The sequence below is a fragment of the Marmota monax genome, unplaced genomic scaffold, assembly GCF_021218885.2.
Source record: "Marmota monax isolate L192 unplaced genomic scaffold, Marmota_monax_Labrador192_F-V1.1 WCK01_AAM20220418_F8-fsc00098, whole genome shotgun sequence".
Lineage (NCBI taxonomy): Eukaryota > Metazoa > Chordata > Mammalia > Rodentia > Sciuridae > Marmota > Marmota monax.
The window spans coordinates 6,965,044-7,109,222 of NW_026694639.1; the positions used below are offsets into that span (position 1 = coordinate 6,965,044).

Sequence of the window (144,179 nt, forward strand, 5' to 3'; positions counted from 1 at the left end):
AGATAGAGGTTATAAAAAACAAACAAACAGAAATTCTAGAAATGCAGGAAGCAATAAACCAACTTAAAAACTCAATTGAGAATACTACCAGCAGAGTAGAACACTTAGAAGATAGAACATCAGACAATGAAGATAAAGGATTTCAACTTGAAAAGAACATAGACAGCTCAGCAAGACTGTTAAGAAACCATGAGCAGAACATCCAAGAAATATGGGATAACATCAAGAGACCAAATTTAAGAGTCATTGGGATACAGGAAGGGACAGAGTTTCAAACCAAAGGAATGAGCAATCTATTCAATGAAATAATATGAGAAAACTTCCCAGACTTGAAGAATGAGATAGAATCCCAAATCCTAGAAGCCTACACGACGCCGAATGTGCAAAATCATAAGAGATCCACACCTAGACACATTATAATGAAGATGCCCAACATACAGAATAAGGAGAGAATTTTAAAAGCTACAAGAGAAAGGAAGCAGATTACATTTAGGGGCAAGCCAATCAGGATAACAGCTGATCTTTCAACACAGACTCTGAAAGCTAGAAGATCCTGGAATAACATATTTCAAACACTGAAAGAAAATGGGTTCCAACCAAGAATTGTGTATCCAGCGAAATTAAGCTTCAGGATGGAAGATGAAATTAAAACCTTCCACAATAAACAAAAGTTAAAAGAATTTGCAGCTAGAAAACCATCTCTTCAAAACATCCTTGGCAAAACATTACAGGAAGAGGAAATGGAAAATAACAATGAAAACCAACAGTGGGAGATAGGACAGTAAAGGGGGAAAAATAATCAAAGAGGAAAACAAACCATGTTTAGTAACATAAATAAACAAATATGGCTGGAAGAACAACCCATATCTCAATAATAACCCTAAATGTTAATGGCTTAAACTCACCAATTAAGAGACACAGGCTAGTAGAATGGATCACAAAACAAGACCCAACAATATGCTGCCTACAGGAGACGCATTTGATAGGAAAAGACATACATAGGCTGAAGGTGAAAGGTTGGGAAAAATCATATCACTCATATGGACTTCGGAAACAAGCAGGTGTGTCCATACTCATATCAAATAAAATAGATTTCAAGCCCAAGTTAATCAAAAGGGATAAAGAGGGACACTACATACTGCTCAAGGGAACCATACACCAACAAGACATAACAATCATAAATATATATGCCCCTAACAATGGTGCAGCTATGTTCATCAAACAAACTCTTCTCAAGTTCAAGAGTCTAATAGACCACCATACAATAATCATGGGAGACTTCAACACACCTCTCTCACCAATGGATAGATCTTCCAAACAAAAGTTGAATAAGGAAACTATAGAACTCAATAACACAATTAATAACCTAGACTTAATTGACATATATAGAATATACTACCCAACATCAAGCAGTTACACTTTTTTCTCAGCAGCACATGGATCCTTCTCAAAAATAGATCACATATTATGTCACAGGGCAACTCTTAGACAATATAAAGGAGTAGAGATAATACCATGCATCTTATCTGATCATAATGGAATGAAACTGAAAATCAACGATAAAAGAATGAAGGAAAAAGCATACATCACTTGGAGAATGAACAATAGGTTACTGAATGATCAATGGGTTATAGAAGACATCAAGGAGGAAATTAAAAAATTCTTAGAGATAAATGAAAACACAGACACAACATATCGGAATCTATGGGACACATTGAAAGCAGTTCTAAGAGGAAAATTCATTGCGTGGAGTTCATTCCTTAAAAAAGGAAAAAACTAACAAATAAATGATCTCATACTTCATCTCAAAATCCTAGAAAAAGAAGAGCAAATCAACAGCAAAAAAGTAGAAGGCAAGAAATAATTAAAATCAGAGCTGAAATTAATGAAATTGAAACAAAAGAAACAATTGAAAAAATTGACAAAACTAAAAGTTGGTTCTTTGAAAAAATAAATAAAATCAACAGACCCTTAGCCATGCTAATGAAGAGAAGAAGACAGAGAACTCAAATTACTAGCATACGGGATGAAAAATGCAATATCACAACAGACACTTCAGAAATACAGAAGATAATTAGAAATCATTTTGAATCCAATAAAATAGAAGATAGTGAAGGCATTGATAAATTTCTTAAGTCATATGCTCTACCCAGATTGAGTCAGGAGGATATAGACAACTTAAACAGACCAATATCAATTGAGGAAATAGAAGAAGCCATCAAGACTACCAACTAAGAAAAGCCCAGAATCGGATGGGTATACAGCAGAGTTTTACAAAACCTTTAAAGAAGAACTAATACCAATACTTTTCAAGCTATTCCAGGAAATAGAGAAAGAGGGAGAACTTCCGAATTCATTCTACGAGGCCAAGATCACCCTGATTCCTAAACCAGACAAAGACACTTCAAAGAAAGAAAACTACAGACCGATATCTCTAATGAACCTAGATGCAAAAATTCTCAATAAAATTCTGGCGAATCGGATACAAAAACATATCAAAAAAATTGTGCACCATGATCAAGTAGGATTCATCCCTGGGATGCAAGGCTGGTTCAATATACGGAAATCAATAAATGTTATTCACCACATCAATAGACTTAAAAATAAGAACCATATGATCATCTCGATAGATGCGGAAAAAGCATTTGACAAAGTACAGCATCCCTTTATGTTCAAAACTCTAGAAAAACTAGGGATAACAGGAACATACCTCAATATTGTAAAAGCAATCTATGCTAAGCCTCAGGCTAGCATCATTCTGAATGGAGAAAAATTGAAGGCATTCCCTCTAAAATCTGGAACAAGACAGGGATGCCCTCTCTCACCACTTCTGTTCAAAATAGTTCTCGAAACACTGGCCAGAGCAATTAGACAGACGAAAGAAATTAAAGGCATAAAAATAGGAAAAGAAGAACTTAAATTATCACTATTTGCAGATGACATGATTCTATACTTAGCAGACCCAAAAGGGTCTACAAAGAAACTATTAGAGCTAATAAATGAATTCAGCAAAGTGGCAGGCTATAAAATCAACACGCATAAATCAAAGGCATTCCTGTATATCAGCGACAAATCCTCTGAAATGGAAATGAGGACAACCACTCCATTCACAATATCTTCAAAAAAAATAAAATACTTGGGAATCAACCTAACAAAAGAGGTGAAAGACTTATACAATGAAAACTACAGAACCCTAAAGAGAGAAATAGAAGATCTTAGAAGATGGAAAAATATACCCTGTTCATGGATAGGCAGAACTAACATCATCAAAATGGCGATATTACCAAAAGTTCTCTATAGGTTTAATGCAATGCCAATCAAAATCCCAATGGCATTTCTTGTAGAAATAGAGAAAGCAATCATGAAATTCATATGGAAAAATAAACGACCCAGAATAGCAAAAACAATGCTAAGCAGGAAGTGTGAATCAGGTGGTATAGCGATACCAGACTTCAAACTATACTACAGAGCAATAGTAACAAAAACAGCATGGTACTGGTACCAAAACAGGCAGGTGGACCAATGGTACAGAATAGAGGACACAGAAACCAATCCACAAAACTACAACTATCTTATATTTGATAAAGGGGCTAAAAGCATGCAATGGAGGAAGGATAGCATCTTCAACAAATGGTGCTGGGAAAACTGGAAATTCATATGCAACAAAATGAAACTGAATCCCTTTCTCTCGCCATGCACAAAAGTTAATTCAAAATGGATCAAGGAGCTTGATATCAAATCAGAGACACGCCGTCTGATAGAAGAAAAAGTTGGCTACGATCTACATACTGTGTGGTCGGGCTCCAAATTCCTCAATAGGACATCCATAGCACAAAAGTTAATAACTAGAATCAACAAATGGGACTCACTCAAACTAAAAAGTTTTTTCTCAGCAAAAGAAACAATAAGAGAGGTAAATAGAGAGCCTACATCCTGGGAACAAATCTTTACTCCTCACACTTCAGATAGAGCCCTAATATCCAGAGTATACAAAGAACTCAAAAAATTAGACAATAAGAGAACAAACAACCCAATCAACAAATGGGCCAAGGACCTGAACAGACACTTCTCAGAGGAGGACATACAATCAATCAACAAGTACATGAAAAAATGCTCACCCTCTCTAGCAGTCAGAGAAATGCAAATCAAAACCACCCTAAGATACCATCTCACTCCAGTAAGATTGGCAGCCATTATGAAGTCAAACAACAACAAGTGCTGGCGAGGATGTGGGGAAAAGGGTACACTTGTACATTGCTGGTGGGACTGCAAATTGGTGCAGCCAATTTGGAAAGCAGTATGGAGATTTCTTGGAAAGCTGGGAATGGAGCCACCATTTGACCCAGCTATTCCCCTTCTCGGTCTATTCCCTAAAGACCTAAAAAGAGCATGCTACAGGGACACTGCTACATTGATGTTAATAGCAGCACAATTCACAATAGCAAGACTGTGGAACCAACCTAGATGCCCTTCAATAGATGAATGGATAAAACAAATGTGGCATTTATACACAATGGAGTATTACTCTGCATTAAAAAATGACAAAATCATAGAATTTACAGGGAAATGGATGGCATTAGAGCATATTATGCTAAGTGCAGCTAGTCAATCCCTAAAAAACAAATGCCAAATGTCTTCTTTGATATAAGGAGAGTAACTAAGAACAGAGTAGGGTCAAAGAGCATGAGAAGAAGATTAACATTAAACAGGGATGAGAGGTGGGAGGGAAAGGGAGAGAGAAGGGAAATTGCATGGAAATGGAAGGAGACCCTCAGGGTTATACAAAAGTACATACAAGAGGAAGTGAGGGGAAAGGGAAAAATAATACAAGGGGGACAAATGAATGACAGTAGAGAGGGCAGAGAGAGAAGAGGGGAGGGGAGGGGAGGGGGGATAGTAGAGGATAGGAAAGGCAGCAGAACACAACAGACACTAGTATGGCAATATGTAAATCAATGGATGTGTAACTGATGTGATTCTGCAATCTGTATATGGGGTAAAAATGGAAGCTCATAACCCACTTGAATCAAAGTGTGAAATATGATATATCAAGAACTATGTAATGTTTTGAACAACCAACAATAAAAAATTAAAAAAAAACCACAGTATACCTAGAAGAGCCACTAAAAGATAAAACCAACTGAGGAGATTAAATGGAGTTCAAAAACAAACAAAGATTCAGTTGTTCCAAAAGAAGTCAAGAAAAAGGCCAGGGGAGAACAAAGGACAGATAGGACAAATAGAAAACAAATAGCAAGATGATAGATTTAGAACTCATCAAACAGATGATTGCATTAAATATAATTTTGGTGGACCCAGAGGACTCAGAGTGAGACAGGCCTACACAATGACTTCATTTATTACCTTTCCCTCCAGGTACATGTACTTGAACGGGGAGTGGAGTGGAGTTTAGACTACTTCGGGTCCCTAGAAATTGTCACAAACTTAGGTCCTGTGTCCAACTATTTGGGGGATATCTGAGTATTTTCTCTCCCCAGTGTACATTCCCTAGGTGTCTTTGTTGAAGGATTAAGAGCATTTGTATTTTACACACTCGCTGCAGAATTACAGAGCAATTTCCCATGGGGACGAGACCTCTTTTTCAGGCAATAAGTTCAGAGTCTGAAAACCTGCTCAGGCCTAGATTCCTAATTTCCTAATTAGGGCATGAATCTCAATTTCTGCTCATCCATGCTTTATGTCTTTTGATTGCATGTGGTAGGAACTGTCTTTATTGACACTGTGATGCATGACTCAGATGCTCTCTCCATGAATGGCTTCACATCCCAGATGTGGGGAGTAATATCTGTACACAATCTTCAGCTGCCAGTACCCTCAGGTGTTGCTTCAACTGCAGCAAGACCATCAGTTGAGTTAAGTTCATGCTCTTTTCCAGAACAGCCAACATCCAATAACTGCTTGATGCAAGACTATAAAGGCAAGGCATCCAAGCTCAACTTGGGACAATTCTGAAGGGTGATTTTGGCTTCAGAACTCCAAAATCAGCCAGGACTGGTAAGAGGTCTGCAACACAACTGGATCTCCCTCTGCCCAATCCTGCCTTCCCAACCCCCTTTCCACAGCTGTTGAATCCACGTTAACTACTAAGGAACATACTATACCCTCTGTCTCTGAACCTAATTCACAGAAAATCCAACCTGCAACATTGGAAGCAAGAGTAGTCTGTGCAAGAAAGAGATAAAATATGGAGGTTCAAAGCTGGTACTTGCCACTGTCAATGAGGAACCCGTCACTGGTGTTAGGCAGAGCACAGGTGCTCCCAGGAATTTTCACTGGTGGTGAATTGGGATGACTTATCAGTAGAAGAAAGTGTACTAGCTGGTGTGATATATCAGGAATTTGAAAAATTGTGTAGGGTGTAGTAGCTACAAGGACAACAAAATAGGATGGATATAGTTAAACTGTATTAAACTCTGAAAAAGATGATGAGGAAATCTGAGAGAGACTGATGGCCAACTGAAAGATAAGTCAGAAAACCAGATGGCATTTGTACCACCAAGCATGGGGAAGGCTGCAAAAGCTGAGAACTGTGACAAAAGATAAATTATTGGGTAACAAAGCTCTAGAGAGTTGAACTCAAAAACCTAGTCAGAGCCACTATGCTGAAAGCAGGATTTGGGTTGGAAAGAATGGGTCCTGACACATATGAAAGGGATATGTGGCTTGATGTCTCCTCCACATCTTGAATAACTAGATTCCTTTGAACTCTCATCTTGCATTCAGGCTCATCCTCTCTGTTAGAGCTAGCATTTCCCATTTGAAGACCATGAAGAAGTCTCTTCCCTGCAATACAGCATGGGCCCCACTTAGGATCTACCTCCTTTCCTGGTCTCTAGGCCTATAACCAAGTTGAAACCACAGCTTCCTAGTCAGGAATATGCTGGTACAGGATAGAGGAAGAAAGGGACTGTACTTGAAAGCAGAACGTTATTTGGCCAGTGGGAGCTGTATTTGGACCCATAACATTCCTCCTCCAATATTCCCAAAGGGTGAGAGTGATGCTGGTTAGAGGAGAAGCTTCTGGAAAATACATGATGAAGCAGATACAAGAGGTAGACTGAACTGAAAATTCAAAGGCATCACCCATTTAATAAAGGACTCATTGCTCCAGCTCCTAGAAGCAGAACTGGATGACCTCCAGGGTAGGTGGGCATAATTGAATCCATCAAGGGCCTGGATAGAAAAAAAAATGTGGAAGAGTTTAAATTTCCCCTCTGTCTGGTTTCTTGAGGTAGGACTCCAGTCATTTCTGAAGGCCTATTTCTAAGGCCTTAAGACTTGAGCTGGTATATACAACACCAGCTTTTCTGGGTCTCTAGTTGGCAGAATTTCTAGATTTCTGGGCCTCTAGCCTACAGGTCTCTAGAATTACATCTGCTTTCATAATCATTCTCCAAAGTTTCATAATCATGCAATGAATAATAAACCTCTCCCAAAAGATAGATTTTTAGATCTCCTTTTGGTTCTGTGTCTCTGGAGAACTCTGACTAATTTTTGTCAAGGGTGGTCCACATCCACTGACTCAACAATGTGGGATACAAAGCTCTATCCATTTCAACCTAACTGGGGCTATGCAAAAAGACCTTTGTAGTTTCTCAGTTCACAGTGGGGTCAGACAAGCCTGTATGCACCTCATCTCCATCTGCAGAATGCTACCTTTCCCCCCTCAATTATCCAAGTTTCAATTTTTTAATATTTATTTTTTATCTGTAGTTGGATACAGTACCTTTATTTTATTTATTTATTTTTATGAGGATAGAACCCAGGGCCTCGCACACGCCAGGCAAGTGCTCTACCACTGAGCCACAACCCCAGCCCTCCAAGTTTCAATGTTAAGGGCATACCTAAATAAACAACCTGTTCTCTAAATATCACTTTCTTCCTAGAAAACCCCACCTGTGACACTACTCATCACTCTCTCCCTCAGGAACTCCATGTGCCATCTCACAGGACCCCTGCAGGGCAGGCTCCCCTAGAAGCAATTCCAATCTTTCTATCCATTACAGTAATCATGTATGTAATCTTGCTTCTGAGTCTCATAGGCTGCCTCCTGGTATCTACCTATCTATACCTGGTATCTAGCTCTCCTGGGATCTAGCATCCCTATTGTCACTAAAAAGCTCAGCTCTTAAGCACTCAGTTCTTAAGCTGAAGAAGGTACTTAAGTACCTTCAGCCTCAGCCTACAAAAGACTAGCACTACTGAGGTTCTCAAAAAGCTGGTACCCCTCCTGCTCACTGAGGAATCACTTATAAATCTGGTAAATGTAGTATTTGTAGGCCCCCCTGAGCATAGTGAGTTAATGCATTTTCTGGTATAGAAGACTCATTCTAGCATTCTCATTTCTTTGATCCTATTTATCTCCCACCCCCTTCATGACTTTTCTAGCATCTCTATTTAATGTAGGCCACTAGGTTTTCCAAGCTCAGAGACATGCTTACTGACTAGTACATAGTAACATGCAAAGCAACTTTATAGTGGAGAAGCCTCAAGCGAACATTGTGGGACTGGGGAACTCACATGCTACTGGGGAGGATGCACAGCAGCACCTTTGTGATATTCCCTCCAAAGAAGCATAACCCAAATCTCATCCCAAGGAAACAAACTCAAATGAAGTGATACTCTACAGAAGATCTGTCCTATCACTTCAAATGTGTCAAAGCTGGTGTTGATGGACTATATTGTGTGCCCTCTCTGCTACAAAATTCATACATTGAATTCCTAACCCCTAACTTGAATATATCTGAAAATAGGACCTTCAAGGAGGTAATTAAGGTTAAATGAGGTCATAATGGTAGGACCCTAATCTGATAAAACTACTGGCCTTATTTTAAAGATGGAGAGAAAGCAAATGAACTCTCTATGCACACACAGAGGAAAGCCTATGTGAGGTCTCAGAGAGAAGCTATCTGCCTAAAAACCAGGAAGAGGGGCCTCACCAGAAACCAACCCTGACAGCACCTTTAACTAGGACTTCCAGCCTCCAGAACTGTGTAGAAAAATAAATTGTGTGAGGCTGAACTAGCAGGTGACTGGGTCCATCTCCCCTGCTGAGCGATGTGGTATCTGGCAGGGTCATGCTGCTGCTGGATAGACCCAGTCTGTGTCCCCTGCTTGGGCGTGCCTTCCCACATCCCCATGGGTGGAGCTATGCTCACCTGTTCCTTTGTAATATTACCCCTTGCCCTGTTTAGGATAGAATGTTCCATAGAAATGCCTTTTGTGTGTGTCCCCTTCTCTTACTGTGCACTTGGGTGTGGCCTACGTAGTTGTCAGTCAAGCTGCTGACAGCAGACATCATGAAGCTAGACTCAGCCCCCTGAAACCTGACCCCTTGCCTCATTTGAATAGCTTCTCCTCAATAAAAGGGGTCAGCATGTGCTCTCTCTCTCTTTCTGTGGACCCTTAAGGTCAGAGGAGCCGTCACAGCACTCCCAAAGAAAAGGTATTCCTGTCTCTTGTGTGGTTATTTCACACAGCCCAATTAACCCAGTTCCCCTGGAGTGATCCCTGAGTGGTTTTAGTCTCCAGCAACCCAGCAATAAATGTCTCTTGCTTAAGCCTCCCAGTGAGTGGTATGCTGGGTAACAGCTTAAACAGACTAATGTGACCATGAAAACCACAAGAAAGAATTGAAGCCTTTGTCTTTGGAGTCAAAGGGAAAACAGAAGAACTGGTATTACCTTTCTGTTATATATGCATGAATCTTTCTTCAGCAGGAGAATCTTTAAAATTACATCTCTGTTTCATCATTTGTCTCAAACCTCATCTTTTAGTATTTTCTAAAGAACATTTTGCTTAACTCCTCAGAATCCAATTCTACTCTTCTGTCATGCTTTAGCAGAAATATGATTGAGTAAACTGGAACCAAAGGCCAAGGAATAGTTCCTAATTTGTGTAAGCCCATTCTTTTTAAAGATTGTTTTCTAACTTCAAGCCTAAGGTAATCTCAGCACGGGGACCCTATGACAACAGTTAGGAGTGGATGTATAAACTGTATTCCAAAATAAACATTTGTTCAGAGGTGGAGGGGGAGATTTTTTTTGTCCATCAAGCTAAAAATATGATAGGAACCAGCCTTAAAGTGAAGTATAAACTAGATGCATTAGAAGCAGAGGAATAGCTTGATTGAGGGTCCTTGATGACATTGTTGAACCCCTTGGTGACACTGTTGTCATCCCATTCTGACCTTTGCTGTCCCCTGGACTTCTAGTTATGCAAGCCATATTCATTAATAATTTAAGTCACTGCAAGTTCAGTTTCTATGACTTACAGATGAAAGCGTTGATGTCAATTATTTATAGCTTTAAAAAATCAAACAATTTTTGCTAGAAATATATAATGAGTACTTATTCGGGCATAGTACTATCCTATATGCAGTGAACAATTCAGAAATAACTTCTCTCCCTTTGTACAGCTTATTTTGGCTAATCGTCTTTATTTTGACTTTTCCAATGTTTCTCTTACCTACCTCGATTTCTCCATTTTATGGCTTACTATAATCTTTCATCTTAATTCTGGAAGGATTATTCAAATTGGCTCACTTCAGAGCTAAACTAATCTTCTATAGCACTAATTATACTGTTAATAGTTTATACTACAGATCTTTCTTCTGTTTTTAAAAATTTCTTCATCATCCTGTTCCTGTCTACCCTACTTTGTTATCTTCCCTCTCCCTTTTCTTCCCTATCTATTGACATTCTACATTCTGTTTTATATCCTTACATTTTTTTTCTAAATAAATGGCATGTAGTCTTGTACCCAACTAAGGATGCAAACAATGATTTGAAATTTATACTTTTGGGGGGGTACTGGACATGGAACTTAGAGGCAGGTGACACTGAACCACATCCCCAGTCTCCTTTTTAAAAATATTTATTTTGAGACAAGTTCTCATTAAGTTTCCAAGGCTGGACTTGATTTTTGATCCATCTGCCTCAGCCTCCCCAGTCACTGGGATTATAGGCATGTGTCACTGTGCCCAGCAATCCACATTTTTTTCAATGAATACAAAAGCATGCTCTCATCCTCAGCAAGAAGAGTTAATCAGGAGGCATTACAATACCAGACTTTAATTATACTACAGAGCTATAGTAACAAAATAGCATGGTATTGGCATCAAAATAGACATGAAGACAAATGGTACAGAATAGAAGACACAGAGACACATCCACTAAATACAGTTATCTCACACTAGAAAAAAGGTGCCATAAACATACATTGGAGAAAAGATACCTCTTCAATAAGTAGTGCCTGGAAAATAGAAATCCACATGTAGCAAATGAAATTAGACCCTTATCCCTTACCCTGCAGAAAAGTCAACTCAAAGTGGATCAAGGACCCAGGCATTGGACTCAAGACCCTGCACCTACTAAAAGAAAAAGTAGGTCCAAATCTCCATCATGTCAGCTTAGGAACCAAATTCCACAACAAGACTTGTAAAGCGCAAGAAGTAAAATCAAGAGTCAATAAATGGGATGGATTTAAACTAAAAAGCATCTTCTCAGCAAAGAAAATAGTCAAGAACATGAATAAAGAGCCTACAGAATGGGAGAAAATCTTTGCTACCTGTATCTCAGATATAGCATTAATCCCCAGGACATAAAGAGCTGAAAAATCTTAACACCAAAAATCAAATAACTCAGTCAATAAATAGGCAAAAGAACTGAACAGACACTTCACAGAAAAAAATACAATCGATCAATATATGAAAAAAATGTTCAACAACTCTAGCAATTAGAGAGATGCAAATTAAAACTACACTGAGATTTCATCTCACTCTAGTCAGAATGGCAATTATCAAGAACACAAGTAACAATTAATGTTGGCAAGGATATGCGGAAAATGGTATACTCATACATTGCTGGTGGGACTGCAAGTTAATGCAACCACTCTGGAAAGTTATATGGAGATTCCTCAGAAAACTTCGAATGGAACCACCATTTGATCCAGTTGTCCCACTCCTTAGTATATACCCAAAGGACTTAAAATCAGTGTACTATAGTGAAACAACACATAAATGTTCGTAGCAGCTCAATTCACAACAAAGCTATGAAATCAACCAAGATGCCCTTCAACAGACGAATGGGTAAAGAAAATGTGGTGCATATACACAATGGAATATTACCCAGCCATAAAGAAGAATGAAATTATGGCATTTGCTGGTAAATGGATGGAAGTGGAGGATATCAGGCTAAGTGAAATAAACCAATCCCAAGAAAACAGAGAATATTCTCTCTGATATGTTGATGCTACTTCTTAATAAGTGCTAGGGAGGCAAGAATAGAAGTTCATTGGGTTACACAAAGGAGAATGAAGGGAATTGAGGGGGGGATGGAAATAGGAAAGACAGTAGAAAGAATTGGACATAGCTCTCTATGTTCTTATATGAATACAAGACCAGGCTACCTCCACATCATGTACAACCACAAAAATGAGAAGTTACAATCTATGTATGTATATCAAAATACATTCTACTGTACCTAAAATGAAGAAATAAAACAATTTTAAAAAGCATGCTTTCTATTATCAAGAAATAAAAGACTTAAAGAAAATAAAAAGTTTGCCTTCATTTTAAAAATCATTATTCACTTCTCTGAGATAAAGAATAAAAGGCTAATATACATTTTGCCTCCTGCAGAGTGGACAAGGGATGATATACAATTTTAAAGAATATAATGGCACATGGGAATTGAATATTAACAAAATAAGTCTTGGATTTGCCCTCACCTTTTGTGCCTGGCAAAAGTATATTCTCCATTCCTTACTTACTTCTTCATCTAGAAAAAAATGCCAGGTCTGAAAGTCAGAGAACTCCCACTGCTCAATATAAACCCTAAGACAGAACAATATGGTAGCACTATTCATTGAGGAGATAGGTATGCAATGTCTAATGTCAAAATTTAATATATATAATATTTGTACTATTCTACACACTACCATTTGTTCTAATTTTCTTCACTTGCTCTACTATGAGCAAATATAGTGATGATTAAAATTTAATGTGTTAAGTCCACATTGTGTAACAAAAAAGGCCATATAATTTAGGGAGATCTGGCTTTAGTTCGGGCTCCAATATTTTCTTCCAGTCTAACTCTTGAAAATATATCTTAGTTGTGAAATAGGAATTGTTACAGAGTTATATAATAAGAACAAATGAGAAATGAATTTGAGAATAAGTTTTTAAGTGTATCTGTGAGGGGCTGGGGATGTGGCTCAGTGGTGGAGCCCTCACCTAGTACACGAGAGGCCCTGGGTTCAAGCCTCAGCACCTCTTAATAAATAAATAAATATAAAGGTATTGTGTCCAACTATAAATAAAAACATAAAATATTTTTAAAAATGTATCTGTGAGCCATAGAAATAAACTATTAAATGAGTGTTACATATTCAAACTTATTCTAGAGAAAATTTATTTTAAGAAAATCTTCTAGCGTTTATAAAATAAAGTATGTACAGTATATTGATAATTACATCATTTAACATATATTCCTTTACTTAGGCTTCTGCTCCCAAATATATTTTGTCTACTCTGAAATTGAATATTCCATCTGCTGACCAATTCAGCTAATTGATCCAAATGTTTCTAAATATGTTTGTTCTATTTCTTAATATTTGTGTTGCTTACAGTTTTAGTATTGCTAAAGAAGTGCGTTATTTTCAATTACTTTTTTTTTTTTAAAGATCATCCACATCAACAACACGGGACTAATTAGCTTAGAAGAGCTAGCTGTTTCTGAAATCCCTAAGGACAATCACAAGAAGCCTCAAACTAATCTCTCTGTCGTGAGCTGTGCCAACTTCTTATTACCACCTTCTGTGGTCATGCTGTGACTTTGACAACCACCCTTGAGCAAATAAAGTTTCCAGTTTACATAGTGGATCAAAACCAGAGCTGGGAATGGGACAAACCTGCTGTCATTCTCTCTTCATTCCCTTTATGACATGGTATATAGGTTACCCATCCCAGGCTGTCCCTGCATGACTTGGCCACAACATGAAAGGCATCTCATAGTGCTGTTTCATGTAAAATGTAACTACAAAGAAATCTCTTGGCAGAGCTGTAACCAGTGTTATATTTAATAGCATTTGTAAAAGAAGACACATAAATAGGTATTAGGTGTCATCTTATTTCTCTTGTAATTAAAAAATGTGTTCTTTATCAATATATAACAATATTTTAAATTATAAAATGAATAAAAGAATCATCATATTCTTTATATACCACAATGTATAGCTACCTATTATAAATATTATTTTGGCTATTAATTGCTTTGTAGACAAAATAGGACACATATGTCATGCAATGTCTAGCATTATACATTAAAATAATATAATCAATTTTGGTCTGCAATGCAATTTTAACCCTAGGCAGCTTAAACTCTTAAGATCCAAGTTTCTTAAGATGCAAAATTACTGACCAATGACTTTAAAATGTGATATGCTTATAGGTACAACTATTACAAAACAGTTTTCTTTCTTTCACCACACTCAAACTATAATACAATGGCACCATCTGTTGATGGAACAGCAGAATTGAAATTCTAAATGACAACATAATTATAAATATTTATTGGAAATAAAAAATCAAGGAACAGGACATAGGCCATTGCCCACAGAACATGTGACAGAGTGACATAGTTGGACAAGATTTGACTTGATTCCATTAATTGCTTTTTTTTGACTCTTTCATTCTGCAGAAGGACACAGAATTTTTTTTAAGGGTTGATCACTGCATGAACATACAATATATAATTAATATTAATTTTCTCACATATATTTAAATGTAAATTTTAGAAAGAATATATTCCTAACATTGACTTTTTCCATTCAAGACAGTTGTGTCAGATTGAAGAGTAGGGCTTTGCTATAAACACATTTTTGGAAACACAGACTTCATATTTTCTTTTTTTTTTTTGGAAACATGCTGTAAAATGTATAAATGACCAGTAAACACATTTTTAAAATGACTTTTAAAACACAGCAAAATACTCTCAGATGCATATTTATACTTGCAAGAAAGTAAGGGAAATCCTCGTATGCAAAAATTTTCAAGAACACAAAAAAGCAGAACAATAAACAATAAGCTGATTTTTTTCTCCACTGTTCAAGGAAGAAGTAAAGGGATCCAGATTGGTTTCAAGGGCTCCAATCAAAGATATTAACTGAAACTTATGCGATGTCCCTAGTTAAAACTGAGCCATTAGAATGGCTGTACCCACACCAAAAGTGTGAATTGATTAAAATGTCCCACCAACTCAGGAAAATGACAAGCAATCTTGTTTTTCTTGACCTGGGATCTAGATGGATAAATAAATTGTCTGATTTAAGAGTGGTAAAGGAACATTCAACTGGTTTAAGGATGCATCTCTGCATGGAATCACTGGAAATACCTGGATAAACCAAATTTAAAACCTATTTGAGAGCTGGGTACAGTGGCATACACCTGTAATCCCAGTGCTCAGGAGACTGAGGCAGGAGAATCACGAGTTCAATGCCAGCCTCAGCAAAAGCAAGGTGCTAAGCAACTCAGTGAGACCCTGTCTTTAAATAAAATATAAAATAGGCCAAGGGATGTGCCTCAGTGGTCAGGTGCTCCTTAGTTCAATCCCTGGCACCCCCTCCCATAAAAAAAACATATTTGGTGGACACATATTCACTTATGCCCATTCAGTTATAAAGGATTCCCACAAAAATGTTCCACTGAAAGTGAGTCCATAAATCAAAAATCACAAAACTAAAAAGAAAACCTTTGATCTATCATTCAGAAAATATTATAAAATCTCAAGCAAATTTGGAAAACAATTAAAGGGAACATACATGAATTAAAAATATAATAATTGAGATTTAAAGTTATACATATTGTTTAGAAGCAGGTATGACAGAGCTAAGCAGATGATAAATGGAAGACTATGATGCAGAAATATAATGCACAGAGAAGTAAAGAAATATAAAATATGAAAGAGAAATTAGGCGTGGCAGATGGAATGATGAAGTTCAATATACATCTACTCAGATCCCAATGACAGATGGCAGACAGAATGATTGACAGAAAATGTTACAAGGGACATGGCTGCACTTTTTCCCAAATGATAAAGACATGAATCCCCCAAATGGCAATATAGGACTAGCATCACAGAGGATAAACAGAAATAAAGCACCTAGATAATCCAGTGGAACAGAAGAAAAGTAAAGATAAAGAAGCAATTTCAAATACAAACAGCAAGACAGACAAGTTTCCTGAAAGGAATGATAACTAGACTTACCAAAGGCTTTTCAAAAGTATAGCAAAATGCAGTTGAAGGTATAATAAAGATCAGAGAGCTTTCTTGCCATTTTCCTGAGTTGTGAGCAACTTTTTTTTTTTCCTATTCCACAGGTTCACTAAGGGTACAGCCATTGGAGGGGCTCAGTTCTAACTAGCAGCATCACACAAGTTTAAGTTACTATCATTTGATTTGAGTACTCTTAAGTACTCAAAGATCTTGTTAGTTTTAAGGGATGAGAGAAAACAACTCTCACCTTATTCTCACATTGTATTTTTATTTCACAGGAATTAATGTGGTATATACTGTGAACTCACACTGTTTAAGGATGTTCTAAACATGCACTAATTTAGTTGACATGATTTAATCCCCATAATAACTCCAAAAGGAATAATTTTAAATTCTTATCTTCTTGGTGAGGAAACTGAAGAAAACAGTGGGAATAAAGTAAAATCCACAAAGTCACATAGCTAAAAAAAATTTAGAACTTAGAGTTTTGTCCCAACTAAGTTACCACTTAAAAATAGTGTTAAAATAAAAATGCTTCTGGGGTTGTGGCCAGTGGTATAGCACTTACCTAGCATGTGTGAGGCACTGGGTTCAATTCTCAGAACCACATAAAAATATAAATAAAAAATGCTTCTTTTACAAACATTTAGTGACCATAAATTTTTTTAGAATAATTTTTATATAAAGTTATTCATTAACAACCAGGAAATTAAATCCAAAAAGTAGAATTGTTAAACAACAACAACAAAAAAGTGGGGGGATTACTATATAAACCTAACCATCCTTAACTGTAAGAGCAAGAACAAAAGCAAAAACATGAATACAAATTTAGGGATTATAAAAATAAGGAGGAACTAAATATTAGACACTACCATTTTTATTCTCATCCTATGTTACAGATAAAAGGAACAATTTTCAGATATAATAATTCTAAATGTGTAGGCACTTAATATGCAATATAGAAATATATAAAACAATCTTTGACAAAACAAGAAATATCAATAAGTCAAATTTAACCATGGGAGATCTAACATTCTCCTCTCTAAATGACTTACCAACTAGATTTTTTATAGTTTTAAGATGGCAGATGATTAAAATAATGAGTTAACCTGTTAATCTGTTAGAAATATATTTAAAAATAACAAAAAAATCAGAGAGCAAATAGTTTCTCAATCATTTACAAAACTTTTATAAAAACTGAGCTTGATTCCACATCATGTACAACCACAAGAGAGGGAAGTTATACTCTATATATGTATAATATATCAAAATACATTCTACTGTCATGTATAACTAAAAAGAACAAACAAAAAATTTTAGAAAAAGAATAGGGAAAAAAACTGACCATGAACTAAGCCTAAAAACAAGTTTTACCAAATACTAAGTATAAGGATTAAAATCTGTGTCCACTGAATAAAATATAATTAAGATAAATTTAAAAATAGATACACCTAAGAGGTCTCTAAGATTTTAAAATCACATTTTAATTAACGGGTTAAAAAAGGAAAATAAAAAGAATCCATAAATATTAAACCAAATGATAATTACAAAATATTCTGTACCGTAACTTATATGAATCTTAGCAATTTTAAAGCACTAAATGCTATAAAAAGCATTGGACAATTTAAAAAATAATGAACTAAACTTTCAACTCAAGAAGTTAGGAAAAGAAACGAATAAACAGAGCACAATTTGTACTCCCAAAGAAATAATTGATTCAGGCAAGAATTTTCAATGGATGTTAAACCATTAAATAAAAAGGTAATGGATTTAAATTGAAACAGAGTTAATGTAGATCCCACAGATTACTTGCTGGTGGTTTCTTACACCAGTGATCAAAGGTGGCAACACTAATGATCAGATGGTAGTTTTAATGTGATGTAATAGGAAAATCATTGGAGCAATATCATCATCATCATCATCATCATCACCACCACCATTATCATCAATAGGGATTGAATGCAGTGGCAATTTACCACTGAGCCACATCCCTAGTGCTTTTTAATTTTTATTTTGAGACAGGATATCACTAAATTGCTTAGGGTCTCACTAAGTTGTTGAGGCTGGTCTTGAATTTGTGATCCTCCTGCTTCAGCCTCCCAAGCCTCTGGGATTACAGACATGTGCCACCATGCCTAGCACATTATTTTTTAATAACTTTCAAAGAAGTGTTTTGCTACCTAATTAAATATAATCAAAACTTTATATCTATATTACCAATTTACAGGACATTTTTAGGAAATATCAAAATGCTAAAGTGCAAATTGAAGAACCTCACAAGGAAACAATCAATCATACACACTTAAAAAACTGGGTATTCTAAAGGAAAATCAATCTAGTCTCTTTAACAAATTAATGTCATTAAAAAAAAGAGAGAAATGTTTTATATTGAAATATTCTCTGGAGAAATGCCATATGTTATCATTGATTAAATCATAGCCTGAAGAAACAATAAAAGGCATTGTGGGACCTAATGGAGACATTTGATAAAGACTGATATTAAATCACTTTAGGGACTTATTATTAATTTGGTTACAAATAATAATCATGGTTTGGTTATGTAGAATAAGTGTTTTAATTTTTAGAGGTACATACTGAAATAGTTAGGGGTAAATTGTTATGATATGTGTAATTTATGTTTTAAAATTTACCAAAAATAGATGAAACACATGATTTAATAATTAAATCTAGGTGACACGTTTATTTTACCATTCTTTTCATTCTTTCATATGTTTGGAATTTGTTAAAATAACACATTTCAAAAATAAAAACTTCACTGTCATTTGATTTTGAAGGTACTAATGTGAGCCAGATCTCTGCCTGTCTGTCTAGGCTCTGCTTCTACCAAAGACTGCTTCCTAAATCTGCAGAATATATGACACAGAAAGATCCAGACACAGATGTCATTCATCCTGCAGCAAGAATGGCATTCTGCCTGGACAGCATCCAGGCTGGTGACCATGAAACTAACTGAACCATGAGTTAATGATTATCAGACACCTCTTTCTCCTCTTACTTTTAATATAACATTCCAACACCAACTTTGAGTCAAACAAATTTGGACAGCTCTGTGTTTGTCATCTTGTCACTGCTGTAACAAATGCCTGGGATAAATCTACTAAGGAGAAAAATGTTTATTTCAGCTCACAGTTTTAAAAAGTTCCAGTCCATTATTAATTGTCCCTGTTGATTTTGGGCTTCTAACAAAGCAATACCTTATGGTAGAAACATGTAGTAGAGTAAAACTGTTCACCTCAGGAATAAGAAACAAACCAAAAAAAGAAAGCCAGGAGGGGGCTGAGGTCCCAGAGACTCCTTCAAAGGCACACTCCCAATGACCTAAGATCCTCCCACTAGACCTCACCTCTTAAAGGTTCCACCACCTCCCAATAATACCACCCCCGGGGACCAAGCTTTTAACATGTGGACCATTGGAGAACATTTAAAATCCTATTTAGGAGAACCAAGATAGTTTTGGAGACAGTCTGGAATCAAATTGAAAACTTTCTGACCTTATTTATATCCAGTTTTACTGACTTTGTTCCATACTTGCAGAATGTTTTTTGTTGTTATTTTTTGTATCTGTTCAAGTCCATCCAGTGTCTAAGCTTCACTCAACAGAAATAGCTATGTCTCTTCCAGAACAGGGAAGTAGAGTTCGATATTATTTTGGCAAAAATTAAGCAGTTCAATTCCATGTGCATTTACTGGAATCTTGACCTGTTTCAGAGAGGTGGGATAAAAGTTATGAGGGACTTACACAGATACAAGCCACAGAAGAAAGCATAAGTAGCAGTACAAGAGACAAAACTTGAGCATTACAGGCTGAGAGTAAAACATGGGACAGGCTATGGGTAATGATAGCTTTGTTTCATCTTTAGTAATCCTTTAATTTCTTTTTCAAAATTTTTTGGCCTTATGGGTTGGACCTCCTCTATGATATTGTATGGAAGTGATTATTGTGAGCATCTTTAACTGTTGCCAGTACACAAAAGGAAATCATCTAAATTTCCTCATTATGTTGTTGTATGTTGTCAAAGGCTTTTTTATTTGGGGGACCTGTAATAGGAGCTATGAGTTCTCACCTAGATTCCCATTGATCCAGTGAATGTATCCATTCCTAAACTATTGTGAACTATGGACAGTTAAAGTTTACAACTGTTTCTTCTTACAAAGAATTCCCCTGACCAAACTACAGTCACAGGGGCAACCAATGGCTAATAACTGATATTCATTACAAAGACTGTTTTTAAACATAGTATTGAAGTGTTGAAGAAAGAAAATGACAACTGGGCCCAGTGGCAAACACCTATAATCAAAGATACTCTATCTGTGAGGCTGAGGCAGGTGGATCACAAGTTCAAGGTCAGCTCAGTAACTTAGTGGGAGGATCCTGTTGCAAAATGAAAAAAAAATAAAAGAGCTGGGAGTATAACTCAGTGATACAGAGCCCCTGGTAACCCAGCTGCATGCACATACATGAAGAAAAGAAAATAAGAAAATGCCAGGCTCATATTCTCGTATTTATTAATGAGTAATCTAAAACAGTAGGAGAGTCAAAAATCCTCCTTGGCAGTAGCATTTTTAAATCAATTATTGAAATGAGAAATATACATGAGTTTAAAAGCCAGACATAACTTACTTTTGAGAGTAGAAGAATTTCAGAGAAAGCCTAATATCCTTTGCTGGATTAGGGCTTCATTAGTAAGAAGATATGATTGGAGGATGAGATATTTTGATGCAGCTCTTTTCTATGTATGCCTGTCACAGACAACCTGACTATCCTTCTAGTATGGAAGTTGGCTTACCAATAGAGCAGAAGAGCCAGGATACCAATCAGAAACTACAATTCCTTTAAAGACCTACATTTGGAAATTATATACCATGATTTGTATGATATTATATTGATCACACAATTCAGCCTTTTTCAGTTATAGTCAAGGACATGACTATGAAGAGGCATGGAACATTTGTTGCTTTCTCATAGGCTGACAACCATAGTTTTCCTCTGACCTCTATCAGTATCTTCTCAATACAAAATATACTTATTCCTTGTCTAAGGTACCCAAAAGTTTCATATTATTAAAGTGTTAGCTTTAATTATACTTTAAAGCAGGTAAAAGTGTGGATGCACTTCTTTAGGTGGGGTTTTTCAAGAAAAAAAAAACTAGTTAGCTAGGCAAGGTTGCACAAGCAATGGGAATCCCAGCAACTCTGGAGGCTGAAGCAAGAGTATCACAAATTCAGTTCCAGCCTCAGCAATTTAGTTTCACTAAATTGTCTCAAAATAAAAATAAAAAGGATTGGATTGTAGCTTATTGGTAAATTACCCTTGGGTTCAATCCCCATTACCAAATAAATAAACTGGTTATCTCGTCTGCACACCCATCATAATGGTGGAGCAGGTTGCTTATCAGTTGACCTTAAAGTAAGATTATCTCACAGTAGCTAGATGTGCTCAATGTAATTACAAAAGTTCTTAAAAGTAGAAAAGGAACACTGAAGAAGTCAAAGTAACCTGATGTTAGAAGGCTTCAACTCACTTTCATTGTCTGAGTCAAGCTTATAAACAACAAAAACATCACATTCAGTTTTTATGAGACTGGAAAATCCAAGATTAATGTGCAGGCAGATGTGGTGTCTGATGAGGGCCCCTTTAAGATTCATAAACACCTCCTTCTTCTTGTGCAGTCAGAGTGGAGATGAAGCACTAGCTCTCTGGGGCCTCTTACAAGGGGACTAATCCCAACCATTAGAGCTCCACCTTCATGACCTAATCACCTCCCCAAAGCTCCACTTCTTCATACCCTCATTGTGGTAAGACTGACTTTTTGAAGCTGGAAAAGACAAGGAAATGAATCCTTTCTAAAGCCCACAGAAAGGAGCACATCCCTACTGATACCTTGATTTTGATTTGACAAGATCCCTTTCACTCTGACCAACAGAACTCTTAGATAATAAGTTTATGTTGTTTAAGCTACCAATTTTGTGATCCTTCGTTTTAACTGCAATGGAAAACGAACATACTTCCCCTTTATACTCTTTAGACCTACACATTTCCTATGCTTTCTTGATTAATAGGGTAATAGTTTTATGTGGTAGTTTTAGCATCTCTGGCTTCCTTACAGGGTCTGGGTAGCTGTTTCTCAAATCCAGTTTTCATGCAATGATTTCAGTAAATGTTAGGCTTCTGAAGTTAAACTCCAACTTATCAAATCCTCTTTCCACACATAGAACCAAGTGGACCTACAGCTTTAATTCCCATTTGTGTTCCAGTTGTTTCTAATTGACAGAAAGGCTAATTCAACTTGCTCAAGTTGAAAAAGTTAGAAAACTTAGTGTTGCGTCAAATTTTTATATAATGCCTTCTTTAGGTAGAAAATGCCTTTATTTATGAGTATCTTCCATGTGTCAGGAAGTAAGCCAAATATTATGCATGCATTAATTTTTCCATGTATTACTTACAATACACGAAATATATGTTTCCCTGTTCTAGAAAGAAAAAAGTAGAAGTAGAAATTAGGTAATGCTAGTAAGTGCAGAAGCTAAGGGTCTAGGTCTGTATGAGCCAGAGCCTGGCTTCCTAATAACCATGTACTGCATTCTAAGGTAATATGGCTTCCGAGGAGCTTCTAAATGTCTCTACTTTCCAAAAACAAAAATACAAATTTTAAAAAGTTAAGATTTTGCCCTTCTGTTTAAAATCCAAAGAACAAGGGATGTTTAAGTTTTCTTCTTAAATGACACAAATAGAAACTTTCCCAGAAGCTAAAAATAACTCTGTTGGTCAATGAACAAAACATGGTCTTCAAATCCAGGTGTTGCCCACACTCCATTTTCAAAAATTAAGGGTGAAGATGCTATTCCACTTACAAACAGACTGCTTGGTTTCCTCCAAATAACTTTATAATTCTGCCCTACACCTGGTAGAGTTTTTTTCTAAAGCACCAACATACCATAGCTTTTCAGATATTTCCAGGTAGTAATTGGTTTAGGAACAGATAGGACAGGCTTTTACTCGTGCACAGATCTCTCTCTATAGGAAAGGATGTTGCCTCACCGTGAGGTAGGTTTGCCTAACTACTATTACAAATCTTAAGGAATGGGCGAATGTTCTCTACCCTACAGTTCATGCCCCTGACCCGGCAGCTGAGGCCAAAACCGTGCCCAAGTGGTGATGGTGTTCCAAATGGGCAGAGACGCCCACTCCCTCCAGCCCTCTGCGGGAGCGACTTCACAGTACAAAAGCCGCCGCACCACGAAAATGCTCCGGACAGCTTAAAAAGCCGGCGACACGCTCCGTGCCCTTCCGAAACTCTTCCCACCCCACTTCCGCTTCCGGGGAGGTGACTCCCAGGCCCTGGGGCTTGAGGGGCGGAGTTAGGGAGGAGCCGGAAGCAGCTCCACTTCCGGTATGGAAAACTCTCAGCTGCGGCTCTGACCCGGCTTGACAGGCGCGGTCCTTGCAAGTAGCGCTGCCGCCTTTCACCTCTCTCCTGTCTAACCTTCAAGCTCGTTCGCGGTCCCGAAGCTCCTTGTCTTCGAAGTCGCCCCTTCCCTATGTTCCGGGGCAGGAGTCCTGTAAGCAAAGATCCGCCCGCCGGTACCCCATCATGTCCGAACTGACTAAAGAGCTGATGGAGCTGGTGTGGGGCACCAAGAGCAGCCCCAGTCTCTCTGATACCATCTTCTGCCGCTGGACGCAAGGTACCCTGACTGGGTTCTCACTTCCAGCCGCCTCTTCCTTTGCCCTGTGAGAGTCTAGCTGTGACGCCCTTCTCTCCAGACCCTCGCGAGCCCGCACCCTATCCCACTACCCATGCTCAGCGCTCAAACAGAATTTTCTAAAAACGCCCTCTTGCTTTGTGGGGAAGAGGTTGAGTAGGAGAGAGGTTACAGCTGCCTGCTGGAGCGCCTCTTCCACCCACCGGGATGCCTTTCAGCTGGGGAGAAGGGGCGGGTGGTCCCTTGCTGGGATGCAGTGTGTGACAAGGAAAGTGTGCCCTTTGCCTCTTGTCAGTTTCTCAGTGCTGTGGTCCTCTGGATCTTTACCCTGTAGATTTATTTTATTGGTCTTTGGTCTGTTTTTGCTCCCGAAGGAGGTGTATGTTATCTGTGTTTGGTCTATTTTTGGAGGGCGGGGAGTCCACAGGAAAGTTAAGGCGGCTAAACCAGAAAGCAGTTTTGTTGTTTGTATTTTAGTTACGTGATTAGGCGTGGTACTTCCAATATAAATAAAAGGCTGCTTGCTACAAAGTTTTCTCTTGGCCCAAAGTATTCCCGGGTTTGAGATAATATCTATTAGTATCCGATAGTATCTGTTACACTTGAAAAGGACTGTGGATCACAGCACTTCCTGTGCAGTTCTAATGTTATCCAGACAGGAGTTTTGCTTATGTAAAAATTCTTAATGATACAAAGAGTATTGAAATAAAAATAACCATTTGATTCCTGCACTATTCTGGACTCTGATCTGGGCCCTTTATACTAGTAGTTGTTCCGAATTCTTAAGTTCTGATAGTAAAATAACACCTTATTAAGGGGATGTAAATTATGGTGAGGTGAAGAGTATAGCCTTTGGAGTCACCAGTAATGTATGTACGTATGTAAAACACTATTATTATTTAGAGAACACCTTCTCAAAAGATTTGGGTGAATTTTTGGTACAGTAAGTAAAAATCCCTACTTTAAAATGTATGTTTTGTAACAAAAAATCAGAATTGAAGAAGTCATCCCTTCTTTTAGATATGCCTGTTTTAGACCTGGTAAAGTTAAGATGATTTATTACAGTAAATTGGACTAGTTAGCCTACACTTTAGTTTTCCAGATGAGAAAAATGAGTCATGAAGGAATGAATTTCATATCTAACTCCCAACAGTTCTGATTTCATTATTTTGCTTTGAGTTTCTAAACACATGTATTTAGTTTAGCTCTTTTTATACTGTTATGTCAGCTAACCAATATTTTGTAAATTCATGGACACCTGTATTTGCAGATTAATGTTACTTTGTAACAGTCAACATTTATTAAGTATTTTACAATGTAGAAGAAGGTAATTTTCAACCTTGCTTACATTGTGCAAATTCAAAGAAAATTTTAGGGAGGCAATTCTAGTAGTTAAGAGCACAGTCTTTGCATGTGCTTAGGTTCTAGGTTCATATTATTTAAATTATTTAAGCCTCAGTTGCCTGCTCTGTAAAAATGCAGATAGTAGTGTCAACTTTAAAGGGTTGTTATGAGGATTAAAGGTCATGTAAATATATTTGGCCACTTAGCACAATAGCTAATGTATAGTAAATACTCTGTAAATGATAGTCATTGTTAAATAAAATTAAAAAGCATTTGATTGTGAACTAGGCCCAAGATCACACTGACTTTGCCCTGACAATTACAAGAAATTATTTTATGTATAATCGTTATTTTAAATAGGAATTTATAATGGTATATTAGAATGCTCTTCCAGCCAACTTTTAGTTAGGTGGAAGTTGCTTAACAAGATTAAAAATTAGTTCAGTTCAGATTATTTTGAAATCAGGGACTTTTTCCCCCAAAGTGGTTATTTGTATTGTGGATATCTAATTCTTTAAGGTCTTCCATTGGTCAATATTTTAAGGCAACCAAACATATATTTTAAGTCATCATCTCTGAGTCAGGTGCTGTTCTTGGTTTTGTATGTCGACTGTTGTATTAATTCTGTCATTCTTAGAGGTCATTGCTAAGTCTTGCTGTGGAAGTCATTTGGGAATGTGGGAATAGGCACAAGACACTGCTGCATTAGTAATGTGACATCAACCCTGGCTTTATTTTGTAGTAACAGTGTTTTGATTTGACAACTGCAGTCTCAGTCCTTTGGAAGCATGATATAAGGGTAAAATATATAGGATAAATACAAAGTTACATCTGGTTATACCATATGAGATTATATTTATTGGTCGAGTTAAATTATTTTCATATGTCTGCCAAAAATAATATGCTGTGGGAGTGACACATAGTTGTTTTTACATTTTTAGATCACTCTCTACTGCAAATCTCATTTTTATAAAATAGGTAGGGTTTTGTTTTTATTTCAAAGACAAGAAGTCACTTAGAGGCTTGAAGCTGGCTTTTTTTAAAAAAAAAAAAATATATATATACACACACACACACACACATACACACACACACACACTTATAAATGTATCCTGTACTCCATTTCATTTCTGCTATAATTGCCTAGAGTACTTTATAAGGAAAAACATTTTTCATTTCTTTAGTTCATTAGCACCATTCATTCTTTTCTTTCTGCAAACTAAACCAGAGTTTCAGGGCCTTGCAGTTGAGACTTAATAGATTATGAGGGAAAATAAACATAAGTTAAGCATATATAGATGGTTAAAAAAAAAAAAATAGAGAATTCGGGGGTGGATTGGCCTGAATGGGCCTAACTTTTAAGATGAGATTCAAACAAACATTTGATGTCAATGATCTAGTAGTCATGCAGACATAGGAAGAAAGTGTTCCAGGCAGAGGAAATGGTTGTTCTAAGAGACTTAATGCATAATAAACCTTGCCTGTTGCTTGAGGACCAGAAAAGAGGTGAGTGTGGCTGGAGAGGGTGAAGGAAGGCAATAAAAGATGAGCAAAGAAATAATAGGGCCCAAGTCATAGCTTTCTAGGGCATTATAAGAACTTTGGCTCTTATTCTGAATGAAATGGAGGTTATAAGATAGTTTAGAGCTACAAAGATTTTAAAGAATTGTTTGTTACTGTACTTGAAGATAGACAGTAGTGGATTAAGTTAGGCAATAAAGTAAGAAAAGGGACAACCACAGTAATTCAGGGGGAAAGGTGGTTTAGATTAGGAAAATAGTAATGTAGATGGTAGAAAGCGGTCATATTGAAAAATTCCAGCAGAACCAAAACAAACTACATTTAATAACAGCAGAATTAATGTTATAAATAAAAACATCTGACTTGAAATTAATTGTCAAATTTGGCAGACTTTCTATAAAGGGTTAATGGCCTTTTCCTCAATATTTTTGTAGCAAAAGCAGCCATACTGCATTTATAAAGCATATGAAGACTGTAATTTTCCAATTGCCAATCTATATTATAAATGCTCAAACTATTTCTCCCTCCTTCCAAGCTTTTTTGTTTCCTTGTTTCATGTGAAGATTAGCCAGAAAGGGAAAAACAGTTTTGCTATTTATAGCAGTTCCATGTTTGGGGATTTTTTGGAGGGTGAGAGTGCAGGTGTTGGGGAGGTGGGGCTGTGTTTGATTGAAATTAGAGTTCTAGGTTTTTAATATTGGGGACAATATTATATAAAATGAAAAAAAAAGTAACAAAAGTGAGGGGTAAGTTGAAAATGTAAGTATGAAATGTACTAAGAGTTAATTCCTTTGGGTTCAAATTTGATTGGGAATTATTACAAAGGGATTCAATAGTATTCTAAAGTAATAAAATGATATATCAGTATCATTCATTTTTTTCCCCTCAAAGTGAGTATAATGCTATGGATCACATCATTTCAAATATTTTATTGTTGGAAGCCTTTTATTTAAGTATAGTTTTTCCTTTCTCCAGTACACCTAAGTCATAATTTATCTAACAGATTTTTAAAATTAATTTATAAGCACATATGACAAAATTAATTCCTTGATAGTTTTAACACATAATGTATTTTTTTGTGTGGTTGTAGATAGACAGCATGCCTTTATTTGTTTGTTTGTTTTTTTATTTTTTATGTGATGCTAAGGATCCAATCCAGTGCTTCACACATGCTAGGCAAGCGCTCTGCCACTGAGCTACAGCCCCAGCCCCTAACGTATTCTTTTTTATTAAAAGACTTTGAAGTGTCTCATAGCATCATATTTCTATATTATGCTTTACAGTTTTTGAAAATTTATTTAACCCTTACAAACTTGAAAGATAACAGAAGACAAGTATAGTTGCCCTCATATTTTTTGATAAGAAAAGTAAGGTCCAGTTCAGATATATGACTTAAACAAGATCATCTAAGCTTGTAGTAGTCCAACAAGTCTTTCTATGGTCATGTTTACATAGAATACAAAAATTATAGAGGCCATGCAGTTGTCAACTGTTTTGAGTAATGTATAATGTATAATAAGTCATGAAAATGAGACTGAAAAACTTCAGAGGTTCATGGCTTAGGTTTAAATTATAAAGAACAGACTTTTCTGTGGTTTATAATATTGTGATGTGATATAAAATTGTATATTATAATCAGTGGTTAAATGGGTCATTTCAGATCTCATCAGAAAAAAAAAGACAGTTTGTGATATGTTAATTCCTTTTAAAACTAGGATGTAATGTCAGTATGAAAACCCTTGACAAAAAAAGTAGCTCAGTGTCCTAGGAAGTTCAAACTCAAAATCTTTTAAAAGCCTACTTGATATAGTCTCGTTGAAGGATAAAATACTTAATTTCTATTTAGCTAACTTCATTTCAATTTAGGCTTTAATAGCATTTGTCATTATCAATTAATACACTCAAATATGCATACTGGAATTAAGCAGAATTTATATAAAGCATATCTACCTAGAAATTCTCTCCTTGGTATTTTAATAGCCAAAGTACAAAAGTGATTCATTGCTATGTAATTTGAACTATCAATTCCACCCATGGATCCGGAAAATTGCATTATATTATTAAGAATTTTAAGGAAGGTTAGAGTCCATTAGTAATTCACATTTATTACATACACAGAAAGTTGAGCAGAGCCTATTTGTTTTGTCTGCACTTAAGATGTACAACACCAGGGGTCCTTTCCTTATTCTCATTGGGCAAATAACAAAGACCTCTTGATTTCACCTCTTGTTTCTAAGTTGCATCTTGAATTTGATTGTCTTAATGCAGTAACTAGCACCCTTAGTTACACTTGGCCTTGCTAAATTTTCCCATCTCCTTACCAATTTCCTCTTCTGCATTTATCCTCTTATCTAACTCTCAGTCAACTGTGTATTGCTGGAGAAAATTGTCCAGCATTAATACAAATGTAATTAAGTTCAAGTTTAGTCCTTGCTACTTCTTAGTTCTTTATCCTTGTTAGCTTTTTCAGAATTAGCATTTCCCTCAATTCTCTACCCTTCTCATTTCTCTCACTTTTCAATAATTAACATCTATTCACTTCTTTGCCCATGTTTAAATTAGAAGCCTTCTGAAATTCATCTTGTAAGCTAGCAATTTTCAAGTTTTTTGAGCTTACTCAAAAATTATTGAGGGCTTCAATATAAATAATGCAAAATTAATAAGCCCCTGATTATTTTTGCATTTAAAAAAATCTCTCCAATGTCCAGCTTGCTGGATGACTCCATTCTCATATTTGCTGTCCCAGTTCAGTCTGTTCCAATATATTGTTTTGATTGAAGTTATGCAGAAAACTCAACTTCACACAGATATGTAATTGAACAAGTTATAATTGAATAAGTTATAATAACCATTGATATTATTTGATACCACACCAAAACTGAACAGGCAGTAGTCTTTGAAGTTGGCTGCAATCTGGAATCTGAAACCACAACAATGAACTTTTCCTACTCAGTTAAATTGAAATCCATTGATTGTCTTGTACTTTGACTGGATCTCTTGCCTGTGCACTAATTTGTACCAATGGATTCATTTGGAAATTATTGGCCTATTGCTTATGACAACCTTTTGAATGTATTTACTTCACAATACCACCACTCATCAGAGAATTCTTTAAGCTTTGAGAAACTGTCAGATTCACACTTGTAGATAGTTTCCCAGGTATTGTTTGAAAACTTGAAATTTTATTACAATAATACTGCCAATTATTTTCCTTAATTTGCCATGCTAACTTAATTCATTTATGAGAAAATATCAGAAACCTAAGTCTGAGTAATTGTATTTTATTGCTGGTTCTTCATACTAAAAACACAAAAACAAAACAAACAAACAAACAAAATCAATAGCAACTGAAACCCTGAAACCAGCACTCATTTAAGAAAGTAGCAAGGTTAGTTTGCAATTCTAAAAATTACACATGTGCTTTTCCTTGAGGTAACTGTAAACCATCAGACTTTGTAGAGAGGAGAATTGCTTTATGGATAGTTTCCATTTTGTCACACATAATACTAAAAAGAGATTGCATTAAAGGCCTGATTTTAAAAAGTTAGCTGTTTTTACTATTTCAGGGCATTCTTAAGTTAGTTTGACTATGTGTATGGTTGTATTTACTACTACAAAATTACTAGTACATTTTGACAGCACTACCTTGATATATGCTAATGAACAAGCAGTTTAACCCACTTCGCTTTTGTACCATTACTGTGAATGTCAACAAAGTTAAAAGGACAAATAATGTCTTAATATTATATTACAGGAACTATTTTAACTTCTAGGGAGCCCCCTGAAAGCATCACTTCCAGAGGATCTGTGAACCATATTTGAGAATCTGTCTTTAGCCCACCACTACCAAATTATATTTTTTCAGCTCTCTTTTAAGAATTGGAGTCTTTAAACTTGCTTTTGCCCATATAAATCATACTCGTGCCTCCCTGCCTTTCTTATAACACATACCCTCAGTCTACGTAAATATTAATTCTTTATCCAGCCACCCTTCAATGGATCATCCTTTTTATCTTCTGCCAATTTTTTTCAACAAATAGCTCATTTTCACTATTTTTCCTTCTAATTTGAATCACACTTCAATCCTTTAAAGTTTGGCTATTCTCTCCAGCACTGCAAGTCCCCCCCCCCCAACCCCCTAGTGAAAGGTTTAATCCAGTTGGTTGTCTTTATTTGGCAGCATTTATAACAGTTGACTACTCTTTGCTTCTGATTTTTTCCTTCCCAGAACCTGTCATGTTTTTCTCTTACCCTTATTTTTCTAATCTGTCAGTCTACATTGCTGACTCAGCCCCTGATCACTTCTTTAATGTTTCCAACTTCATTACCTTTGTGTGTGTGCTCATTTACATTAACTGACGTGTTTCAAAAGATTGTAATTGCTCTTTCTAATTCTAACTTCTGTCCTGAGCTCCAGACTACTTCTGAATGTTGCTAAAAGGTCTCAATTTTTTTGAAACTGAATGTGGTCTTCATAGAAACAACCCCCACTCCATTATCTTCCTTTTGAAAACTTCAGCAAGCATTAGTTGAATAATGGCAATACACCATACTGTGGAAAAACAGTGTTCAATAAAATGGTCAAAATACCTGTAAGGTAAGGTGGACAATGAATAAATAAACAATATAATTACAGATTACAGTAAATAATCATTGTGCTGGAGGATTATAGGAGAGACGGATTGGATTAGGAAATATTTCTCTGAGGAGTTAACTTAGGTCCTGAAGAATAAGAATGATTTAGAGAAGAGAGTAGGGGAAAGAGCATTTCATGCAGAGAGAACAGCAACCGTAGAAGCCCCTGAAAAACACCTTGGGATGTTCTAAGGATCTAAGGTCACTGCAGTGAATGAAAGAGTGAACTGAGGGCTGGTTGGATTGGTAGATCAGCCTGAGTCTTTAAACTATTAAAAGGAGTTTCCATTTTATTCTAATTGGATTGAGAAGTCATTGAAATGTTTTAAGCAGATTGTGACAAAATCTAATTTTCATTTCTAAAGTATTCTGTCAACTCTGGTGAATAGATGGAATATATGTGATTTAAGGAGATAGGGAGGAAGTGGAAGATCTGTTTGAAAATTTTTAACAGTATTTTAGGTGAGAAATTGTGGCAGTTAAATGTACATGCTCGAGATTATTCTGGATCCTTGAAACGATGAAGCCTAAAAGAAATCAGAATTTTTTAGAGAAAATGTTAGCAGGTGTTTCAAGCTAAGTAACATCATTTACAGAGGGTGAAAAATGGAATATTTGAAGACCTGAAAGAAGACCAGTGTACCTGGAGTCTAAAGAGGGAGAACTGTCTGGGGTGAAGGAGGAGAGATGGGCAGAAGCCAGTATACACCACCATATTAAGGAATTTAGACTCTGTGTCTGGAGTTCTAAACCAGGCTATGTTTGGGGACTTCCTGGTTACTCGAAGTAAAGAAATGCAGGGAATAGATGAAATGGCCCAGGTAGAATGTATAGGATAAAAAGAGCAGAGATCCTAATGCTTGCACCTGGGGGCCTTCCACAGTTAAAAAGAGCTGATCTGAGAGACTGAGAAGAAATAGAAAAAGGAAAACACAGAGTAAGAGGGACCAAAATTCAAAGAACAATGATACTTCAGAAGTTCTAGTAAGCATTTGAGGTGATTCTCTGGGAGGTTAAGTAAGATTTGGAAAATAGCCTGTATTGGTCACATTGATGAACTTGGGTGAGAATGCCTTTGGTATAGTCATAGGTTAAAAACCAGATTGGTGTGAGTTGAATAATGTGTGAGATAAGACAAGTGAGATACTATATCTAGTTGGGGGCCTTTGAGAGAACAAAAATGAGGAAGTGTTGGCTGGAGTTTTTGGTGGAATCTTAAAGATGTTTGTAAAATGTGAGATACACGTTTAAATGCTGCTTAGAAGAGAGACTGAAGGAAGAGAGAAGGTAGAAAGGAATGAGTATGTCTTGTTTCAATTGTTATCACCATCTTAATCTAGAAACCACAGAGACAGTTCTAATTTCTTCTATACCAAGGCTTTGCTCCACTTACACATACTAATCAAAACTTAATTTTAATTATCTCACACATCAACCAAATCTTAATTTTGCCCCATATATTGTCTAAAATAGTTTTTCTTCTCCACATGAATGTTGCTTTTATTAGGTTGGCATCTCTGTAGGGCTCTTGAAACAACCTTATCCCGTTCTGGTTCTTCAGCAAACATGAAAAACATTGAGTGATCATGTGACTACTAGAAGGTCTTGCCTGGTTGAATGCTGGTTTGGTCCTTTGCAGTTGGAACCTCTTGTTATCTTCAGCTCCTCCCATTTGCCATCTCCTCCAGCCTACCCCATCCTACCCTTTAGCTACATTAAATTTCCCTCTGATTCGTAAAATTTCCCAGCTCTTACAATGCTTTTTCTTTTAATAAATGTTTTTACCTGAGTTTCATTTGCCCATCCTTTTTCCCCCCACCAGAGTCTTATTCAAGATCAGTCTCAAAGTTATCTGTTATGACTTGATTCAGTCAGAATATATTGTATCATTCTTTAGCCAAGGCACTTTCTTCATTCTCTTGTTACAACATTAACTTATTCCTTTTAGTAATCTTCTATTTGCATGTCTGTCTTCAACTGGATTGTTGTCTTCTCAAGACTAATGATTGTAACATTTCTGAATATATCCTAGAGGATTGGTATAATATCTGATGTTCGTTAAATATGTGGTGGGTGAATGACTAAGTTGTAATCAGTAATGAACTTTGATAGATTCCTAGCATGTGGAATTTTAAGAATAAAAACAGAGGCCTAGGGAATTGAAATGCTTTCCTTCAGGTTATCTAGAAAATAACTGGATTCTTCAGACTTCTAGCTCAGGCCCTTTGAAGAACTTCTGTAGTCACTACCAATCAGTGCAGGTAGGATAATGTTTACCTAAAGATAGAGCTAATATAATCACATTTATCGTCTATAGTGCCATTATTAATTTACAGAATGTGACTCAAAGATTGAAATAATAGAAAGATATGTTTGGAAGGAGTCCTAAAAATTCTGTTGGAATTCAGTACATTGTCTAGTCTTCCTTAGAATAAATTAAATAATTTAAAAATCAGGGGCTAAAGGTGTAGGTCACTGGTAGAACATGTGCTTAGGTTTCTTCCCCAACCTCAAAAAAATAAACGAAAAACTAAAGTCAGATTTAGTGACTTTATGACATTTGCCAGTAAATGGGTAGAGCTAGAGACTATCATGCTTAGTGAAAGAAGCCAGTCCCAAAAAGCCAAAGGTCAAATGTTTTCTGATATGTGAAAGCTAACCCACAGTAAGGGGGTAGGGGTGAGGGAAAGAATAGAAGTTCAGTAGATTAGACAATGGGAAATGGCAGGAAAGGAGTGGAGATAGGAAAAGGAAAGACAGTGGAATGAATCAGATATAATTTTCCAATTTACATATATGAAAACATCATAGTGAATCCCACCATCATGACCATCCACAATAACTGAATCCTAACTAGAATAAGATATATTCGATACTTGTAGGATTATATCACAATGGATTCTAATGTCATGTATGACTAAAAAGAAGAAATAAATAAATTTTTAAAACTTTATTTAGTGTCCTTTTACTCAGTTGCACACTTCATCTTCCTAGAGTGGTCCCTAGGTGCAAAATTATGTGTGTGCACGCATGTGTATAAATTCACTTGTGTGTACTTGGGAGGGCTAACATTGATTACATAGCTTTTTTCAAAGGGCTTTTTGATGCTCCCAAAAGTGAAGAACTAATGTACCTGATGACATGTAGGTATTTGCTGTTCTTATAAGTGAATGTTCTTGAAACAAAGTACATGAAAAATTCGTTTAGCTGCTTTTTGAATTACATTTTTAATCTTTGCTACTTGCTTTCATTTTTAGGGTTTGTGTTTAGTGAATCAGAGGGATCTGCATTAGAACAGTTTGAAGGTGGCCCCTGTGCTGTTATTGCACCCGTTCAGGTAACATAGACTACTTTACCAACTCCTTAGAGGGACATATTCAAACGTTTCATATTTGGCATTTTGTTTTCTAATGTCTGTACTCTATATAATTACGAGACATGGTCAGTTAATTATTTTGCTCATATAGATTTCTATAAATATCCAAAATAAAAATGAATTCAGGACATGGGTGAGCATGGTGTACAGCAGTAGCTTCTTCTCTGTTTTCAAAGAAAAATAATAGGACTTCCCCAACTTTCAAAAACGTAGGAATCATTGATCATGACACTTTTATGATATAAAGAACCTATTGAATAATAACATTTTATGCCTTACATAGGAACAATCAGTAATTATACTGTTTTCATTTGTTCTTTGTATAAAAATTATTTTCTGAAAAAGTTGAAGATATGTTAATATTTTCATAGCCTAAAACTTAAAGTATTCATGTGTTGGCATTACATACTACTTAGGCTATAGCTTTGGCCTTTCTAAATAATCATAGCATCTGATTTCAAACAGTTTCAGAAATTGTCTTTGCACCAAAGCTAGGGCTTATATGAATGTCATTGATTTTAAATATGAATGTTTTTGAATTTGAAAGACTGATTTGTTATAAATTCTAACATTGTTAAAGAATTTTCAGTTTACTGGTAATGCTTACAATATCTGAAAAGTACTGCAACTTTAGAATTGTTAAAAAGAAGCTCTAATTTATTGCTTACATTTTTAATCATGCTTTTAAAATATATATTTAATGTGATATATTTACTACTCACTGGGTATAAAGAATATATTCCTGTCAGCTGCAAAGTAAGTTTTTATCTCAAACATTATATTTCATATAATTTTACATTATTAAATTTAAAATGTATTTCTCAAAAGGAAAAAATTCCCTCATGATGGATTCCAAAATGTGTCCTTATAGCTCATTATTTCTTTGAAGAGTGAAGTTGACTGTAGAGTTGCATTAGTAAAGTTATAAATTAAGAAAGATGTGATGTCTGACTCTTACCTCAGAATTAACTGAATATTTAAAAAGGAATTCAACCATAAGTTAGTGATTATAGCTGTTGTATTGAGTGAGTGAAGCATATTTTGGTCACTAGTAAGAATCTTACCTGACCTGAATTTGGAGATGCTTTTATAGTCTATATATAAATTAGATTTTATGAACATAGCCCCACTTGATCAGTAATACTACCCTTAAATTTTTAGCAAAAGTTTATGAATGTGGAGAAATGCACAGGAGTTTAAAATTCAGTATATATCCAGATGGTAGTTAATTTTATAAGTGGGGTGATTTTATGTAACAAGGATAAATGTAATGTTAAAAATTCTGATGTACTACCACAAGAATGGGAAGTTGTTACTCCATGTATGTGTAATATGTCAAAATACACTCTACTTTTGAGGTAATGATTTAGTTTAAGAGGCACACAAATCTTTTCAATCAATAATATAACTTTTTTTTATTAGTGTTTCAATGTAAACACCAAAACTAAATCATTAAGAATAGAATTGACAGATGGGGTTGCGATTGTGGCTTGGTGGTAGAGCATTTGCCTAGCATGTGTGAGGCACTGGTTTTGATTCTAAGTACCACATACAAATAAATTAAATAAAGGTCCATTGACAACTAAATATTAAAAAAAGAGTGTGACAGAAATGATTTAGTCTAGATATTAAGTTAGACTATAAAATTTAGAATATGATGATACTAGTTTTTCTAGCACCATAATAATAGCATGATAACAGCACCAAATCTACAACTTCATCATAAATCTTACCTCATTTAGCAGTTTATTGAGTTTATTACATACGATGATTTTTAAAAAAGAACTAAACATCAATGGTGAAATAAAATGAAATTTCATATAAATGCCATCGATATGATTTGTTGGCAGTTTGAGGGGGAAAATTAGTTTAGATCTGATACTATATACCAAATATACTTTGAACTGTTTAATCATAGGAAGACCAAAAAATAATATATTGTCAGTGCTTTAACAGAAGGATTACTTTAAGCTCAGTTATATTTGCAGTGACCATTAGCAATAAGGGGGTATTGTCTTTCTAATGGAAAGAACCTGTAAAAATTGGTTAGAAAAACATAGAAGACCTCAGTGCTGAAATGGACATAAATATGTAGTTGTAGCAGGTAGGATGATACTGGACTAAAATAAATAAATAAATAAACAAACAAACAAATAAATAAATAAATAAAACCCCACAAAAAACAAAACAACAAAAAACCCTGCTGAGAATCCAAGAGAATGAAAATTAAATTGTAACTAGAACCTATTACCTACTTTTAAAAATTATATGAAATTATAATTGCCAGTGCATATGCAGGTAGGATGATGCTAGCATACTCATGCACTGCCAGCTAATACAAATTTAACACAAATTTGAACTTTGATTTTGGGAAAGAATTTTACACTGTAATTGGAATCATAATCAGATTTTTTTCAGTAGTTGTACCTTCTATGAATCTTTGTTAAAGTAATAATCATGGAAAAATCTGAATTCAAGAATAAGATCATATTTATAGTATCAAAAAATTGCAACAACCTAATGTAAAATGATTTAAAGTAAATTTTGGCAGCTTGATAGACTTAAGTACTACTTAGATTATATTTATGAATTTCTATGGAAAAATAGAAAGCAATGTGCCCATTATGATTCTCACTTGTAAAAACAAGTGTGGGAAAAAGACCATAATAGAAATACTGTGCATCACAGTGGCAACAATGGTTGTATTAGTGGTGAAATAATCTTCACCTCACTTCCAAAATTTTGTAATGTAGTTATATTAATCCATTTTATGGTGGTTGTCATTTTGGGAAAATTCAGAAAAACTTGATTGTAGTATCTGTAGGTTTTATTGCTATGTGAATGTTATTGAATATTAGTTTTATTGTTAATTGTCTTTCAATCAGCAGCTTATTAGGTGCCAGGTACTGTGCTGAGAGTATTACATAAATTTTCTCCTAGAATCCTCACAGCAACCTTCTAAAGATTGTGCAACCGTTATTTTTAGTAAAGTAATAGAACCAGGATTCAAATCTAGGTTTGTCTAACTAAAAGCAGTCTTTAGTCTATTTTTCTAATGCTTTCAAACACATGTGAGTGAGAATCGTCATAGTAACTTATTTTTCTTGGATCTGCCCTTTAGAGATTCAGATTCAATAGATGCATTTTAACCAAGTCAGGTGAACTATGAGAGGGAAAATCTTTACTGCAAGCAGATGCTTTCTGTTAACTAACCAATTCAGTTGACTTATTGAAGGGAAAGATCAGAAACCAGTTTGTTTTTGCTTTCAAATCTTATAGCTTTTTGAGTTAAACCAGAAAGTTAGGAGAGCTCCTTATGATTAATTGATAACTCTAATAACAGTATTTCTTTTATCACACATCAGAGATAACAGGACCACTTTTGTGTTTACATTTCTTTTACCCCAACAAATCTAAGGGAAATGTAGACTTGTTCCTGTTTTGTAGGGCCCTCACTTACTAAATGGAACAGAAAGTTTTGTAATTTCCAATTATGTGTCTATTATTTGAGTCTATTCTACATAGGAGAAAATATGTATTGGAGAGGAATGTATATCTAGAATCAAATTCATAGTAGTATATTCCTAGTAAATAACCATGCACTTACTGTTGAATGTGAAGGGGAATCACTTGAAATTTTTATAGAACTATTCAAAAGATCAGAAGGAAGGGCAAATTAATTTTTCCCATTTTAAAAATAAATTGATAAGAGGTATGTTTATAATGCATTCTAATTCATGCTTTAATTGTATAAAGGCATTTCTTTTGAAGAAGCTCCTGTTTTCTTCTGAGAAGTCATCTTGGCGGGATTGCTCAGGTATAACAGCCATCTTCTAAAACTTTTATTCCATCCTCTATTTTAAAAAAGATCTATGCAGCATTCATCATCAATATTTTAATTAAAATTATCTATCTTAAAAAGTAAATTATCAGTTGGATATTTTTTCCTGAGGTTTATTTTTATAATGTTTCATGAATAGCAACTCAAAATTTTAAGCTGTTTATTTCCAAATTTGATTTTCCTAATAACTAAGAGATATAAGACAGGGTAGTATGACAGAGAAAAACCTTTGGCCTCTTGCTGAAACATACATTTCCTAGAACTTTGTGATGAAAATATACCATAAAGAAAGATCATTATGGCCTTTATATTTTGTCTTATTTAGCTCTGATCGACAGCTCAGAATTATATTTGCTTCCCTGCATCTTTTGGTATAATGTCTTACACAATGCAAATACTGCAAATAATTCTCAGTCGAATTGCAAATGGGGCTCTCATAGCATCTGCAACATGATTAAGTCAGAGATCTATAGTACTACCTGATAATAACAAACATTTGCATTCCACTTGACAGTTTATAAAGATCTTTCCTTCATTTACACAATTTCATGTGAACCTCACAATAACATCTGGAAGAAGGTAGACTATATTATGATCGCAGTTTTGTATGTAAGGACATAACAGCTTCCATTCCAAACCATGACTGTACTAATGATTTTGAATTTAAGAGTTAAGGTGTCATACTTATATACATGTGTACTTTCATTTCTGAAATGCAAAATTTTAGTAAAACTATTTAAGAGATATTTTCATTTATTTTTCTTAATAAATCTTTATTAATAAAATTTGTACTTCTTGCACCAAAATATATTCACTTTGATACAAACTCGTAAAGCATTGTCATAAAGGTCAGAAAGGCTTCAATAATTATAAAGTAGATGACATAGTTCCTGTGTTTAAAGACAGTTTAATTCATTAGGAGAAACAGAAAGCTCCTGAGTCATTGAATATGTAAACAGCTTATCCCCTTTATTGGAAAGTTTCAGAAAATTGTACTACTTCTGAAAAGTAACACAGCTTGAGAAAGGCAGGGTTGGCTAAGGTTCAGAGAAAAATGGTCTGTGTGTTCTAATGCTCAAATCACTACAATAGAGTGTCAATAACTTATGTATTATATAGCATAACCACAATGGCCTCTACTAATGTAATGAATTGTGGTCTTATATTTGCTGACAATGTGTTACCTCATTTTTCTTATTCCTGTGGGATAGGATGAAAAGACATTAGAATTCAGAAGAAAGGATAAAAATAGAGGTCTCAACAGGCCTTGATGGTTGTGCTTGGTTCTGCAGTAGAGGAAACTTCAGGTTAAATGCTACATTTGCAGCTTTAGAAGCATGATCAAAATCAGATTATTCCAAGTGGCATATTCTTTCTCATAATGTTTAATTCTGAATTTTCCAGGACTTTTTCTATCAATGATAGTATGTAAAGTGATGATGTTTTGATCCTGAAGCACACCATAGAATAATTTACCATCTGTTATTCTTGGGTTTTCCACATTCTTAAAATATTTGATTTTCAATATTAAATCAAAACATTTTTACTATTGTTGTTCATCATGGGATTTTTTTTCTGAAAAAGCTATTATAACTTATACTTTGATTATTTTTAGAGGACGAGCAGAAGGAACTTCTTTGTCATACCTTATGTGATATTTTAGAAAGTGCTTGTTGTGACAACTCTGGATCATACTGCTTGGTTTCATGGTTAAGAGGAAGGACAACTGAGGAAACTGCTAGTATTTCTGGGAGTCCTGCAGAGTCTAGTTGCCAAGTGGAACATTCTTGTAAGATACATTTTTATTTCCTGAAATAACTTCTTATGCTTTTGTTTTAATGAAACTTGAATTTTTTGAAGAAAATCTTTTTTAAATTTCATAACATCTTTCTAATCGAAGCTTAATTAATAAATCTTAATATTTTCTATTTACCTTTTGATTTTAACTACTAGTAGATATATTTTTGCAAAAAAATTATCTCATAATGATCTTTTAAAGTTATAGATAACTTCTGCTTGATAGCAATCTCCCTTGAGCTTCAGAAATCTTATTAAGAAAGTTAAAAGAACAAAAATTTGTATACCTTAATTTCAGACGCCTTAATGTTTTTCTTTAGCATTTAAAGTAAAGGAGACATTTGATATCAGTATATTTCTTTTCTTTAGTTGCTTTCTAGAGCAAAGATGGGGACATTTTTTTCTTAATTACGTGCTGTTTTTTCGCTCCCGAACTTTTTGGTCATTGTTATGTATGTGGATTATTTTAAGGTAATTTTAATTATTGCTGAAGTTTTTCATACAGCTATTCTTTTTCCTACAAATTATGTATTCTGTGGCATTTAGCTTTTAAAATTTTTTATGTGATTGACCTAAAAACTGTCAGAGTAATGGGTGGATTCCTCTAGTGGTGTGGAAACTAGATCACATAAGAGTTGCTTTTCTGATTTGCAATTGAGGAATAAACTAATAGGTGATTTTTGATAAGTGCTTCTATTGGATAAGTGACTTATTTTACATGTAATGCATTCCATTTACTATAATCTCTATAGAAATTATTTAATAAAATTTGATGGCTTTATTTTTAGAAAGTAAATTTCAATTGCTTCTAGAGACATCTTACCTTCCATATAGGATTAGTTGTGAGGCACCTTTGCCTCCTGGACTAAAATGTCCATGTGTTGTCATTGTCTTCTTTCTCTCACCTGTGCAATTAAAATGACTTAAGCCTGGGAAATTCTAATAGTACATTTGCAAGGAATAATTTTTAAAATTTAGACAGTTGAGTGATGTACCTTTTTGGGCCTTTCCAACAGAACTCAATATTTTTACCGCTGATAATGACATTTGAAGACAAGTTGAAAATATTCACAAGGATTATAGTAAAATATATCCATTAATATTGTTTTGGAATATTTTCTACATTTCACCAGGTTGCATGTAACATGTTTAATAGTTCCAGTTAGGATATTAAAAATTTGAGAGGAGAATAATTAAACTATTTAAAAGGCATTTTAAGGAATATGTACTTAAAGTCAGTCTGTAATTATATGAGAAACTGTTAAGCACTTTTTAATGTGATATTTTTCATTAGAATCTTAAAAATATGCTGTGTGCTCACCATGGACTCTGCTGTGCATCCTGTAGTGATAGGTTAAACTGCCCTGATTATATGCCCTTATCATGCGCGGGGTTTGCTACTTTAGTAACTAATTTAAGTGGGCATTATCATATTGAATTCCCCTTCAAAAGACAGGCTACAGTAGTTTTCCAGTTTGCTTTGTGCCTCATTAAGTTGACTTGACATAAAGCCATATTTGAACTCCATTTTAAATTTTGTGTACATTTGAACCGTTTTGTTAACTGAAAATTTGAGAGCTTACCTTAGATAATGAACTGAATTTAAATTAAAATTTTTATTCCATATAACAATCTATTTTACCTGTTCTTTATTCCCAGTTCTTTTCTTCTTGTGTTTTATTTCTCACCATCCCTGCCTGCTAAGCTTTTTATTTTGCTTGCCTTTTTTTTCCTCTAAATTACTATCTTTATGTCTACTTGCATAGTATACCTAGTAAAATTATTGTGATAATCAAGCCCTTTGGAAAAAGTAGTCTAGAATTTTTAATTTATCCTAAAATTGCAAATGTGAAGTGTTTTCCCCTTCATTAATATTACATTCTATACATATACAAACATTAATTTCATTGGCTTATGTGGTGTGTATATTTTTGGCTTGTTGGTAATGCACACTTGTTTGCAGTAGTGAATACTTGGGTTCAATTTCAGTTTGTTTCCCATATAAACCTAAAGATTATTTAAATTAATTCATTTGGCCTTCTAAAGATTTTTTAAAAATTACTTGAAACATTTGAAAATTAAAACTGTGCTATGTAAAGCTAGCATAATGTGATATTTTTAAATTGTCAGGAAATTTTAAAAATTTTGAACTTATAATGAATCAATTTCCCAAATTCACAAGAATGTATATTTGAAGCTATTAAGATTCACTTTATAAAATTCTAAAATTATTAATTGTGAAAAAGTAGTCATTGTATTCAGTTATTTTGAAAGACTTTATCTTGAAAGACTTTAACTTCCAGGAGCCAAGACTGAGTTTAAATCTCAGCTGTGTGTTCTTGAGAGAAGTCTTCTCTGTACCTCATGTTCTTCTTCTGTAAAATGGAGAACAGAGGGTCCTTATAATGATTAAATGAGGCCAGACCTGGCACTTGGAAAGCACTTAAGCATCACCTTTGATTAAAATTCTTTCTTTGATTTCTTGGATATTTTAAATTTATACTTGTACTATATTAATAGTATAATCTATGTTACTGAAAACTTCTCAACAATTACATGAATGAATACAGAAACAAACTTAAAGCTGTTGTTGAACCTGTGTAACTTCAATGCTATGCGTTTTTATAAAATTTTCTTTAATAATGAAGCATTAAACTTAAAGATCTTATAAAGGAGGAAGCTGATGATTTTACGTGGAACCATAAGCTGAAAGATAATTTGAAAGTGAAGGGCACATGACAATGGTGTATGAAGCACTGATTGTCATTAGTTTCTCCTTTTTTATAAAATGTCCTAGTGTAACTGAATTGAAAATAAATGTCTGTTATTTACCCTTCTACATTCTCAGTATTATATCCATTTTAGTTATACCATTGTAACTAAGACGTTGAAATATAAATTCATGTTATAGTAGACACTAAACAGAACCTTAAGGGAATAAAAGAAATAGGGACATTTTTTTATTGCTTGAAAGTATTTACAGCCTGCTGTGTGTATCTTGTGTCATTTATTTGCCATGTGTAGTGCTGAAAAGTGTCTTTTATGTATAGCTGCCTTGGCTGTCGAAGAGCTTGGCTTTGAGCGATTTCATGCATTAATTCAGTAAGTAACATTGGAACATTTAAAATACTTACTTTGTGGACACATTGCCATTCTAAGTCTGTTCATACTGTGGATTCTTAGATTGATATAGCACTGTGCTACTTAAACACAAATTTAAAAATCCCTTGCTTAAGGATTTTTTTAACTGAAAAATATAATTTATGTGTATATTTAATTATTTTAAGTCCTGAATTAGCTATCCAAGCACACTTAAAAATATTACAAGCTTTTTCATCATTACAATGAAAAAAATATGTTAGCCTAATGTTTTTCTGACTTGAATTAATATAAAATTTTTTAGTGGATAAACACTAGAATTATTGCCTGTGTACCAAAATTTTTCTTTAATATTCAAAATGCCTATTTCATTAAAGTGTTTAAAATTTTGTTACAAAATAAAAGGTAAGGATGGCTATGTTGATACAATTATAGGTGGCATTGGGAATTAATTTATTAGAAAAGAAGCGGCAAATGCAAACGATAGTTTTAGCATTGAGATAATTGTTAAATAATTTTCAGGCTTTAAGAGATAAAATTTTCATCATTATTAAACACTTCTTTAAAGAGAGCCACTCTATTCTCTAAAAAAAAAAAATGTATATTAAAGAATTTTATTGATGCCAGGCATTTCACCTAAAAGATGAAGAGGGTCCCCTACCGAGTAGATGGTTTGTTTTAATGGTATATACTGTATAGAGTGGGAGTTGGCAGAAATAGAATTTGCTTTTAATAGCTAAACTTGTATTTGAAAGTTCGAATACTTACAAAAATCTCCTGTTTATATGTATGTTTTAATGTATAAAACAATTTAAATTTTTCCCATTTGTGAATGTAGTAGATCTCATTATGTTACTAATACTTAATTATTTTTCCCCCCCAGAAAAAGATCATTCAGAAGTTTATCAGAATTAAAAGATGCTGTCTTGGACCAGTATTCAATGTGGGGAAACAAATTTGGAGTATTGCTTTTTCTGTATTCTGTGTTACTGACAAAGGTTTGTTTAAGAAGATGCTTCTTCTGCCCTTTATTAGTTTAGTACTGTTTATCCTGCTGTGATAAGTAATTTTTTGCTGCTGCTGGTGCTTCTAAATCTCAAAATAAAAATCACTTAGGCTGATAATAAGAAATTAACTCATATTTTCTCTCCATTCACTTGTTACTTAACCACTTTGAAACTTTCACCTCTGCTTTTCTGTACTGCAGAAGTTAGCAATGATAATCTTTATGAAATGGTGTCAGTTCTTATGAATTTTGCTTTCTTTGATTTTAGCAGTTTTTGGCATTGACCCCTTATCCCCTTCTGGGACTCCCACTTTTTTTCTTAACTTATCAATCATTGTGCTAGTTTTCTTCTTATGCCTCACAATTCTTTTTGTTATTGTTGCCGTTGTTATTTTCTTCGATAGCTTCTTTCTTTCTTAGGTGTTTTCTGCTTTCCTTCTGAATTTTGGTATTCCCTATATTTCATTCTCTAGATTCTGTATGCTTTTTATTTTGTGAATATCTCACTCTCTCAGCTTTATGTGTTTCATTCCAATATCTATACTTCTAGTCCTGCCTTTTTTCCCCCAAATGCCAGTTTTATATTGCCAGTCACTTGTTAGTCTCAGTTGAATATCCTACTAGATATATAATGCCTGAAATCAATTTTTTTCATTTGAAAAATGTTTATTGAGCATTGACTTTATGCTGGGACTTGTGCTTATTATAGTATGAGATATTTTTAATGGCTCTATTCAATGTTGTGAAAAAATTACATGTAAATAATTATTTTCTGGGACTGAAAATTGATGCAACCATGATGGAAAGCAGTATGGAGATTCCTCAGAAAACTGGGAATGGAATCACCATCTGACACAGCTATCCCACTCCTTGGTTTATATCCAAAGGACTAAAAATCACTGTACTACAGTAATGTCAATGTTTATAACAGCTCAATTCAAAATAGCTAGACTATAGAAGCAACCTAGATGTCCCTCAATAGTTGCATGGATAAAGAAAATGTGGTATATATACTCAACAGAATATTACTCAGCTTTAAAGAAAAGTGAAATTATGGCATTTGCCAGTAAATAGTTGGAGTTGGAGAAAATCATGCTAAGCAAAATAAGCCAATCCCACAAAACCAAAGGCCAAATATTTTCTCTAATGTGCGGATGCCAATTCACAATAAGGCGGCAGGCACTAGGGAAGAATAGCATTATCTTAGATTAGGCAGATGAAAGTGATGGGAGGGAAGGTGAGGGGAGGGGATATAGGATAGGAAAGATAATATAATGAAACAGACATTATTACTGTATGTATATTTATGACTACATGACTAATATGATTCTGCAACATGTACACTTAGAAAAATGAGAAATTATATCCCACCTAGGTATGATATATCAAAGTGCATAAATGCATTCTACTGTCATGTATAAATAATTAAAACCAAAAATTTTAAAAAACAATTATTTTCATTTTGGCAGTGAGTTTGGTGTATATTTGCATGTGCAAAGCGTGGTGAGAAAATAGAAGATATGCCCAAGTTTATGAAGTTGAATAATGGGCACACATCTTATAGTAGAGATCACTGATGGATATAGGAATTTTATGAACAAATAAGTTTTGTGTAAGGAAAAGCTGTAATAATTTCCAAGCAGTTGGAGCAGCAAGTCTCAAAGGATAGGTTTGCGACAACATAGGTTTAGGAAACTGTAAATACTCAGCATTACTCCAGCATAATATGCCATATAGCTAATGTGAAAGATGAGACTGAATACTTACATAAAAGAAGTCTCCAAATATGAAGGTCCTTGTATATCATTCAAAAAATACTTCAGGTTTCATCTGCTCAAAATTGGCAGAGAAAAATAATTGAAAGTGACAAAATCTTTTTATTGATAAAAGAACCCTTAAATTGGAATAAGAGTTTAATGAAAAGATTTGTTGTATGAATATAAGTCTAGAATAAAAGTAACCATAATAGTAGGTATTGGAACAGGTGAAGCCTAAATCAGGACAATGACCATAGAGTGAAAAAAAGAATATATTTAGAGATGAGTAATACAAATAAACCAAATATTTGACTTACTGAATATAAATGAAATAACCAAAGTACTTGGGAATTGGGTAGTTGTTGTGAATGGCACTAATAGTGATGTCTAAGATGATTGGTGTGTATATGTGTGTGTGTGTGTGTGTGTGTGTGTGTGTGTGTGTATATATAAATAAACAAACTTTGGGTGCTTCCTCTCTCTCACCTTTTACAGCCAATAAGTTATCATGCTAGTTGTTCTTTGAGCTACTCTTTGAAATGATACCTCCTTCCACCCCAGTGACTGTGTCCCTTGTTCCTGTTATTCATTTTGACTTTATCATAACTTGCTTTGTGTTGTTTACAAGGATGGCAAGTGCAAGATCATACAAATTTTTGTTTCCCTACAATCATTAAATGTTTACACATCATTAAGTGTTCTGATATTTGATTAGTTATTTTTACAACCAATAATGTGATAGAACCAGTGGTTAAAATTAGGTGAATAGCACAATGTGTATCAGTTTATCTGTGTCATTTTGGAGTTGATGAGGTTAAAATACCTAGATCTTATACTCCCATCTAGAACTTTTTCAATTTGGGTGTCCTCTGGGGGGATTAAGTGTAAGGAAACTGGTTTTCAAGAAAATAAACTTTGTGTCCTCCTAATTTATATTTTATTTTGTTGCTATACATTTGAATTGCTAATATTTGGGGAAAAGCCTGATCATAAATAAACTTTCCATTTTCTTATGTGCCAGTTACATCTTTTGTATATTTAATTTATATCTGTTGACAATAATATGTGGATTTATTTAGTACTGATAAGTTTTTTAATGACCTAAAACAAAATGAGTTGTTTTAGTGGGTATACTAGGTTTTAATTTAATTTAGCCTAAAGTAAATATTAACTTTTGTATTAAATAAATTTTTTCTTCTTCTTGAAAGTTAAATATTCTCTCTATCCTCTCTAATGAACAATGGATTTATTACCTACGAGTCTATTAGTGTTCTTTATGTAGAGCCCATGAAAGAAAATGGGTTTTTGAGGAACTAGTGCTTATAGTTATCTCAAATGTACCCCCACTTCAAAGCTGGGTAATTCTTTGAAAGAAAGATTATGTAAATGTATTTTATTAAAAGTTATAAACTGGTCATTTTTTAAACTACCATAATTTCCATTTTTGTTTTTAAATTAATTCTGCAAATTCTTGTTTTTTTAGGGCATTGAAAATATAAAAAACGAAATTGAAGATGCAAGTGAACCTTTGATAGATCCTGTATATGGACATGGCAGGTAATTAACCAAACTCTCTGACCTCCTTTGAGAACTTTAGTTTTTAGGAACTTACGGTAAAATGTGAGTGAGGTAGATGAATTTCTTGTTAGTAGTGTTGACAGCATGGAATCTGTGGGTTTGAGCAGTCTTGGGCTTTCTGCATTGCTTTCCTTCGTGCATTGCTTTATGGATTAGATGTTAGCTTCCAGTTGACAATGCATTGTGTCAAGTTTTTAAGATAATAAGAGGTATTTTTAACAAATTCTGCTTTGTTTCATTTATGAATTTTTTAAAAAAGATTTTACTATTTTTGAATTTTAAACAACATCCTTACCTATTTGAAAATGGTTTCTTGTTTGGGAGGTGAAAAAAAAATCTCTATTTCCTCTGGGGCCACCTTCCTCTCAAGGTTTTTTAATAGCCCATTTTTAACAAAATTAATAGAACAGCGATACATCATCTGCCCTCCTTCCCTCCCTCCCTCCCTCCCTTCCTTACTTCCTTGCTTTCTTTTTTCTTTTTCTTTTTTCTTTTTGTAATGGGGAACGAACTCAGAGATACTTTACCATTGAGCTATATCCCTAGTCCTTTTTATTTTTCTATTCAGAGTGTAAGTTGCTGAAGGTCTTGCTAAATTGCCTGCCCAAACTGGCCTTGAACTTGCAATCTTCCTGCCTCAGCCTTCCAAATTGCTGGGATTACAGGTGTGTACTACCACACCCAGCTGATAGTTAATTTACCTAATCCACGAGTCCTTCTTTTTAGACCATTCTGCCTCAGAGGTTAAATTCACATATCTTCGATCAAAGACAAAACACATTAATAATTACATATTTTTAAAGATGATAGTTAATTATCTATCATTTTTATTCATTGAAATATGATATCTTAAAATTTGTTGAATTCATATGATTATATAGAATAATAGTTACCATTGTAGCAATGCATTTAACAAGACTAATTATATAAAATGGAAAATATACTCCCCCTAACTTTATTTCTTAACATGATTTCATGTAAAAAATTACTTTATCCCTTACCATAGGAATTACTTGACTTGAAGACTAGCTTTATCCATATTTTAATTGCCTTTTAATTTTTATTAATAGCCAAAGTTTAATTAACCTCCTACTGACGGGACATGCTGTTTCTAACGTATGGGATGGTGATAGAGAATGCTCAGGGATGCGTAAGTATATTTGTTTGTGTTTGCTTTATTATTAATACTTCAGTAGAACACAGTTGATTATTATTCATCTATGCAGTGGCTGCACATGATTTAGAAGTTAGGGTAAGTGCTTTCTGATAGAAGAATCCTCTACAGTTGCCAAGACACCATGGCATCAAGGATATAAATTCAGAGCCAAGCAATATTGGGGTTCACTTCCAATGAAGTATGGCTTTAGTCAGGCTGTTGAACTACTCAGGCCTTTTATATTCTCTAATATGATATTGGGATTGTAGGACTAACTTCTTTAGAAAAGAAATAACAACTCTATACAGATAGCACAGATTTATTTGGAGACATATTGCAATTGTTGCTTAAAATGGAGGAAAATTACAGGTTATTGTGATTTGAAATATTTGCCTGAAGAGCTTAGTGGGTTTTCCTATTACTTTTAATAAGCATAGTTTCCTTTAAAATGCTGGGCAAATTTCATTTTATTACTGGTCAATATAAATTTTTTAATTTACCCATTCACCTTATATTAAATAACTACTGTTTGCCTCTTATTGAAGTGTTTAGAGTAGGACGTGAAGCCAGATAGTTCCTTTATTTCGCAGGCAAATTTATTATACAATTGTTTCTAATTTATAATTACATAAAACTCATCAAACAGCAAAGCAAATGTTATGATTGAGAAAATAAGTTACTACTTTTTGTTCCCATTTAAATGATTCTTAAATTTTAGTTTTTCTCAATTTTTAGAAATATGTATAGGTAACAGAAGCATGAAAGGATACAGTGTTAAGAAAATTAAAATTTGTGGAATGTCAGAATTTTATTTTATTTTATTTTTTTTTTCATAACTTTATTTTATTTATTTATTTTTATGGGGTGCTGAGGATTAAACCCAGTGCCTCACTTGTGCTAGGCAAGCACTTTACCAAGAGCCATGGCTGGAGTTTAACCACAGTATTTTTTATGCAAAGAAAAGTATTTGAGTGCAATTTGAGAACTGCTTGGCAAGATAACATCACTTGAATTTTGACAAGTATGTAACAAGGATTATGACACTTTCTTTGACATGTTGAAACTGTCAGTTCAATAGCAGTTCCTCTTCCTACTTCTTTTACATATTTATATATATGTAAATTCATATATTTGTACATAAAGGAAGGATTCAGAATATAAGGTTTATTTTTTTTTATTTTTATTTCTTTTTTAATTTTTTATTGTTGGTTGTTCAAAACATAGTTCTTGATATATCATATTTCACACTTTGATTCAAGCGGGTTATGAACTCCCATTTTTACCCCATATACAGATTGCAGAATCACATCAGTTACACATCCATTGATTTACATATTGCCATACTAGTGTCTGTTGTGTTCTGCTGCCTTTCCTATCCTCTACTATCCCCCCTCCCCTCCCCTCCCCTCTTCTCTCTCTGCCCCCTCTACTGTCATTCATTTGTCCCCCTTGTATTATTTTTCCCTTTCCCCTCACTTCCTCTTGTATGTACTTTTGTATAACCCTGAGGGTCTCCTTCCATTTCCATGCAATTTCCCTTCTCTCTCCCTTTCCCTCCCACCTCTCATCCCTGTTTAATGTTAATCTTCTCATGCTCTTCCACCCTACTCTGTTCTTAGTTACTCTCCTTATATCAAAGAAGACATTTGGCATTTGTTTTTTAGGGATTGGCTAGCTTCACTTAGCATAATCTGCTCTAATGCCATCCATTTCCCTGTAAATTCTATGATTTTGTCATTTTTTAATGCAGAGTAATACTCCATTATGTATAAATGCCACATTTTTTTTATCCATTCGTCTATTGAAGGGCATCTAGGTTGGTTCCACAGTCTTGCTATTGTGAACTGTGCTGCTATGAACATCGATGTAGCAGTGTCCCTGTAGCATGCTCTTTTTAGGTCTTTAGGGAATAGACCGAGAAGGGGAATAGCTGGGTCAAATGGTGGCTCCATTCCCAGCTTTCCAAGAAATCTCCATACTGCTTTCCAAATTGGCTGCACCAATTTGCAGTCCCACCAGCAATGTACAAGTGTACCCTTTTCCCCACATCCTCGCCAGCACTATCTTATATTTGATAAAGGGGCTAAAAGCATGCAATGGAGGAAGGATAGCATCTTCAACAAATGGTGCTGGGAAAACGGAAATCCATATGCAACAAAATGAAACTGAATCCCTTTCTCTCGCCATGCACAAAAGTTAATTCAAAATGGATCAAGGAGCTTGATATCAAATCAGAGACACGCCGTCTGATAGAAGAAAAAGTTGGCTATGATCTACATACTGTGTGGTTGGGCTCCAAATTCCTCAATAGGACACCCATAGCACAAAAGTTAGTAACTAGAATCAACAAATGGGACTTACTCAAACTAAAAAGTTTTTTCTCAGCAAAAGAAACAATAAGAGAGGTAAATAGGGAGCCTACATCCTGGGAACAAATCTTTACTCCTCACACTTCAGATAGAGCCCTAATATCCAGAGTATACAAAGAACTCAAAAAATTAGACAATAAGAGAACAAACAACCCAATCAACAAATGGGCCAAGGACCTGAACAGACACTTCTCAGAGGAGGACATACAATCAATCAACAAGTACATGAAAAAATGCTCACCATCTCTAGCAGTCAGAGAAATGCAAATCAAAACCACCCTAAGATACCATCTCACTCCAGTAAGATTGGCAGCCATTATGAAGTCAAACAACAACGAATGTCAGAATTTTAAAAAACTATAATGGAATCTAGTCATTTTTCTATTTCAGAAACTTAAGAACTTGAGAACTAACTTCATTTCCATTTTAGTCATATTTTTAGTTACTATGACCAAAAGACCTTTAAGAACAATTTTAAGGAGGAAAAGTTTATTTTGGGGGCTCACAGTTGCAGAGCTCTCAATTTATAGAGGGCTGATTCCATTGCTCTGGGCCTGAGGCAAGGCAGAATATCATTATGGAAGAGTATGATGGAGAAAAGTGGCTCAGAGCATCCTACCAGGAAGCTGAGCTCTAGAGAGAGCTCTCTTCTCACCAAGGAGAAATATATCCTAAAGGCACACTCAAATGACCCACCTTCTAGGTATACCCCATCTGTCTACAGTTACCACCAGGTTAATCCTTATTAAGAAGTTCATGTACTCATTCGGTTAGGACTCATAACCTAATCATTTTACCTCTAAACCCTCTTTCATTGTCTCACACATGTGCTTTTGGGGGCATCTAATATCTAAACCGTAACTATTACTGCAAAATTATTCACTTAGAGGTAAGGTTAGAATGAGAGCCTAGTTTTGCTAATTTTTGGCAAGTGTCACAGCATAAGGAGTGAAATTCATAGAGGGAAATAGTCATTTTGTTGCTCTGTTATCTGTAATTAAGCTTATCCTCCTCTTAGAGCTTTATTCTGACATATAGCTGAAAGCATTTCATCCTGCCTATTAAAGATCTATCAGTCTCTCTTGATTACATAGGCAGGTTTCTTTGTTCTCTCTCTGCCTCTCATGTTGGCTTGTGCTCATCCCCACTTTCTTCTTGCTTTACAGAATAAGTTTGTTAATTATGTAAGTTTTGGTTCTTGATATATGCAGATTCATCCTTTTGTGATTCTTGAAATATTGCCATTCAAGGCTGTCATCTTGCAGTGAATACTTTTAAGTATTAAACCAGAGACTCTGTATCTAATAGAAGAAAAAGTAGGCCCTGTTCTTCATCATGTGGGATTAGGCCCCAACATCCTTAATAAGACTCCTATAGTGCAAGAATTAAAACCAAGAATCAATAAATGGGATGGAAACAAACTAAAAAGTTTCTTCTCAGCAAGAGAAACAATCTGTGAGGTGAACAGAGAGCCTACATCCTAGGAGCAAATTTTTACCCCTCACACCAGATAAAGCATTAATCTCTAGGGTATATAAAGAACTCAAAAAGCTAAGCACCAAAAAAACTAAAAACCCTATCAACAAATGGGCCAAGGACCTGAACAGACACTTCTTAGAAGAGGATATACAATCAATCAACAAATATATTAAAAAATGTTCATCACATCTAGCAATTAGAAAAATGCAAATCAAAACTATTCTAAGATATCATCTCACTCCAGTCAGAATGGCAGCTATTATGAAGACAAACAACAATAAGTGTTGGCAAGGATGTGTGGGAAAAGGTACACTCATACATTGCTGGTGGGACTGCAAATTGGTGCAGCCAAAATGGAAATCAGTATGGAGATTCCTTGGAAATCTGGGAGTGGAACCACCATTTGACCCAGCTATCACTTTCCTTGGTCTATACCCAAAAGACTTAAAAACAGCATACTACAGGGACACAGCCACATCAACGTTTATAGCAGCACAATTCACACTATCTAAACTGTGTAGCCAACCTAGATGCTCTTCAGTGGATGAATGGATTAAAAAAATGTGACATATATACACATTGGAATATTACTCAGCAATAAAAGAGAATGAATTCATGGCATTTGCAGGTAAATGGATAGTGTTGGAGAAGATAATGCTAAGTGAAGTTAGCCAATTCCAAAAAGATGCCAAATGTTATCTGTGATATAAGGAGGCTGACTCATATTGGGGTAGGGAAGGGGAACATGGGAGGAATAGATGAATTATAGATAGGGCAGAGGGGTGAGATGGAAAGGGAGAGGGTAGGGGATTAGCAAAGATGGTGGAATGTGATGGTCATCATTATTCAAAGTATATGTATGAAGACATGAATTGGTGTCAACATACTTTATATACAACCAGATATGAAAAATTGTGCTGTATACTTGTAATAGAATTGTAATGCATTCTGCTGTCACTTATTTTTTTAAAAAATAAATAAAAATAAAATAAAATAAATCAAAGTTCAGCAATGACTTTGAAATATCCTGGAAAAGAAAATAGGCAGAGTATATTTTTTACATTTTTCCTTAATCATTAGGAATATTGACTTGAAGTTCAGTTACCTGAACTTAAGATCAAAATCAATACATTCATTTGGCATTTATTAGATTTGTTTCCTGATAACATGGTTGGAGATATGTACTGTAGGAAAAATTAGAGTTACTACTTTAAAATGCTTAGACACGTCACATTACTTCTCTTAGTTATTTTTTCATATAATATGAAAGTAATATCTTCCTCAAAGGGTTGTAAAAGTTTAGATCAGATTTCTAAATGTCTTCGCCAGCTAATAGAAAAAACTATTTTCCCTCAAATGCTTATACACCTTGTCCTAGGGAGACTAGAACATGTAAGCAAGTAACTGTGGAATAAAGTCAAATTAAACATTTTGAAATTAAGTACCATAGACATTCAGAAGGAGAAATTTTCTGGATTTAGCTTGTGGGAAAGTAGACTTCAGGAGTGAACATTTTAATGGCCATACAGAATGAGCAGAAAGGCATTTGGGAGAAAGTGCAGTTATATTTAGGAATGAGGAGGCAGAGCAGTTAGAATACAGTGTGTGATTTTCAATTCTAACTACACATCATCATTTGGGGAGCTTAAAAATATATGAATATTGAGCATGGTGTTGCACGCCTATAATCCTAGCAGATTGGGAGGCTGAGGCAGGAGAATTGCAAGTTCAAAACCAGCCTCAGCAATTTAGCGAGGCCCTAAGCAACTCAGTGATATAAATATTAAAAAAGGGCTAGAGATGTGTGGCTCTGTGATTGAATGACTATGGGCTCAATCCCCAGTACCAAAAATAAAAATATATGAGTACTCAGAGACCAACATGGAACAGTTATATTAGAATCTCTAGGTGGTAGGCCATGGGGATATAATTTAAAATTTTTCCTAGATGATTTTTGATATGCATCCAGGTTTGAGGAAAATGTGAATTAGAGCATTGTTTATATGACAGACTAGTAAGAGGCAGGATTATCAACCTAGGTTAGGGTAAGAACATAAAATTTCTAGAAGGCTATAAAGTCTAAGCCTTTGTTGACAAGTATTAGAAGAAGCCATTGAAAGCATTGAACAGAGAAATAACATAAAACTTATAAATCAAAACCCTTAACCTGAGACAAGATTCACCTGATTATCTTAATACAAAAGCATTTGACCAAATACAGCATCCATTCATGTTCAGAACACTAGAAAAACTAGTATAGTAGCAACATACCTCAACATTGTAAAAGCTATGTACATTAAATCTAAGATCAACGTCATTCTGAATGGGAAAAAAACTGAAAGCATTCCTGCTAAAAATGAACAAGATAAAGATACCCTCTTTCATCACTCAAATTATTTCTGTTTGCTGATGACATGATCCTATATTTAATTGATCCAAATACTCTATTAGAAAACTTCTAGAACTTATAAACAAATTCAGCCAAGTAGCAGGATGTAAAATTAACAACTTTAAATCAGTTGCACCAATGATGAATCAACGGAAAGAGAAATTAGAAAAACTATATCATTCACAATAGCCTCAAAAAACAAAAAACAAAAAAAAAACCCTGGGAATCAATCTAACAAAAGAGGTGAAAGACCTCTACAATGAAAACTACAGACCAGTAAAGAAAGAAATTGAAGATCTTCTTTAGAGGATGAAAAGATCTCCCATGTTCTTGGACAGGCAGAATTAATCTTATTACAATAGATGCTATACAGATGTAATGCAGTGCTACACAGTTGTAACACAATTCCTGTTTACATTCCAATGATATCCTTCATAGAAATAGAAAAAGCAGTTATGAAATTCATTTGGAAAAATAAGAGTCTCAGAATAGCCAAAGCAATCCTTAGTGAAAAAAGTGAAGCAGGATGCATGATAGTACCAGATCTTAAGTTATACTATAGAACTAGTAACAAAACAGCATGGTACTGCCACCAAAACAGACATGAAGACCAGTGGTACAGAATAGAAGACAGAGACACACCCACGTAAATATTTATCTCATACTAGACAAAGGTGCCATAAACATACATTGGAGAAAAGATAGTCTTTTCAGCAAATGGTGCTGGGAAAACTGGAAATTCATATGTAGCAGAATAAATTTTAATCACTGTCCATTACCCTGCATAAAAATCAACTCAAAGTGGATGAAGACCTAGGCATTAGACCAGAAACTCTGCACCTACTAGAAGAATATGTAGGCCCAACCCTCCATCATGTTGGCGTAGGAACCGAATTTCCCAAAAAGACTCCTAAAGAACTAGAAGTAAAATGAAGTATCAATAAATGGGATGGGTATCAAATTAAAAAATTTCTTGACAGCAAAGGAAACAAGAGTGTAAAGAGACAGCCTAAGAATGGAGAAGATCTTTGAGCCCTGCATCTCAAGCGTTAATCTCTAGCATATATAAAGAACTTAACACCAAAAAGACAAATAACCCAATCAATAAATGGACAAAGGAACTGAACAGGCACATTTCATGGAAGAAGAAATAGGATCAGTCAACAAATATATGAAAAAATATTCAACATCTCTAGCAATTAGAGAAATGCAAATTAAAATTATACTGAGATTTCATCTCACTCTAGTTAGAAAGGCAATTATCAAAAGTACAAGTAACAATAAGTGTTGGCGAGGATGTGGGGAAAAAGGTACACTCATACCTTGCTGTTGGGACTGCAACTGGGTGAAAGTACTCTGGAAAGCAGTATGATGATTCCTCAGAAACCTTGGAATGGAACCACTATATGATCCAGTTATCCCACTCCTTGATATATACCCAAAGGACTTAAAATTAGCACACTGCAGTGATGCAGCCATTTTGATGTTTATAGCAGTTCAATTCACAATAGCTAAGGTATGAATTTAACCTAGGTGACCTTCAACAGGTGAATGGATAAAGAAATTGTGGTATGTATACACCACAGAATATTACTCAGCCATAAAGAAGAATGACTATGATATTTTCCGGTAAATGGATGGACCTTCAGACTATTGTGCTAAGTGAAATAAGCAATCCCAAAACCCAAAGGTCATAGGTTCTCTCTGATGCTAACACACAACAAGAGGGCAAGAGGAAGAATAGAAGTTCATTGGATTAGACAAAGAGGAATGAAGGAAAGGGAGGGAGACAGGAATAGGAAAGACAGTGAAATGAATCTGACATAACATTCATACGTACATATATGAATACACCACAGTGAACCTCTACAATTGTGTACAATCACAAGACTGGGATCCTATCTATAATAATATGTACTCCATGTTTGTATAAATATGTCAAAATATAATGTACTCTCATGTGTAACTAAAAAGAACAAAAAAATCTGTTTGTAGGATATACTAGAATGGATTCACAAATTGAAAGTTATAGCACATAGCCTAGTCGGATGAGGGGTAATGTGATGACAGAAGATACAGCAAAGAGGGAATACAGAGCAGCTAGTATTTGTGTACTTCAGTATGTTAAGCAGTATGTTTTGGATATTATATTTTAAACCTCAGTGTAGTTAAGAAAACTAAAGCCAAAGTACTTTAGTAATTTTCCCAAAGTCAATCACCAGAGGCCTAAACTACCTGTACTTTTGACTCTTGCCCCAAGGCCTGTTCTGATTTACCAAAACATGTTCCCAGGTACCACTTTACCACTGGGATAGACAGTACAGAACTGCAGAATCTCTGGGATTCAGCACATTCTGTATATGAAGGAAAGGTACAAATAACTACAAATAGTGGGTTTTCAAATGAAACTTGTTGACTAAATTAACATAAGAAACATGACGAGTTGTTTAAAAGCACTTTATATGTTTTTATGGAGGAAAAAGCAATCTTTACCTTCAAGTGTTTCATTTGAAGTGAATGGCAACTCTTTGATGTTGATAAGAATGTTCATTATACAGTGGTGACAAACATTGAATATTCCATCAACTGTTAAGTATTTGAATATCTTTTTTTCCTTTTGCTCACCTCATTAATGTAACTACCCTATGATCATACTCATTGTACAGATCAGGAAACTGAGACACTGGGTGGCTGAGTATCTTCTTTTTAATTTTGCATAGCTTAATAAATAGTATAACTGAGGCTTGAAGCACAGATAGTTAGATTCTGTACAACAGTATCCTTAATCAGTATGATGTAATCTCTGTTTAACTATGTATATTTTATGTATATTATCTCATGTATATGTGGGATGAGAGAAGTTTATCTTATTTAAATTTCATGATAACCCAGAGAGGCAGATGTTTGTGCCACTGATAAACAACTGAGATTGAATATTTATTCCATAGGTTCTTTGGATAAAGTTAATAAATGAGCCATGCACATATATATCTCAGTCAAAGAGAATGAAAGTGAAAAGGAGACTATGAAGTTATCATCAAGGTTTTTCTTTAGAAAAATAATTGAGGTAGAAACCCTAATGGGAGAATTATACATAACTTTCGAGAGTTAGAAGTCTCCTAAATTGTAGACCAGGAAAGAGCCACTTTTAGTAGAATAATAGGAAATGGGATCAAGAGTGTCACTAGCCTAGGGGAGGTGCACAGTTCTTTGAATAAATAATATCCTGAGAAAAGACAAAGGCATTTTGACCTGTGAAAGAATTGAAACTTGACATTTTTTAAGATTGCTTAGAGTGTGTATGCAGAGATATAGTTAGAGAAGAATAAAAGAGAAAAAGGGTTTAAATCAGTTGCTGTAAAGAATACAGAGATTATGAGAAAAATTTAACAATGTGCATTCAGCAGCAATAGTTTAGATGAGATTAACTAGGATTATTTTAAAGTGAATCTGACCAATAAAGTTTATAATTAGTTTCCCCCCCCCCCTAGCAATAAACTCCAATCTGGCAGTGGGAGAAAAAATGGATATTTTATATTTAGCCCAGGAAAGGCCAAGAAGTTTCAGTGAAAGATGAACAGGGTATTTTCTCGCCTTTATTTTATCAATGTTTCATCTGTCATGTGTAGTAAACATTTTTTCTCATATGGGCTTTTGCCTTGAATCATGGTGAACATTTAGACTGTTTATAATTTTGGCTATTACAAATAATGCTGTAGTAAGTATTGCATATGGGTCTTTTCATATATTACTACCAGTTTGATTTCTAAAAGTTAAATGTGTATTACATATTTAGCCTTTTGTTAAAATTTTTATTTACAACTTTATTAAGATATAATTCACATATATGTTTAATACTTAAGATGTACAATTCAGTGATTATTTTTAGTAAGTTCTCAAGAGTTGTGCAGCCACCTCCACAATCAATTTTAAAATATTTTCCTCATCCCAAAAAGAAATCTTGTTCCCATTACCATGTTTCTTTCCATTCCAGCCTGGTGACTACTAAAATCTACTATTTGTCTCTACTAAATTTGCATGTTCGGGACATTTTGTAAAAGTAATACAATGTCTGCTCTTATGACCGGATTTTTTTCATATATCATAGTGTTTTCCATGTACCAGTACTTTTCTCTTTTTATTGATAAGTAACATTTAATCTTACAGATATACCACATTTATTCCTTCATCAATTAACAGACAATTGGAGCATTTCCACTTATGTATAATACTGTTAGAAACATTAATGTGCATATTTTTGTGAGGACATGGTTTAGTATTATTTACTCTCTCCCTGGGAGTTAAAATCTGATATCATACAATAATTCATAAGATTTAGCCTTTTGAGCAACATTTTAAATATTGATAATGACAAATTTCCTTCTGAAATTTGCTACACCAACTAGTAAAGAATAAACTTCCATCTATGAAAGAGAGGTCCCATTTTCTGCATCCTGGCTGACACTAGAATTGCCAGAATCATCAATCTTGAATATTTGTTTGGTCAGTTTATTTACCGGTGATAGACTTTTAATTTATACTTCTCAGATTTTACTGAGCCTCAGCTTGATTTTCATGTATTTGTCAGCATTTAAAATTTCTTCTTCTGGGAATTTCTGCTCCTCTTTCTATTGGCATTTTTGGGTAAGGAGTTATTTCCTTTCATTCATTTTCTAGGACTATTTATAAATTCTCTTTTAATTGTTTGTATATTAATTGTGTTGCAAATATTTTCTTCCAACCTTTCCTCTCTCATTAGCATTGTTAATGATATCTCTTATTATACTCAAGATTTTCATTTTTTTGAGGTTAAATGATTTGTTACAGCTTGGTTTACTTTTTTTTCTCTTTGTATCAATTTTATATTTCTACCACCCCAAGATTAAACTGCTATTCTCTAATATTGTCTTCAAATGCTTTTGTGGGCCTTGTTGTTTCTACCGCCCCCCTCCTCCTCCTCCTCCCCCTCCTCTTCCTCCTCTCTTTAGTCTGTCTGCATTACTTATGAGTAGTATGAGGCAGGGATCTATGTTATTTTTTTTTTAACTTGTTTTGCTTGTTGGTGATCAAACTCATATCCTTGCATATGCTAGGCAACCATTCTACCCTTAAACTACATACACCCTCAATCCTACTATTATGGTCTAGATGTGAGGTGCCCCTAAAAGCTCATGTATGAAACAATGCAAGAAAGTTTGAAGTAGATATAGAGTTAATCCTTAACCTAATCAGTGAATTAGTCCCCTGATAGGGATTAACTGAGTGGTAACTGAAGTGGTAGGGTGTGGCTAGAGGAGATGGGAATTGAGGTGTGGCTTTGGGTATATATTTGTATCTGGCAAGTGGAGATCTCTCTCGGCTTCCTGATCGCCATATGAGCTGCTTCCCTCTGCCACACTCTTCTTCCATGTGTTCTGCCTCACCTTGAGCCCTGAGGAATGGAGCTGTCTTCAGTGAACTAATAAGACCTCTGAAACTGTGAGTCCTCAAATAAACCTTTTCTCCTCTACAATTGTGCTGGTCAGATTTCTTAGTCACAGCAATAAACTAGCCTACTAAAATACTTACCTTTTTACTTTTTCTCAAAGAATTACCCAAAGACCTACTTCCATTCAGTTCCCCGCTGGTAGGAAACAACTCCATAATCAAAAAACAAAATGCCCATATTTGTGAGTCAATCTTCTAGCTCATCTATTCTACTGATGTATTTGTGAGGTAATATGTAAAACTATGCTATTACACGATATTATATTTTGATATTTGTTAGTACATGTTTCTTGATATTGTACTTTTCAAAATTATCCATTCTGGGGGTTATAGATCCATAAAGTACATGCTTAGACACTAGTTTCCCTGGGTTCAACCCAGCATGTGCACACACACACAAATTATAGTAATTTCTACGCTGGGTTTTTCAAATGAACTTTTCCCCATGTTTTCTGGTTTTTGTTCTAAGAAATTTGTGAGGACTTGGAGTGAAGTCACATTGAATTTGTAAATGATTTTAAAGAAATGACACTCTTACAATATTGAATCTTCCTATTCTTGTTCCATATGCCCTTTAAAAAAATTAGTGTTTATCACATAGATCATATAGGTCCCAATTCCCCATGCCTCATTCTATCCCAAATGTTAAAGCTATCTTTTGCTTCTGTAATAGATAGAAATACACTGCAAGCTGGGCTTGGTGGTGTATGCCTGTAATCCCAGCAGCTCAGGAGGCTGAGTCAGGAGGATTGAGAGTTCAAAGCCAGCTTCAGCAATGGCGGGGTGCTTAGCAACTCAGTGAGACCGTCTCTAAATACAAAACATAGGGCCAGGGATGTGGCTCAGTGGTTGAGTTCCCCTGAGTCCAATTCCCAGAACCAACAAAAAAAAGAAATACACTGCAATAAAACTAATTACCCTCTTTGCATTCTTGCCCACTCCCTCAGACTTTCACATTGCCTAGTGTGTTATTTTTCGATCATGTTTCTCTCACATTTAAAACCATTTACTGGCTGCTTCCCCTTTCAATTAAAATAAAATCCAGATTCCTTTCTAAGACTGATATCTTTTCATGGTCTATTTCTTGTCTGTCTGTCGTCATTTTTTACCACTGCTAGTCTTTTGATCTGCTTTGTTTTCCTATAGATGAGTTTTCCCATCAACGCTTTTCTACCTTAAAGGAATCCCTCTGTATTTTACACTCTTTATTGTTTATATTGTACATTTATTATTTTTGTATTTTTATTTTATGGTTTTTTAAAATATTTATCTTTGTCATATGAGATTGGTGTAGAAGTGTCAACTGTTATAAATCAGAAACGTAGAGTCTTGTTTTTAAATTAAAATCACTATTGTAGTCTATCGAGGCATAGTTATTTCAAGTTCATGAACTCGTGATACATATCAAATAATAATATAAACTCTAAGGAATAAGATCATTTTGAAATTCTGTTATTAAGTAATGAGTTGCAACTAAGTGGCTAGGTGCTATACAAATTTGAAAAGTGTTTGGTTTGTAAAAATAGGAGAGCTGGGCACAGTGGTGCATACCTAAAATTCCAGTGGTTCAGGAGACTGAGGCAGGAGGATTGCAAGTTCAAAGCCAGCCTCAGCAAAACTGAGGTGCTAAGTAACTCAGTGAGACCCTCTCTCTAAATAAAATACAAAATAGGACTGGGGATGTGGCTCAGTGGGCCAGTTCAATTCCTGGTATCCCCCCAAAAAAAATTAATAGGAGAAAGATCAGAAATGCTATTTTTCTCAAATCTTATTTGCAAAAATAAGTTTAATCGGAACCAGGTTACATTTCACATTTAAAAGATTATCTTTTAAATGTGAAAGATACAAATTTGTCCCCATACAAATTTTAATATACTTTTCAATAGTGTTTTTTTTATCTGAAATTTAAGTTTAACTGGGTATCTTTATTTTACTTTTTGTTGTTAATTTTAACAGTGCTAGTTGGATGCCAAGTTGAGCAATCTAACTTCTTAGGAATACAGCAGACTACCAGTAAGTGAGTTTAAAAAGCTCTTCATGCTCATATGTAGTTCAAACATGGCTCAAAATTATAGGTACCTTTACCTATAAGTGAAATGCTAAAACCTTTTTCATTATATTCTTTTATTTTAGCTGTCCTAACATCCTTATTTTAAAAAGTCTTTTTTTTTTTTTTCATTTTTAACTACAGATTCTTTATTTACTCAAAGACCTTATATAATCTCATCCCAATTTAATTCTTCCTCATCACTAACTTGTGCTAGGGCAAAATAATGCTACTTGCATTCAGATCTTTGTTCTTGCTTGTTGCTGTGCCTAAAGAGCCACGTCACATTTTTAAAACATTACCATCTAAACTAGATGCCTCTTATCTGTGTCTGTCCTATCCTTCAGTGACCACTTCATATACCAGCTCTTCCAAGAAGAGCTTCTGATTCTCATGGCTGAAAGATCCTACCTCTAAGTATTTTGCTTTCCTGACACTTACCACATCCTACCTAGTCTCTTAACTGCTTATTACTAAATTGCCCTTTAGAAAATCTGATCATCTGTCCTCTCTGGGATACCTTTGTAATTTTGCACTATGCTTAGCATGTTCTTTTCAATACTTGGCACTCGGGTATGTTTGTTAAATAAATGTAGGATAGTTAACTGGTTTCCAAGAGTATATAATTTGAATATTCCAAGAGAGATTCCTATAGACACGCTCACAGCATAATTGATAGTGGAAGAGAGGACTATAAAATAGCAAATTCAAGTACTTGGAATATAACACTCTGCATAGAATTATAGTTAATCTCATTGAATTAATCAGATATGTGTAGATGGGAACTGATCTTGATTAATCTTTAAGATGCAATTTAATGCTAGGGTAAGAAAACAAAGTTAGACAGAAAATTCTAAATATACTCATAATTTTAAAAAGGTGAATTCATAGAAGCAGAGAGTAGAATGGTGGTTACCAGGAGATGAGGTAAGTTGGAGAGATGTTGGTCAAGGGATACCAAATTTTGTTAAAATGTTGGAATAAGGTTAAAAGGTCTGTTGTACAATATGGGGACAGTAGTTAAAGGCTACTTTAATTATGATTTTAAGTGTTCTCACCATAGAAAATAAATATGTGAGTTAATACATTTATTAATTAGTTGGATTCAGCCATCTGACAGTGTATACATATTTGGAGACATGTTCACTATCAACATATACTACTTTTATTTGTCAATAAAAAATAAAAGACACATGTATATTAGTTAGGCTAAAGAAGAGTCTTATTTCTTTGATGCTATTTATACTCTCATGTGTAGCACTCCTAAAAATTCAATTAGAAATTGGGTAAGTCTTCATGGTTGGTTTGTCTTTTTATTCTTTTAAGATAATAAGCCAATAATGGGAAAATATGAATATATATATATATATATATATATTCATATATATATATAACACATATATATATATATATAACACATAATTATTAGAATTTTCTGCAAGTGAAGAATAAAATAAATAATCTTTGAAACTTTCTGAGAGTCTTTACAAATAAATTCTATAAATTGTAATTTGTGAGAATATTATATTAAAGCCTTAATGATGCTTTTTAACTGTCAAAAGAAGATAATTTTAAATATATACTGTTTGATTTTAAGTATATACTCTTTTTAAGGAAATAGGCTTAATATATTTTTTAAACATTACCATCTGAACTAGATGCCTAAGCATGGGATTACTGATCTATTTTGAAAAATTCACTACTCAAGATTTATGAAAAGCTATTTGGTATATTTAACAAAATATTATATACTATTCTAGATATTTGTTTAAACTCAAAGAAATGGATGATGTAGTAACAAATCATAACACTAGGTGGTAGTAATTGATTTTAGAAATTATAAAATGTTTCTCAACATGTATTCTTTCTTGAACATGTAAACATTTAGTACTACTTACTTTGTCAATTTATTTCAAAAGGAAAAAAAAATCTTTGCGTGCAACTCTTTTTAAAATAACACATTTGAACAATCCAAATTTGATGTTTCTAAAATACATTGAAAGGGAAGTACCTGCAGTTTTAAGAAGCTTCAAAACAAGTCATGAAAAGATATAGTTAGGGGACACCAATATCACTGGAACTCAAGTGTAGAAAATACATGCAAAAGGTTTATACTTTCAACTAATGAATCCTCTATCTGATGAGCCAAACTATGTGCTAGGTGCTGAGACTACAAAGGTAAGTCTTGAAACAAAATTAGTATAAAATTCAAGAGTTCTATATAATAGATGAGGAATTTGATATAACAATATTGAAGATCTAAAAATTTGAAGACTCTAAAACTTAAAAAATTTCTATAATCACCTTATTTTGTATATGTGCACTTTCCTATCATGACTATGGAGTGTCAGGGATGCAAATAAATGAAGACTGATTTAAAATATCCTGTGTGTGACCTTAATGACCGTCACACACTAAGGTTTAGGTTTTGTCAGGCCTAGACCTGTGTTTCTCTTATGAATTACACATCCCTAATAAAATATGTTATTGCATGTGGCTTGGATCTATGGATGAGAAATAGGATAAATGAAAGACCTGTCCTGGATAAGGCTCACTACCTCCCATGGGACATGCAAAAAGAGAGTGGGAATTGGAAACTCTATGCTATGTGATAAACCCAATGGGGCACAATAAACCAAGAGTATGGAAACAACAATAAATACCAATGAAGGAAGAAAGAAAAAAAAACAAGGATTGTTTTTGTAGGAGATCAGTATCTTTCCAGCTTTCCTTCTTATCCAATAGGTGGGGTTGTCTGTTGTTTGCTGGTATCTCCACCCTCAGGATAGTGAAGGTTATTAGGATGGGAAGATTGGTCTTGGGGGCCATAGCTCCTGAAAATGGGGTATAGCACTTTCCAGTCTCCAATGGAGACTGCACCCCAAGTATCTCCTTTGGTACCCGCTCGTGTGATGTGGGCACCTAGTCTTATCTTGTTATATCACCTGTAGACCTCACAATTCCTGGTCTCTAATTTAATCTCTAAACTGTATCTCACTCATCCCAATCACGAACCTCTCTATCCAGAGGTCTTATGAGCTGCATTCTGGGGGTTGTGCACCTGTTGAGGAGAGCTGTTTTATATTGGGCAGTTCAGGACCTGGTTTTGCAAGCTAGGGACTAGGTGCATAGCCACAAGCACTGTGCCGGGTTAGCAGCTGCCAGTGAGGGAAGAATGGGGACTTTCCATACCTTGATATTGCTTCTGAGTCCCAGCTGGTGTTCTAAGCTGGGAGTTTCCCCAACTAAAGATGGCACCAAAGGTGTCCCAAGATGGAGGCGGCTGCTTTCAGCAATGGGGTGTTGGGTCAGGTGCTACCAGAGGTGACATTGAATGGTGTGTTCAGAGATGCAGTTCTGTGGCATGCAGTATTGTGGCTGCCAGCTTTCTCTGGACCCAGTGCAGTATCCCCAGGTGCAAACTCCCATATGTAGAGGACTATGGCAGTGGTTGCAGTGCCCCAAGATGGAGGCAACCAGGAGAACTTGATGTTGGTAGATGGGAGTCCGCGCGGGAGTAGCAGCCAGAGTTCCTACACATGGGCTGCAAGTGGGTGTCCTACATGGAAGCAGCAGCCAGGATTCTTGCACAGTTGGGCAACCAGGAATCCTGCACAGGTGCTAATTCCGGTGGTCCTATTTGGGCATCTGGAGGTCCTACGTGGACGAGAGTCCTGCGCTGACGCTGAGGCCTGGAGACCTGTACCATGGTGGCCGTGATTTCTGTGCAGGAGCAGCTGGGGTGGGGGGCAGCAGGGGGGTCCTCTAATCACTCTCAGAGAAGCAGTATTCCCACTATTGAATCCCAGAGGTCCTGGAGAGACACAGAATGCAGCCTCCCTCTAGCCCGCCATCTTGGATCTTCCCTATTAATTGTAAATTTACAAATCCAAAAAGTTAAACTAATATATATATAGTTTTACAGTGAACATAAATTTTAACCAGGAAAAAATTCTACAGACATAGGGAACCAAATGTATTTATTATACTTCTGCTTAATAAAAGCAAGGTAAATGCTACAGTCTCTGAAAAGATTTTATCATCACTGTTACATCTCTGTGAAATAATCTGTTACCTCTTCATTCTTTCCATGCTTTCTTCTTTCTTTCTACCTCCATGACTTTAAATCTAACCTCTGTGCTGATGATTCCCAAATCTCTATATCTAACTCTGGTTTGCCTATCTTATGCCTTCAGGTTGTTTGTCTCAATTTAGAAGTCCTAAAGATACATGAGTCCCAGCTTGTCTAAGGGCAAAATTATTTTTTCTATTCATACAATACCAGAATATACTTCATAATCCTTTTTAAGTTAATCACTGTTTATCAGGTTCCCCAGGCTAGATGCATTTAAGGAAGCTTTGGCAAACGTTTAACTTCTTAAATACATTCAGTTTTTCATACCTCTGCCATTTCCTCTGCTTTGAATTTTCTTTTACCTCTTTTTGGCCTGGAAAACTCCTGCGTATGCTTCAGGATACTGCTCCTGTAAGTCTTCCGTGACACTGTAAGCAGGTGCTTGTATACTGCAATGTGTGTGTGTGCCTGTGCATGTGTATACACAGCACAAACATTTTTTTTTTCATTTGTTTCTTGGTAAACTCTAAGCCTTTATAGGGCAGAGACTATTTTTCCTTTATTATTTCTCCTATCTTAAGCATACTACCTGTGTCCATTTATAGGAGAGAGGGATAGCATAAAATATCCATGTTTTAATTGTGCTACCCAGTGATAAATTTTACTAAATAAGCATGTCCACTTTTTTTCAAAATCAACTCAAGTGAACCTTTTTGCATGGATATTAGTCTTTACTTTTACTAGTAATTCTTTGGATTTCAGGGAAGAAATTATTAAACAAGTTAACATTGAATATAAAGTTTTATAAATACATTTAAGACACATTACCTTTATTCATCACAAAGATAATCTAGTGGTATTTTATAATTAGTGATAATACAATGATTTGATATTACCTCTTAATACATATGTGCTGTTTCAAAGTATATTTCCAGGTAAAAGTATTTTGGTATAGTATAAATATAAATATTTAAACACATATATATGTATAAGTACTTCTCAGGTTTATATATAAATACAATGCTAAGTTTTTGGCTTTGCTTTTTTATTTTGCAGAACTTCTTGGTATACATGAGCAAGCAGCTATAGGATTCTTAACATTAATGGAAGCTTTAAGATATTGTAAGGTAAATTGATTCTTAATATATTTTGAAAGTGTTTTTTTTCACATGTTCTCTGTTGTAGATAATATTTTTGTTCCTGTGATGGTACATTTTAACTTATTACTATGCCATTCTCTTCATTTTCTTTCTGATCTCCCAGTCTAAAGTGGCAAGGTGAAGGATGGTTAAGCTGACTGATCCTGAGATTCCTGTGAGAGGAATAGGCACAGAACTCAGAATAAAATAATATATAAAATATAGAATATGACTTTGAATTTGAGGTGCCAAAAATCTTAGAAGGAATCATTCTATCTAGGACCTCTGCCAAAGCCTAAGAATGATTCTTGGGGCGAATCTAGTTATTTCTAGATGTATTAAATTTACATAACTATTATTATAATATAGAGGTGCAATATAGGTTTAAAAACATTTTATGTATACATGGAACATTTGATCTCTAGGGATAAGTCATTCTGTTGAAATATGTAATTTCATTTGATTATGAATTAGAAAATATGCCTTGAATATTTATGTGTTAACAGGCATTGTAAATTTTTCATATATTTGTTTTACTTTGCTATATTTCTTCCAGGTTGGTTCTTACTTGAAATCTCCAAAATTTCCTATTTGGATTGTTGGCAGTGAAACTCACCTCACCGTATTTTTTGCCAAGGTATACTTCTAGCAGGATTTTTTCTTTAAATATGACATCAGACAAACAGGTACTATAAGTCCATAAATTGTATTTTGTGCAATGTCAGTCTGTTTTCACTAATAAATAGAAGTTAAGAAGTTAATACTACAGAATGTATTACATTGTTCCAGTATTGGGATCATTTCAATAAAATTTGTCACTCACTAGTGTTATGGAAGAGTCACATTTTGGTTTGCTTTTTTTGGTAGGGAGGATAAAAAAAATCTCACTCACATGATCTAAACAAACTATATCTCCTTAGAAAATAATTTAAAAATCTGTTCAATGGTATTAAAGTCAAGTGTTCTTTAAGATAGAATATTTTCCACAGTTTTAATTTGTGCTTCATTATAGTTTTGAAATAAATGAAATGCATTTGTGTTTCAAAATACTTATATAAAATTATTTTAAGTCTTAATCGTTGACTACATATAATATCTTTTCAAAACTGAGTGTTTAAGTGCTTTGGTCTTAACCTTCGTTTAAATTCCAGCTTGCCATGGCCACTTACTAACATTTTTTATCCTTTTTTCTATTTGTAATGTAGAGATTAATTAAAGTACCTTGCTCTTAATTGTCAGGCTCAAATATAAAACGCTTAGCAGTGCCTACTACAATTTAAATGCTCAGTAAAGCTTAGCTGTTTTCATTATTGTCATTTTCACAACAAAATTTAAACATCTCTGTTATCATAAGGTCGAATTATTAGTTTTTGAACTGAATGGGAAAATATAAAATTGATCCTTTGAAGGTTTTTAGTTCTAATGAATTTTTTGGATTCCTCCTTGAAATTTTTAGCAAGTATTTATCAATGTAAATTTACTTGTTTCTATGAATTGTATAAATTGTGCCAAAATCAGAATTGATAGACTGCTAAATTTTGTAGATATAATTTATTATTTATTCTCTTATTACTTTTATTGTGCTAGCAAAAGTTCAGTTAGCAAATTTAGAACAAGAAACATATTAAGTTTTCTTAAACTGGGAAAGTTATCATGTTCGACTCTAATAAAAGTACAGGCCTTTTTTATTTGTTACTTTTAATCAGAAAATTTTTGCTTTTTACTTCCCTCCCAAAATAGGGAAGAAGAAATTGAAAGCAAAATGTAAACTCCAGAAACAGAACATCTTCTAATTAGTGATGATTTCATTGTTAATATATTTCCAGAAAAGAAAAATTAATTTACATATGTAATTTTTTTTCAAATGAACTATATTTATCTCCAACCCCACTCTTCAACATTAGGAAAATTAACAAATTATACCAAGCTGTATGTTATAAATGTAAAAGAAGATGAGATGAAACTATTTTAAATCTTAGAATTGATATTTAAGGAATGATTTTGTCAAAAATAGATTTAGTGGAAAGTTAATGCACATATATATCAACTGAGCTCTATGAGTTTGCAGAATCTTGTATTTAAGCATCTGAGTTAGAACTGCTGACAGAGCAAAAAGAACAAATTATGCCTTCTTGATGAAACATACACTTTTTGCCTACTACTGGTATTTATTGTTGTTTCCATACTCTTGGTTTATTGTGCCCCATTGGGTTTATCACATAGCATAGAGTTTCCAATTCCCACTCTCTTTTTGCATGTCCCATGGGAGGTAGTGAGCCTTATCCAGGACAGGTCTTTCATTTATCCTATTTCTCATCCATAGATCCAAGCCACATGCAATAACATATTTTATTAGGGATGTGTAATTCATAAGAGAAACACAGGTCTAGGCCTGACAAAACCTAAACCTTAGTGTGTGACGGTCATTAAGGTCACACACAGGATATTTTAAATCAGTCTTCATTTATTTGCATCCCTGACACTCCATAGTCATGATAGGAAAGTGCACATATACAAAATAAGGTGATTATAGAAATTTTTTAAGTTTTAGAGTCTTCAAATTTTTAGATCTTCAATATTGTTATATCAAATTCCTCATCTATTATATAGAACTCTTGAATTTTATACTAATTTTGTTTCAAGACTTACCTTTGTAGTCTCAGCACCTAGCACATAGTTTGGCTCATCAGATAGAGGATTCATTAGTTGAAAGTATAAACCTTTTGCATGTATTTTCTACACTTGAGTTCCAGTGATATTGGTATCCCCTAACTATATCTTTTCATGACTTGTTTTGAAGCTTCTTAAAACTGTAGGTACTTCCCTTTCAATGTATTTTAGAAACATCAAATTTGGATTGTTCAAATGTGTTATTTTAAAAAGAGTTGCACGCAAAGATTTTTTTTCCTTTTGAAATAAATTGACAAAGCTAGAAGTTCATTCAGTGATGAATGAGACTGATAATATATTTATTTGGTTCAATTTTAGGTATTTTTAACTATAAATTAGTGTTTATATATTCTTTGCCATATAGAAAACACTGGAAAGTTTGCTGTACTTGGAATTAATAACCACTGATTATTTAGTCATTCTTTAATATTTCTATATTTGAGCTATCACTTTTGCCCATTTGTTTTGTTTTTATTTTTGAGTTTTGATTTGGTTTTGGTAAATTTATTCATTCTGTGTTCCATTGCCTTAAACAATCTGTTTCTACCCCAGCAGTTTATTGTAGAAATTGATGTCTTTTTCTGAAAATTCTGTTAATGTGTTTGATTTAAATATTTTTTGTGTTGACTGTTCGAACTGGTTAAAATTAAGTTAAAAAAATTCTATACTTATAATTTTTAAGGCAATCTGTACTTTAGCATTATGAAATGCCAGTGAAAAACAGTGGAATTCTTAATGTGCTTCAGGTGATCACAGTTTCAACTGTCTTTAGGTATTCAGAAACTCATTTATCAAATTTTACTAGCATGTAAAGTACCTGGCATTATGCCAGGTATTGTTAATATAGTGATGAGCAAAAATAGGTGTGGCTCTTGTTCTTATGAAGGTATGTATTTTAATTAAGGAGGCATTCAAATTTTCACACTTACAAAATTAGGTCTACAATGCTGTAAGAATCTCTTACTTTTGGAGGATTGGGATGTTTCCTTGAAGAATTGATATTTAAAATGAGCACTAAAGGCATAAGAATGATTAAACTGAGGAAAAAGGGAAAGCCATTCTCAATGGAGGAAATAGTTGGAGCAACAAATGCCTGCAGAAGGAAAGATTGTGGTGAGAACAAAAACTGGGAAGAACAGGAGCACTGAGAATTAGTGGTATGACGTGAGGCTGGAAAAATAGGCAACCATGTTACTCAACATCCTAAGAGTAATGGCAATCACTAGACTTGGTAAAAAATTTGGGGTGGGGGCTAGTTTTGTGGTAGGTAGGAAGGAAGGGAGTGGGATTAAATTTACATTTTGGTAAATTCACTCTGGTTAATTGTGGAACAGACATAATGAAGAGGATAAACCCTGTTCGTATAAGATAGGGGAGAGTAAACAAGACTTGTCATATTTCAAGTTTAATGAAGAATAGAATTTGTCCAGGGTAGTTATGTAAAGAGGAATAAAGTACATAAATTTGAGAGACTTATTCCCAAAGTAAAATGTCAACATTTGGTGATACATTGGATTTGGTCAATGAGGTGTAATTTTTAGGTTATAATTATTTTCACTGTTCTATATTCACATGATAGATTTTTGTAGAATGAAAGCTTTAAGTATTAGACCCTGATAAGTAGAAAGGGCAGGTGTTAATTTTCATCTTGAAAATTAAATTTAGACAAATAATGAGTAACATTAACTACATGTTAGAAGATAAAGCTCAAATTGATATTTCATCAAAGAATTAGTATCAGTTTAGTTTCTATTCATTTGGGTAATTTAAAAGTATTTACTTCAAGTCAATGACTTTCAAATATATGTGAATTGGAATTTGAAAATAATTTATATTGTTCCAAAGAATATAACTTCTAAATTTTCAAATATTCTTATGTAGGTAGTTTCATGGCTAGCACTAAAATATTTCCACTGTCAAGTGGTTGATGGCTTTGGCTCATTTTTCCAAATTGTGCAGATAAATCTGCATATTTTCCAAATATATTGATATGTACAAGCAGAAGAAAGCTCTTACATTTGAAGAAAGTAAAAGTGTATTGTCCAACTTTTAAAATTCTAGAATTTTCTTTTCCATAAAGATAATCTCTCACATTCCAATTTCAGTTTTGCTTTGCAAATTATATTTATTTAAATCTGTTTAATATCTTTTTTACCTTATTTCCTTCTCCATCCTTCTCATTTCTAATCTACTTTCCTTTAGAAGTTGAATCTCTAACTTTCGGAATAATCCCAAATTTTCTTCCCCCTCCCTCCAGCTTTTTTCTCTCCCAAAAAAAGAATACAGTTAAGTGTTCTCCATTGTTTGTTGTTTATCTTTTTTTAATGCAAAACTCGACCTCAAATTCTTGATGTTGATTTTTTGAGCATTTATGTTTATTTATAGATAAACCATTGATCAAATTATAGTTATTTCAAAGGGGTGTTTGTCAAACAGTTAAAATTTCCTTTTAACAAAATGTTATTCGTTTGATGTATTGTTTTCTAGTACATAGTGGAAAACTAAGATTTTAGGCCCGAGAATGCTGTATGTTAAGCATTCAAGATATCCTTAAATTTATCATGGTACCTTTTGAAAATACCTATTCTAGTACTTATCACCATTTAATTTGTCACTATTTTAAAACTTCAATAACATTTAAATTTTCCTCTTAAATGTAATATGAGAAAGAATGGTTTAGAATACCCTACTTCTTTTGAAGACTTGATATAATATCCCTTGTACTATTCTCTGTGGAAGTAACTATTTGATATTCTCTTACTTGGTACATTTATCTTTTTTTTAATTTTTTTTTTTTTTTAGTTGTAGTTGGACACAACACCTTTTAAAAATTATTTATTTATGTGATGCTGAGGACCAAACCCAGGGCTTTGCACATATTCTACTGCTGAGCCATGCCCCCAACACCATGGTGCATTTCTCCTAAAATGACTTAGCTAGTGCCGATAAATTGTTTTTATTTTTAAGTAGTTTTATAAAAAGTAGGTGTACCATTTTAAAACCTTGATATGGGTCAAAATTGCTTTAATATGTTATTATCAAGCTTTAGAGTTTTTGCCTTAATAGTCATCATCTTAATTACATCATAAATGTTTGATTTTTACCTATGCCCTTTCACATATAAGAAGAAAAGAAAACTTATTTGCTCAGGGTTATAGGGCAAGGCAACTACAAATTTAAGATTATGTAAAAATGTGGATGTGTAACCGATGTGATCCTGCAACTTGTATTTGGGGCAAAAATGGGAGTTCATAACCCACTTGAATCAAATGTATGACAGACGATATGTCATGAGCTTTGTAATGTTTTGAATAACCAATAAAAAAAATTTTAAAAAAAAGATAAAAATCAAGATTGACTTCTTAGAATGTTATCACTAATTTTACGAAGATAGGCCTCGCACTAAGGGTTAGGATTTAGAAATGAGAGAGTCCTTTGGCAATAGACAGAATTTTGGGCAGCCTGGCAAGCAATTAAGACATTTCCAGACAATAGAACAAGATTCATGGTGAGTTGGTTGGTGGAATCTCAATTAGGAAGACTAAGAGTAAATAAGAGACTACAGTTTGGGTTACCTTATTGAAATGGCCCCGTCAAATAGTCTCACAGTGAGGTTTTACAAGTCCTGCCCACATAGACAGCATTTTCTGGTTACTTTTAAGTATGAGCAGACCAAGGATCACCAGATTGATCTTACCAAACACTTAAGATTGATCCTAATAAAAATTGTGATATATAGCTGTGATGAACATGGTAGGAGGGATTTTAAGATTGCTAAATACTCTTTGGTTATGAGAAATTAACACTGCATAGCTACAGTTTAGAAGTGGCTAGTTCTCCCAAAGTTTACATGCTATAATCTTGGTCCCCAGTATGTCAGTGGGGAGAGGAGGTGAAACCTTTATGAGAAGGAGCCTGGTTGGAGGTAGTTAGGTCATTGGGGGCATCACTGTCAGCAAGACTGGGGTTATTTCTGACAGGAGTGAGTTGTTACAAAGCAAGGCCATATTGCCTCCTTGGCTCCTTCTGCATGCACTCCTCTACTATGTTGGGAGGCAGACAAGGGGCTCTTGTTAGAGACCAGACAAATGGACTCTGGCCCCAGAACTTCAAGCCAAATAAACTCCCATTCTTTGTAAAGTACCCAGCCTCAGGTATTTTGTTTTACCAATGAAAAACAGGCTATTATGTTAAGCTAATGAACCAGGAAATAGTAGTTAGTACTTATTATACCCTATATGGAAGGAAAATAGCTGAAGAACTAGCTTTTTTTATTTTACCTGATCAATTTAAACACTCATATAAATTGAATAGACCAGCTTTGTTTAATATTTATAAATAAACATTGTAAATCTATTACTCTTATGTTTAAGGTTTACTTTCATGGTTTGAACATGGATAAGAATTGTTTCCCTTCAGTGAAATAATCTCTCATCTATTTTGGCTTTCCCTTTTGAAATGAATGGTTTACTCTTAAAACTATTAGGAATTTTAATTATTTAAAAAGCACTAATTCATGATTTCAAATTTGAGTGCTGAACTCTTTACTTGACAGTTATCACTTCCTGTGTTAGAGGTCCAGTGGCCCAGAACTTAGCTTTCAATTTTATTAGAACCATTTCCTGACCTATCAAAAATCATTAAACACATTTATCAGATTGGAAAATATTTTCACACGTCAGTTTTTTGAAAAGTTAACAATTAAATTTTATGAAAAGGTTATAAAACTTCTGGTTGATCATTTATTACCTAGTTCTATCTTTATGAAAATTTTTTCCCTAAAATTTTTAAATTGTCTTCCATATTTATAAATCATCTTTTCTACTTGGTGATATAAACAAAGAGATCTTTTGATCATCTAAACATTAGCCTCTGTGAAACAACAAGACTGATACTGTACTCCTCAACACAGTATCTTAAGGAGTTGGCTTATGAGTAATGCATACAAGCTATCCTTTGTAAATGGGAGTTTTATAGCTAGCACTGAGGGGGAAATATCACAGAAATCTAACTATAGGAACCTTATAGGGAGTGTAAAGTCATCAAGCTGGAAAGTTCCCACAGAACCTTCTAATAAGAGGATGTGGAAAGGTGAAAGGCAGTTAAGTAAATGGACCTCTTCAAAGAAGGAAATTTAATTCCTATTAGGTAGGATAGAAAACTTTCCAGGCAGATCATCTGAGCTATGGAAAAACAAAATCTTTAGATCTATAATATGGAGTGGGAATGTATGCTCCGGGCATGGGTCTTAAGAAATCATATTTTTACTGAGATTAGTTGAGAACTTGCAAACCTACTGCAAGGGTAAAAAATGTATTTTGTAAAGGAGGTGCTTAATTTAGAACCTATTCTTATACTTATTTTTCTTTGTGAATTGTTTTTCCTAAATTTCAAATGATAAAACCAGTTCTTATATAAGAAGATTGCGTAATGTACATCTTCTGATACATTTTATTTCTTTTTTTAGGAATCAAGTCTGGTCTTGAATACATATTTATATACTTTAAAGGATTGTTGAATATTTGCCTTCTTTTTCTTCCATAATTTTCCCTTTTGATTCTTTGAATTTCTTCGTATTTGGGCTTTAAGAATAAATTATTTGGGCCATTTTCTTAGTTTTTTCTTCAAGAACTAATTATGAAATTTGTGAGGCATAATTATGAAATTGGAATTATGAAATTCAAGATGAGGTACTTTAATATTACAATGATATGAGTAAAGGGGTAGACGAAATGTCTTTTTATCCATTTGAATCTCAATCTGGGATGACAGCTGCTGATCCAATATAAAAAATAGTTGACACATACCTATAACACCTAGTTTTATCTTTAGAAGTTCAGTGATTAATTCCCTTGATGATCCATTTCAGACTTTCTTTTGAAGTTGGGAGATGAGTTTGACATCCCTTTTTTGTTCTCTTTTATGGACTCTGTGTGTACATAACATTACCTTTGACTTTTCCTATAATAAAGCAGTTTTCAGGTGAGAACATTTACGTATTAATGTGAAAACATATTAACATTTTTTTCTTTTTTTCATATTAACATTTAAACACAAAATGTATAGAGAAGCAATTTAATGTGAAGGAGAAACAAAACATTTACCTCTTTCTCTTGGAGCTGACAGTGTTCTCACAGTGGTATCTGTTATGGGAGTCTAAATAGAATTCTCTACCAAACAAGCTGCTTTGTGTTTTACTCTTTGATGTATATTAGGAAGATTATTACAATTAAATATTGGGCCCTTTTTGCTAGATGTTTAAAAACTGCATAGTTCTGCTTTAACATTTCTGCATTTCTCTACTTAAACAGTTTTCTCTAAATAAGCAGTTCTAAGGAAAAGAAGCAAAATGATGCTTTTTATAGCTTTTACTGCTTACCACTATTAAAAAAATATTGGTTAAAATTCATGGGAATTGAAATACTTAATTCACAGACATTTCTAACAGTTTTCTCCATATTTTAATGCATTTCATCATCCCATCCATTTGTCGTAAGTAAATTTTAGAGTTTGTATATATGTTTAGATTCTGTCTTACTACTACAGAAAGGAAATGGATTTAAGAGACTAAAGTATTTTTTGTAATAACTCCTGTGATTTTTAATACCTATTGTCTAAAGTCAAAATAACAAAGACACCAAAGTTAATTTTCTCCCTGAAATACTTGAAAAGTTTGGGTAGAACTCTACACAGACTAATTGTTTCATTGTTAAAAACATGAATTTTTAATCAAACTTTTTCCTACCTGCTTTGCATACTTTGGGGCATCAGCAGTTTGGGGTTATGTTAATGTGCTGTACCATCCTAGTACTAAAATTTTTTATTTTTAATTATTTTGAACAGAAATCTCTCCAAATATAAATGTTCTTGCCTCCTTAAACAAAGTCAACATTAATTGTATGTAATATTTCTTTGCTCCACTCTGAATGTCCTCATGCTGCTACATTTGTATATTTGGTATTGGGGTATTTTCTACATCATTTCCTTTTAGTTACTTCTTGATCATGTCAGTGATATTGGAAGAGAGCTCTTCTCCTGAGAATTTGTTTATTTTTGTTACAATATAATACAAGTAATTGTCTAAAGAAGATAAACTATTATTAATAGAAGGGCCTAACTGTGTAAAATGTATAAATTCTATGAGATTTCATCAATACTATGGATCAGTGTTCATAAGTCAACACCTCTAGCTGTGTCCATAATTGGGAGGTGGGGGTGTGTGGAATTGTAGCCAGTAGAATTGATAGCAGATTAGGGCAAAATCTTAGGTATTTCATTGTATGACCATCACTAAGTCTTAATAAGTTTGATTTGTTGTTGTTGTTGTTGTTTGTTACCCTCTGCCTAGAATGTGATTATAAATTCCTGCTTGGCACTCATGGTCTAACTTGGAAATACTTTTGCATTATGGTTGTCATTTCTTCTACTTCTTTGTTCCTATTTTTCCCATGACGTACCTTCTTGTGACAGAGAGCACCTGATTTGTTTTTCCACATTACCTAATATAGCAAACATTTGGCATTGTATTAAATACTATTGAAATGTAAGGATTAAAAATATCTTTTAATCATTTACTGAGTGTTGTCTGTTGGGAACTATGCTAAGTATCTTACTTGCATTTGTGTTTCACTATTTGATCTAAACAAGCTCTAAAGTACCATTTTCATCTATATTTTATAATCTGTGGCCAATTAAAAAATGTCATCTCCAAGTCATGAACAAATTATAGGAAAACGAAATCAAATCATTTTGCTAGAGAGAGGTGGATGCAGATGAATTGACACTTGAATGAAAGACATGGTAAGTTTTAGAATTATATGAAAGGTCAGCTGTATTCTAGGTTTGGAAAAAGAGATGTGTGTGAAACATCATACTATTTTTGGAGAGTAGCAATTGATTTTATAGTTAAGCCATCCTATTGCTAGAAGATATTAGGATGGAGTCAGAGACTGGAGATTCAGATATCAGACTAGCTTACATAATCAAATTTATTCCCAAATCATCTTCACATTATATTAATGTTTATCTTGAGATAAAAGACAAAAAACATGAATATCCAAAGCATGAATGCAATGCAAATTCATTAAAGTAGAGCAGATCTCTTAATAAGCAATAAATTTCTCTCAAACTATGATGAAATGTTTTAAATATTATAAATTTGATTACTGTGATTGTTTTTCAGTCATTGAAACCTTGTTTAAAATATTAGGGGGAAAGAATTGCTTGGGGGAGGGATGGAGAATATCTCTTTCTTTTCATTCATACTAATTCAGGCCTAGCTAGGCTATATTATTGGTATTGAGTAGATTCAGTTTCATTAATCTCCGTAGGCATTCATTTCCATATTGTAACACATGAAGTCTGCATGTGTTGAGGTTCCCTTATTTGTAGCTTTTGTTAAAATTGGTCATTGAATAGCATGAGGTAGGAGAAAGAGGAAGAAGCAGATCCGGTGTGCATAGGAAGAACAAACATTTATGTGATACAAGCAGTATTAAAGCCCATCCAGAACATCAGGTTTTAATTCTTTTGCTTTAGTTAACAGACAACTCTAAAATTTCAGTGGTTTCCACAGTGGCATTAAAGAAGAGGTCAACAAGAGCTGTCTATCCTCCAGGAAGGAGGAATATTTGACTACTGACAGGACAGTGTTTAGAAATGCCTACTGGGGGTGATAAAAGGAATTTAACTAAGTCTCTTATTTATATTTAAATTCTCTACATCATAACCCCCCACACTTTTTTTTTTTTTTTTTGCCTGAACTGGAACTACAACTCCCTCTGCACATCACCCCAAACACATACCCCAAAGTTTATTTCTCTCATCTACACATTGACTGAGGTGTGCTCTGTGTGCTTCCTTTACTGTAAGATGTGGCTTGAAGGAACATGTAGCACTCCTGACAGAAGGGTGAGAATGGGACTTCCACAAAACTTGACAGAACTCTTATAGCTTCTGTTGGAGCTAACATAATGGCACTTCCAGGTGCATGTCTCTGGCCCAAACAAGTCACCTGGCCAAAGATGATATCACTGCAGCAAGAGAGTTCACCCTTACCATAGAAAGGGACTTCAGGATCTCAGCAATAAGCAGTGAAGCAGTGATATTTAAGGAAGGGGAGGAGCAATTAATTGGAAACAATAATGTCATCTACCACAGTAGATTACTTTGTGTCCTGGTGACTTAAGAGGGTTTAATTCTGATGATCCAAAGAGTCTTTACTTAGAAATAAAGAGAAACTTCTTCAGATTTAGTATGCCTTTTACCTTTTTGTTTGTATAACACTAACTTCTGCCATCTGTAAAAGTCATTTTTCTTTAATTATGTTGGATATTCATATGCTCAAATTAGCCTTTTCACTACTGTATTTCATTAAGAAAACAGGTGACATCTCTTAAATGGTGTTTATATAAACGAGAGTAAACAGTGATTTGAAAGACTATTTTCCCAGAGATGTTCATAATAGCATCCTAGATGCATAGGAGAGTAGTCACAAAGTAGACACTTGAGGCATTAGTTGTCCTGTGGCAGAAATCAGTTGAGAAGAGATTAAGGATTTTCAAAGTAAGCTGTGTAGTCACGATAGTGGGAGAAAAGGCCCTCTCATTAATAACTGTAATGAGTATAATATAAGAGTAGCTCATATCCATCAGACATTCCTTCTACTGCCTTATTTCCACTGTATATTTAGAGTGTTTTTCTGGATAAAGATCTTCAAAGTGTTTTTCATTGTCGCCTGCCCTGATGACTTTACTGATACAATATAAATTGTAGTCTGCTATGGAGATGGCCTGGAGCTTTTGTACATTTTGGAAAATAATGGAAAAAGTAATTCTGTCCTCTACGTTCAAATGATATTTTGAGAATATTTGATAAGTGGCTTATAAAAATGATGGGAATAAATTCTAAGTATAGTTGGTGGGCAAAAAGTTGGTATTAAGCAGAAGTGATTATAAAGTAAAAGTTTACTTAAAGGTAAATTATACACCAATTAGCTTGTTTTTTGAAGAGGCTTTTAGCACTATAAAAACTCTGCAAGCTAAAATGTCATTTATTTATATGTTTTATATGCCTGAAGTTAGGTTAGGCTTTTGGAGGTTCTTTAATTACTCATGACAGCAAATTGTTCTTGATAATAGTGAAAAGTATAATGAATAAACTTTAAAGATCTTTTCATTAATAATCTACTTATATCTAGCTAACATAATCCTTATGTTTCACTACATGTTCAAAAGGATAGCTAGTGTTACACATTTTCAAAGGTTTATGGTGATCAGTGAATAATTATCTTGATAGTACAGAGAACTACATGAAAAAAGGATACTTCATTCACAATTGTAGGATATAAGATAGTCCCATTATGCCTTGGATTTAGCCCTCCTTCTCTGGCACTTTACCAATTAAAGGTGGGTGAGGTTAGATAATGTGTAAAGCCTTAATTTTTAGCAATCCCTTTTGAACAATAAACTGGCCATATAGAAAGTGTTTACCCTAACATTCCTCTGACCAAAGCATCTAATTTTTATCAGACTAATATAGAGAATTGCTTTTAGGATAAAAATAATTTTGATTGTGAGTCAGCTTATATAGCTAAGAGCAGGCAGTATTTAAATATTTATCTCTTAAGTTTTGGATGTTTTTCTATTGATAGTAAATAAAAGTTTAGATGCTTTACTTATTAAAATTTTCTTCTAAATGGAACCAGGGATGAAAGTTACTACTGACTTTAGTAATTTAGAATTACAGTTTTGGAATCTTAATTATAATCAGTGGCTAATTTAAGCAGAATAAAGGATTAGTGTGCATTTTTTTGAACTTCATATTAGGTAATAAGAAAATTATCTAATTTAAAAATTTTTTAAAGATAATTTTAAAAATATTCATGAAAACATAGTGGCATTTTTTTTTCATGTGTTAAACTGTGATCTTAAGTGCATCAACTAAGTCTACCATTTAATAAGCTTGACTGTTAAAAATAAAATTTACGGCTGCATGGGTAGATTGGGAAATCTAAAGCTGTTACTATATTAAGTTTTAGAAATGGATAATCTGAGGAGTAGAATATTCTTCATATTCTTCACATTTACATAGGTATTACATGAAAGTTTTATTTCACTTTGTCCTTTGTAATTAATTCTTTTATGTACCATAAGAAAAATATGGGAGCTAAAATACCTCTCCAAAATATTTTGCTTTAGCATTGTAAAACACACTGGATTAAATGAAATTCTGTATTTCTGTTCACACTTGCACAATAAATCACTACATTTATTATTAGTGTATTACCAAATTTGCAACATGGATCATTCTACAAATCTTTGTATTAGGAAGCTTGTTCACAGATGTTTAAATTAATTGGTAAAAATTTTTTACAAATAAATTGGTAAAAATTAGTGCTGCAATTTATATTAAATAAAAACTTAAAATTTCAGTATGAAACACTTTAGTGGAATAGAGGGTGGTCTTATAAATTCTGATTTCATCAGTAAACATTTAATTATATAAACAAACTTATTACTGAGACCATTTTCTATAGTAATCTAGAAGGCATTGTAAACACTCAAAATAAGCAAGCCAGGCTCACTTTGGAAGACTTGTGGGTGAGAACTTTTGGAATATTTTCGTTAGCATTTACTATTATCCCTTCCACCCTCCCTTCTTCTCCCTTCGGATATTAACCACATCTTAAAATAAGTGGCACAATTAAGAAGAGTTAATTCTCTCCCTTGTTTTTTTTTTTTTTTTTTTTAAGGTAACAGAATACAACAGTTACTAATATGGCATTATGTAAAAATGTGGATGTATAACCGATGTGATTCTGCAATCTGTGTACAGGGTAAAAATGAGAGTGCATAACCCACTTGAATCTAAAGTATGAAATATGATATGTCAAGAGCTATGTAATGTTTTGAACAACCAATAAAAACTTTTTTTAAAAAAAAAAGGAGAGTTAATTCCCAAGGAGTTTATCAAATTGCCTGTTAATTCCTAAGGAATTTAACAAATTGGCCTATCACTGAGGTCAACAGAACAAAACATGATTTTTCAATTCTTCAAGACAAAATTTGCTTTATTTGAAACACTTACATTTGGTGTTTTTATTTTATGGGATTTGGCCAGTACAATTGGGATGTTTTGGAAGGAAAAGGAGAGTTTCTGTTAGGTTGGTAACATATGGTTTTATAGTTGTTACCCACATATGGAATTTTGAGATACTTGTTTCACATATCACATTGTGCCATGCACGAAGATAACTGCATTTGTTGTACATGGATGTTTAACCATTACCTGGAAACTCTGATTCATTCTTCCATCAGAACTGATTTCCCTTTCTAGCTGCTGCTCTTTTCAGTTCCTATCAGTCCTCTTCTCTTCCAGTTTCCCCACCTTCCTACCTTTCACAGTTCTGTTCTTTCTACCTAGAATTCCCTACGTTGTTTCTTCTTTCTGACAATAGCCCGTATCATCTTTACAAAGAAGATATTTTGTCTCTTGAGGATGATTAAGACATATTTACACCCCAATATCTGTAGAATAAAAGGAAGCATGTTTAACACTTAACAAATGTTATAATTCAGCAAACTTTGGCTCTAAGATCAAATCAACCCACTACCTATTTTTGTAAAATGATGTTTTATTGGAACACAGCCACAGTCATTTGTTTTGCTGCTGAGTTTTTTTTCCTTTTTTACATAGTCACAACCAGAGGCAATAGATATATAGTGCACTTTTCATTAGAATTCATTTTAATTAATTCCATTCTAGATTAGCAAAACATTTTTTTTTTTAAATTTGTAACCTTTGGAACTTAGACACAAAGTATCAGGCAGTTCTCTTAAGTCCATCTTCCACTCCTGCATTTTCTGAAGCCTTTAATGCCAAAGTATTTGATATAAACTTTTTTGTGTGGCTAAAAATGTGGAATCTTCCTGGCTTCTCTTAACTTTTCCCAAAACATCACTTTGTAGGAATATTGAAGAAATGCTTTGATAATATTGTCCACCATCTCATCCCCCTAAAAGGTGTTTTGTTTTACTTATATTCTGAGAGTGTTTTATTGTTTATTATAAGTTGACATCTTATATGAATTCCTGGGATACAAAGTAATGCAATGTGGACTACAATGTGGAATCATTAAATCACATTAATTAATGATCTGTCACCTCAAATACTTAACTTTTTTAGTGAAAACATTTGAAATTAACCTTAGCAATTGTGAAATGAACAGTATTTATTATCTGTATTCACCATGCTATGTAATAGAAGTTTTTTTAAAAAAATTACTCAGGCCTGTAATGTTTATCCCCTTTGACATTATGCCCCCATTTCTTCCACTTCTATAACCACCACTCTACTCTCTGCTTCTGTGAATTCAGTTTTTAGAGTTCATATATGTGAGGACAAAAAATATTTCTTTCTATGTCTGACTTATTTCACTTAGCATAATGTTCTCCAGTTCTTTCCATGTTGTTATAAATAATAATTTTCTTTAAAACTAAGTAGTATTCCATTGTCTCTATATAATACATTTATGCATTCATCTGTTGAGGAACATTTATCTTAATTCTATAACTTGGCTATTATGAATAGTGAATCAAAGAACATGGGAATGCACACATCTCTTTGATTTCAGATCTTTTGGGTAAGTACCCAGAAGTGATATTGCTGGATCTTATGTTAATTCTCTCTCTCTCTCTTTTTTTTTTTTTTTTTTTTTTTTTTTGGTGCTGGGGATCGAACCCAGGGCCTTCTTGTGCATGTAAGGCAAGCACTCTGTCAACCTGAGCTATATTCCCAGCCTGTTGTTCTATTTTAATTTTTCAAGGAACCTACGTGTAGTTTTCCAGAATGGTTATGCTAATTTACATTTATTCCCAATAATATAAAGGGGTTTCCTTTTCTTTGTTTACTCATCAACCCTTGTTATCTTTCATCTTTTTATAAAAGCCATTGTGGGGCTAGGCTTGTGGCTCAGCAGTAGAGCACTCGCCTAGCACGTGCAAGGCCCTGGGTTTGATCCTCAGACCACATAAAAATAAGTAAATAAAATAAAAGTATTGTATACAACTACAACTAAAAAACAAATATTTTTAAACAAAAGCCATTGTGACAGATGTGAAATATTATCTCATGTGGTTACAATTTGCATTCCCCTAATGAATAGTGATATTGAGTATTTTTTTCATATGTATGCTGTCCATTTGTCTGACTTCTTTTAAGAAATATTTATTCAGATACCTTGACCATTTTTAATTGAGTTTTCATTTTCTTCTGAGTTTTTTGAGCTCCTTATATACTTACATTTGGATAGTAATCCTTTAGCAGATGTATAGTTTGTAAATATTTTCTCCTGATTTGTAGGTTGTCTTTATACAGTTTCCTTTGCTATTTAGAAGGTTTTCAATTTGATGTAATTCCATTTTTCTGGTTTTGTTGCATGTGCTTTTAGGATCAAATCCAAAATAATCATTGCCCAGACCAATGTCATTGCTAGTTTTCCTCTAGTAGTTTTACACTCTTTGGTCTTACATTTAAGTTTTCTTTCATTTTGTATATGGGATGAGGTAAGCTTCTAATTTTGTCCTTCTACATGAGAAATCCAGTTTTCTAAATACCCATTCATTAAGACCTCCCTTTTGACATGGGAGGGTTAATTTCTGGGCTCTCCATTCTGTTCCATTGGTCAATGTGTTTTGTTTTTGTTGTTTGTTTCTTTGCCAATAAGATGGTGCTTTAATTGCAATAGCTTTGTAATACATTTTAAAAACAGATAGTGTCTGGCTTTGTTCTTTTTGTTCATGGTTGCATTGGCTATGTGGGATCTCATGTTCTATATGAATTTTAGGAATAAGATTTTTCTATTTCTATGAAAATGGGGTTACAATTTTAATCAGGATTGCACTGAATCTGTATATCACTTTGGGTGATATGAACATTTTAACAGTGCTAATTCTTCCAATTCATGGTCCTAAGAGACTATTATGAACAATTATACACCAACAAATTGAATAATCTAGAAAAAATGGATTTCCTAGATAAATACAACTGTCAAGACTGAATCATGAAAAAATAGAAAATCAGACCAATAACACATGAGGAGATTGAATCAGTAAAAAAATCTTGCATCAAATGAAAACTTGACACCTGTTGGCATCACAGCTGAATTATACTAAGCATTTAAAGAACAACTAATACCATTCCTTCTCGTATTCTTCCAGAAAATCGAAAAGGAGGGAATCTTCCAAGCTCTTTTATGAGAACAGCATTACCCTGATACAAAACCAAACAAGGATATTACAAGAAATGAAAATTATAGGCCACTATCCTTATAAATATACATGTAAAAATTTTCAGCAAAATTAAGCAAACACATGGGAAGGATAAATCACTGAGACCAAGTAGGATTTATCCATGAGACACCAGGATGGTTCAACATATATAAATTAATAAATATGTCACATTAACAGAATGAAGGACAGAAGCTATATAATCATCTCAGTAGATGCAGAAAAAAAAAAGCCATTTTACATTATTCAGCATCAATTCATGATAGAACTCACCAAATTAGGCATAGAAGGAATTTACCTCAGCACAGTAAAGATTGCATATAAGAAGCCCATTACTTCTCAACAGGGAAAACTAAAAAGTCTTTCCTGTAAGGTTTGGAAGAAGACAAGGACATCCATGCTCAGTTCTATTCAACAAGGTATTGAGAGTCCTTGCCACAGCCGATTGGCTACAAAAGAATTAAAAGACATTCAGCTGAAGGAAAAATTGTAATTGTCAGTGTGCTGATAGCGTGATTTTATATATAAAAGTAAAGTCTGGATGTTTTCTCTGATTAGTGGATGCTGATCTACAATGGGCGGCGGGGGGGCGGTAGTGTATGGAAAGAATGAAGGAACTTTGGATAGGGAGGTGTTATAAGAATAGGAAAGATGGTGGAATGAGATGGACATCATTACTCTAGGTACACGTATGATTGCACGAATTTTGCGTCTCTATCCCATGTACAACCAGAAAATTGAAATGTTGCACTCCATTTGTGTATGATGAATGGAAATGCATTCTGCTGTCATGTACAACTAAGTAGAACAAATAAAAAATTTAAAAAATATATAATACCCTACAGATTCTATTAAAAACTGCTAAAATTAGTGAATACATACAGTTAATTTGCAGGATACAAAAACCTATACACAAAAATCAGTATTTCTATACACTAACAACAAACTGAAAAAAAAAATCAAGAGTGCTTCCAGTCACAATAATTACCCAAAAAAAAATTTAGAAATAATAGAAAGACCTGTACACTGGAAATTATAAAACATCGATAAAAGAAATTGAAGATTCAAATAAATGGAAAAATATCCTATATTCATGGATTAGAAGAATTAATACTGTTTTGTTTTTAACTAAGGGGAAAAACATTTTTTTCTTCTATTTACATTGTAGTTTTAAGTAATACTTATAAATTCTAAATAATATTTTAAAATTCATTTGAGATCTTTTCTCATCATTTATTTGAAAAAAAAAAAAAGGTTGAAGTGGAACAATTGTGAATAGAAAGAATGAGTATATCTTTATCCCCTGCCCTATAAATTTCCCCTTTGCATAAAATTTGGTCTGCTTTTGAGCCAGAAGTTCAGTTGTAGTGTTCATCTTCAAATTTCAACAGTTTTCTCTAAAGGGAATATTGAAAAAGAAAGTAATAGGGGTATAACAAGTAACTTAAAAATTATTCTAGAGTAGATGTAGAAATTTTTACAACTAAGGTTTGAAATTAATAAGGGAACTGAAGAAGGATTGCTTCCTAAATCTGAGAGTTGACACTACTAGCTGTGGCCCAAAGTTACTGAGCAAAGGCTATATTTGTGATGCATTAGAAAAAAAAAAAGGTTTTAAGAAATATTGTTTGGAAATAGGTTAATAATCAAACATTAACTCAAGAGTACGGTGACACATACCAGAATTATAAAAGCATTCTTCCTTTGACCCAGCAATCTCACTTTATTGATACCTTTTAGTGCAACTACAAAATATATGAAATTACATGTTCTTATTTATTTGGTGCATTGTTTATAATAGCTGAAGATCAAACACAATTGAAGCATCCAGCAATAAAGGAAATCTGAAAGGCATTGAAAGTTATAACAAAAGTAAACTTGTCCCTCAACATGTGTATTATCGGTAAAATAACATTGAAAATGCAGGAAAGGGGGATAGCAACAAGTTTCTATCAAGAGCTGGTAAATGGGAAACAATATACATTACCAAATTTTATAAATGCCAAAAAATCTTTTACTGGAATACATAAGAATATGCAAAGCTTGCATAATTTGCCTTGTTTTGATTTCTATTTCTAATTTTTCATAAAAACCAAATGTGCTACTAAGATTCTCAGGAACCTAGTCCTCATGGTCAGGTAAGAATTACTGTAATTCTTAGTTTGTTCATTTGTCTGTGAACAGAATAAAATTTGATCTGCTGTTGAGCTTCTCCTCAATCAGGAGTTCAGTTACGCTAGTCATCCCAGAAGAGAAATTGAAAAAAGAAGTAGGGGTACAAAAAGTTAAGGAAGCTAAAGTTGATACTAAAACATATGTAGAATTACAACAAAAATTATTACATTTCTTAGAAAAATTGTTTCCATAGGAGAACAGCATTTTAAATTTTATTTAACATTATGTTCCACAACTTCTTTAAAAGGATTTGAGATGGTGGGAAGGGAAACTTGTTCTTTGAGTTTTATCTCAGCATATTTATAGGTAAAGGCTTAACCAAAAGCTATGACCAGAAGACAATAGGAGCCTAGATTCTACATTTATGCCAACCAAGTAGTAAAATTTTACAGTGACTTGGGTATTTGGAAGAAAACTTTTGTGAATCAGTCAAAGATAACACTGAAATTTTGTGCTATAGAATTGTAATAGTAATGCTCACTGTGATAAATTAGTTATGATAGATCATTTGTTTTATGGGGAAAAGGAATAATTCTGCCTTAAGATGTTCCCTATGAGTTAGAAAAATTAAAAATTTGTTTATGCAGAATTTCATTGATTATTCTTTGGTTAGGTATTGCTGAGTCATGATTTTACCAAAGTGATGAATTTCAAATGCATTACTATGTGTAATTCTATAAATCTTTGCTGCAAAAATCTTAGTTTTGAGTGTTGAAAACTAGAATGTATTTGTTATAGTTCTTTTTTGGGAGGGAGGGGGGTTACCGGGGATTGAACTCAGGAGCATTGGACTACTGAGTCACATCCCCAGCCCTATTTTGTATTTTATTTAGAGACAGGGTCTCACTGAGTTGCTTAGCACCTTGCTTTTGCTGAGGCTGGTTTTGAGTTGGAATCCTCCTGCTTCAGCCTCCCAAGCAGCTGGGATTACAGGTGTTATACTTCTTAATACCTATCTAATCATGTAAAGAAATTCATGAATTGATTTTTTTAGATTGCATTTTTATAGTAACTACCTGTATAATGTTACTCTTCAAATGTTCATATAAACCTTCACATGTATTTTCTCAATGCTTTTCTGTGTTTGAAGTATTATTGCCATTTTCACATGTACAATCAAGGCCTAGGGAGTTTGTAACTTATCTAGTCACACACCTGTGATACATAAGTAGATCAAAATCTCCTGACTTTTTATCATTTCTTCTCCCTGATCTAGTGTTTAATTTTTATTGTGATGGCGATATAGCAGATTGATAGCATGTGTTTTATCTTTTCAGGATATGGCTTTAGTTGCTCCTGAAGCTCCTTCAGAACAAGCCAGGAGAGTTTTTCAAACCTATGATCCAGAAGGTAAAAGATCTGATTATGAACTGTTTTATGTCTTTATGTATTTGAAGTATATTGAGATTTACCTGAGTTTTATTGAAAAGAAATATTGATTAAATTTATGAAAAGTTTTAAAGGAAAATGATGAAAAGAGAAACCAAAAAAAAACATATGTTACCAATATGTTAACTTTAATGTTAACTTTTCTTTCTTTCTTTCATTATACCTTTTCTCTAACGTAAGAAACATCTAAGTTTCCCTCAGAATTCATAATCTTTTAATCTTTTGATAATGTTTCATTCTACTTCTTTAGATAAGGAAGTGAATGGAATTTATATCCTCAAATTTTTCCTACTACTGAATCATGTTAAAGAATAAATAAATTCTATTAATAAAGTTTTAAAATATATTTTGAGCTAATCATCAAACTTAAGATGGATTGAAAAATAGTAACAATTTCATATGGAAATAAAATCGACATAAAAAGTATAGTATAAGATTCAAAGAAATGTTGTGATTAATTGAACTGAAATTAGAGAGCTGTCATGAAGACTTTGGAGGGAAAGAGCACTTTTGGCAAATGGAGGCTAACAGAAAAGAAAGTGATGGGTCTGAGATAGTAACTATTGTGTGGCCGGAGTAGAAAGAAAAGCTGTAAGAAAAATAATTAGGTAGAGTTTACTATTGCAAAGTGTTCCTAGAGGCCCAAGGTTAGTGTAATAACTGAGAAAATTAATTATATTAAGTGTTGAATTTATATTTTAAAGAAATATATTTCAGGGCTGAAGATATGGCTCATTTGGTAAGTGCTTGCCTTGCATGCACAAGGCCCTGGGTTCAATTCCCAGCACCATAAAAAAAAAAAAGAAAAAAGAAATATATATCAGAGAAGTTGAGCATTTTCCTGGAGTATACCCTCTTGTAGATTTAAATACTTTGTTTCCTATCATCTCTAACCTCCTTTTAGATACCTTACATCTCAATGGAAAGTGTCTCTTCACAGTCATGCACATACACATATATGCCTTTGTTTCAGGACTTCTGTGGGGGCATGTTTCTATCCATACTGATGTTAATTATAGTATAAGAGAATTCCTTGTAGCATGGAATACATTATAGCCTGAGGTATGCAGGATGGCATGACAGATTAAGTGGGCATCTTCCCAGAGTTTCTAGTCAGGTCTTTATGGTACAGAATTTTTTAAGTGATTTTACAAAATATGAATCATATTCTTACACCAGGTAACTATCCAGCACATTCTAAAAACCAAACATATGACTTCGTAGTCTGCTGTGTTGGATACTGCTATGTTTGTTTCACAAGTGAAAATTTTTGAATCAGAATTGAAACTATGGGTGAATGAGCTTCTTAAAAAAATGATCATGCAGTGAGAAAATTAGAGGATCTTGAAGATAAGAACCATTAATGAAAAAGGGCACAAGAAATACCTTCACAGCAAGGGGTATTCACAAACAGAGGAGACCGAACATTCTAAAAAGCTCATTAGAAGGCTAAGTGAAAGAAACTCAATAATGCATACACTAATACTAAGGTTTTTAAAGTAGGAGACCTTGTCATAAGCAATAGATTTGTGTGTTTACTTTTTGCAATTTTTAAAATCATAGATGAGGTACTTGAACTATTCGTTTTTTTTGCACTTTTACCAAAAAAAAATCAAAATGTCTTTTATTGCCAATAATCACAATTTATAATCAGTGGCAATTTTTTTCAAATTGAATCATGAGAGATGCAATATGAAAATAAAGTTGCTCTTCCTACTAAAGACAATTGTTGATTAAATAAAATTTCTTTCATCTACAAAGTTTCGTTTGTGTCAGCTTAACAGGACTATAAACAATGATTAAAAAGCAAGGAAAACTTTTTCAGGTACCTCAGAATAGAGATCATCTTTATGATAAATCATGTATATAAAGATAAACTTTTCTTAAAAACTGAAATTTTTCACTTTCAGTGTTTACAAACAGTCATTTACAAACTAATCTGCTCTTCTACTAATTTTGATGTTTTTTCCTCCTAAACATAGTATACCTTGCTTTCACGATATAAGCAAATCAAGCCTGCTCAGAACATTAAGCATACTGTCTTACAAACTTCTAAGTAGTTTTCAATTTCCATTTAGCAGAGACTGGTTTGGGGACAATTGTCCTTTGTCACTCTCCTTAGATACTTGAAGAATAATTGATCTAGAGAGGAGCTAATGAAAAGGAACTGGAGTTCTGGTACCCATGAGTATTTTTGTATCTTTATCTCACTCGCCATACCACTTTGTCTCCCGCTGTTGGATGCTACTCAGGTATCTGACAATTGAGTTAACCTGTAAGAACACTGTTCACACACTGTGCCATAGGCATATTGGGAATTAAATTAATGGACTAGTGCAGGCATCTTGCATATTTTAAGCAAGTGATTCTGGGACATTAATCTGGCTTATAAGTGGGGACCTGTCTAAAAATAACAGTGACTGGCATTTGCATGGAGCATTACAGTTCATATTACATTTTTGCATCCATGATCCCATCAAACTTTGCCATAAACTCAGGAGATAGGCAGGGATTCTATCCTCATCGTTGTTCTTCAAAAATAAACAACTTTGTGACACTTCTCCAGAACTACATACCAGGGAGTAAGAACTAAGACTGCAGTCTAAGTGTTCTACAAGATCAAATACTTTCTCCCCCTCACTATTCCCAATGTCTTTTTTTAAAGGCTAAAATCTTCAAGTAGTACTTTTTAACTCAAGTTTTCTTTGAACTGTTGTTATTAATTTAGTGGAATAAGGATTCTACTTGAGTAACTTCCATTTCTTAGAAGCTAACTTAGAAGATCAAAATCATATTTTTGTACTGTTAATTTTGGTAGCATTCCAAATGAGAAATTTTTATTTTAGCAGGACCTTGATATCTCACATCTAATTACTTGGCTCAGTTTATTGATCAATCCCAAGTCAAGGAACGAAAATAAACACTAGTATATGTGCTCGGGGTCTCAAAAGTAAAGTGAATCGGCATCAGGCCAATGCAAAGCATCATGCGTGCATTTTTAAGAATGTTCACATTGCATTTATTTATTGAACCTTTTGTGGGGGGTTGTATGTGGCTTTGTACTCAAATGTCTGTTTTATAGGAGTTTTTATAAAATAAAAAAATAGTGATGGAGGTAGATTGATCAATGTGATCAGATATTGGACAGAGGAACTTTGTAGTGCCTCCTAAAGAACCTTGTAATATCAAGTAGATCTACATGATAGCTTATAAACTTATCCAAATAATTTTTCCTGTCTCCTGAAAAAAAAAATAATTTTGCATTTGGAGATTGTAGATTTTAACTGTGGCTTAACTAAGCAACATAATTTTTCTCTACCTTTCAAATTCATCAAAGCTATGCCCACAAAACTTGCAAGTTTTCACAGGTGCCCTCAAACAAATAATTTATTCTCTCTGCTTCAAATTATCAGTAACTTGACAAATTAGAATTATTCTAAACTCTTGCCTTAAAAATTATACTTTTTTTCCTATATAATTTGTAGCCTTCAAGTTGAGACTAATCTGTCTTCAGATGGGGAAACAAGTGCTTAATGATGTTAAAGAACAGAAAAAGACCTTTGTGCTGTTATAACTTCATTTCCTTTTTGATAGACAGTGCACACTGTCTGAATGAGCAACCACACACTTTATTCTGTAGTATGATTATAGGAGCAAGGCTTTTGGACATCTTGTCTCCTTGGCAAGGTTTTTTAAAAATCAACTAAAGCCTGAAAAAAGACATTGTGTGGGATGCTTATTTAAAGCTGAGACAGTCTTTAGGAATGAGTAAATGATTAAGAGAACTTGAGCACTGTACATTTAAGGCAATAAACAGTTTGCTTGTTTAAAACTACCATCATTTCTAACTACCCTACAAGGTTTTTTCTGTGTCATGTACTATTATATCATCAGAGTTTGAGCCATTTGGCAATGCTATTTCCTCATCAAGCCAAAAAAACATTTTTTTTCCATAGAATAGCCATCATCAACATTTGATTCTACTCTACATTTCAACTTTAATTTTTTTTCCATTAAATCTATAGCTCTTATTTCAGTCATCAAGCCTCTTATAGGATATCTCTTCCTAAGTTGTCTATTACCTAGTAGTCACTACATCCTTTCAAAATGTTCTATAACATTGTAACAAACGGAATTATTTTCTTAATGGGAAATACTTTGTTTATTGAAAGATACACCTAATAAGCTGTTATAATTTTAAGTAGAAAAAAAGTTTACCCATTTTACAGATTTGTAAGACTGCTTAAAGAAGAAGTAATTTGACTTTAAGGTTTCATTGGAGTTTTCAGGTAGAAATTATGTGGTTAACTTTTTTATTTGAAATCTCCCCCCAAAAAATCTTTTGTCCGTGTGCCTTATAAATCTAAAATAAAAGAATCTGGAAATAATAGGCATTGTTATAAACAAAAAAAAAGTAAACTTAATATGCTATTCCTTAATTTTTTGTATTCCTTTTATGTGATTTTCCCCCCATGAAATCTGATTAACAGTACTAGTATTTCTTGAGGTAAACTGTTATTTGAAGTTTTTTCTGATATTTGTTTTTTTCAGATAATGGATTCATAGCTGATTCACTTCTAGAAGACGTAATGAAAGCATTGGACCTTGTTTCAGATCCTGAATAGTAAGCTAAATAGGGAGTGTCATTTTGTAAACTCAAAAAGATTCCATTATATTTTAAACATTATATTTATCTTTTTTAAAAAATTTAAGCCTGCATTATAAAAACTAGCAATTTATATAAAATAAAGATTTAGAAAGAAATCAAACTAATCCATTATGATAGTAGAGACTTAACATATTTAAAATGAGCTTCCTTTCCCACCATGTACTGCTGCTTTTTCTGAAGTGCTGAAAATGTCTTTAAGTTTTAAGTACAGGTATTCCATTTAAAGATTTTATTTCTTTTGTGGTTTCTGTGAAATAATAAAAGAACCAGCAGGCCTCTAATTTTCAATCTTAAATAAAGATGACTAAATACATTGCACTTTTCTAAATGATTAACTGATCTTAACCCTTTGTGAATGACTTCAGTATATTTTAGGGTACAGAATTTTAGTATTACCTTTGTCTTATCTTGTTATTCCTCTAAAATTAACAATCTATAAAACATAACTTTCTTTATAGATGTAAGATCTTTAACAAGAAATATTTTCTCATTGGTAATAAAGTGGTTATGTGTATTAGATCTCTCCTAATTTTTCCCTTTTTTTCTGCACAATTTTTTCTTCACGTTTTTTCTGACAGTGAATAAACTTTCGCTTACAGAACAGTAAAAACAAAAGCAACATGAAACATTAGTATACATAGTTTTTAGAATTTGGTCCTATTTTTAAATAAGTTCAGGTCTGCTTTTTTGGAAATGTGGAATACTTATAAACTAATCACATCTGAATTAATGTTTCAGTCGTCTTAAAACTTTATTTTACCCATTCTCAATAATTAGACAAAATTATTTCAGCTTAGAAGAAATTCAGAGTTGAACTGGTCTGATAAATGATAAAAGAGTAATTACTGTTTTTCTTCCAGACTGATTTCCACAGAGACCATCTTGTTTGCCCTGCTCTAATTTACAAAAGAGAACTGAACTCAATTTTGGTTACTGATAGTTCTTAAGATGGGAAGATGAAGGAGAAAGGGTCTTTTTTGTTATTTTCAAATTCTTGCATGGATACATGCATATGTAATTGCCCTTTTTTCATCAGAATACATAGTATGCCTTGAATTATAGTTAGTATAGATGATTCAATCAGCTTGTTTTCTTAGAAGTAGCTGAAAGACTAGACTAAGTTCATTCTGTAGTTTGGCCTATTCACATAAAATATGATAGCCCATAATCTAGAATACATTAAAAAGTTAAATATTGTAAATATAAACAAATGTGCCCATTTGTTTCATGCCATAACCTGGCCTTGCTCAGTCCTGCTAAAATATCATGTCCTTTGTGTAGTGTCCTAGAAGAGATACATGGCTGTAGGATGCAAATAGCCCACTCACCATACCACACATAAGATACAGCCTGCCCTGGAGTTTACAGGAGACATGGCTACTGCAGTGCACATATGGCTTTCTTAAACCTTAAAGCAAAACTTACCCTTACAAGGATAGCTTAAACTCTCCTTAAGAAATAAACTCCTAGTCATTGACCCAGACAAAATACCCACACTCCCAGTCAGGAAGTCCTCAAACCCCCTGACTATATCTGGCCTATGTCATGGGCTGCATCTGCTGCCCATCTCTTGAGAGTTTGAGCCACAGAAGATGTCCAGATTCATTTTGACTTGAATTGAACCTAAGAGGAGAAGTGCCCAGTGAAACCCCAAACACAGTGTTTTACTTGTTATATAATGAGCTAAATTTAACTTGGAATTATAGTTTGAGATAGCTGAGAGAATAAAACTTTTCTGAAAAGACCATTTTTGTTTCTTAAAACCCTCCAGATTTCAGTCAATTTTAACATATCATCTTTCTAGTCATACATAACACTTTTTACTAACCTTGACTTCACCTAAATGGCAAAGGTTATATAGAGTTCTATTTTCTTTAGACTACTGCTAGACCAATAAAGTACTTACCACTTACTCTAATTCACTGTACTTCAGCTCTTTGGTGATTGTCTTTCCTCTTTAACCTTCAAGTAAGCATTTTAAGACTGTCTCACTTAGATCTTAAAAATAACCTTTTTAAAAAACATTTTTGATTATCTGATGTACCACTGCCTTTTGACATGTTTTTCTTCTTAGGCTGAACATAAACTTTTTTTTTTTTAAGTTAAATGCTTCATTTCGTTGTTAAATTCAGGCTTACCTGTGAAGCAAGAAAATTTGCCTTTGGGAGGTAACAAGACTGAGTTTTTAAGCCTTGGTTTTTAAACTACCTAATAAGGAACAAAAATATTCCAAAGTCATCATCATAATTTAAATTTTAAATAGTAACAGATTACTCTGGTTTAAAAATAACCAAGTTTTGGCAAATTAAATGTCATTCCTGTGTATTTGTCATTAAGATTCTAAAAAGAACAGCTTTTAGAATTTTTGGCAGTCAAATGTGTTATAGTACCAGTAATTTAATCATAAAAGAAAAAAAAATAAGACCTTCCCCCTTTGGTATTCACTGTTTTCCTTTTTTCTCCTATAGTATAAATCTCATGAAGAATAAATTAGATCCAGAAGGATTAGGAATCATATTGTTGGGTCCATTTCTTCAAGAATTTTTTCCTGATCAGGTAACATAGTTGAAGAAATACATTTATTGTTTTGTTCTGTTGGAGGGGCATCATCTGTCATGGTTTGGGTATTTTTTTCTACTTCTTTAAAATGTCCTAAGGTGTATATGAGAGACTAAGAATACTCTGTTATGTAAAGAACTTCTCCATGCAGAGAGGTCAGAGCCCTGTGTACCAATACATTAATGCAGAGCTTGGAAGTGCAGTTCTGGTGTGCCTGGGGTATACACACGTGCCAGTAGTGATGGCTGCTTAGAGCAGGGAAGGTGGCAAAGGATACTGCAGACACTAATATTTATACATAACCATATTGTTTTTTTCTACAAGGATAAAATTCAAAAGTATATGGAATAAAAAAAGATCCTCCATTCCCTCTCATCCCCATGTTCATTCTCATGTGTAACTATTGTTAATAGATTAGTATTTATCTTCTAAGAATTTTTTAAATATGGAGAAATGAGGGTAAAGTAGGAGCCACTACTAGTTAACCTAAATTCCAGGAGAATCTCAGTTGTATCAAAGAAAAGGTGGTGTTTTGTTTCAGTGGAGCTGTGCTTTTTCATACTGGGACATGTCTTCTGTAGGATGTTGATAGTAGCTCAGTTATTTAGAATATATGCCTGTTACAAAACCCTTGAGTTTTGTCTGGGTCACTGGCAAGCTAATTCTATATCCTATGTTGTCTTCTTATCTAAGAATTTTACTACTGAACTGAACTACTTAGATAGTTACATGGTGGTCATTTTATCAGACAACATGTTGTAAATTGAAATTCATTGTTTCAGTTGAAATTCCAATTTCTTTTCTACCTCTATCATAAAAAAAAAAATGTATTAGTACCAGTAATGTAATCATAAAAGAAAAAAATAAGACCTTTTCTACAGGTAGAAAAACTATAAAAATGAAAAAATGGTTGAAGGAAATTTGTAAGATATAATTATTAAATTTTAAGATAGTTGTTATTTTCATAGTGTTTTTTATGAATTAAAAGTTAAGCTTTCAAATGATATTTTTTGGAATGAAACCCATAACCCAGTATTGTAGACTAAGTTGGAAGCATATCAGTGCATTATATAATTGTTGTCTGTGCAAGAGTGATACCAATGTTCTTCCATGTTGATTGAAAGGAAAAACTTATTAAAAAGAGTAAAAGTAGGGAAATATTTTAGTTAAGTATTTTTGTGTTATAAAATATTACATGCACATAGCTAAGCATAAGTGAAGAAGAACTTATGGTGAAAATTTATACTTCCTTCTTCCCAGTCTCTTCCCCAGAAGCACCTGTTGCAGCTTTTTGGTTTTCTGGGAATTACTCCATTTAAGTTCTTTGCTTTGTCAAATGATTCCCCAATGAAAGGATCAGCATTTAAGAAACTTTGATTTTTATGTTCATTGCTAATTACAGATTGCTTGATAAAACGATATGAAGTTTTAATAGTACTTTATTTATATAGGGCTCCAGTGGTCCAGAATCTTTTACTGTCTACCACTACAATGGATTGAAGCAATCAAATTATAATGAAAAGGTAAGATAATTCACATAGCAATTTGTCTTCAACTGGGTTGATGAAATAAGTACATATGTATATAGCAATGTCAGATTACCATAAAGTGGTTACCTAAGGTTATTCCAGGAGTCTCTTTACTATCAGAACATATTTTAGAATTGGTCATATCGATTTGTTCAACATGATACGGTACATTGAAGATCTACATTGGAGCAATAGTTTCACTGTGACAAAATAACTGCATCTACATGCATAGTTTTACCCTTGGCTTTGTACATATTTCTAAATTGGCATTATGGTTAGTATAGTGAATGATGTTACAGATGCATTTAAATGCAGAAGGAGGTGACAATAGAATTTAAGAAAAATATTTTAAAGGGTTAAAATAACCACAATGTCTAGCATTTATTGAGCATTTATCAGGAATTATATGAAGTATTCTGTTTATACCCATTTTATAGAAGAGGGAATTGAAGCACAGGTAAGCAACCTTGTCGGAGGACAAACAGCCAGAAAGTGGCAGAGCTGGGATTGAAACTTAAGGAGTCTAGCCCAGAACATGCCCTCTTCCCCATTATGTTTTCTGTTTTCCTTTGTAACTCAAAGGCATGAAGGTGACTCATGTATTCTAAGCAAAAGTTTTGTCTCACCACTTCATTGTTTTGATGAAATACCACTTTGTGTACACATGTAATGTCTATTATGTTTGTATTTATTCAAGAAACAGTTGTGGTAAATAAAGCTAATATTAGAAAGAATAATCCCTAACATGCCTTTTTAATTTGATCTATGCATGCTGGTTTTATAACTATTTAAATTGGAAATGGCAACAGAAAATAGATTATAATGTGAATACATAATTTTGGTTAAATCTAAAATACTAAAATTTACTTTTATTTTCATAATATAAAAGTAAAGTTCCATTAGGTCCAAAATATAAATTGTCAATAAGAAAACTTGGATGTCATTTCTTAATGTGTGTTAATGAGTGCTTCATCTGGACTTTGAAGTTTTGCATAGCTTTGAAATAGAGGTGCTTTATAGTCACTAGTTATTCACCTACACAGTTCCTGCAAGGTAGTCAAATATTATCCATATTTTACAGATAAGACAGGGAGATTAAGTGACTCACCCAGGGTCACACAGCAAGTCATTGACAGAGCAGGGATTGGAACTGAGTTCCTGATTCCCAATCCTGTCCTTGGTCTGCTTGGCCACGCTACCTGTGTATAGTAAGTTTTCAAATTATGCTTGTGCGAAGTATCTGGCATACTAACAAAGATCAGAAATCAAAACAGAGGGGATATTAACATGACAGTAGTATATAGCAACTATAAAGCAAAGCATGAATGTCATTAAGTTACAGAACTATAATATTATGCAGTTACTTGGGAGCTAGTGAGGTGCTATTAAAAACACCTGGAGGAAACAGGGAAGGGGACTACTATGCCTGATCCTCCAAGCAACAAAAACTAGTTGAGGTCTCCAGAAGTGGGCCACAGTACTGTGTCCAGGCCCTTCTTCTCCGTGTTATGAGCAAGTGAAGTTCTTTGTGAAAGTAAGTCTTACTTGTCAAGTATTATAACTTGAGAGTTATATTCCTTGCAGAGAACTCCTCAGGAAAAGACTCTTTTGCTTTGGGGAATTGAAAAGTGAGAGTTGTAGTTTTAATAGTAAGTTTATTTCATCAACACTAGAAACAAACTTACATATTAACCAAAATAAAGTATTTAAAAAAATTTCTCATACTAGAAAATGTCTCTTTAGAACTTTCTAAAAAAAATTAGATATATGAAACCAAATTTATCTGGCCTAGCAATACTTTAGATGTAGAAATAATGTGTCTTTTAGGGAACTATCATTTAAGGCTGATATTTGACTCCTTAGTCAAATAAGTTGTGGCTTTTATATTGAAAGAACATTATTATAATCGTGTGTATCCACCAATGAATATGTAAGAGTCATTGTATATACTTTAGAAGAAGGCAATTTATATATTCTTATTAAATTATATAGTTAGAATTTCTGTTGGTACAGAAAATAAATTAATGACCATTGCTTTCATGTACACAGAGAACCCTTTGTAAAGAGTTAGGGTTTTCACTGGTGCAATATGTCATAAAACATTTTATGTATTTTATTTGAAATGGAAGAAATAAGAATACAGATTTTCTAGTATTTAGTGACCATTTTTATATGCAGTGACAATGATCACATAAAACATAAGTGCTGGCTAGTTTGATCTATCAGCCTCTTCCTACTATTTGATTGTACTACATGAAAAATCATGGAGAAAAAAAATTTAAAAAGATGTCAGAACAAAGTACATTCATAAGCTGAATTTTGGCAATACTTAATAACAAATTTAATTTCCAAACATGCAAATTGTCTTCAGCTCTGGAAATTCAATCTTTAAATTGAAAGGAGCAAATGGAATCCTCCTTAGAATGGATAGCTATATTTCTGTTATGGCTTTCCATTTCATGAGATTGGCATGAGTGTCTGAGTGCCTCAATATTACAATAATAGAAGTGATGTAAATGAGTATAATAATTGAAATTTTCTTTAAATAATTATTTGAAGGATGATTTTCTTATTAAAAACAGTCTATATGTGTCTTGTGATTCACATATACTTTTATTCTAAACATCATCAGGTCAGCTAGCAATTAAAATCTATATCACTATCTCTTTGCAAATTTATTTTCACATTAATTAAGCAAATATTCTTACTCATAATTTCTATCAAAATAGATGAGAAGTTCCACATAAAACCCTATATAATAACTTGCTAGCCTATAAAAACGTTCTCACAGAAGAATTTACTAAGAATATTGATTGAGCTTGGTGGTTTTCTTTTTTCAATAGGTAATGTATGTAGAAGGAACTGCAGTCATTATGGGTTTTGAAGATCCCATGCTACAAACAGATGACACGCCTATTAAACGCTGTCTCCAGACCAAATGGCCATACATTGAGTTACTCTGGACCACAGATCGCTCTCCTTCACTAAACTGATTTGCCTAAGTATTTGTAAGGAAGATTGTAATAACAGATGTTGAGAGAGGGATTTATGACTGGCAGTTGGCTAAACACTGGTATCATTGATTAACTGTAAATAACAATTAAAAACACATTTTTGTGTTTAAGATGTTTTATTATTTGTTTTAAAGGTTTACCTTAAAGCTTATCCTATTTTAACCCTTTGTGTTGAAATTTACTAGCAAAATTAAGCTTTAATCAAAGTTCATCACTTTTGCAATCAGATAAGTATCAAAATCACTATGTATAAACTTTTGGGTTTATTTCATTCAGGCACATTTTATTGTTTGATTGATTCTGGCTTATAATAAATATATCAGCTTTCACACTGAAATGCAGAAGTTAATTTTTTCTTTTCAAAAATCTTTTCCATGAGAAATTCTGATAAATAACAATTTATCAGTCCAGATCCTTTGATAATTGGCTTAACTCTGGCATGTTTAAAAATGTAGAAACTATCTGAAAACTTCCCACTTATTCACAGGTGTCTAGGGGATGTATTTTTTAAACTGATAGAAAAGAGAATGTTTGATAGTCTTAACACTGTTAACTTTCACTGTGTTCCCAAATGCTTTTCCAAATTTGTTCCAACAGCCCTGTAAGCCAGCTTTCTTGTATATTTATAAATGTGATAAATGCATGAGAACATCTGTTACTACATTAGTATATTCCATTATTTATTATGATCCTAGTTGATAGCCTAAATAAAAACTTTTTTCTTTAACTCTATCCTTGCATTCTTACATTAGTGACAAATAAACAAATACTTTTAAATGTTACTGTCTAGACAACCTGAAAAACACAGCATCCAAAACTTTTCTAATGATCCAAACTTTACCTAAGAGCTCCGCTAACTCACACAGCTAGAAGCACAGAGCCTGGGTGGCAGCCATCTAAACCAGTGAGCAAAGATGCAGAAGCCTCATCCTGTTTACTTGAGACAGACTTGCTTTATTCTAATAGTTTGCTCCACAGAAGTTTGAAACCTGAACAGCCAGAGCTGGTTCTGCCTTCACTTGTGAAGCAGTCAACCATTTAGTATTTTCTTATATATTTTGGAGCTGAACTTTACCTTCAACAGCATACTTCCTGTGTGAATCTGTTTGGGGTTTTATTTTGTTTTTGTACAAATAGTTACAATATAGTAAGTAAATTTTAGCACAAAAAAAAAAAGCGGCATGAGATTTCTATGTATAAGTTGGTGACATTTTGTTTCAGAATTATGACACAATACTAGCTACTAGAATTCCAGCTAAAAATATTTTTAAAGTATTTTTGGCTGAATCTTGGCTGCCTCAGATGTAATATATGCACATGCGCGCGCACTTCACACACACACACATTGTTTGAATTAATTTCTGTAACTCCAGCTTTAAATTCCGTAAGGATTATGAAAACATAGATTCTCTCATAATCATCTACCCTACAAAGTAGTAGGATGCTCTCACTGTGCTATGCAACAAATCATTCCAAAACTTCATGGCATAAGACAATCTTTGTATTAGTTTCACGGATTTTGTCATTTAGAAGTTCAAATGGCACAGTGGGGGGATGGCTTGCCTGCTTCTCTGTCTGGAAGCTCAGCTGAAACACTCAGTGGCCAGGGGCTAGAATCATGTGGCAATGTCTTTACACATATGACAGGCATGACTGGGACCTTTGCTTGATATTATTGATAGATGTAGACACACTGTCAAACAACTACAGGTATTTTTTTTTTTTAACACATGAGGGCCACTTACCAAAATAGATTAAGCAAGTCTAGAAAATGCTGTGTAGAAATTAAGTAACACACTTCCGAACAGTCCAGAGGCCAAAGAAAAATTGCAATGGGAATTACAATATCCCTTTCCCTGAATGATAATGAAAATGACCTAATAAAATTAGTTAAAGCAATGCATACGCAAAAAAAATAGTTTTAAAATGAATATATTAGAAAAGTAGAAAGTTTGCAAATTGGAAATCTAAGCTTGTATCTCAACAATATACACGAAGAAAATAAAAGGGTATAAATAAGGTAAAAGAAGTATCCACAAGTAGAAGAATGAATTTGGAGCTGGGGTAGCTCAGTGGTAGAGTGCTCACCTAGCACATATGAGGCCCTGAGTTCTATCCTCAGCATTACATAAAAATAAATAAAAGTAAAGATATTGTGTCCATCTACAACTTAAAAAAAAATGTTTTTAAATAATTTGGACCCCTACCTCACCTTATGCAAAAAATAGTTTCCAATGATTACATATTGAATTTTAAGAACTAAGACTCTAAAATGAATAGAAAATAGGAGTGAATCTTTGACACATGTCGAAACGTAGGTGAACCTCAAAACGTGCTAAGTAAAAGGAGTCAGTCATAAAGGGCTACATTTATGATTCCATTTTTGTGAAATCTCCAGATTAGGCAAGACCGAGACTTAAATGCATTAGCAGGAGCTGGGATGGGGATGGAGTGGGATAACAGGATTGGGGAATGACTGCTAGTGTGTACAGAGTTTATTTGGGAGTAATGAAATAACCTAATATTAAACCATGGTGATGGTTGTAAACCAACTGAACTGTGAGGCTAAAAGAAAAACCAGTGAAATAGAAAGCAGATCTATAGGGGGAAAGCGCTCAGCAAATCCAATAGTTCCCTGAAAAAATAAAAGTGTTAAACCTGAGAAGACAGATCAAGATAAAAAACAAAACAATTTGGAAAAGGGGGAACATAAATTCTCTGGATATTAATAAATTATGGAAGGAAATTATGAGCTGTATTATGCCAAACTTAGATCAAATGGACTATTTATTTTTAAAACAACATAGCAGAATTGACACATGAAGAAAATCCCATATTCATTAAATTTAGTAAGAATCTTCCGGCAAAATTCTTGGCCTAGATGGCTTCACTGGCAAATGCTTCCCAACACTTAAGGAAAAAGTATCAATTTTTTTAAAAAAAATTCTCCCAAGAAATAGAAAAAAATACAACACCATTCAATTTATGACTCCAGAATGACCTTGATTCAATACTAAAACCCAATGAATAAGAAGGAAATAATATAGATAAATATTTCCCAGGATCATGGGGGAAAAAATCCTGTACATATTTGAAACACATGAATAAATTAAAATGTGTGGTTTTCACATTAACAGAATAAAGGAGAAAAATTATTTCAATAGAGCATAGAAAGCATTTGATTAAAAACTAAAATAATAAGCTCAGAGGGGAATTTCTTATATAAAGAACATTTACAAAAAAATTATTCTTAATGGTGAAATAGTAAACACTTTCTCCCTAAGTTCAAGAGACACTATGATCTTTCACCTCTTCTATATAGTATTGTCCCATACAGGTCCTAGCCATTGTAATAAAGCAATAAAATAAGTAAAAAGCAATTAAAAAGTTAAAATGTGGTTCATAGATAATACACAAAATACTCTGTAGAAACATTTAGAATTCTTAAGTTAACTTAGCCAGTTGCTGGATACAAGACAAAAGCGCATTTTTATAGACATAACATAGGCAATTAGAAAATTTTGCTTGGAAAATCATTTCCAATAGCATCAAAAAATACCACATACCTAAGAAGAAATCCAGTCAAAGAGATGCATATTTCTATGCTGAAAACTAGAAAACATTGCTAAGAGATGAAGCAATAAAGAAATGGAGAGACAGACCATGCTCATAAATTCAAAGACAATTAGCCAAATCTTCCCAGATTAAGATTAAATTCAGTGAAATTCTAATCAAAATCTCTCACAAGTTTTTTTTTTAATTTATAGAATTTTATAAACTGATTACTTTATATGGCAAACAAGGGAGATTGAAAGTAGCCAACATAATCTGAAAGTAGAAAAACTAATTTAGAGGATTTAATTATCAAATTTCAAAATGCTTTATAAAACTACAATAATTAGATGTGGTAGTGAAACAAATCACTGGAACAAAATTCAGGTTAAGTATTCCTTATATGAAATTCTTAGAATAAGAAGTGTTTCAGATTTGGGATTTTTTCAGATATTTTAATATTTCTATATACATAATGATATATCTTGGGAATGGAACCCTAGCCTAAATAAAATTCATTGCATTTCATATATACCTTATAGCTAAAGGTAATTTTAAATAATATTTTTAATAATTTTGTGGTGTGGAATTTGGTGCTCAAAAAGTTTAAGACTTTTGAGCATTTTGGATCTCTTTCAAAACAGACTCAATACAGCTGGATTCTCTTTAAAAAAATGGTTCTACAGCTAAGTAGAAAATGTTCTAGTTAATAAGTAGTGTTTATTGGTTAGTGTTTATTTGAAAATTATACTTAATCCCTACCTCAGTTCATACACAAAAATTAATTTGAAATGGAAAATGGACCTACAGTGAGTTTATAAAACTAAACTTCTAGGGATGAACACAGGGTAATATTTTTATGATTTTGCAGGAGTCAAAGATATCTTTAAAAGAAAACATATAAGATTCATTTAGATTGATAAATTGGACCTTGTTTGGGGGCTTCTGTTCATCGGGCATTAAGAAAGGCAAAGGTAATACAAACATCAGAAAAAGATACCTGCATTACATACATATGACACAAAGGACTGTATCCAGGACTTACAAAGAACTGCTATCAATCAAAAAGAGAAAGATAGCCATATTTCAAAGTGGGCCAGAGCCTGAATTTGCCCTCTGAACTCGCATGAACAGTCGTGCCAAACATCAAGAACAGTCAATGTCACCCACACCTTCAAAGATCCAGAGACTTGGCACACAGCACAATAAAGACAAGGACTAGTCTCCCCACCACCTACCCCCAGACTAACTGCCCCAGTATGTATTGAGCAATGTACCAATGTACCAATGTATCAATGTACCAAGTCCCTTTTATATATAATCTGGGTTGAAAATAATATTCATCTTCATTCACAGGAAGTTTTTGAACACTGTTATATGCATTAAGCAAGCTATTCAGCATAAAGCATCCTAGCACATATACGATGATCAGCAAATGTTTATTCTCTCTGCTGTCCTCTTCCTGGCTCTTAAGTATACCCTAGACTGAATCTACTTAAGATAATATTTTATAATTATAATTTATAGTAAGTACCTATTTAATTAAGAAAAATACACAAATGGCCCACTGCCATATAATATAGAATTTACCATATCAGGTTATGTGTCTTACAACAATTTTCTAAGCATAAGAGTTTCTTCCATGAAGGTATTTTGATGTAAGACTGACAGTGAAAATATTTTTTTCACTGTGTTCTGAATCAGAGTTAATACTAAACATCTCGACTGGAGAACACTAACTCATTCTATCAACACAGTGGTTACATTATGCAATAATATTTTCTTCCCTGTCAATTGCCCTTCTTTCCTTGTTCACACTAACTGATGTTGCATATTAAATCAATTCACTAATTCTAAACAAGTATTCTAAGTGAAAAAGCAAATGTGAGCAATTTCCTGCTGTCTTGGGGAATTAAATTAAAACATTTTGTCTATAAATACATATATAATCTTGTTAAAATTTTAATGGGGGAAATATGTCAAGTCAAAAATCATGCTAATCTGAGAAAATAAAAATTATCTTTCTTTTTATTTACTACATTTCCTATATTGTCTTATTTACTTACTGTCACATTTTACTCATTTTTACAGTTCCAAGAAAGTCAAATACATTATTTCCTCACCTGGCAGAGTCCCCAAATTCTGACTGGATTACACAGCATTTCTTAGTCAGGATTAGGACCCAGAAGCTAGCATGTAGACATCTCTGATTCTAAACATCACCAGTTACATGACCTTGAACAACTTGCTTGGTTTCTATTCTGTTCTCTATTTCTATTCTGCAAAATGAGTAACTGAGCTGTCTAAATATTATGTATGAATTATCTTACTCAAGGTAAATATTCAAAAAATTGTGGGGATTATAATCATCATTATCAATTTACTCACCAACAAATGACTCAATATTCTGGACAATCAAAAAATTCTACTAACTCAACTATGATAGATGGGAGAAAAAAATACCACCTCACCAAAGGAGATGGTACACAAATATATTGTGTACCAGACAAATAGTAATAACTATTTAAAAGACTCAAGCCCCCAAATAATCCACCCTTTTAGGGAACAGGATCAATTGAGCAAGCTTTCAACAGGGATTTGTGTCCTTCCTGATGGTATTAATAAGCACTACTATAACCTTTGTAAGCTTTTCAGTGAGCAACCAGACCTTACTTCTGCCTGCAGAAATTATGGAACAAAATTGGGACCCGGCAGTGGTGTGTTGAATTGTTACTGAACATAATACTCATTTGTCATCTACTATAATTTTCAACCACTAAGGGAAATTTCATGAGTTAATTTTTCTCTTAAGCTGAGGGGTTTTAAGAATCGTCCTCTATTGTCTCAGTAAATTTAATATGTACTCTAATGCCTGACTAGGTAGATGAATATGGGGTATCAGACTAAGCTTCCACTGACCAGAACCCCTGTGCACCAAGAAATGTTGATACTGAGTGGCCCAAAGAAATCCTCACTGGTGCAATTTGGACCAAATTAAGATCCATTGTCTTGCACAATGGGGACTTCAACACAAGTAGCACCTACTTGTCCCTGACCCTAGGGCGAGGCTAGACTGACAGGAAGTGAGTCCATGGTCTTCAGGGACTGGAGCCAATAAGATTATCACCCTTGGGCTGGAGTTGTGGCTCAGCGGTAGAGCTCTTGCCAGGCATGAGCAAGGTGCTGGGTTCGATCCTCAGCTCCACATAAAAATAAATAAAAGAAAGGTATTGTGTCCAGCTACAACTAAAAATATATTAAAAAGAAAAACGGCTATCACCCTTCCTTCTGCCATCAGATCCTTGTTCCCTAGGTCTAAAATATTCTAGTTGGCTGATCTAGTTCAGCACTGCTGCTATGGTTCAGCAACCATTGTCTCCCACTTCCTGTCCCTCTTGCCTTGTAGAAGAAAATGAAGGTATAGAGGAGGGCAGAGTCCTGTGGTGGTCATCTTTGTACAAGTGAAATATTCATGCTGAGAGACCACACCTTCCTCATCCTGGGCTTGGAAGTAGGTAGAGGGTCTCCCCTTCCACCAGGTAAGAAAAAGACTAAAAGAAACACTTTTTGAGGTGGTAGCTGTTGCCAGTATGAGAGACCTCCTCAGGCAGCAGGGACAATGACATATAGATATGGCCTGCTGCACGAGAAGAGAACTGGAGCAGGTGGCAAGCAGCAGCAGCAGCCTAGGGTTGTCCCTGGGGAAGTAGCCATATCTGAGTTATCTGCAGGTGGCCCAGTGAGGATGGCCACCCAACAGGAGTTCATGTATGAGGGGATGGTGCAAAAAAGAGAGGACCTTGACACATTGCAAAGAGCTCACTTGGTTGGGTACCCACTTGAGAGAGCGGCATTTAGGAGCCCACTGAACAGAGAACATCAATGGTAGTCTCATGTCATCCAGGAAAGGAGTAACAACCAGCCCAGACAAGACTGCAGAAAGAAGGGCGCATTGCTGTCCCTCTCCTCCCTCCTTGCCCCAGCACTTGGGAGGATCTGAGGCAGGGCATGGGAGGAGGTATCTCAGACACATTCCAAGCACTTCCAACACCACCAATCCAAGTGAGGTCCCTACACAAGCTCAGGAAGAGCGAGGAATGCAGGCAGGTAACTCTGACATTGAGTCCGAAACCAAGGCTTCAGACTAAATTGCTTCTAATAACTACAATTGTGCTGAAAGTTTACGAACCTTAAAGTCATACTTAATCCCTCTCCCTTCCTTCATCCCACAATCAAATCATCCCCAAAGCCTGTCAGTTCTCCCTTCAAAATATATACACAACCCAACCCCCTGTCACCACGATGCTACTTCCATTTCTGTACAACCCAGCATTATCACGTTCCTGGATTATTGCAAAATGTCTCTCCACCTGTATCCTGGCTTTTAGCCTTCCCCAACTTTGGTCTGTTTAGAAAAGCAGGTAGAATGATCCTATTAAAATTCAAGTCAAATGGAGGTACTCTTGTGTCCAAACTACTCCCAAGGTTCTGCACTTACCAAATCCTGTTCATCTCTGATCTTACTTTTGGTAATTTACCCATAAAAGCACTAGGTTTCCTAGATGCAACTGACCTCTTTGTTGTTGTTCTTCTGATCTTCAGGCATGTTCCTGCCTCAGGGCCTTTGCACTTGCTTTCCCTCTTCTTGAAATTCTACCCAACATATCAAGACTCACCCTCTGCTGATTGAGATGTGTGTTGAAAGCCTGATCCTCAGTGTGGTGATGTTGCGAGGTACTGGGCCCTTGTACAAGGTAATTAAGACATTGGAGCATCATCCTCAGAAGAAATTAAAGTAGTGCTCCCAAGACCTTAGTTAGTTCTCATGGGAGCTGTTATAAAGAGCAAGGCTGGCCCCTCCCCACTCTCTGGCATACTGTCTTGACACTGTGATGTCATCCACCATGAGATCCTCATCAGAGCCAACCCAATGCCAGGGTCAGTAACATGCTCTTGAATCTCCAGAACTATGAGCTAGATGAACCTCTTTAATTTACACATTTTCCAGCCTCAAGTATCTTATTATAGCAATGAAAAATGGAAGAATACACCCCATTCTTTTAAATCCTTCTCAAATGTCATCTTCCAAGTAAGACCACCTTGACATTTAAATCTTAATTTCTGCTCCACATCCCCAGTATTCCCTCTCTCCATTTTCTTTATTTTTCGATTCAGCTCTTATCAACATCTAATGATGCTGTGATAGAGCATATTAATATTTCCAATTACGTGCTTTCTACTCATTAAGGATTAGTTCATATGGCTTACTTTGGTCAATAAAGTATAAGAGAATGTGATGTGGGCTATTTCTGGGCAGAAGTTGCAAAAACCATAACATGATTCTCCTACCCTCTTCCATGAGACCAGCATGACCTGGAAAGGATTTGTTCCTTGATTCTGAAGAAGATACAGAGGACAGCAGACAACCTACAAAGGCCATGCTACCATCTTCGCCATTTCTTTCTTGGGTTGCTATCATTATATAATCCATTCTAAGCTAATTGATGCATTTATTTATTTTGTTTATTATCTATATTTTTTTCCTATGACATAGGCCCAATTAAAACAAGATTTTCCATTTGTGTTTTTCACTTGTTCACTTCTGTATCACCCATGTTTAACACAGTGGGAACTTAGTATTTGTTGAATGAATCCCTCCAGCCAAGAACTTGTCAAAGAACAATAATGGGAAACTGTAATGAGTGTGATTTAAATCAGTGACTGAGAAAAAAACACATAACATCACATTTATACCACCACAGGTTTGTGATCACACAACTGTAAATTTTGCTATTATGCTTATCATCACTATTTGTATTATAAAGAATATCTGTAATTGTAATTGTGCCATAAACATGGAAGCTGTTGGTCACTGGGGATGGCAGAAAGTTCCAAATACCCTTGATATGCAGCTGATGCTGGATCTCTGTTGCTGGCTGGGAGTTCAGCTGAAGTTCCATTCCATCCTCAGCTCTGTGCTACGAGAACTTTCCCATAAGTGTGTGGACTCCCTCCACCCCTGCCCCAGCCCAAGAGCTAGATTCTAGAAAGGGCTGTTCCAAGAGAACATGGCCCAGAGTATAATAGCCAAGTAGTTTCCATTTGGATCATGTTTGCTGGGTTCCTCTGGCCAGGCCAGACACCTTGCCAAGCTCAGGATCAACAAGAGAGGTGGCTACACCAGGACACTAGCACCAGGAAGTCAGGTTGTTAGAGGTGGGCGAAGTCGCAGTCCACTACAGACACCTCAGGAAGCACCTGCAGCAAATACGAATCCAGCATCCAAAATCTCAGACTCATCACTTATCTAAGGGGGAATTCATCTGAGAGGTCATTTCACACCAACCAACTTCACAAAAGTCCCATGTATAAATGAAAATGCAAATCTTTTAATTTTCTTGGGAAATACACCTATATCAAAACTCAATGTTTTATAGATAGATAGATAGATAGATATTCTAAAGTACATGTGTGAATACACGAATTGGTGTGAGCATAATTTTATACAATCAGAAATATAAAAAATTGTGCTGTATATGTGCGATAAGTATTGAAATGCAAAAAAACACAAATATTTGTCATATGTAGGTTCAATTAACACAAGATTTTTCACTTGTATTGTTTACTGCTATATCACCAGTGTTTAACACACAGTGAGAAGTCAATGTGTGTGTGTGTGTGTGTGTGTGTATTGTTGAGGTGGGGAGGGTCAATAGGAGACCAAATTGCAAGTCACTTGTTCAGCAAAGAATCAGGAAAAAAAAAAAAGAAAAAGAAAACTCTGCATCCTCAAAAGGACATTTACAGCAAACTAATGACAGCTCATAGATTATCCTTCTCCGAGTCACAGAGGGTTTCCACCTCAATCACAGGAACTGTCCATTATAGTCCATATCATGAGACCTCCCCCCACCCCCACCTCGGTACAAATCTAGACAGAGCATCCAGCTCCACCCTCTAAGTCTTCTTTAAAGACTTACTATAGACTTGTGCAATCATTAATTCAGAATTAAATGCTACTGAGGTACCAAAGACTTATCTTCTGCTAGTTTAAACTTAAATTAGTAGATTCTGGATGAAATTCAAGGATTCTGGTTTAAATCTATACAGAATACCTCATAGTTGATTAGGGACCCTTATAGATAATCCAGCTCACTTCTGGAGGCTTCTTCCCAGCATCAGTTGTAGAGAGCAATATTTTTGCACATAAAAAGAGTGTACCCTTTATGAGCATGACCTTGTCAAACAAATGTTTAGAAACATCCGTCTGGTATCACTCTTCACAATGCACGACCAAGATGGAAAAATAAATCAATGATGAGGGCCCTGGAAGGAAGAAGGAATCCAAAGCAGCATGAGGGCTTGTTTGAGGGCCACATGTTGGATACGATATACAAAGAGAAGAAATAAAGATGATTCAAATAATTTTATTAAGGGGGTGGGTGAGAAAATGGAATGCAAGAAAGACAATTATTTGGAATAAAATGGAAGGAACAGAATGGTGAGTTATTTGGGGGATGTATCAAGTTTTAAAATATTTATTCCTCTGACAGGTTATGTTTTAGGCTCTTACTTCCCTGGGGGATCTTACGTTTGACTGGAGAGAAGCAGACAGCAATCGTGGTAGCAAATAAGATAATTTCCAATGATAATAAATAAATGCTATGAAGAGAATAAAAATAAGAAATGGGATATAGAATGAAGGGAAATTACAGGGGTGGATGGCATAACTTTGTTCCCTGGGGACCTCAGGGAAAGCCTGAGACCTTAACATGAGAATGAGCCACATCAGTGAGTATCCTGAGGGCAGGCTCCCCAATAGGTACAGAAAATGGAAAGAACTGAGGCAAGAACCAGGTTTGCATGTTTGAAACCTGGAAATGACGTGGGACAGAGGTTAGTTTGGAGAAGACAGGCTGAGGCCAGGTGATACAGGAACTTTAGCCTGTGGTGGGAAGTTTGGATTTTATTCTAATAGTGATGGGACACCATTGAAAAACATCAAACAAGAAAGTGTAAGGAGATTTCTGGTGGAATTTTTTTTGGATCTTCTAGATATACAATCATATCTATAATAATAATTTGAATTCTTATTTTCCTATCTGTATTCCTTTAATTTCCTTCATCTGTCCAATTGCTCTGGCCAGTGTTTCAAGAACTATGTTAAATAGAAGTGGTGAAAGAGGGCATCCCTGTCTTGCTCCAGTTTTTAGAGGGAATGCCTTCAATTTTTCTCCATTTAGAATGATGTTGGCCTGGGGCTTAGCATAGATAGCTTTTAAAATGTTGAGATATGTTCCTGTTATCCCTAGTTTTTCCAGTGTTTTGAACATGAAGGGGTGCTGTATTTTGTCAATGCTTTCTCTGCATCTATTGAGATGATCATATGATTTTTATTTTTGAGTCTATTGATGTGATGAATTAAATTATTGATTTCCATATATTAAACCAACTTTGCATCCCAGGGGTAAACCCCACTTGATTGTGGTGCACTATCTTTTTGATGTTTTTGTATTCAATTTTTCAGAATTTTACTGAGAATTTTTGCATCTATGTTCATTAGAGATATTGGTCTGAAGTTTTCTTTCTTTGATGATGTGTCTTTGTTTGGTTTTGGAATCAGGGTGATATTGGCCTCATAGAATGTATTTGGAAGTGTTTCCTCTTTTTCTATTTCATGAAATAGTTTAAGGAGTGTTGGTGTTAGTTCTTCTTTAAATGTCTTGTAGAACTCAGCTGTGTACCCATTCAGAACTCATAAATGAATTCAGCAAAGTAACAGGATATAAAATCAACACCCATAAATCAAAGGCATTTCTGTACATCAGTGACAAATCCTCAGAAAGAAAAACTAGGAAAACCACCACTTTTATAATAGCCCCAGGAAAAATAAAATACTTGGGAATCACCTTACCAAAAGAGGTGAAAGACCTCTACAATGAAAACAAAAGAATGTTAAAGAAAGAAACTAAAGAAGACCTTAGAAGATGGAAAGATCTCCCTTGCTCTTGGATAAGCAGAATTAATATTGTCAAAATGACCATACTTCCAAAAGCACTATACAGATTCAGTGCAATCCTAATCAAAATCCCAATTACATTCCTCATAGAAATAGGAAAAGCAATCATGAAATTCATCTGGGAAAATAAGAGACCCAGAATAGCTAAAGCAATCCTTAGCAAGAAGAGTGAAGCTGGTGGAATCACTATACCAGACTTTAAACTATATTACAGAGCAATAGTAATGAAAACAGCATGGTATTGGCACAAAAATAGACCGGTAGACCAATGGTACAGAATAGAGGACACAGAGACAAACCCACATAATCACAGTTATCTCATATTAGACAAAGACACAAAAAACATATATTGGAGAAAAGATAGCCTCTTCAAAAAATGGTGCTAGGAAAACTGGAAATCCACATGTAATAAAATGAAATTAAACCTCTATCTCTCACCATGCACAAAATGCAACTCAAAGTGGATCAAGGACCTAGGAATTAAACCAGAGACCTTGTGCCTACTGGAAGAGAAAGTAGGCCCAAATCTTCATCATGTTGGATCAGGCCCCAACTTCCTTAAGAAGACTCCTCTAGTGCAAGAACTAAGACCAAGAATCAATAAATGAGATGAATTCAAATTAAAAAGCTTCTTCTCAGTGAAAGAAACAATCAGAGAGGTAAATAGAGAGCCTACAGAATGGGAGCAAATGTTTACCACACACACATCAGATAGAGCACTGATCTCTAGGATATATAAAGCACTCAAAAACTTTAACACCAAAATAACAAATAATCCAATCAATAAATGGGCCAAGAAATTGAACTGACATTTCTCAGAAGGTGATATACAATCAATCAACAAATATATGAAAAATTTTTCAACATCTCTAGCAATTAGAGAAAAGCAAATCAAAACTAAGATTTCATCTCACTTCAGTCAGAATGGCAGCTATCAAGAATATAAACAACAATAAGTGTTGGCAAGGATGTGGGGGGAAAGGCACACTCACACATTGCTGAGGGGACTGCAAATTGGTGCAGCCAATCTGGAAATCAATATGGAGATTCCTTGGAAAACTTGAAATGGAACCAACATTTGACCCAGCTATCCCACTCCTTGGTCTATACCCAAAGGACTTAAAAACAGCATACTACAGGGACACAGCCACATCAATGTTTATAGTAGCACAATTCACAATAGCTGAATTGTGGAACCAACCTAGATGCCCTTCAGTAGATGAATGGATAGGGAACTATATACACAATGGAATATTACTCAGCATTAAAAGAGAATAAAACTATGGCATTTGCAGGCAAATGGATGGTGTTGAAGAATATAATGCTAAGAGAAGTTAGCCAATCCCCCCCCCCAAAAAAAAGGCTGAATGTTTTCTTTGATATGAGGATGCTGACAAATAATGGCAATGGGAGGAAGCATGGGAGGAATAGAGGGACTTTAGGTAAGGAAAAGGGGAGGGAGATGGAGGGAGGGGGCAAAGGGGGAGGAATGATGGTGGAATGAGTTAGACATCATTACCCTAAGTACGTATATGAACACACGAACGGTGTGAAATACTTTGTGTACAACCAGTGACTTGAAAAATTGTGCTCTATATGTATACTATGAAATGAATTACATTCTGCCATCATATGTAACAAATTAGAATAAATAAATAATTTAGTTTCAAAAAAAAAGAAAAGAAAGAAGAAAGTGCAAGGAATCACCGTGCAGTAGCACATGACTGTAATCCCAGTGGCTCTGGAGGCTGAGGCAGGAGGATCACAATTTTAAAGCCAACTTCAGCAAATTAGAGAGACCCTGTCTCAGAATAAAAAAAAAAAAGAGGCTGGGGGTGTGGTTCAGTGGTTAAGTGGCTCTGGGTTCTATCCCTGGTTTTTTTGTTTTTTGTTTTTTTAAAATTTTTATTGTTGGTTGTTCAAAACATTACATAGTTCTTGACATATCATATTTCACACTTTGATTCAAGTGGGTTATGAACTCCCATTTTTACCCCTTATACAGATTGCAGAATCACATCAGTTACACATCCATTGATTTACATACTGCCATACTAGTGTGTGTTGTGTTCTGCTGCCTTTCCTATCCTCTACTATCCCCCCTTCCCTCCACTCCCCTCCCTTCTTCTCTCTCTACCCCATCTACTGTAATTCATTTCTCCCCCTTGTATTTTCCCCTTTCCCCTCACTTCCTCTTGTATGTAATTTTGTATAACCCTGAGGGTCTCCTTCCATTTCCATGCAATTTCCCTTCTCTCTCCCTTTCCCTCCCACCTCTCATCCCAGTTTAATGTTAATCTTCTTCTCATGCTCTTCATCCCTACTCTGTTCTTAGTTACTCTCCTTATATCAAAGAAGACATTTGGCATTTGTTTTTTAGGGACTGGCTGGCTTCACTTAGCATAATCTGCTCTAATGCCATCCATTTCCCTGCAAATTCTATGATTTTGTCATTTTTTAATGCAGAGTAATACTCCATTGTGTATAAATGCCACATTTTTTTTATCCATTCGTCTATTGAAGGGCATCTAGGTTGGTTCCACAGTCTTGCTATTGTGAATTGTGCTGCTATGAACATCGATGTAGCAGTGTCCCTGTAGTATGCTATTTTTAGGTCTTTAGGGAATAGACCGAGAAGGGGAATAGCTGGGTCAAATGGTGGCTCCATTCCCAGCTTTCCAAGAAATCTCCATACTGCTTTCCAAATTGGCCGCATCAATTTGCAGTCCCACCAGCAATGTACAAGTGTACCCTTTTCCCCACATCCTCGCCAGCACTTGTTGTTGTTTGACTTCCTAATGGCTGCCAATCTTACTGGAGTGAGATGGTATCTTAGGGTGGTTTTGATTTGCATTTCTCTGACTGCTAGAGATAGTGAGCATTTTTTCATGTACTTGTTGATTGATTGTATGTCCTCCTCTGAGAAGTGTCTTTCAGGTCCTTGGCCCATTTGTTGATTGGGTTATTTGTTATCTTATTGATTAATTTTTTGAGTTCTTTGTATACTCTGGATATTAGGGCTCTATCTGAAGTGTGAGGAGTAAAGATTTGTTCCCAGGATGTAGGCTCCCTGATTACCTCTCTTATTGTTTCTTTTGCTGAGAAAAAACTTTTTAGTTTGAGTAAGTCCCATTTGTTGATTCTAGTTATTAACTCTTGTGCTATGGGTGTCCTATTGAGGAATTTGGAGTCCGACCCCACAGTATGTAGATCGTAGCCAACTTTTTTTTCTATCAGATGCTGTGTCTCTGATTTGATATCAAGCTCCTTGATCCATTTTGAGTTAACTTTGGTGCATGGCGAGAGAAAGGGATTCAGTTTCATTTTGTTGCATATGGATTTCCAGTTTTCCCAGCACCATTTGTTGAAGATGCTATCCTTCCTCCATTGCATGCTTTTAGCCCCTTTATCAAATATAAGATAGTTGTAATTTTGTGGATTGGTTTCTGTGTCCTCTATTCTGTACCATTGGTCCACCTGCCTGTTTTGGTACCAGTACCATGCTGTTTTTGTTACTATTGCTCTGTAGTATAGTTTGAAGTCTGGTATCACTATACCGCCTGATTCACACTTCCTGCTTAGAGTTGTTTTTGCTATTCTCGGTCTTTTATTTTTCCATATGAATTTTGTGATTGCTTTATCTATTTCTACAAGAAATGCTGTTGGGATTTTGATTGGCATTGCATTAAACCTATAGAGAACTTTTGGTAATATCGCCATTTTGATGATGTTAGTTCTGCCTATCCATGAACAGGGTATATTTTTCCATCTTCTAAGATCTTCTTCTATTTCTCTCTTTAGGGTTCTGTAGTTTTCATTGTATAAGTCTTTCACCTCTTTTGTTTGGTTGATTCCCAAGTATTTTATTTTTTTTGAGGATATTGTGAATGGAGAGGTTGTCCTCATTTCCATTTCAGAGGATTTGTCGCTGATATACAGGAATGCCTCTGATTTATGCGTGTTGATTTTATATCCTGCCACTTTGCTGAATTCATTTATTAGCTCTAATAGTTTCTTTGTAGACCCTTTTGGGTCTGCTAGGTATAGAATCATGTCAACTGCAAATAGTGATAATTTAAGTTCTTCTTTTCCTATTTTGATGCCTTTAATTTCTTTCGTCTGTCTAATTGCTCTAGCCAGTGTTTCGAGAACTATGTTGAACAGAAGTGGTGAGAGAGGGCATCCCTGTCTTGTTCCATATTTTAGAGGGAATGCCTTCAATTTTTCTCTGTTCAGAATGATGCTAGCCTGAGGCTTAGCATAGATAGCTTTTACAATATTGAGGTATGTTCCTGTTATCCCTAGTTTTTCTAGAGTTTTGAACATGAAGGGATGCTGTACTTTGTCGAATGCTTTTTCTGCATCTATCGAGATGATCATATGGTTCTTATCTTTAAGTCTATTGATGTGGTGAATAACATTTATTGATTTCTGTATATTGAACCAGCCTTGCATCCCAGGGATGAATCCTACTTGATCATGGTGCACAATTTTTTTGATATGTTTTTGTATCCGATTCGCCAGAATTTTATTGAGGATTTTTGCATCTAGGTTCATTAGAGATATTGGTCTGAAGTTTTCTTTCTTTGAAGTGTCTTTGTCTGGTTTAGGAATCAGGGTGATGTTGGCCTCGTAGAATGAATTTGGAAGTTCTCCCTCTTTCTCTATTTCCTGGAATAGCTTGAAAAGTATTGCTATTAGTTCTTCTTTAAAGGTTTTGTAAAACTCTGCTGTATACCCATCCAGTCCTGGTGTTTTCTTAGTTGGTAGTCTTTTGATGGCTTTTTCTATTTCCTCAATTGATATTGGTCTGTTTAAGTTGTCTATATCCTCCTGACTCAATCTGGGTAGAGCATATGACTTAAGAAATTTATCGATGCCTTCACTATGTTCTATTTTATTGGAGTATAAGGATTCAAAATAATTTCTGATTATCTTCTGTATTTCTGAAGTGTCTGTTGTGATATTGCATTTTTCATCCCGTATGCTAGTAATTTGAGTTCTCTGTCTTCTTCTCTTCGCTAGCATGGCTAAGGGTCTGTCGATTTTATTTATTTTTTCAAAGAACCAACTTTTAGTTTTGTCAATTTTTTTCAATTGTTTCTTTTGTTTCAATTTCATTAATTTCAGCTCTGATTTTAATTATTTCTTGCCTTCTACTTTTTTGCTGTTGATTTGCTCTTCTTTTTCTAGGATTTTGAGGTGAAGTATGAGATCATTTATTTGTTGGTTTTTTCTTTTTTTATGGAATGAACTCCAGGCAATGAATTTTCCTCTTAGAACTGCTTTCATTGTATCCCATAGATTCCGATATGTTGTGTCTGTGTTTTCATTTATCTCTAAGAATTTTTTAGTTTCCTCCTTGATGTCTTCTATAACCCATTGATCATTCAGTAACCTATTGTTCATTCTCCAAGTGATGCATGATTTTTCCTTCCTTCTTTTATCATTGATTTCCAGTTTCATTCCATTATGATCAGATAAGATGCATGGTATTATCTCTACTCCTTTATAATGACCAAGAGTTGCCCTGTGACATAATATATGATCTATTTTTGAGAAGGATCCATGTGCTGCTGAGAAAAAAGTGTAACTGCTTGATGTTGGGTGGTATATTCTATATATGTCAATTAAGTCTAGGTTATTAATTGTATTATTGAGTTCTATAGTTTCTTTATTCAACTTTTGTTTGGAAGATCTGTCCAGTGGTGAGAGAGGTGTGTTAAAGTCTCCCATAATTTTTGTATGTTGGTCTATTAGACTCTTGAACTTGAGAAGAGTTTGTTTGATGAACATACCTGCACCATTGTTTGGAGCATATATATTTGTGATTGTTATGCCTTGTTGGTGTATGGTTCCCTTGTGCAGTATGTAGTGTCCCTCTTTATCCCTTTTGATTAACTTTGGCTTGAAATCTATTTTATTTGATATGAGTATGGACACTCCTGCTTGTTTCTGAAGTCCATATGAGTGATATGATTTTTCCTAACCTTTCACCTTCAGTCTATGTATGTCTTTTCCTATCAAATGCGTCTCCTGTAGGCAGCATATTGTTGGATCTTTTTTTTTTTTGATCCACTCTACTAGCCTGTGTCTCTTAATTGGTGAGTTTAAGCCATTAACATTTAGGGTTATTATTGGGATATGGATTGTTCTTCCAGCCATATTTGTTTATTTATGTTACTTAACATGGTTTGTTTTTCCTCTTTGATTATTTTTCCCTTTACTGTACTACCTTCCACTGTTGGTTTTCATTGTTATTTTCCATTTCCTCTTCCTGTAATGTTTTGCCGAGGATGTTTTGAAGAGATGGTTTTCTAGCTGCAAATTCTTTAAACTTTTGTTTATCGTGAAAGGTTTTAATTTCATCTTCCATCCTGAAGCTTAATTTCACTGGATACACAATTCTTGGTTGGAACCCATTTTCTTTCAGTGTTTGAAATATGTTATTCCAGGATCTTCTAGCTTTCAGAGTCTGTGTTGAAAGATCAACTGTTATCCTGATTGGTTTACCCCTAAATGTAATCTGCTTCCTTTCTCTTGAAGCTTTTAGAATTCTCTCCTTATTCTGTATGTTGGGCATCTTCATTATAATGTGTCTAGGTGTGGATCTCTTATGATTTTGCACATTCGGCGTCCTATAGGCTTCTAGGATTTGGGATTCTGTCTCATTCTTCAAGTCTGGGACGTTTTCTCGTATTATTTCATTGAACAGATTGCTCATTCCTTTGGTTTGGACCTCTATACCTTCCTGTATCCCAATGACTCTTAAGTTTGGTCTCTTTATGTTATCCCAAATTTCTTGGATGTTCTGCTCATAGTTTCTTAACAGTCTTGCTGAGCTGTCTATGTTCTTTTCAAGTTGAAATACTTTGTCTTCATTGTCTGATGTTCTATCTTCTAAGTGTTCTACTCTGCTGGTAGTATTCTCCATTGAGTTTTTAAGTTGGTTTATTGCTTCCTGCATTTCTAGGATTTCTGTTTGTTTGTTTTTTATAACCTCTATCTCCCTATATAGTTGATCTTTTGCTTCTTGGATTTGTTTATGTAACTCATTGTCGAAGTGATCTTTCATTGTCTGATTTTGCTGTCTAATGTCTTCCTTGAGACTCCAGATCATCTGAAGCATGTAAATCCTGAATTCTGTATCTGACATTCCATCTGCTGCAGCTATTACCTCTTCTAAAGTTGAGTTGACCTGCATTGCTTGTGGTCCTTTCTTTCCTTGTCTTTTCATACTGTTCGCGTTTCCTTCTGCTTGGTGAAACTGTTGTGTTATTGAATTTCCCCCCTATATATTTATATTGCTCTTGTATAGTTGCAAAGTCTCCCTTGCAGGGGCGGGCGGCGGCTGTGCTCCTCCTCCAATTGGGGTGATCTGTCTATCTCGCTGGTGGGCTGCTGGGCCCCTTCTCCAGGTCGCGTGGTCTGCCTACCTTGCAGGCAACGGCTGGGCCCCTCCTCCAATAGGGATGATCTGTCTACCATGCTGGCAGGCCGCTGGGCCTGTTCTCCAGGTTGCAGTTCTGCCTACCTTGCAGGCGCAGGCGGTGGCTGTGCCCCTCCTCCAATTGGGGTGATCTTTCAACTAGGCCAGCGTGCCGCCGGGCCCCTTCTCCGGGACGCGCGGTCTGCCTACCTTGTGGGCGGCAGCTGGGACCTTCCTCCAATTGGGGCGATGTGTCTACCACGCCGGCGGGCCGCTCCACATTTTGTTGTTTTTTTTTTTAAAAAGTGTAAGTATTTGATTGGAAAGGCTACTCTACCACTCTGGCTGCTCTGCTGCTCTGTGAGATTATCACAAAGGAGCACAAGAGGAGGCCAGAGACCACTGAGATGCTCCTGCAGGACTCTAGGGAAGAGATGTTGGCTGGATTAGGTGCTAACAGCAGAACGGTCAACAATAATTCAGTGAATATACTTGGATGAAAGAGCCAACTGCACCTGCTGCCAGATTCAAGGAAGAATGTGAGGAAAGGAGAGTATTGTGCAAGCTATTTTGCAGAACCCAGAAAGCAAAAATGAGAGACACAGAATTGGAGAGATAGCAAAATAAATGATAGCAAGATATTCAAGGTGGGAGGATTCTCCAGGTACCTACCCATGTAGAGCTAGAACTAAGTGAAAGGTTAAGATGGGTGTTGTAATTTGGAGAATTATCAGCCTAAATATGGTGGTTGAAATTTTCATAAGGGCTAAGCATTGAATAGGAACAGTAAGTCATGCAAAGGAGAATGAATGCTCTTTAGCCATGGACAGGATGCATGAAAACCAGAAGGCCACTCACAGAGATTAATGGTCGGTGGAGGGAGAGAGTCAAATGGCCTGAACGTGGGTAAAGACAGACTTTGGATCTTGGAGGACTTTATCTACTAGCAATGCCCACTGTAGGGCCTTATTTGTTGTTTTGCTTAATCTGAGACCCCAAAGAATTCCTGAAAACTGGGAGGAAGTTCCAAAGATCTTAGTGATGCAGGAGGATGAAGGCTTGGAAGAGGCCAATTTTTAAAAAAGAAGTCTTGAAAGCCATTGAAAATGGAATCGATTAACAATGAGATACCACTACACAGCATTAGAACAGACAAGACATCCAGAACACCGACACCACCAATGGCTGGCTAGGACATGGAGCAGCAGGAACACCTACCTACTCACTGCTGGTGGAAATGAAAAGTGGCACAGCCCCTTTGGGGAGATAATTGGATAGTTTCTTACAAAACTAAACATCTTCCTATCATACAATCCAGCCATCATAGTTCTTAGTGTTTACCCAAATAAATTTGAAGCTTCATATCTACACAAAAAACTGCACGCTGGTGTTTATAACAGCTTTGTTCACCAATTGCCAAAACTTGAACTCAATCAAGATGTCCTTCCATAGGTGAATGGATAAACTCTGGTACATCCAGACAGTGGAATTACTGAGCACTAAAAAGAAACAAGCCATGAAAATGCCAGGAGAAAACCGAAATGCACATTATTAAGTGAAAGAAATGTGTGTGAAAAGGCTACATATGATATGATGCCAACTATATAACATTCTGGAAAAGGCAAAACAATGCAGGAAAAAAGATCAGTGGTGTCAGAGAGACAGATGAAAAGGCACATGGAAGATCTTCATGAGCAATGAAATGATTCCAGATGGTACCAGTGGTAGATACATGCCATGATACATTTGTCCAAAGCCATAGCTTATATAAAACACTGAAAGCTAACATTAGCATTAACTGAGGACTCTGGGTGATGACCATGTGTCCATGTAGCTTCATTGATTATAATAAGCACACCACTCTGGGTGAGGGTGTCATGGTGGGGAAGGCTGTGAGCAGATGGGGGCATGGGATTATATGTGAACTCTGTGCTTGCCACTCAATTTTGCAATGCACTTAAAACTGCTCTAAAAGGTAGATGGTATTAACTTAAACCAGCGGGTTGAGTAGAGCGGTGGGCTGAGGTCAAAGGAGAGAGTCAGGACTACAGCTAGTGAAATCAGCTAGTGAAAATATTTGTGGCTATTTATTACCTAAACTCATCCTTCCTGTTTTCCAGGCCAAAACCTTGACTCTGCGTTTGGTCTTCCTGCCTTTTTCATGTCCCTCATCCAATCCATCAGCAAATATTGTTGGTTATATTTTCAAAATACATCAGAAACTACTGCTCTCTTCTTGATGATTCAACTCCCTCATTTTCCCAGTTAATCAAAGAAGCTTCCTGAGACACTTCCAACACTCTTTGAGTCCCTAGGGTCTCTTCTCAATGCAGGAGATGAATGACCCCATTGAAACCTAAGCCAAGTCCTGCCAAATGTCATGTCTCCTCTCAAACCCCCGCCCCAAACCTTCTCATCTCACTCAGAATAAAACCCACATCTCACATGGCCAGAAGACCCCACATGTGTCTCCCCCACACTAGCCTTCCCTGTCAGTTTCTCTCACTTCCTGGACCTGACTATTACTTGCACAACCTCCTGCTCCACTGGCAGTTCCCTGGCCATGGCTTTTGGGCTGCTGGCTCTTTCTGCCTGTAGTGGTTTTCTCCAAGATACCCACAGGCCCACTCCTCCTTTTCTCCAGATTGTTACACAATGATGTCTTATTGTCAAGGCCTTCCTAGTCTCTCCCAAGTAAGATGGCAAGAGCTCTACCACCAACTTCCAGACAAGCATTTGCTAGCTCCCTTACCTGTGCTATTTAGCACTCTGTGTCTACAATGGTTTATTTCTTCTTTCCTCTCTTTCCTCTCTAGAATATGGCTCAAATAGATAGGAACTGTTACCTGCTCATTGCTACATCCTCAGCACCTGGTGTTTCTCACACTCCCAAACACTTGAAAGTTACAGAATGGATGGATCAATGCACTCGTAGGAGAAATTTCCAAATTTTTAAAGATGGACATGAAAAAGAAATTGAAAACTAGAGACTGAGGCTGCTGTCATGTGTCCTGGTCCAATTTTGCCACAAACTTTTAGAACTAATGGAATACGCCACCATTTCGTGCATCAACGAAGTCCTTGTCTTTTTTGATTATTGGGCACTGATTGACCAACCTGATGTATGTTTTTTGATTTAGATGGACTTTTAAAGCTCATTTGATGCATAAAATTTTCAAGAACTAAAACAAGATTTTAGCACACATGGAATTGATTATAAACTGCAACAGAGCCTGAATTGTAGAAGGTCTTTGTCATTCAGTTGGCTATTTTTGGATGTCTTTGCTCATTCACTACGACACCACATCTGAAAGGAAAGATATAAAACTGTACACACTCTCAAGGACTTTACTACAAAATAATTGCCATGTTTATCAAAACTTGATAAACTTTTCAAACTACTTTTTATTACTAGTTTACAGCCAAAGCAAATTACAAACAGGCCAAGCATGTTTTTTGGTATGATACCAGTTTGCTACAGCCAAGACATTCTAAGCAAAAAGGGAAATCACTTGTTGCTTTTCTCAAGCCTTCAAAAAAAAAAGTGAAATAGCTTAAATTACACTGACTAAGGAAACAAACCAGCTTACAGTTTAGAGCAGCACCATTAAACAGGGAAAAACACATTCTTCACTACAATTAAGCAGTGTGAATGATATTTTCATTTTTAACTTTCATTTTTGTTAATATCGTAGTTAAGGATGAAAAGGAAACTTGGAATCCTCAATTGAGCCACTTGAGAATGAAATCAGAATTCCAGATTTTTTGATATCACTTCAATTGCAGCTATTTGCTTTCTGTAGTTTTGTTATCAACCCCCTCAGCACCCCTTCAAATTTCTGTGTTTTTCCAGAAAGAACCACTCCTCCAAGAAAAGGGTGATGAGCTTGAAATCTTCAATGTGAAAGAACAGTAGAAGCTCTGTGTTGTGTTGTGTAGCAACAATATAGATGAGGGGCCGAGGCTCAGAGTTGTCTGCTACGGCAATTAAGACATTTACAAGGTTCCATCTCATCATGGGTCCCCTTGGCCTATCTCTATGGAAACTGCAAAACATGAACTTATGACTTTATACACAACCTGCCCCTGTCAACTTTACCACTCACAACCTTGGTTGACTTGGAGGAAGCCTTTCATGGCTACATTATTGTTTGTAGGACTATCTTTGCTCTCATATTTCCTAAAATTGGGTGAGAAGTAATTAACATTTCTCTGTCCATTCTGTCTTCATCCTAGAGCTGCAATAATTAGCATAGTGAGATCTAGTCCCAGAAACAAAGAGAACAAGGGAACAGAACAGAAGGTATAGAAATGAGCTCATGCCTGTGTACACATGCGTATAGAGTGTGTTTAATATCTGGATTTCAAATCAAAAGGAAAAGCATAAATTATTTAATTTTGTGTCACATAAGAGTACCGGTGAGGTTGTAAGCTACTCTTTGTGTGGCCTTAGGAGGGAAAAAGACTTTCTAAACATTAAATATCATGGAAAAATGATGAAACTTTATAATTTCTATATGTAGAAAATCATAAGTAAAAAAAGAAATGACAAACTAAGGAAAAAATATATATATGACAAAAAATTTTAAATCACCACTATACTCCAATAGGAAAATTGACTTGTGGACTAGCAGTACATTCATCAATGAAAAAACATTTCCCTAATGGCACTAATAATAATGCAATAAAAGATTTAGTCTTGGCCCTGCACTTAAAAATCTCAATAGGAATAATTTCATTTATTAATGTGGTTGTGTGTGTGTGTGTGCGCGCGCGTGTGCGCACGCATGTGCACATTTACATGAGTACTTTTATGCAAACCAACTTTCATGGTTTACACAGAACTGTCCAGCTTGGGATCCAAAAGTTCACTTCCCCAGAACACACATCTGTCCCGGGCAAGCCTGGGCAAGTGGTCTCTCTGCTATTTACATACATAATAAAGGCCTTGGGAAAATGTGCCCCAACAATTGAATACTATTTAATTCTAAGAAGGAAGAGTTACAGAGTAATTTTATTTTCTTTTTTTATGCTTAGTTGTATATCCTATTTTTTAAATAAATGTGTGTGTTCAATTTTAAGAGAAATAACATATCTATTCTTTTTTTTAAGAGAGAGAGAGAGAGAATATTTATTTTTTAGTTTTCGGCGGACACAACATCTTTGTTTGTATGTGGTTCTGAGGATCAAACCCTTGCCGCACGCATGCCAGGCGAGCGCGCTACCGCTTGAGCCACATCCCCGGCCCCAACATATCTATTCTAATTTGGCATTTTTTAAAACCGCATACAGCTCTAGAATACTAATATCTGCGTAAGATTTTTTTTTTTCCAAAATAAAGGCTGAGTCAAATCTTAGCTATTCATATAGTACGAGAAAATCTGGCCCTAAAACATGATGGTATGAATTTGCCAGCACTATAGAATTATCTATTTTCCTATCTTGACTGTTAGCATGGGAAATGCAAAGTGGTTTAATAAAAAGTAAGTTCTACTGTTATAATAGAATGCAAGAGTTGTAATGCATCCGTACAAACTGGAGATTCTTCCAGTATCTGACCCATTTAATAAAATGCCTTTTGTGATGTCATTATCTCCAAGATTGTGACTTACGTATTCAAATTTGTCCATTGATGGCCAGGATTATGTGACGGTACTTGCTGCATAAGGATAGATTGTGAGTTTATACTTAAATTGAATTTTAACTAATTATTTAATTTCCTTAAAGTTTGAAGTGTTCCTAATTTAAATTTATACTTTGATGTGGGGGAGTGGGGTATGGAGGGGGTTCTAATAAGAACTTTGGTGAGAACAAACAGGATGGATCATTATTCTTTCAGTACCCAGCTCTCACGGGAGTGCTCACTATATGGATGACAGATGTGGCGGAGGACAGACGGCGGGGCAGGCTGCCTTGTCTTGTGACAAGAAAAACTTCACAGTCCACACAAAGCTTCACCCATACTAGTGGGATCGTCTTGCCTTTTCTTATTGTGTGCTGGCAAGCTGTTAATGGCTTTACTACACTATTCCCAGTTCCTGTACTTTTGAATGCTTCCACATGAGATTTAGAACGTCTGAGTTGTGAAGAGTAAAACCATATATTTTTGGACACTGAAAGAACACAAGAGAGTCTCTCATATCCTAACTGCTTCTTAGTTGAAGATCAAAATACACACACACACACACACACATACACACACACGCGTGCCGGCTGGCTAGGACCCCATGAAAACTGAGATAATTATTGGTACCATTCAGAAATCCAGACCTTCTCATTTAAACAACTCATGTCCATCACACTTAGCCATAGTTCCCCAGCATGGGAGCCTAGCGCTTTTTGAACCTTCAGCCTTCTACACTCTGTCACCCCAGGGCCCCTCTAGAGAATTATCTGTGCTTATCACTATTGGCCTTCATTATGGAGCCCAAATCAAATATCTAGTATTGCATTACTGCTATATAAACTCCTGTCTGGCTTTGCCAGAGACAAAGGGGTCTCTTTTCAGCAATTGCAGCTAATCAAAAACAAATTGAGCATTGGGCTTTATGGCTTTCAAGAAACAAAACAAAAGCCAAGCAGCACACCACAGAATATTCTCTCAAGTTGTCCCTCCTTTGTCACTCACTCCCTCACCCAACCTCCAGTCCTCTGCATAGACAAACTGAAAAGGAATTTCACCACGTTGATTGATTTTTTAAAGAATTTTTTTTTAAAAAAAACTTACTTTGTGTCTTCTATAGGAATTTTTCTCTAAGCTATATGAAGCATATGTGGACTATCACCCCAAAGAAGATACCGCCTTATGCTAATAGCACCTCAGCAGTAAGAAAGTCATGCAAGACCTTGAAGCTATGCACAGACTGGTGACAAGCAGAACTCTACAAATTGGTGGTAGAAAGTCCTAAGGGAACTAACCAATGAGACGGTAAGACCTGTGCACAGTGAAGTGCCGTGTCTCATGCTAACCCAGGGACCCAAGACCAGGGAACATAGGAGCCAATGAGTTAAAAGACTTTCATGAATGCAGCTCATTAACCAACTAACTACAGCTAAATTTCACTCTCTCAGATTGCCCAGGGGTTGGCAGCCCAATATTCTTTGGGGCTTCCAGGGGTATAGTCATTCTTTCCTCACTCTCCAGTCCATTACACAGAGCTAGACATTTCCCTTCTCCTGAATTATGCATCCACAAGACCTAAATGAGCCCCTTACCAATCTTCCTGCATCAGCCTCCTCCTACGTCATCTCACACCTGCGACCCTCAGAGTTCCTCACTGGCTATCACAGTGATTAAATTGTATTTGTTGTTTCCATCAAATCAAACCAATTATGGGTCACAGAGATCTTTACTGGAATCTTTCCCCCAGCATCCACAACCTTCAACTTCAATTACAACCCGCTCATCCTCCCACCCCCCTGACCATAGCCCTGCCAGGCCTGCCATTGAGCCTGAAATGAGGGGACAGTGACAACGCCCTGAGCTCTTTCATTCTGAGCCACAGGGAGTGTCAAGGCGGCACAGAGGAAAATCCATGTTCAACCCAGACAGAGACAGGAAGTGGCTGCACCCACCAGTACTGTTTAAAACTGCACGGAATTAGTAAATTGGAAAAACAATTATCCTGCAGAGAATAAGCCTGCAGAGCACTCAAGCACAAGTCATCTAGGTCGAGAGGAAGTCAGAGATGCAGCACTGACTTACGAAGCCTCTAGCCAACATTTCACAGGACGCATCTAGAGAAACAAAACCTAAAACAAAACAAAAAACTGATAAAGATTTCATCACTGAAAGAGCATGCTGGGAGCAGTTACATAAGCAAAGGCTAGTAACTTTCTGCGCTTAGTTATTTGGACTTTGAAGAAAAGAAAAGAAAAAGAGAGAAAGGATGTCACAGCACAGAACAAAGACCAGAGCCTGGAAAAAGAAGATTCCAGACAAGAGTCTTGTGCCCACTCTGATTAAAACTATCATAGTTCACAAATGAAGAAGACTGAAGATAGTTATCACATTCCATCATATGCTTCTTATAGCTCTGAGGGAAGAATCTGGAAAGATCTATGGTAAATTGCATGTAGTTCTCATTTTAGAATATGAGCTCAGCCATTCTCAGTAAACCCTTCTGTTGCCTTTGTCATGCCCCCCCATCCTCCTGTGAATGTGGGGCACAGCCTTCCTATCTGTCACTGAGCCCTTCTAGAGGTCTCTGATTATTCAACCAGCACATTTCATCTTAAACCGCAGAAATTCCCCTGAGTGCATCAGATTCCTGTCTCTGTATGAAAAGACAGCACTTAGTAATGTCCATTTGCATATTTCTTAGTGTCTCTATGTATTGATGTTTATTTGGGCCCTATTCCAAGTAAGACAATACCAGATGCCAAGTATGTTCAGTATGGTATTGCTGTCCAGGAGCTCACAATTTAGCAGGATGAAAGAAATAAAAAGTCATGAATTCAATAATGATGCAGCAATTAAGAAACAGCTCAGGATACATAGAAATTGCTTGGGGGAGCAAAAGGAGAAATCCCACCGGGACTAGGTATTCTTTTATACTTTCTTCCCTCTCTGCAGAAAGTAGTATTAATTTTTCTTAAGAGTCCTGCTGGATGTTTTGAGTGTAGCCCCTCCACCTACTAAAAACTGTTTGGGTGCTGGGCCTCATTCATGGTCTTCTATCCAAAGGCATTGGGGAAGGATCATAGGAAAAATGTTGCCGGCAACCCAAGAAACAGTACCTTTGAGAAGAATTTAAATCGGAATTCTGTAGAACAGCCAATCAGAAATTCAATCTATTCAACCATCTTGGCCAGGATTTGAGAAAGGAAGGAGAGAAAATACAGGTCAAGAGAGGTCAGCAGCTAAAAAAACAAAGAAGCCCAGGTAAGTGAAAGATTTGAACCAGGTGCTGAGCAGAGCCTAGGAACATTCCCCAAGTCAAAGAAAATAGTTGCAGCATTTTATATTAAAGAGAATTATAACTTTGGATTTTAGTGGGATAAATGGGGCTCATTCAACATAGACACCACCTCCCACCAGGTCAGACCCTTTCCCACCAGGAAGGGAGGGATGGTGCCTCCCAGATTTACCCAGGGCAGGCCCCAAGTTTCCCTAGAACATTCTGAGGTGGATGCCTTCCTTTTTCATCCACACACTTCCCTGTGCCGTGGGGCTCTCAGAGCCTCTTTCAACACACAAGTGGGACTCAAGGTGGAGAAGAAAGTCTTGAAACTTGAACAAGCATTAATAGAACTCTAGGGTATGAAGACCTTGAAGATAGCATGTCCCTGAGCAGTTTGAAGTTGTGGCCTTCCAACAGCTGGCATGGGCAGGATGCGCATTGTGTCTGGAGGGGAGCCCAGACTCACAAATCCCCCCACACCCCACTCCACCAGGCCCAGCCCTAGTCATTGAATTCCTTATATGTATATGGTGACAGCTTCTTTAATCCTGACCAGCTGTTAATGTAACAGTGGTGCCAGGGATGGCAGGGGACCAGCAGGGGTAGAGCAGTGATCGGTACCAAAGGGAGTGTTCTGGCGAGGGGACTATGGTGAGTCACTACAACTGAATTCTGTTGTGAACACAAAGAGCATTTGTCTTTTTTTTTTTTTTTTTTTTGTCTTTTTCTTAAGGAAGCCATGCTACGCTGGAGTTATCACTTGAGTGCAAATGGATGTAATCCACATGGCTGGTGGTCGGTAGGCTGCGGGCAGTGAACATGTGGAACCAGACTTGGAAGGTCTAGAACAGCCTACTATTTGGTCTGACAGCAGATAAGTCTGTGGAGTTGAGACCACAGACCACTGACTTCCTCCTGGGTCCACTGAATCAGAGTATTCAGGGCAGAATATTAGCACACATATCTTTAAAACTCTTAAAGTGATTCAGAGCCACAGTGGAGGATGTGAACCTCTGCTTTAGGACAATATTCTCCATCATTGGGATGCAAAATGAGGGCTACTTCTGACAATGTGTGGTTAGTTACACTGTGGAGATGGTTTAGGGCCATTGCCGTGAATGGAGATGTTTTATACTTAGGAAATCCCACAGAGGCAGAAACCCTTCCTACAGACAGGGTGGCAATTCTTCATGCAGGAATTAGGGAGAGATAAATGTATCTTCACTCAGAGGCTAAAAAGCAATGACTTCAGGTTCCATTTGAAGTTATTTCACATTAGGAGCAACAAGGGAAATGATAAACAAATCTTAGTCTGTGCTCACTTATTTTTCTAAAGAACATTGTTTTTGATCATCTCTCTTGGGAGAGAAAGGAGAGGGTGAATATGTTTAGAAGGTTAGACATTGATAATTTTTTAATGTTTTAAAATATATGATCAAACAGAACCATTGTCTAGTTGGATTGACCTAGTCAGATTCAGTTCTCTTCCCTAAATACAGAGAGTCCCCAATTTAATTTTGACTTACAAGTTTTTAAGCTTATGATGGTGGAAAGTGACATATATGCAGTAAAATACACACTTGGAATTTGGGGTTTTGATCTCCTGCTGGGCTAGTGATGTGTGGTGTGATCCTTTCTTGGGATGCTGGGCAATGGCCATGATCATCAGGGAAAATAACCAATATTCTACAACGTACTGTGTTGCCAGAGTTTTTTGGATATTGTGATTTGTGTATTGGCATCCCTTTTGTCTAAAAATGCCTTTGTATGTACATGAGCTATTAAACACTATTATAAAACAGATTTTGTGTGAGATGATTTTGCCCAACTGTGGGCTCACATAAGTGTTCTGAACACATTGAAGGTAGGCGAGGCTAAGCTGTGCTGTTTGGCAGGTGAGGTATACTAAATACATTTTTCACTTACAATGTAGTTAGTTTATCAGGACATAATGCCATCATGAATTGGGGAGAATCTATATTTAATCCACTGAGGTAAAAAGGGTTGCATTAGTAGTATTTGAACCACTACTCTTCTGGTTGGATTTTGGTAAATAAGATAATGGCTCCTGACACTTTCTATCAGAACAAAAAGAATGACCAATGGAAAAGGCTCTATGATAACACCAATGGGAGGGTATTGTGGGCCCTAGGACAAAAGCAGAAAGCTTCAAGAAGTGGGATCACTGCAGGGAAATGTTGATGAAGAGACTTATTTCTTCTCCATGATTTTCCCATAGGGAAGTAAGGAAAAACGATATCTCCACAGCAAGCAAGTCTGGGTTCAAGAGGATTATTAACATCATTGCTTGACAACCACATAGTTCCCAGCCATGAAAATATCCTCCTGGGGAGCTTGGGTAGACTATCCAATCTATTATTATTACCATATCCTTGTTTGACCATAATCCCCCATAAGTAGATCACATTTCATTCTAAAGTCCCTGGTGTTGAATGCCTAGTTTTATCCAGAGGAGAGTGGGTTCCATTGGTCCAAACTCCTGTAACTAAATTGGTCAGTCTACAGACATGTCCACTAGTTGGCAGCTTAATGCAATGCCATGGTAGATATAAGGTCACCAAAAGTCTCTTTGGATCACATTTAATATTCTGAGTCAGCCCAGTGTCAACTGGGTGGTACCAAAGCACAGACAAAGCACATAAGCTCAGGGAACCCTTGAATGGTACATGATCAGCATCATCTCATATCCTCTCCTCTGCACTCTCCACCTTCGACAATTGGTGTCTTATTTCAAGGCACAGTACAGACACATCTGCTATCATTCTGTCATTCTGTTAGCCAGAACTACAACACTGCAAAGTTTGGGAGCCAAAGAATTTCCCATGAAGGGACTTTGGAGGCACAGACATCTGTTCACCAAGTGATCAGTTCAGTGCTGACCTATAAGGTCACATCAAGAGTCAGAGAGTGACTGTAAAGGTAGTCAGAATAATGGTGATGTCTTTTACCCAGATTATAGTAGGGTGCTAAAAGATCTAGATGTAGATGGACTCCAAACTTGTGTGAGCACTGCTGGGGTTTGAATGTGATTCCCCCAAATTAATGTGTTGGAAACTTAATACCCAATGCAATAGTGTTGAGAAGAAGGCTTTATAAGAGGTGGTATAGTCAGCAGGGATTCATGCCAGTAGCATGGGAATAAGTCAGTCATCTCTAGAATGAGTTCCTGATAGAAGAATGTTGGGTCTCTTCCCTATTCTCTCCCACACACATGCAGTCTTCCATTTCTGCCTTCCACCATGGGAGGATACTGCAAAATAGCCCTCACCAGATGCAGGTTTCTTGACACAGACTTCCCAGCCTCCAGAACAATGAGAAACAAACGTCTTTATGAATTATCCAGTCTTACATATTCTATTTTACAAGGTGAAATGGTCCAAGACAAGTATCAATTTCCTCAGGATGATAATTCATTCCTTCAGAAAAATCACAATGTTGGAAAAAAAACTAGAAAGATCAACAGAAAACGGTCTCAGTATGTTCGCATAGCATCCTGAATGAGGACAGAAGGACATGTGTCATGTCTTAATGCATCAGCACAAAGTATGGGCTGTATTGGGTGGAGAGGCATCTAACATAATTAAACCCTACTCCGATGGGATATTTACTTTAAAGTGCTTTGAGGCTTGTGTCACAGGCTTTGAAGGGAAAGCTTGCCATTTGTTTTCCCAGAAATCAAATTAAACTATCTCTGGAAAAACCTTAGTAATGTTATGGATCAAATCCACCTTTATGAGTTTCACAGTAGTAGATGCAAATGGAAGACAGTCTATCCTGTGGGAGAACTTGGCAGAAGAACATTATTATGGCTCCATTCAGTATAGTGAAGTTTCCCGCCGTCTCTCTATTGGAAAGTGATCCCCACACAGCCCTTAAAATCAGTCTCGGTAGGAGACAGGTCTTTGTTACTGATACTGAATGGGGGCTATTCTAAGGGGCCTCACCACACTCCTGAGGCTTGGAAGCCAGGAGTTTCAAGTTTGGTTCCTCTGGACAGACCAAATAAGCTGTTTACAGGGCTTAGATGATGTGAAGGAAATTAAATCCGACCCAAGAGAACTGTAGCAAAGGACAATCTAATTGATCCCCCACCTGCTCTCCAGTACATTGCACATTCCTGGGGGTAAGGCCTTTATTTCTTCTGTTGTGACCCAGGTACCCTGCACTTAACAACCTGTGCTCAGTAAACATTTACTGGGTGATTAAATAAAGTCCAAAGCAATCTTTCTAAAGCATCACAATTGGTTGAAAAAAGAATAGGACTTTTGGTGGAGAGGGAGCAGGAAAATTGGAGTATTCTGAGAGGAATTAATATTTGAAATGGTCACTCTCTCAGTATGTCTGCTTGCCCCTGTGTAAAATGAGACTGGGGAATGGCTGTATGCACACATAACAGGGCAAGGAAATATGGCAGAGTGAGCAGCACCCCAACTTATTCATTCACAATAGCCCTTTCCCTTCCCAGTGGAGTGGCAGAGGTCTTGGAAGATCTTGCAAGTCTGCTTAATCTGCCTGGATTTTAACTCCTTGAGGGCAAAGACTGTGCATCTTGTCCCCTGACCCAAGCATATCGCCTGATACCAACAGAGTGTGCTCAGGGAACGCTTATCAAATACCCACATTCTTGGTTCTTACCAAGCAAAGAAAGTGAGGTAGGGGGAAAATTTAAGGATATTTTTTATTTGTTGTTTTTAGAAATACATGACAGTAGGGTGTATTTTGGCATATTGTACCTACATGGGGTGAAGCCCATTACAATTTTGATTCCATTCCTGTGGTTGTACATAATGTGAAGTTACACTTGTCATATAATCATATATGAGCAAAGGAAATATATATCAGATTCATCCTACTGCCTTTCCTGTTCCCATTCCCCTTACCTTCCTTCATTACCCTTTGCCTAATCCAATGAACTTCTATACTTCCCTCCCTCTGTGCCTTATTATGGGCTAGCACCTGCAGATCAGAGAGAACATTTGATCATTGTTCAAATGGGACTGGCTTATTTCACTTAGTATGATATTCTCCAGTTCATCCATTTATGGGCAAATGCCATAATTTCTTCTTTTTTTATTTTTTTATTTATTTTTTTTTTAATTTTTTATTGTTGGCTGTTCAAAACATTACATAGTTCTTGATATATCATATTTCACACTTTGATTCAAGTGGGTTATGAGCTCCCATTTTTACCCCATATACAGATTGCAGAATCACATCAGTTACACATGCATTGATTTACATATTGCCATACTAGTGTCTGTTGTATTCTGCTGCCTTTCCTATCCTCTACTATCCCCCCTCCCCTCCCCTCCCCTCCCCTCCCCTCCCCTCCCCTCTTCTCTCTCTGCTCCCTCTACTGACATTGGTTTGTCCCCCTTATATTATTTTTCCCCTTCCCCTCACTTCCTCTTGTATGTACTTTTGTATAACTCTGAGGGTCTCCTTCCATTTCCATGCATTTTACCTTCTCTCTCCCTTTCCCTCCCACCTCTCATCCCTGTTTAATGTTAATCTTCTTCTCATGCTCTTCGACCCTACTCTGTTCTTAGTTACTCTCCTTATATCAAAGAAGACATTTGGCATTTGTTTTTTAGGGATTGGCTAGCTTCACTTAGCATAATCTGCTCTAATGCCATCCATTTCCCTGTAAATTCTATGATTTTGTCATTTTTTAATGCAGAGTAATAATCCATGGTGTATAAATGCCACATTTTTTTTATCCATTCATCCATTGAAGGGCATCTAGGTTGGTTCCACAGTCTAGCTATTGTGAATTGTGCTGCTATGAACATCGATGTAGCAGTGTCCCTGTAGCATGCTCTTTTTAGGTCTTTAGGGAATAGACCGAGAAGGGGAATAGCTGGGTCAAATGGTGGCTCCATTCCCAGCTTTCCAAGAAATCTCCATACTGCTTTCCAAATTGGCTGCACCAATTTGCAGTCCCACCAGCAATGTACAAGTGTACCCTTTTCCCCACATCCTCGCCAGCACTTGTTGTTGTTTGACTTCATAATGGCTGCCAATCTAACTGGAGTGAGATGGTATCTTAGGGTGGTTTTGATTTGCATTTCTCTGACTGCTAGAGATGGTGAGCATTTTTTCATGTACTTGTTGATTGATTGTATGTCCTCCTCTGAGAAGTGTCCGTTCAGGTCCTTGGCCCATTTGTTGATTGGGTTGTTTGTTTTCTTATTGTCTAATTTTTTGAGTTCTTTGTATACTCTGGATATTAGGGCTCTATCTGAAGTGTGAGGAGTAAAGATTTGTTCCCAGGATGTAGGCTCTCTATTTACCTCTCTTATTGTATCTTTTGCTGAGAAAAAACTTTTTAGTTTGAGTAAGTCCCATTTGTTGATTCTAGTTATTAACTTTTGTGCTATGGGTGTCCTATTGAGGAATTTGGAGCCCGACCCCACAGTATGTAGATCGTAGCCAACTTTTTCTTCTATCAGACGGCGTGTCTCTGATTTGATATCAAGCTCCTTGATCCATTTTGAATTAACTTTTGTGCATGGCGAGAGAAAGGGATTCAGTTTCATTTTGTTGCATATGGATTTCCAGTTTTCCCAGCACCATTTGTTGAAGATGCTATCCTTCCTCCATTGCATGCTTTTAGCCCCTTTATCAAATATAAGGTAGTTGTAGTTTTGTGGATTGGTTTCTGTGTCCTCTATTCTGTACCATTGGTCCACCCGCCTGTTTTGGTACCAGTACCATGCTGTTTTTGTTACTATTGCTCTGTAGTATAGTTTGAAGTCTGGTATCGCTATACCGCCTGATTCACACTTCCTGCTTAGCATTGTTTTTGCTATTCTGGGTCTTTTGTTTTTCCATATGAATTTCATGATTGCTTTCTCTATTTCTACAAGAAATGCCGTTGGGATTTTGATTGGCATTGCATTAAACCTATAGAGAAATTTTGGTAATATCGCCATTTTGATGATGTTAGTTCTGCCTATCCGTGAACAGGGTATATTTTTCCATCTTCTAAGATCTTCTTCTATTTCTCTCTTTAGGGTTCTGTAGTTTTCATTGTATAAGTCTTTCACCTCTTTTGTTAGGTTGATTCCCAAGTATTTTATTTTTTTTGAAGATATTGTGAATGGAGTGGTTGTCCTCATTTCCATTTCAGAGGATTTGTCGCTGATATACAGGAATGCCTTTGATTTATGCGTGTTGATTTTATATCCTGCCACTTTGCTGAATTCATTTATTAGCTCTAATAGTTTCTTTGTAGACCCTTTTGGGTCTGCTAGGTATAGAATCATGTCATCTGCAAATAGTGATAATTTAAGTTCTTCTTTTCCTATTTTGATGCCTTTAATTTCTTTCGTCTGTCTAATTGCTCTGGCCAGTGTTTCGAGAACTATGTTGAACAGAAGTGGTGAGAGAGGGCATCCCTGTCTTGTTCCAGATTTTAGAGGGAATGCCTTCAATTTTTCTCCATTCAGAATGATGCTAGCCTGAGGCTTAGCATAGATTGCTTTTACAATATTGAGGTATGTTCCTGTTATCCCTAGTTTTTCTAGAGTTTTGAACATAAAGGGATGCTGTACTTTGTCAAATGCTTTTTCCGCATCTATCGAGATGATCATATGGTTCTTATTTTTAAGTCTATTGATGTGGTGAATAACATTTATTGATTTCCGTATATTGAACCAGCCTTGCATCCCAGGGATGAATCCTACTTGATCATGGTGCACAATTTTTTTGATAAGTTTTTGTATCCGAGTGGCCAGAATTTTATTGAGGATTTTTGCATCTAGGTTCATTAGAGATATTGGTCTGTAGTTTTCTTTCTTTGAAGTGTCTTTGTCTGGTTTAGGTATCAGGGTGATGTTGGCCTCGTAGAATGAATTTGGAAGTTCTCCCTCTTTTTCTATTTCCCAAAGTAGCTTGAAAAGTATTGGTATTAGTTCCTCTTTAAAGGTTTTGTAAAACTCTGCTCTATACCCATCCGGTCCTGGGCTTTTCTTAGTTGGTAGTCTTTTGATGGTTTCTTCTATTTCCTCAATTGATATTGGTCTGTTTAGGTTGTCTATATCCTCCTGACTCAATCTGGGCAGATCATATGACTTAAGAAATTTATCTATGCCTTCACTATCTTCTAATTTATTGGAGTATAAGGATTCAAAATAATTTTTGATTATCTTCTGTATTTCTGAAGTGTCTGTTGTGATATTGCCTCTTTCATCCCGTATGTTAGTAATTTGAGTTCTCTCTCTTCTTCTCTTCGCTAGCATGGCTAAGGGTCCGTCGATTTTGTTTATTTTTTCAGAGAACCAACTTTTAGTTTTGTCAATTTTTTCAATTGTTTCTTTTGTTTCGATTTCATTAATTTCAGCTCTGATTTTAATTATTTCTTGCCTTCTACTTCTTTTGCTGTTGTTTTGCTCTTCTTTTTCTTGGATTTTGAGATGAAGTATGAGATCATTTATTTGTTGGTTTTTTCTTTTTTTAAGGAATGAACTCCAAGCAATGAATTTTCCTCTTAGAACTGCTTTCAATGTGTCCCATAGATTCCGATATGTTGTGTCTGTGTTTTCATTAATCTCTAAGAATTTTTAGATTTCTTCCTTGATGTCTTCTATAACCCATTGATCATTCAGTAACCTATTGTTCATTCTCCAAGTGATGTATTCTTTTCCCTTCCTTCTTTTATCGTTGATTTTCAGTTCCATTCCATTATGATCAGATAGGATGCATGGTATTATCTCTACTCCTTTATATTGTCTAAGAGTTGCCCTGTGACATAATATATGATCTATTTTTGAGAAGGATCCATGTGCTGCTGAGAAAAAAGTGTAACTTCTTGATGTTGGGTGGTATATTCTATATATGTCAATTAAGTCTAGGTTATTAATTGTGTTATTGAGTTCTATAGTTTCCTTATTCAACTTTTGTTTGGAAGATCTGTCCAGTGGCAAGAGAGGTGTGTTGAAGTCTCCCATGATTATTGTATGGTGGTCTATTAGACTCTTGAACTTGAGAAGAGTTTGTTTGATGAACATAGCTGCACCATTGTTTGGGGCATATATATTTTTGATTGTTATGTCTTGTTGGTGTATGGTTCCCTTGAGCAGTATGTAGTGTCCCTCTTTATCCCTTTTGATTAACTTTGGCTTGAAATCTATTTTATTTGATATGAGTATGGATACTCCTGCTTGTTTCCGAAGTCCATGTGAGTGATATGATTTTTCCCAACCTTTCACCTTCAGCCTATGTATGTCTTTTCCTATCAAATGCATCTCCTGGAGGCAGCATATTGTTGGGTCTTGTTTTGTGATCCATTCTACTAGCCTGTGTCTCTTGATTGGTGAGTTTAAGTCATTAACATTTAGGGTTATTATTGAGATATGGGTTGTTCTTCCAGCCATATTTGTTTATTTATGTTACTAAACATGGTTTGTTTTCCTCTTTGATTATTTTCCCCCCTTTAGTGTCCTACCTCCCACTGTTGGTTTTCATTGTTATTTTCCATTTCCTCTTCCTGTAATGTTTTGCCAAGGATGTTTTGAAGAGATGGTTTTCCAGCTGCAAATTCTTTTAACTTTTGTTTATCGTGGAAGGTTTTAATTTCATCTTCCATCCTGAAGCTTAATTTCGCTGGAAACACAATTCTTGGTTGGTACCCATTTTCTTTCAGTGTTTGAAATATGTTATTCCAGGATCTTCTAGCTTTCAGAGTCTGTGTTGAAAGATCAGCTGTTATCCTGATTGGCTTACCCCTAAATGTAATCTGCTTCCTTTCTCTTGTAGCTTTTAAAATTCTCTCCTTATTCTGTATGTTGGGCATCTTCATTATAATGTGTCTAGGTGTGGGTCTCTTATGATTTTGCACATTCGGCGTCCTGTAGGCTTCTAGGATTTGGGGTTCTGTCTCATTCTTCAAGTCTGGGAAGTTTTCTCATATTATTTCATTGAATAGATTGCTCATTCCTTTGGTTTGAAACTCTGTCCCTTCCTGTATCCCAATGACTCTTAAATTTGGTCTCTTGATGTTATCCCATATTTCTTGGATGTTCTGCTCATGGTTTCTTAACAGTCTTGCTGAGCTGTCTATGTTCTTTTCAAGTTGAAATACTTTATCTTCATTGTCTGATGTTCTGTCTTCTAAGTGTTCTACTCTGCTGGTAGTATTCTCAATTGAGTTTTTAAGTTGGCTTATTGCTTCCTGCATTTCTAGGATTTCTGTTTGTTTGTTTTTTATAACCTCTATTTCCCTGTATAGTTGATCTTTTGCTTCTTGGATTTGTTTATGTAATTCATTGTTGAAGTGATCTTTCATTGTCTGATTTTGCTGTCTGATGTCTTCCTTGAGACTCCAGATCATCTGAAGCATGTATATCCTGAATTCTTTATCTGACATTCCATCTGCTGCAGCTATTACCTCTTCTAACGTTGAGTTGACCTGAAATGCTTGTGGTCCTTTCTTTCCTTGTCTCTTCATACTGTTCGCGTTCCTTTCTACTTGGTGAAACTGTTGTGCTATTGAATTTTCCCCCTATATATTTATATTGGTCTTGTATATTTGCAAAGTCTCCCTCGCAGGTGCGGGCGGCGGCTCTGTCCCTCTGCGGGGCGCTAGGCTTGTTCTGTCGGTGGTCACAGTTCTGTCTACTTTGCAGGCGCAGGCAGCGGCACTGCCCCTCTGCAGGCCTCTGGGGCTGTACTGCCAGTGGGTCGCAGGTCCGCCTACCTTGCAGGCGCGGGGGGGGGCGGCTCTACCCTTCCTCAGGCCACTGGGCCTCTTCTGACTCTTGGTTGCAGGTCTGGCCTGTTCTGATGGTGGTCACAGTTCCATCTACCTTGCAGGCGTGGGGGGGAGGGGGCGGCTCTGCCTCTCAGCAGGCCGCTGCTCCTCTTCTGCCGGTGGGTCGCAGGCCCGCCTACCTTGCAGGAGTGATTGGAAGCTCTGTCCCGCCGCGGGCCACTGGGCCTTTTCTGTCCGTGGTCACAGTTCCACCTACCTGGGAGGCGCGGGGGGTGGGGGGCGGCTCTGCCCCTCAGCAGGCCGCTGGGCCTGCTCTGTGCGTGGTCACAGTTCCCTCTACCTTGCCGGTGCAGGGGGAGGGGGCGGCTCTGCCTCTCAGCAGGCCGCTGCTCCTCTTCTGCCGGTGGGTCGCAGGCCCGCCTACCTTGCAGGAGTGATTGGAAGCTCTGTCCCACCGTGGGCCACTGGGCCTTTTCTTTCGGTGGTCACCTGGCAGGCGCGGGGGGTGGGGGGTGGCTCTGCCCCTCAGCAGGCCGCTGGACCTGCTCTGTGCGTGGTCACAGTTCCCTCTACCTTGCCGGTGCAGGGGGAGGGGGCGGCTCTGCCTCTCAGCAGGTCGCTGCTCCTCTTCTGCCGGTGGGTCCCAGGCCCGCCTACCTTGCAGGAGTGATTGGAATCTCTGTCCCGCCGCGGGCCACTGGGCCTTTTCTGTCCGTGGTCACAGTTCCCCTCTTCTTTTTTTAATATGTATATTTTTTTTTAGTTTTAGGTGGACACAATTTCTTTATTTTTTTTATTTTTATGTGGTGCTGAGGATCGAACCCAGTGCCTTGTGCATGGTAGGCAAGCACTCTACCACGGAGCCACAACCCCAGCCCCATAATTTCATTCTTCTTTACAGCTGAGTGGTATTCCATTGCATGTATATAAAACACATTTTATTTGTCCATTCATCTGTTGAAGGACACCTAAGTTGGTTCCATAGCTTTGCTATTGTGAATTGAACTGCTATAAACACTGATGTGGCTGTGTCACTGTAGTATATTAATTTTAAGTTAAGGAAGATTTTTGATCACCTCTAGAAACATGGAAAAGTGAGAAAAGATTAGAATGGGATAGCAGAAAGAGTTTGGGGAAAATTTAGAGGATATTGATAAAGAGGATGTTAATACTGGAGAAGGATCACTAGGATATTCAGTAAGTGGAGGTACTAAGAAGAGAAAGACGGTTGACAAGGGGCAAGAAAGAAAACTAGACCAATACCCATACTCATCTTCCTCAGATGTGCAACAGAAGATGTATAAAAACACGGAGAGCAAGAGATTGTTTCCTGGGAAGAATCCAAAGATCATGGAAGGTAGAGCTCCTAACCATAAAGGGTTATGCTCTCTGCTTTGTATAAATGACAGCCAAGTATCACAGCAGGAAATAGTTTATTAAGCTATTAAGTCAGGAATCATCATTTAGCTCCCATGATTTATACATCCATGTACCTTTAAACAATACCTGTAATATAAATATTATATACTTATAACTGTTCTCCCTTAATAAACTAAGTCATGAATTTAAGACCTCCATGAGTTTTCTTAACTTTTGCTTTTGTCATCCTAAAATAGAACTAAGGCATTTGGTACTATCAAAGAAGTGAGTCCTAATGTCAGCATTTTAGATGTTGCTGAAAAATCTCCAGCATTTCTAAAAAACCACCCATTACACTATAATTATAAATGAACCCATAATTAATTGTACTCTAACTCCTTGTAGAGCAGTGTTCTAGATTTTTTGAGGACATAAATGCTTTGAGGAGCTGATGAAAAAAAGCTGTGGCGCCTCTCCCAAGAAAAAAAGTTTATTTAACTTATTTTCCTTGTAAATGGGTCTATTCACATACACAAAACAGAACAAAAAGATGTGTATGTATGTTTTTTTTCATGGCAAATTAATGTCTATTTCCTGCCATAAAACCTGAATTAAATTAAAAATCATAAATAAAAACAGAAAAAGAAATTACAAGTCATGTATCAATAGGAAGTAGAATTTCTTTTGCCTCAAAATTTTAAAAAATGAAATAATAGTAAGGCCTTTGTGTGGTGAGCCGTGTTTGTAGACCATTGCCGCCATTAGAAGATGGCGCCGGTCTCCGTTGTGGATCTTGGTAAACAACTCCTTATTTGGGAGAGTTGGCGCGCTGTCCCTCAGTACCCAATGAGAAAACCCCGCGTGGCAGCTTTGGATTGGACTTGAGCAAGCTTTATTAGGCTGTGTGGGGGTGCGTGAGAAAAGAGCGCGCTTGAGAGAAGACTAGAGTTAAGGCCTGAATAAACCGCTGAAAGAAGAATCCTGTGTCGTTTCTTCCTTGCTGGCGAGGGGGTCGCGACACCTTTGTTGTAATAATTTCCATAATGGGATAATGTTTAACATTCATTCGGTCTGTGTATGTGGTACTGGGGATAGACAGGGCTTCCTGACCCCTGGATAAGCACAGGGACCACATCCCTATTCCCAATATCTATTTAGTTTCGACATTCCTTTTGGATAGCCATAGTGCTATCCAAATACAGAGTGCAATACAGAGGACTCTGGAGCCATTAATGAAATTAGTTCTTTAGTTCATTGTATCAGAGGAGGCCAAGTTCAATGCCCCCCAACTCTTTGAGTTGAATTAATGCCCCATTATTTCCTTGATCAATGAGGTGACCTTAGACAAAGTGTGCATCCTTGATGTTGTACTTGAAGATGACAAGAATTTTTTGAACAGATCACAAGCAGGAACTAAGGCATACACTGTTAGGAGCCATGGACTTTCTTATCCTGACTTGCTAAGGCTCCCATCTCCCTTAGTCCTATTCCATTTCACACCCACATCTTTGCCCACTCCCAGCCATCAACGACCTTTGCCATCCTACTCCATGGAACTACCAAGGAGCACCTCATTCCCACTGTAGCCAGGGAGAAGGACAGAAAGCCAAGTGTGAGGTCTGAACCATTTCCCCCAGAAACACCTGTACACACAGAGTTGGGCTTTGTGCCATACCGTTGCATGACTGAGGCCCTTGTGAGCAAACCAGGTGGGCTGCATTTTTGATGATCATATTTGTTCCTATCACAAAATGTATTTAAGGTTCCATACAGTC

The 144,179-nt window shown here is 35.4% G+C and overlaps 1 protein-coding gene across 4 annotated transcripts; it reads left to right on the top strand.

Annotated features, from left to right (window-relative positions):
- Positions 1–23,683: 23,683 nt before the first annotated feature.
- On the top strand, positions 23,684–102,139 carry Mindy3 (MINDY lysine 48 deubiquitinase 3). Of its 4 annotated transcripts, XR_006846868.2 has the most exons (16): positions 23,684–24,002; positions 34,778–34,857; positions 38,653–38,713; positions 40,353–40,526; positions 43,585–43,636; positions 44,517–44,631; positions 47,880–47,953; positions 49,045–49,124; positions 68,033–68,103; positions 68,672–68,752; positions 89,525–89,597; positions 94,188–94,260; positions 96,774–96,861; positions 98,316–98,387; positions 99,475–99,601; positions 101,237–101,376. XR_006846868.2 is itself a non-coding variant. In XM_046423024.2 (15 exons), the coding sequence occupies exons 1-15, from the start codon at positions 23,909–23,911 to the stop codon at positions 101,384–101,386; spliced, it is 1,338 nt and encodes a 445-aa protein (XP_046278980.1). In that variant the 5' UTR covers positions 23,686–23,908; the 3' UTR covers positions 101,387–102,139. The 4 variants fall into 4 exon arrangements, 3 of the variants coding, with proteins under 3 accessions (XP_046278980.1, XP_046278982.1, XP_046278981.1); XM_046423024.2 differs by lacking the exon at positions 99,475–99,601 and having other exon boundaries at positions 23,686–24,002; positions 101,237–102,139; XM_046423026.2 differs by lacking the exons at positions 34,778–34,857; positions 38,653–38,713; positions 40,353–40,526; positions 43,585–43,636; positions 99,475–99,601 and having other exon boundaries at positions 23,686–24,002; positions 101,237–102,139.
- The last annotated feature ends 42,040 nt before the right edge of the window (positions 102,140–144,179 follow it).

Coding starts and splice junctions, on each gene's coding strand:
- Mindy3 (XM_046423024.2), top strand. CDS start 23,909: ATGTCCGAACTGACTAAAGAGCTGATGGAGCTGGTGTGGGGCACCAAG. Junction 38,714..40,352: donor ATCTTGGCGGGATTGCTCAG/GTATAACAGCCA, acceptor GATTATTTTTAG/AGGACGAGCAGAAGGAACTT. Junction 68,104..68,671: donor AAGCTTTAAGATATTGTAAG/GTAAATTGATTC, acceptor TATTTCTTCCAG/GTTGGTTCTTACTTGAAATC.